This window comes from Ovis canadensis, chromosome 1 (genome assembly GCF_042477335.2).
Source record: "Ovis canadensis isolate MfBH-ARS-UI-01 breed Bighorn chromosome 1, ARS-UI_OviCan_v2, whole genome shotgun sequence".
In the NCBI taxonomy this organism is placed as follows: Eukaryota; Metazoa; Chordata; class Mammalia; order Artiodactyla; family Bovidae; genus Ovis; species Ovis canadensis.
Window position 1 is genome coordinate 121,727,988 of NC_091245.1, and position 144,179 is coordinate 121,872,166.

The window sequence follows — 144,179 nt, forward strand, 5'->3', positions numbered from 1 at the left end:
TGAAAGATGAACTCCCCAGGTCAGTAGGTGCTCAATATGCTACTGGAGATCAGTGGAGAAATAACTCCAGAAAGATTAAAAATGTAGAGCCAATGTAAAGACAACAGCCAGTTGTTGATGTGACTGGTGATGGAAGTAAAGCCCAATGCTGTAAAGAGCAATATTGCATAGGAAACTGGAATGTTAGGTCCATGAATCAAGGCAAATTGGAAGTGGTCAGTCAGGAGATGGCAAGAGTGAACGTCAACATTTTAGGAATCAGCAAACTAAAACAGACTGGAATGGGTGAATTTAACTCAGATGTCCACTATATCTACTACTGTGGGGAAGAATCCCTTAGAAGAAATCAAATAGTCATCATAGTCAACAAAAGAGTCTGAAATGCAGCACTTGGGTGCATTCTCAAAAACGACAGAATGATCTCTGTTCGTTTCCAAGGAAAACCATTCAATATCACAGTAATCCAAGTCTATGCCCCAAACAGCAATGCTGAAGAAGCTGAAGTTGAACGGTTCTATGAAGACCTACAAGATCTTTTAGAACTAGCACCCCAAAATGATGTCCTTTTCATTCTAGGGGACTGGAATGCAAAAGTAGGAAGTCAAGAAACACCTGGAGTAACAGGCAAATTTGGCTTTGGAGTACAGAATGAAGCAGGGCAAAGGCTAACAGAGTTTTGCCATGAGAAGGCACTGGTCATAGCAAACACCCTCTTCCAACAACACAAGAGAAGACCCTACACATGGACATCACTAGATGATCAATACCAAAATCAGATTGATTTTATTCTTTGCAGCCAAAGATGGAGAAGCTCTATACAGTCAGCAAAAACAAGACCAGGAGCTGACTGTGGTTCAGATCATGAACTCCTTATTGTCAGGTTCAGACTGAAATTAAAGAAAGTAGGGAAAATCCACTAGACAATTTAGGTATGATCTAAACTGAACCCCTTACAGTGAAGTGACAAATAGATTCAAAGGATTAGATCTGATAGCCAGAGTTCCTGAAGAACTGTGGATGGAGGTTCATGACATTCTACAGGAGGCAGTGATGAAGACCATCCCCAAGAAAAAGAAATGCAAAAAGGCAAAATGGTTTTCTGAGGAGGCCTTACAAATAGCTGTGAAAAGAAAAGAAGCTAAAGGCAAAGGAGAAAAGGAAAGATATACCCATTTGAATGCAGAGTTCCAAAGAATAGCAAGGAGAGACAAGAAAGCTTTCCTCAGTGATCAGGGCAAAGAAATAGAGGAAAACAATAGAATGGGAAAGACTAGATATCTCTTCAAGAAAATTAGAGATACCAAGGGAAATTTTCATGTAAAGATGGGCACAATACAAGACAGAAATGGTATGGACCTAATAGAAGCAGAAGATATTAAGAAGAGGTGGCAAGAATACACAGAACTATACAAAAAAGATCTCCATGACCCAGCTAATCACGATGGTATGATCACTCACCTAGAGCCAGATATTCTGGAATGTGAAGTCAAGTGAGCCTTAGGAAGCTTTACTATGAACAAAGCTAGTGGAGGTGATGGAATTCCAGTTGAGCTATTTCAAATTCTGAAAGATGATGCTGTGTACGTGCTGCACTCAAAATGCCAGCAAATTTGGAAAACTCAGCAGTGGCCACAGGACTGGAAAAGGTCAGTTTTCATTCCAATTCCAAAGAAAGACAATGCCATAAAATGTTCAAACTGCCACACAATTGCACTCATCTCACATGCTAGCAAAGTAATGCTCAAAATTCTCCAAGCCAGTCTTCAACAGTACGTGAACCAATGCTTTCCAGAAGTTCAAGTTGGATTTAGACAAGCCAGGGGAACCAGAGATCAAATTGCCAACATCCGTTGAATCATCAAAAAAGGAAGAGAGTTCCAGAAAAACATCTACTTCTGCTTTATTTACTACTGCAAAGCATAGTCAATAAAGACTGGTTCCAAATCAGTCTCTTTTCCTGGGGAAGGATTATGTCAAGGCTGTATATTGTCACCTTGCTTATTTAACTTACACGCAGAGTACATGATGAGAAATGTTGGACTGGGTGAAGCACAAACTGGAATAAAGGTTGCTGGGGGGAGTATCAATAACCTCACATATGCAGATGTCACCACTCTTATGGCAGAAATTGAAGAATCTAAAGAATCTCTTGATGAAAGTGAAAGAGGAGAGTGAAAATGCTGGCTTAAAACTCAACATTCAGACAACTAAGATCATGCGATCTGGGCCCATCTGTTCATGGCAAATAGATGGGGAAACAGTGGAAACAATGAGAAACTTTTTGGGCTCCAAAATCACTGAAGATGGTGACTGCAGCCATGAAATTAAAAGATGCTTGCTCCTTGGAAGGAAAGTTATGATCAACCTAAACAGCATATTAAAAACCAGAGACATTACTTTGCAAACAAAGGTCCATCTAGTCAAGGCTGTGGTTTTTCCAGTAGTCATATACGGATGTGAGAGTTGGACTATAAAGAAAGCTGAGTGCCAAAAAATTGCTGCTTTTGAACTGTGGTTTTGGAGCAGACTCTTGAGAGTCCCTTTGACTGCAAGGAGATCCATCCAGTCCATCCTAAAAGAAATCAGTCCTGAGTGTTCATTGGAAGGACTGATGTTGAAGCTGAAACTCCAATACTTTGCTCACTTAATGCAAGGAACTGACTCATTGGAAAGGACCTTGATGCTGGGAGAGATTGAAGGTAGGAGGAGAAGGGGATAACAGAGGGCGAGATGATTGGGTGGCATCACTGACTCAATGGACATGAGTTTGAGTAAACTCTGGGAGTTGATGGTGGACAGGAAGGCTCTTAAAGTGAAAGTGAAAGTGAAGTCGCTTAGTCGTGTCCGACTCTTTGGACCCCATGGACTGTAGTTCGCCAGGCTCCTCTGTCCATGGTATTTTCCAGGCAAGAATACTGGAGTGGGTTGCCATTTCCTTCTCCAGGGGATCTTCCCAACCCAGGGATTGAACCCAGGTCTCCCGCATTGCAGGCAGATGCTTTAACCTCTGAGTCACCACGGAAGGCAATCTTGGGAATCCCCAAGGAAGATATTACTCTTAGTTGTTGTTATTGTCTCTTTGTCTTGATTCACCAGTATTTCCCTATCATACAGAACAATATTAAGCATGAGGAACGGATAAGTAATTACTGCTGACTTCCTGCTTTGCAGACAAACTCCTGTATACCATATGAAAGGACAAATGAAGCTGTCTAATACATTTTGTGTAGTTTCATAACTACAGTACAGAAAAAGAGGAAACTATACCAGCAGTTCCTTCCAAGACATCTGTTGACCTCAGTCTCCCAAGATCAAGCTCAGGAGAATTTTATAGGAAAAAACACCAAGAAATGGAGAAAACTATGAGAAACCTTTGGAGAAGGCAATGGCACCCCACTCCAGCACTCTTGCCTGGAGAATCCCATGGACGGAGGAGCCTGGTGGGCTGCAGTCCATGGGGTTGCTAAGAGTTGGACATGACTGAGCGATTTCACTTTCACTTTTCACTTTCATGCATTGGAGAAGGAAATGGCAACCCACTCCAGTGTTCTTGTCTGGAGAATCCCAGGGACGGGGGAGCCTGGTGGGCTGCCGTCTATGGGGTCCCACAGAGTCAGACACGTCTGAAGCAACTTAGCAGCAGCAGCAGCATGAGAAACCTTGGATGTTGTGATGTAACTTCTTTTGAACTGGTCAGGCTTTTGGTCTGGACAGGAGTCAGCCAGGCATAACTGTGGGAGGGAAAGGTAGGAGGAAAACTGTTGAAGCTGAGCTCCTCCTTCTCCCTTGGTGTTGCTTTGGGACAAACAATATATCTCTAGATCTAAAGTAACCTAGAGTTCTAGTGTCTTCAAAAGTATAGATAAAACGAGGAGTGTATAGAACCCTCTTGCCTGTAAGGGGGAGCAGAACAAAACAAAAGGGGAACTAACTTCTAGAGCCTGTTTCTTTTCAGTTCAGCTCAGTTCAGCTCAGCCACTCAGTCGTGTCCAACTCTTTGCGACCCTATGAATCACAGCACGCCGGGCCTCCCTGTCCATCACCAACTCCCGGAGTCCACTCAAATTCACATCCATCGAGTTGGTGCTGCCATCCATCTATCTCATTCTCTGTCTTCCTCTTTTCCTTTTGCCCCCAATCCCTCCCAGCATCAGAGTCTTTTCCAATCAGTCAACACTTTGCATGAGGTGGGCAAAGTACTGGAGTTTCAGCTTTAGCATCAGTCCTTCCAAAGAATATCCAGGGCTGATCTCCTTTAGAATGGACTGATTGGATCTCTTTGCAGTCCAAGGGACTCTCAAGAGTCTTCTCCAACATCACAGTTCAAAAGCATCAATTCTACGGTACTCAGCTTTCGTCACAGTCCAACTCTCATCCATACATGACCACAGGAAAAACCATAGCCTTGACTAGATGGACCTTAGCCGGCAAAGTAATGTCTCTGCTTTTGAATATAATATCTAGGTTGGTCATAACTTTTCTTCCAAGGAGTAAGCGTCTTTTAATTTCCTGGCTGCAGTCACCATCTGCAGTGATTTTGGGAGCCCCCCAAAATAAAGTCTGACACTGTTTCCACTGTTTCTCCATCTATTTCCCATGAAGTGATAGGACCAGATGCCATGATCTTCGTTTTCTGAATGTTGAGCTTTACGCCAACTTTTTCGCTCTCCTCTTTTACTTTCATCAAAGAGGCTTTTTAGCTCCTCTTCACTTTCTGCCATAAGGGTGGTGTCATCCTCATATCTGCGGTTATTGATATTTCTCCAGGGAATCTTGATTCCAGCTTGTGTTTCTTCCAGTCCAGCGTTTCTCATGATATACTCTGCATAGAAGTTAAATAAACAGGGTGACAATATACAGCCCTGACGTACTCCTTTTCCTATTTGGAACCAGTCTGTTGTTCCATGTCCAGTTCTAACTGTTGCCTCCTGACTTGCATACATGTTTCTCAAGAGGCAGGTTAGGTGGTCTGGTATTCCCATCTCTTTCAGAATTTTCCACAGTTTATTGTGATCCACACAGTCAAAGGCTTTGGCATAGTCAATAAAGCAGAAATAGATGTTTTTCTGGAACTCTCTTGCTTTTTCGATGATCCAGCAGATTTTGGCAATTTGATCTCTGGTTCCTCTGCCTTTTCTAAAACCAGCTTGAACATCAGGGAGTTCACGGTTCACGTATTGCTGAAGCCTGGCTTGGAGAATTTTGAGCATTACTTTACTAGCATGTGAGATGAGTGCAATTCTGCAGTAGTTTGAGCATTCTTTGGCATTGCTTTTCTTTGGAATTGGAATGAAAACTGACCTTTTCCAGTCCTGTGGCCACTGCTGAGTTTCTAAATTTGCTGGCATATTGACTGTAGCACTTTCACAGCATCATCTTTCAGGATTTGAAACAGCTCAACTGGAATTCCATCACCTCCACTAGCTTTGTTCATAGTGATGCTTTCTAAGGCCCACTTGACTTCACATTCCAAGATGTCTGGCTCTAGATTAGTGATCACATCATCATGATTATCTGGGTCATGAAGATGTTTTTTGTACAGTTCTTCCATGTATTCTTGCCTCCTCTTCTTAATATCTTCTGCTTCTGTTAGGTCCATACCATTTCTGTCCTTTATCGAGCCCATCTTTGCATGAAATGTTCCCTTGGTATCTCTAATTTTCTTGAGGAGATCTCTAGTCTTTCCCATTCTGTTCTTTTCCTCTATTTCTTTGCACTGATTGCTGAAGAAGGCTTTCTTATCTCTTCTTGCTATTCTTTGGAACTCTGCATTCAGATGCTTATATCTTTCCTTTTCTCCTTTGCTTTTCGCCTCTCTTCTTTTCACAGCTATTTGTAAGGCCTCGCCAGACAGCCATTTTGCTTTTTTGCATTTCTTTTTCATGGAGATGGTCTTGATCCCTGTCTCCTGTACAATGTCACGAACCTCATTCCATAGTTCATCAGGCATTCTATCTATCAGATCTAGGCCCTTAAATCTATTTCTCACTTCCACTGTATAATCATAAGGGATTTGATTTAGGTCATACCTGAATGGTCTAGCAATTTTTCCTGCTTTCTTCAATTTGAGTCTGAATTTGGTAATAAGGAGTTCATGATCTGAGCCACAGTCAGCTCCTGGTCTTGTTTTTGTTGACTGTATAGAGCTTCTCCATCTTTGGCTGCAAAGAATATAATCAATCTGATTTTGGTGTTTACCATCTGGTGATGTCCATGAGTAGAGTCTTATGACCAGTGCATTTTCTTGGCAAAACTCTATTAGTCTTTGCCCTGCTTCATTCCGTATTCCAAGGCCAAATTTGCCTGTTACTCCAGGTGTTTCTTGGCTTCTTACTTTTATCCAAGTCTATGCCCCAACCAGTAATGCTGAAGAAACTGAAGTTGAACAGTTTTATGAAGACCTACAATACCTTTTAGAACTAACACCCAAAAAAGATGTCCTTTTCACTATAGGGGACTGGAATGCAAAGGTAGGGTGGAGATTAGTCAACAGAAAGACCAAATCATGATTGGAAACTTCAGACTTGCAGTTGTATAATCTCCCTATGCTCTAGGCAGGAGGTGGCTAGAGATTGAGTCAATTGTCAATCATGCCTAATCAATTAAGCCTTCATAAAAACCCCTAACTGGGGGGTTTAGAGAAGTTGCAGGTTGGCTAGCACCTCCACGTGGTGGGAGGATGGCGTGCCCTGACTCCACAGAAATAAAAGCTTCTGCCCTCAGCGCCCTCATCCTATGTTCCTGTGATTCATCTGTGTCCTCTATTATACAGTAAACTGGCAAATACTAAGAATTTCTTCCTTGAGTTCTATGAGCCATTCTAGTGAATAATGGAACTTGATGAGGGAGTTGTGGCAGAGGCCAATTTATAGCCAGTTGGTCAGAAGTACCAGAGATGCATACTTGTGGCTGGCACCTGAATTGGGAAGCAGTCTTGTGGGACTGAATTCTTAAACTGTGGGATCTGACACTAATTCCTCAGTAGACAGTGTAAGAATTGAATTTAATTGCTTGGTGTGGAAAATCCCACACATCTGGTGGTAGGAGTGAAGTGTGAGCAAACTAGAAGAAGAAATAGAATGGTTTTGTTTTAGATTGATAGGGGATGACATTATATTTAGGGCTTCCCTTGTGGCTCAGTGGTAAATAATTCACCTGCCAATGCAGGAGATGCAGATTCAATCCCCAGGTCAGGAAGATCCCATGGGAAAGGAAATAGCAACTCACTCCAGTATTATTGCCTGGAAAATTCCATGGGCAAAGGAGCCTGGCAGACTATTGTCCATGGAGGTGCAAAAACAGTCCGACACGACATATCAACTAAACAACAGCAACAAAATTATAACTGTATATCAATTTGAAAAGGGTTGTCATCTCAACAATTCAAAACTTATAATTTTCTTTTTGCCTCATCAGTGCTTAACATTAATGAACAACCACAAGCAAATTTAGTCTTTCCAGGACATACTCTTCTGTCATTACTAGTCTAAGCATCTAACAACCTATTGGGATATAGATGTCCAAAGCAATCCCATTGGCTTGAGGCGAGAACTAGCATTGCAGAGTTTTCCTGGAAGATGCTTTATGCAATGAAGTGACCACAAAATCACTGCTTATGTCCAGCACCTGACATTCCTTTTCTATTCCCCAGAAACATTTCTTTGAAACACAGAAATCCATGAATGGTGACAGCCTGTCAAATATGTCATCAGCCATTTTATCTCTTTGAAGTTGTGATGGTGTCATAACACCACTAAGTTAAGCCCAGAAAACTTCCAGCTGCTGAGGAAATATATTTATTAAAAAAAAAGTGACATGGACGATTTTTTTTCTCTTCTGCATCTTGTCCATCAAATTTCTCTGTAACCCTTGGAACTCCTCATCATAATTTCCTCTAAATATCCAAATACATCAACAACTCTGCATCAGACACAGAACAAACAGTGCATTTTTATTCTCTGAGGAAAACAGTGTCAGTCTCCTACCCTACCCTTGGCCCAAGCCCAGCCTCACTCTACCAAGGAGAAAACCAATCATCATCGAGGACATGTTGAAGAGAAGGCCTCAGCCTGTACCACGAATGAGTTTGTTTCAAGCCCAAGTGGTGGCCATGCTCTGCCCTGTCTTCACCTTTTCCAGGCCTAGGATATTCCCTCCTCCTGTTGAGTCTTCACACCCAGAGCTCTTTCTGACCATTGCTGCTGCTGCTGCTTAGTTGCTTCAGTTATGTCCAACTCTGTGCGACCCTATGAACTGCACTCTGCCAAGCTCTTCTGTCCATGGGATTCTCTAGGCAACAGTACTGGGATGGGTTGCCATTCCTTCCTCCAGGGGATCTTCCAGACCCAGAGATTGAACCTAGGGTCTCCTACAGTGCAGGCAGATTCTTTACCGCTGAACCACCAGGGAAGCCCCTTTCTGTCTTTTACTCATAACATTATTCTTTGCGAGTAGTTTTTGGTTACAAGGTGAAGAAACATAAATGTATAAAGGGAAGAATGTGGATCAAGAAAATGAGGAAGTGGAAGGGGAAAAACAGTCAATGAAAAGGAAGGGGAAGATAGAATCTTAGTATCTTGAGTAAAAGTCTTTATCAGAGAAACATCATCACCAAATAAAGCTGGTTCTTATTGCAGATCTAGTTCTTTTGGAAAGATATTCTTAAAAAGTGGACACTGGGCTTATAAATGTATTCTATTGCTCTCATTTTTCCTTAGATAGTGACTAGTGTTTATTTTATCCAGAGCAGTCTGAGAATGATGGGTGGGAGGTGAGGGTTAGAAACACAGATTTAGGGCATTAATAAGGATAAAAAAATGAAAAGATAAAGAGAAGGGAGATTTTTAGGAAAAAAATAAGATGTCTAGGATAAGTGGGAATTAGAAGTTACCCGAGGAAACTGAAAATGGTAAATTTGCATAGATAGATTTACCTTTTCTCTAAACTCTCTGAGAGATTGCCATGTTTAATAAGTTCCATTGCCCAAAAGACTTTCTTGGGGGAATTTAGTAGGTTGACCTTTGTTGCCATAAAGCTAAATTCCAATCCACTCTTTTCATTTTGATTCAAGATGTTCACCAGATGTTAACCAAATGTTATCTCTGACCATTAAGATTTTGAGTAATCTTTATTCTTTTTTTTTCTCTTGGTAATCAATTCAATGTTTTACATTGAACATGTGTCATATACTTAACTGGGGAAAATGCCAATAAAACTACTTTTACTTGGAGAAAAAGGTGGCCCACATAAAGATCACAGTTCTGAATCTAAGTCAGACTCTCGAGAAGCTGATATCAGAACTTTCTCATAGTTTCCCTAGGGACCCTCACCAAGGAGCTGGTGTTTGGCATGGTAAACAGGGCTCATTCAGATAGAACAATGGTTGTCAGGGGGGTGTCACCTGAGAACCTGGCCAACTTTGTCTTACCTCATAGCATGCATAATCTTGCCTATCACAAACCCCTAAACACATTTTCTTCTTCTTGACTTTAGGGAAAGTCCTGAACACTTAAGAGGTATGGAATTGAGTGCCTGTGCACCCAGAAAAAAGTCTCAGATGGAACTACAGCTCCAGTCAAGGTGAGGACATTGATGTGTTGTGGCTGAAACAAATATGTGTATGTAAATTTCATAGTGTCTCCCCTGAAGTCTTCAGGGAATGGAAGCCTCAGAATGGAAGCCTTATAGAGTGATTATCTCTTAGATCTCTGACTTGATCCCATTTATAGCTTATCTCATATCCTTAATAAGTGCCTATGTTAGTCAGGGTTCTCCAGAAAAGCAAAACTAATAGGATAAATATATATAGATAGATAATGTAAAAGTAGATTTATTAAGAGGGATTGGCTCATGTCCTATGATTAGAGGCTTAGAGGCTAAGACTCACAATTTCCTGTCTTCAGCTAGAAGGCCAGGAAAGCTGGTGATGTGGTTCTAGCAAAACATGAAGGCCCAAGAACAAGGGGAATCTAAATCCAAAGAAATGAGAGTTAAAAGTGCCATGTCTGAGAGCAGAAGAAAATGTATCTCCCAGCTTAAGCAAAGAGCAGATCAACATAAACATTATGGGAGCTCCAGAAGAAAGAGAAGGAGAGAAAGAGGCAGAGAGAATATCTGAAGAATAATGGCTTAAGTCTTCCTAAATTTGATGAATTTAAACATCCAAGAGGCTCAACAAACTCCAAGTAAGATGAACTCAAAAAGACCCACACTGATGTATATTATAATCAAACTTTCAAAAGTCAGAAAGAAAGAGAATCTTGAAAGCAGCAAGAGGGAAGTAAATTATTACACAAAAGTGATCCTCAATAAGATTAGCAACAGATCTCTCATCAAAAGTTTTGGAGGTAGCAAGACAGTGTGCTAATATATTCAAAGTACTAAAAGAAAAAAACCTCATCATCCAATAATTCATTATCCAACAAAACTGTCCTTCAGAAGTGAAGGATAAATTAAGGCACTACAAGATAAGAGCTGAAGGAGTTTTTGCCACTAGACCTTCCCTGCAAACAATGCTCAAGGGAGTCCTCCAAAGTACAATGAAAGGACACTAGACAGTAACTCAAAGACATGTGTAGAAATAAGGATTTTCAGTAGAGGTAAATATATGGGCAATTATAAAAGCTGATAATATTTTAACAATGATTTGTAACTGCAGTTTTTTTTAAAAACATGGTTTAACAGACATATTTAAAGAAAAATTGTTAGTGTAAAATGCTAGCATTATTTTAAACTTCAGTTTGTGACTGCAAATATTATATTCTATAGAATTTAAGAGATTAATGCACTTAAAGGTATTATTAGTGTATGTTTTGGGGTACACAATATATTAGGTATAATTTTATGATATCAGCAACTGAAAGGGGTGGGAATGGAGTTGTAAAGAAGCAGAGTTTTGTATGTTATTACAGTTCAGCATGTACAAATTCAACTTGATGTTTTAACTTTAGAATGTTAAATGGTAGCTACAAAGAAAATAGCTAGACACAAAGGTAGACACAAGAGGAAATGATAGGATAACTGAAGTGTGTCACTATTAAAAAAATCAACTAAATGAAAAAGTGGCCATAATACAGGAGATGAAGGACAAAAAAACTATAAGGTATTTAAAAAACACATAATAAGAAAGGCAGCAGTATCCCCTTATGAGTAACTACTTTAAATGTAAATAGATTGGACCCTCTGATCAAAAGACAGATATTGGTAGGATGCATAATAAATATGCTCCAACTATATGCTGTTTCATAGTTGGAGACTCATTTTAGATACAAAGATAAAAAAAGGTTGTAAGTAAAAGGATGGAAAAAGATATTCCATGCAAATAGAAAACCAAAGAGAATAAGGGTAGCTATAAAGGAGATCAACCCGGGGATTTCTTTGGAAGGAATGATGCTAAAGCTGAAACTCCAGTACTTTGGCCACCTCATGCGAAGAGTTGACTCATTGGAGAAAACTTTGATGCTGGGAGGGATTAGGGGTAGGAGGAGAAGGGGACGACCAAGGATGAGATGGCTGGATGGCATCACTGACTCGATGGAGGTGAGTCTGAGTGAACTCCGGGAGTTGGTGATGGACAGGGAGGCCTGGCGTGCTGCAATTCATGGGGTCACAAAGAGCGACTGAACTGAACTGAACTGATACTAATATCTAATATACTAATATTGGGCTTCCCTAGTGGCTCAGTTGGAGAAAGAAATGGCAACCCACTCCAGTGTTCTTGCCTGGAGAATCCCAGAGATGAGGGAGCCTGGTGGGCTGCCATCTGTGGCGTCGCACAGAGTCAGACACGACTGAAGTGACTTAGCAGCAGCAGTGGCTCAGCTGGTAAAGAATCCGTCTGCAAACTGGGAGACCTGGGTGCAATCTCCGGGTTGGGAAAATCCCCTGGAGAAGGGAAGGGCTACCCACTTCAGTATTTTCACACTAATATCATACACTTTCGCCCTAATTTCAGACAAAAGACTTCATGTTTTCTTTTTTAAAAAATTTAATTAGAGGACAATTGCTTTACAATATTGTGTTAGTTTCTGCTCTATATCAACATGAATCAGCTGTAGGTAAACATATATCTCCTCTCTCTTGAACCTCACCTTCACCTCATTCCTTGCCTCTAAGTTGTCACAGAGCACCAGGTCTGAGTTCCCTACATCACACAGCAAATTCACACTCACTATACATATGTTTCAATGTTTTTCAATGTTATTCTTTTAATTCATCCTCTCTCATTCTCCCACTGTGTCTACAAATGTTTTCACTTCTGTGTCTCCATTGCTGCTCTACAAATATGTTCATCAGTACTGTCTATCTATATTTCACATATATGTGCAAATACGTGACATTTGTTTTTCTCTTTCTTACTTCAGTCTTTATAATAGGCTCTAGGTTCATCGATCTCATTAGAACTGACTCAAATATGTTGTATATATGTTCTTTAACTTCTTTATCCATTCATCAGTCAATGGACATCTAGATTGCTTCCATGTCCCAGCTATTGTAAATGGTGCTGCAATGAACATTCTAGTATACGTGTCTTTTTCAATTATAGATTTCTCAAGGTACATGTTTGGTAGTGGGATTGTTGGGTTTTTAAAGTAATCTCCATGTTGTTCTCCATAGTGGCTGTATCAATTTACATTCCCATCAACAGTGCAAGAGGATTCGCTTTCTACACACACTCTCCAGCATTTATTGTTTGTAGATTTTTTTCATGATGACCATTTTTTTTTCATGATGGGTATGAGGTGACACCTAATTGTACTTTAGATTTGCATTTCTCTAATAATGAGTGAAGTCAAGCATCTTTTCATGTGTTTATTAGCCATTTGTATGTCTTCTTTGGAGAAATGTCTCTTTAGGTTTTCTGTCCACTTTTTGCTTGGGTTGTTTATTTTTCTGGTATTGAGATGCTTATATATTTTGGAGATTTAATTCCTCGCCAGTTGTTTCTGTTGCTATTATTTTCTTCCATTTTGAGGATTGTCTTTTCACATTGCTTATAATTTCCTTAATTGTGCAAAAGTTTTTAAGTTTAATTAGTCCTACTTTTTTATTTTTCTTTTCATTGCCATTATTCTAGGAAGTGGGTCACAGAGCATCTGTGTTAAGAGATGTACTTCCCATGCTTTTTCCTCTCAGTTCAGTTCAGTTGCTCAGTAGTGTCTGACTCTTTGGGACCCCATGGACTGCAGCACACCAGGCCTCCCTGTCCATCACCAACTACCAGAGTTTACTGAAACTCATGTCCATAGAGTCAGTGACGCCATCCAACCATCTCATCCTCTGTTGCCCCCTTCTCCTCCTGCCTTCAATCTTTCCCAGCACCAGGGCCTTTCCCAATGAGTCAGCTCTTTGCATCAGGTGGCCAAAGTATTGGAATATCAGCTTCAGCACCAGTCCTTCCAATGAATATTCAGGACTGATTTCCTTTTAGGATGGACTGGTTGGATCTCCTTGCAGTCCAAGGGACTCTCAAGAGTCTTCTCCAACACCACAGTTCAAAAGCATCAATTCTTTGGTGCTCAGCTTTCTTTATAGTCTAACTCTCACATCCATATATGACTACTGGAAAAACCATAGCCTTGACTAGACAGACTTTTGTTGGCAAAGTAACATCTATGCTTTTTAATATGCTCTCTAGGTTGGTTATAACTTTCCTTCCAAGGGGTAAGCGTCTTTTAATTTCATGGCTGCAGTCACCATCTGCTGTGATTTGGAGTCCAAAACAATAAAGTTTCTCACTGTTTCCACTGTTTTTCCATCTATTTGCCATGAAGTGATGGGGCCAGATGCCATGATCTTAGTTGTCTTAATGTTGAGCTTTAAGCCAACTTTTTCACTCCCCTTTTTCACTTTCATCAAGAGGATGTTTAGTTCTTCTTCACTTTCTGCCATAAGGGTTGTGTCATCTGCATATCAGGAAGTTATTGATATATCTCCCAGCAATCTTGATTCCAGCTTGTGCTTCATCCAGCCCAGCATTTCTCATGATGTACTCTGCATATAATTTAAATAATCAGCGTGACAATATACAGCTTTGACATACTCCTTTTCCTATTTGGAACCAGTGTGTTGTTCCATGTCCAGTTCTAACTGTTGCCCCCTGACTTGCATACAGATTTCTCAAGAGGCAGGTCAGGTGGTCTGGTATTCCCATCTCTTTTAGAATTTTCCAGTTTATTGTGATCCACACAGTTAAAGGTTTTGGCATAGTCAATAAAGCAGAAATAGATGTTTTTCTGGAACTCTCTTGCTTTTTCGATGATCCAGAGGATGTTGGCAATTTGATCTCTGATTCCTCTGCCTTTTCTAAAACCAGCTTGAACATCTGGAGGTTCATGGTTCACGTATTGCTGAAGCCTGGCTTGGAGAATTTTGAGCATTACTTTACTAGCATGTGAGATGAGTGCAATTGTGCGGTAGTTTGAGCATTCTTTGGCATTGCCTTTCTTTGGAAGTGGAATGAAAACCGACCTTTTCCAGTCCTGTGGCCACTGCTGAATTTTCCAAACTTGTTGGCATATTGAGTGTAGCACTTTCACAGCATCAGGGTGTGATTCCAGCCCTCTATAATGAATTGGATGCAATCTCAAAAACGACAGAATGATCTCTGTTCGTTTCCAAGGCAAGCCATTCAATATCATGGTAATCCAAGTCTATTCCTCAACCAGTAATGCTGAAGAAGCTGAAGTTGAATGGTTCTATGAAGAACTACAAGACCTTCTAGAACTAACACCCCCCAAAGATGTCCTTTTCATTATAGGGGACTGGAATAGAAAAGTAGGAAGTCAAGAAATTCCTGGAGTAACAGGCAAGTTTGGCCTTGGAGTACAGAATGAAGCAAGACAAAGGCTAATAGAGACTTTTGCCAAGAGAATGTTTTTTCCTCCAGGAGCTGTCTAGTTACTGGACTTACATTTAAGCATTTAATCCATTTTGAGTTTACGTTTGTGTACAGTCTTAAGAAGTGTTTAGTTTCCTTCTTTCATGTGTAGCTGTCCAGTATTCCCAGCACCACTTATTGAAGAATCTGTCTTTTCTCCATTCTTGCCTTCTTTGTCAAAGATAAGGTGCTCATAGGTGCATGAGTTTACCGCTAGGCTTTGTATCTTGTTCCACAGGTCTACGGAGAAGGCAATGGCATCCCTCTCCAGTACTCTTGCCTGGAAAATCCCATGGATGGAGGAGCCTGGTAGGCTGCAGTCCATGGGGTTGCTGAGGGTCGGACACGACTGAGCGACTTCACTTTCACTTTCCACAGGTCTAACTTTTAATGTGCCAGTACCATACTGTCTTGATAACTGCAGCTTTGTAGTACTGTCTGACCTTAGGAAGGTTGATTCCTCCAGTTCCATTTTTCTTTTTCAAGATTTGTTCTGGCTGTTTGGGGTCGTTTGTGTTTCCATACAAATTGTGAAATATTTTGCTCTAGTTCTGTAAAAAAACACCACTGGTAGTTTAATAGGGACTGCATTGAATCTGTACATTGCTTTGAGTAGTATAGTTTTTTTTTTCACAATATTGATTCTTGCAATCAAAGAACATGATACATCTTTCCATCTGTGACATCTTTGATTTCTTTCATCAGTGTCTTCTAGTTTTCTGCATATAGGTCTTTTGTCTCTTTAGGCGTGTTTGTTCCTAGGTATTTTATTATTTTTTGTTGCAGTAGCAAGTGGGATTGTTTCCTTAATTTCTTTTTCTGATATTTCATTGTTAGCTTATAGGAATGCTAGGAATTTCTGAAGATTAATTTTATATCCGGTGAATTTACTATATTTATTGATTAGCTCTATTAATTTTCTGGTGGCATCTTTAGGGCTTTCTATCATGTCATCTGCAAATAATGAGAGTTTTCTTCTTTTCCAATCTGGATCTCTCTTATTTCTTTTTCCTCTCTAGGACATCAAAATTATGTTGAAAAATAATGGTGAGAGTGAGCAACCTTTTCTTGTTCCTGATCTTAGAGGAAATGCTTTCAGTTTTTCATCATTGAGAATAATGTTTCTGTTTATTTGTCATAAATGGACTTTATTAGGTTGAGGATCTGTCCTTCTATGCCTACTTTCTGGAGAGTTTTTTTTTTTTTTATCATAAATAGGTGTTGAATTTTGTCAAAAGCTTTCTCTGCATCTATTGAGATCATCATTTTTTTTTCTGGTTCCTCTTTATTTTATTTTAATTTATTTATTTTTTGGAGGTTAATTACTTTACAATATTGTATTTGTATCTTTCAATTGGTTAATATGGCTTATCCCATTGATTGATTTGCATATGTTGAAAAATCCTAGCAGCCCTGGGATAAAGATGATAAAGATCATGATGTATTGTTCTTTTAATGTATTGTTGGATTCTGTTTGCTAATATTTTCTAGAGGATTTTTGCATTTATGTTCATCAGTGATATTAGCCTCAAATTTTTTTGTGGCATCTTGGTCTGCTTTAGGTACCAGGGTGTGATGGTGGCCTCATAGAAAGAGTTTGGTAGAATTCACTTGTGAAGCCATTTGGCCCTTTTGTTTGTTGGAAATTTTTTTTTTTAAATTTTAAAATCTTTAATTCTTACATGTGTTCCCCAAATTTTTTATTACAGTTTTGATTTCTGTGTTTGTGATTCTGTGCTTATGTTCGTATTTTCTATTTCTTTCTGATCCAGTTTTGGAAGGTTATATTTTTCTAAGAATTTGTCTATTTCTTCAGTTCAGTTCAGTTCAGCCACTCAGTCATGTCCAACTTTTTGTGACCCCATGAATCGCAGCACACCAGGCCTCCCTGTCCATCATCAACTCCTGGAGTTCACTCAGACTCACGTCCATCGAGTCAGTGATGCCATCCAGCCATCTTATCCTCTGTCGTCCCCTTCTCCTCCTGCCCCCAAGCCCTCCCAGCATCAGAGTCTTTTCCAATAAGTCAACTCTTCGCATGAGGTGGCCAAAGTACTGGAGTCTCAGCTTTAGCATCATTCCTTCCAAAGAAATCCCAGGGCTGATCTCCTTTAGAATGGACTGGTTGGATCTCTTTGAAGTCCAAGGGACTCCCAAGAGTCTTCTCCAGCACCACAGTTCAAAAGCATCAATTCTTCGGCGCTCAGCCTTCTTCACAGTCCAACTCTCACATCCATACATGACCACAGGAAAAACCATAGCCTTGAGTAGATGGACCTTAGTCGGCAAAGTCATGTCTCTGCTTTTGAATATGCTATCTAGGTTGGTCATAACTTTTCTTTCAAGGAGTAAGCATCTTTTAATCTCATGGCTGCAATCACCATCTGCAGTGATTTTGGAGCCCCCCCAAAATAAAGTCTGACACAGTTTCCACTGTTTCCCCATCTATTTCCCATGAAGTGATGGGACCGGATGCCATGGTCTTCGTTTTCTGAATGTTGAGCTTTAAGCCAACTTTTTCACTCTCCTCTTTCACTTTCATCAAGAGGCTCTTCAGTTCTTCACTTTCTGCCATAAGGGTGGTGTCATGTGCATATCTGAAGTTATTGATATTTCTCCCGGCAATCTTGATTCCAGCTTGTGTTTCTTCCAGTCCAGCATTCCTCATGATGTACTCAAGGTTGTCCATTTTATTGGCACATAGTTGCTTATCATTGTCTCTTATGATCCTGTGTATTTCTGCATTGCCTGTTGTAAGTTCTCCTTTTTTATTTTTAATTTTATTGATCTGAGTCCCCTAGTTATATCTCTCAATGTGTCTGGCTATTGATTTGTCAACTTTGTATATCATCTCAAGAACCAGCTTTTATTTTTATTGGTCTTTGATATTGTCCATTTCTTTTTCATTTATTTCTTCTTTGATTCTTGTGATTTCTTTCCTTCTGCTGACTATGGGTTTTTTGGTTCTTTATCTCGAGTTGCTTTTGGTGTAATGTTCAGTCATTTATTCGATGTTTTTGTTGTTTCTTGTGGTAGGTTTGTATTGTTACAAACCTCTCAGCACTGCTTTTACTGCATCCCATATGTTTTGAGTTGTCAAGTTTTCACTGTCATTTCCTTCTTCCTTTTTGATTTCTTCAGTGATCTGTTGGTTATTCAGAAGAGGTTATTTAGCCTCCATGTATTTGTGTTTTTTATAGATTTTTTTTTCTGTAGTTGATATCTGATTTTATAGCGTGTGGTCAGAAAAGATGCTTGAAATGAATGATTTCTTTTCTACTTTTTTTTTTCTCTAAATTTTCAAGGCTTGATTTGTGACCCAAGATGTGATTCTCCTGGAGAGTATTCCATGTGCACTTGAGAAAAAAGTGAAATCTACTGTTTTGTATGAAATGGCCTATAGATATCAATTAGATCCAACTGGTCCAATGTATCATTTAAAGCTTGCATTTTCTTATTAATTTTCTCCCTAAATGTTCTGTCCATTGGTGTAAAATGGGTATTATAGTCTCCCACTATTATTGTGTTATGGTCAATTTTCCCTTTAGTAGTTGTTGGCATTTGCCTTATGCATTAAAGTTCTCCAGTTTTGGGTACATATACATTTATAATTGTTACATCTTCTTGGATTGAACCCTTGATAATTATGTACTGTCCTTCCTTGTCTCCTGTAATGGTTTTTATTTTAACACCTATTTTATCTGTTGTGAATATTGCTACTCCCATTTTCTTTTGATTTCTGTTTGGTTGGAATATCTTTTCCCAGCACCTCAGTTTTAGTTTGTATGTGTCTCTAGGTCTGAGGTGGGTCTCTTGCAGACAACATATATAGGGCTCTTGTTCTTGTATCCATTTAGTCAATCTATGTCTTTTCGCTGGAGCATTTAGTCCATTTACATTCAAGGTAATTATTGATATGTATGATCCTATTACCATTTACTTTATTATTTTGGATTTGATTTTGTAGAGCTTTTCTTTTGTGTTTCCTGTGTAGAGAAGTTCTTTTAGCATTTGTTGTAAAGCTGGTTTGGTGGTGCTGAATTCTCTAACCTTTTGCTTGTCTGTAAAGCTTTGATTTCTCTTTTGCATCTGAATGAGTTCCTTACTAGATAGAGTAATCTTGGTTGTAGACTTTTTTCCCCCTTTCATCCCCTTTCATCTGGCCTGCAGGGTTTCTGTTGAAAGGTCAAGTGTAGCTTTATGGGGATCCTCTTGTATGTTGTTTGTTGCTTTTCTCTTGCTGATTCTAATTTTTCTTTCTGTTTAATTTTTGCTAGTTTGATAATATTTGTTTTGGTGTGTTTCTCTTTGTGCTTATCCTGTATGAGACTCTAAGGGCTTCCTGGGCATGGGTGGTTATTTCCTTTCCCATTTTAAGGAACTATTCAAGTATAATCTCCTCAAATATCTTCTCACATCCCTTTCTGTTGTTTTCTTTTTCTAGGGCCCCTATGATTCAAATGTTGTTGCTCATTTGCTGTCCCAGAAGTCTCTTAGACTGTCCTTATTTCTTTTTTACTATATTTTATTTACTGTGCTCTGCTCCAGTTATATTCACCATTCTAACTTCCAGCTCACTTATTCATTCTTCTGCCTCATTTATTCTCCCCTTAGTTCCTTCTAGTGTATTTTTAATATCATTATTTTGCTGTTCATTGCTCTTCTTTAATTCTCTTTTAGTCTCTTCTTTAATTTTTCTATGTCCTCGATAAACATTTATTGTATCTTCATGATCTGTACCTCCAGTCTGTCTATCTGTGCCTCCAGTTTATTTCCAAGATTTTGGATAATCTTTACTATTGAGAGGGTAACAGGCAGGAAGACCAAGGGTCTCCAAATGGAGGAAATAGGCTGCAAGTGTCAGATATATATATTTATTTATTCCTCATTTAAGTGGCAAGAGGAAACAAACTCTCTATGGAAAAATTTTTCTTAAGCTATGTTAATGAAACTGTATTTGCTTTGAAGTTGCCTTTCTTCAAAATGGTTCCACCTAAGACTAACTTTTTTTCTTTCTCAAACTTAGGGCTGATAATAACTCAACAAACCAGTATTTATATCAATTGTTTTATGGCTGGGGGATGACATACCTCGTGCCATCCTATCTCAAAAATGCATATTGCGGGAGAGGGGCCTGGTGAAACTCCGTCAGCCTTGAGGTGTCGGGGGTGGGGGGCACTCTCCGTCCCTCTTCTGATGTCTGTCAGAAGCTTTCTCTGTGCCTTTTCATTTTAATAAAAATCTGCTATGCTAAAATTCTTGAGTGATCAAAGCTTGTCCCTGGTCCCAAAGTTAAATATTCTTCATGAATCTGACTCTGTTCACCATAAGCTATCATCTTGGGGCTCGTCTGGGATCTTCAGGATAAGGTAAGAATGCTCAAGAGCTCTAGCCTCTCTACTTTCTCAGTATACACATTCTCTGCTTTAGTTTACTAACTCTCCTGTGTGCTTGTGTGAATGGATGACATGCCCTGAGCAAAGCAAGTGATGAGCCCTGCTCTGCAGTTTTGCAATGCCTCATAATGACTGAAGGCAGCCCCCCAAAGGAGAGCCTTGTTGGCCGTTTATACTGACCTGCCAATACTAAGAGACACCCAACGTCTCTGTGAGGGGAGTGGCCAGAAACAGGCCAAGTGTGTGGACTGAACTCTCCTTTCTCAGTCAAACTTTCCAGTCTCTTTGACCATTTTATATCTTCTTGGGAATTAGGACTACTAACCTAATCTTTTGGATAACTGACTTTCAAGGGACTTGTGATCTATACCGTTACTGTGTACATTTACTTAGACCCCAAGTATGGAAGCAACTAGCTTTGCTGAGAGCGGAAAGTTACAAGAGCATGTCTGGGAGCAAGGCAGAGCTCTAGCTCCAGGAGTGCCTCTCAGGCTAGAGGTCACTCTCTTGGCTGCCTGCCTCAGGGGCCAGCGACCTGAAAGTGAGTTTTTGTCATGGCTGTGCCTCCTATCTATATGGATAAAGGCACGGCTGGTTACCATGAGGTTTTTGAAGACACAGATCGGGAATTGCAGAATCTGGTCAAATTGGAAGAAGTGCAAAGGGCTTCTTCCTTTGGTAGCGCTAGCTCCTAGTGGACTAGAGGAGGCTCTCTGATGGCTTTTGTCTTAACTCCCTCGATATTCCTTTTGTGTAATCTGTGGAAATGAACTGGAGGGATTGGTCCTAGTAGCTTAAGGACAAAAATCACTTTTTCCTCACTGGCCAACCCTCCACGACCTCTTTTGCTATCACATATACTGACATGTTTGGGTGTGAGAGTTGGATTATAGAGAAAGCTGAGTGCCAAAGAATTGATGCTTTTGAACTGTGGTGTTGGAGAAGACTCTTGAGAGTCCCTTGGACTGCAAGGAGATCCAACCAGTCCATCCTAAAGGAAATCAGTCCTGAGTGTTCATTGGAAGGACTGATGCTGAAGCTGAAACTCCAATACTTTGGCTACCTAATGCAAACAACTGACTCATTTGAAAAGACCCAGATGCTGGGAAAGATTGAAGGCAGGAGGAGAAGGGGATGACAGAGGATGAGATGGTTGGATGGCATTACTGACTCAGTGGACATGAATTTAGGTAAACTCTGAGAGTTGGTAATGGACAAGGAGGCCTAGTGTGCTGCAGTCCATGGGGTTTCAAAAAGTCCACATGACTGAGAGACTGAACTGAACTGATCCTGACGTGGTGACACTAAGAAGGGACATCTTGGTTGTTTTTCGTCCCTTTATGACTCATCACTTCTACTGTAGGACTGTACTCAGGAATGTGCACAGGCACACATAAGATGGATGATTCCCTTAGTAGTGCTAGCTTGAGAGGTATTCCCAAAAGCTACTCTGTTCCACTTCAGGTGGCATCAGAGGAAAAGGGCAAATCAAACAAGGATCTTGGTGGTATGGAACTAAGTCAATTTGGGATGTTATCAGGTCTACCCCTCGTGCATTTCTATCCTGTCTTGGTGGTAGAAGTGGGAGGGGTGAGTAAGGTGTCTGTGTCAATAAGGGACAGACTAAGTTTGACCAAGGAAGCAAAGCTTTGGTGAAGAGTCTGTCTACACCCTGATCTAGAGCAGCGAAGGGTGCTTCTGGTGGAAAAAAGTCATGGCTGTGGATGCCGCTTTTTTCTCTATAATAGATGAGAGTTAGCAGTTCCAGAACTACTTTAAAATGTATTTTTTTTTTAAAGCTGGGAAAAGTTTGATCCCAGAGTTTAAAAAGATATGCCTGATCTTCTTCTGTGATACTGAATGGCCATGGTGCTCTTTGGAAGATGGGGAATTTTGACCTGTTGAAGAATCTCAATTATTACTGTTGGAAAAGACTCTGATGCTGGGAGAGATTGGGGGCAGGAGGAGAAGGGGACGACCCAGGATGAGATGGCTGGATGGCATCACGGACTCGATGGACGTGAGTCTGAGTGAACTCCGGGAGATGGTGATGGACAGGGAGGCCTGGCATGCTGTGATTCATGGGGTCGCAAAGAGTCGGACACGACTGAGCAACTGAACTGAACTGAACTGAACTGAACAACTAGACCAGTTCTGTAGAAAACAAGAGAAGTGGGTAGAAGTGACATATATGTTTCTCTTTATCTCTCTGAAAGACATACCAGACTTATGTCCTAAGGGTGCAGATTTGGTGTGTGAAACCTTCAACTCCCTCCTGTCCTCTTACTTTGCCCCTGGATCTGGGGCTCCCGACTGAACACACTGAGAGTCAGGGCACCCTTCCAGGATGGGGTGCCTCAGTCTTGGTAGAAATTCAAATTGTACCAATTGCAATCAAGACTATTGAGAGGATCCAAAAAGTACATAGAAGCCTTTACAGAACTAACTTTACTTTATGAGCTTACTTGGAGAGATGTAATGTATGTCTTGGGACAGACTCTGACGCCTCACTCAAGAGCTTTAGTTTTGAGGGAAGCTGCTACTTTTGGAGATGAATGGGTTGAACATGAGACAAGGGGAAAGAGGGAACAGGAAATAGCCCTCCTTCCTACTGGGAGCCAAGCAGTTCCTATAACAGAGCCACTTTGTCAGAAGTATTCTTGTAGAACTGAAGTGAGCACATGTGAAGACTTTAAAATTATGCTAAATTGGCTGACAAAGAACAGGGGAGAAGGAGATTCCTGGTAAATTCCTAGATAATTATGGGAGGTTCTTTACAAGTTTACTGATGATAATCCTGAAAGTTCAGAGGGAGAAATAATCGTAAAAGATAGATTTCTTACTCAGTCTGGTGCCACTGTCAGAAAGCACTAAATAAAGTTACATTCTTACATAGCAAGGACTCAACAATTTATAACAAGAAAGAGGAGTACAGTGATTTATAACAAAGAGAAAATTCATTAATTCAAAAGTTTAATGTTGCTAACATCAAAACTACTATATTCCTATTTCTGCATCCCATTTACATTGATTAATATCCTCCCAGGTGCCTAAAAGATAAAGGATATGGAGGCCTGCGGTAAACATTAACTCAACAATGTAACCCTTCACCAAACTAATTCTTAGCTCTAAAAAGCTCTATATCTTTAAGATGTTTTAAGCTTCCTGCCTTTCACGGCTGGGGGCCTGTAAACAACCACAAGTTGTTGTGGTTGCCCGGCAACTGGCAGACCGGTCAGGTAAGTTAGAAAGCCATCAAAGGGATTTAAACTGAGACATTCTTTTTATATGCAGGAGACTGTTATCTGGAGCTCTGAGTTAACTCTTTCCAGAGAAAGGTGGTCGGGGATAGCCCCTGTAATGTCAGAAGAGTATAGTATAGCAGACAGTAAACACACAGATTTTGGTTTCGGGGTAAATGCTCAGGCAGAGGACCCCTTGAGACCTGACTCGCCTTGCCCATCAGGCCTCTCCGCGTGACCTTGTCATGGGTGGGATCTCCCATACTGGCTCCTGGCAATCCTCTATGACCCATCTCCCAGAATACTGGAAATAAAAGCAAAAATAAACAAATGGGATCTAATTAAAATTAAAAGCTTCTGCACAACAAAGGAAACTACAAGCAAGGTGAAAAGACAGCCTTCTGAATGGGAGAAAATAATAGCAAATGAAGCAACTGACAAACAACTAATCTCAAAAATATACAAGCAACACCTGCAGCTCAATTCCAGAAAAATAAACTACCCAATCAAAAAATGGGCCAAAGAACTAAATAGACATTTCTCCAAAGAAGACTTACAGATGGCTAACAAACACATGAAAAGATGCTCAACATCACTCATTATGAGAGAAATGCAAATCAAGACCACAATGAGGTACCATTTCATACCAGTCAGAATGGCTGCGATCCAAAAGTCTACAAACAATAAATGCCAGAGAGGGTGTAGAGAAAAGGGAACCCTCTTACACTGTTGGTGGGAATGCAAACTAGTACAGCCACTATGGAGAACAGTGTGGAGATTCCTTACAAAACTGGAAATAGAACTGCCTTATGACCCAGCAATCCCACTGCTGGGCATACACACCAAGGAAACCAGAATTGAAAGAGACACGTGTACCCCAATGTTTATCACAGCACTGTTTATAATAGCCAGGACATGGAAGCAACCTAGATGTCCATCAGCAGACGAATGGATAAGAAAGCTGTGGTACATATACACAATGGAGTACTACTCAGCCATTAAAAAGAATACATTTGAATCAGTTCTAATGAGGTGGATGAAACTGGAGCCGATTATACAGAGTGAAGTAAGCCAGAAAGAAAAACACCAATACAGTATACTAACACATATATATATGGAATTTAGAAAGATGGTAATGATAACCCTGTATGCGAGACAGCAAAAGAGACACAGATGTATAGAACAGACTTTTGGACTCAGAGGGAGAGGGAGAGGGCGGGATGATTTGGGAGAATGGCATTGAAACATGTATAATATCATGTAAGAAACGAATCACCAGTCTAGGTTCGATGCAGGATACAGGATGCTTGCGGCTGGTGCACTGGGATGACCCAGAGAGATGGTATAGGAAGGGAGGTGGGAGGGGGGTTCAGGATTGGCAACTCATGTACACCCGTGGTGGATTCATGCTGATGTATGGCAAAACCAATACAGTATTGTAAAGTAAAATAAAGTGGAAAAAAAAAAAGAAAACAATAAAAAAAATAAATAAAAGAAATCAACCCTGTATATTTATTGGAAGGACTGATACTGAAGTTGAAGCTCCAATACTTTGGCCTCCTGATGTGAAGAGCTGACTCACTGGAAAAGGCCCTGATGCTGGGAAAGACTGAGGGCCAGAGGAGAAGGGGATGACAGGGGCTTTGATGGTTGGATGGAATCACTTACTCAGTGGACATGAATTTGAGCAAACTCCAGGAGATAGTGAAAGACAGGGAAGCTTGGCTCGCTGCAGTCCATGGGGTCACAGAGTCAGACACAACTTAGCGACTGAACAGCAACAACAGGGATCCCTAGAAAGAGTAAAGCTGTTTAGGCCCCCAGAAAAGTGTGGGCAATAACTTGCACTTACTCACAGCCTGGTGGCAGCTGCCACCTCTGGGGTTGAGACTGCAGCAGCCTCATTTTGTCCACTGCCTCAGGCACATTTCTTGGCTTGGTCAGTGGCTAAGGTTTCCCCCTCTTGGATCATAAACTGCAGTCACATCTAATTCTACTGCTGATGTTCCTACCAGTTTTGCCTGTTTTGGCTGCAGCCATACCAGGACACAGCCATTTTCTGCAAATGTGTGGAGTTAGAGTGAACTAGGGACAATGATATTTTGCCTCTCTGGGATGCTTGGTCTTTCTCTCAACTCCCTCTGCTGTGTCATGCTAGCCCCTTCAGTGTAGTCTTCTGGCAGAAAAGCCCAGGCTATTCTCTGGATCTGACACCTGAGTCTGAGTCTCTGCACCTGCCCCCACTCTCTGCTGTGAGTGTGGGGGTGTGAACCACTTCTAGGCTGAGGATGGCTATTTGGCAATGATCTCTGTGATGAATTCTCTCTGTTTTGTCTTTTGAGAACCCACTGTGGGGCTCCCCTCTGAGGTTTCAAAGCTCCCTCCTGTCCCCACCAATGAGAGGGTTTCTGAGGGTGCAGAAAATTTTCCTCCTTCAAGACTCCCTCCCTGGGTTGCAGGTGCATGTCCTAAAATCCTTTGTCTCTTTTCTTTACGTTTATCTTTTGCCCTACCTAGTTCTAAGGAGATTGACTTGCTTTTTTGGAAGTTTGTGGTCTTCTGTGTTCAGAAGGTGTACTGTAGGAGTTGTTCCATATGAATTTTGATGTATTTGTGGGGAAGATGACCTCACCATCTTATTTCTCCACCATCTTGGAATTCCTCCCAAGATAGTCTTTAAAAAAAAAAAAGATTATGAGATATAATGACATTGTATATTTATAAGTATTCAATAGAGCAAGATGATGCAATTATAAATACTTATGCACACAATAACATCATCAAAACATATGAAGCAAAGCCTGACAGAATTGAAGGGAAAAATAGAGAGTTCTACCATAATAACTGAAGACTCCAATATCCCACCAAAAATAATGGGTAGACCCACCAGACAGAAAGCAAGTAACTAGAAGATTTATAGTTGTTAGTCATTCAGTCGTGTCCGACTCTTTGTGACTCCATGGACTGCCATGGACTCCATGGCCTGCCAGGCTCCTCTGTCCATGGAATTTCCCAGATAAGAATACTGGAGTGGGTTGCCATTTCCTTAGAAATCAACTAGATCCAACAAACACTCATAGAGACCTCTACCCAACAACAACAGAATACCTAATCTTCACATTTTGCAGGGTAGACCATATATTAGCTCACAAATGAAATCTCAGTACAATTAAAAAGATAGATGTCATACAAACTAGATCTTTGATCAAAATGGGATAACGTTATGTTAGTACAAAAAGAAAACTGGAAATTTCACAAAGGTGGAAATTAAGTAGCACATTTTTAAACAATGAAAGACAAAATCACAAGAGAAATTAGAAAATGCTTAAAAATGAATGAAAATAGCAAAGCAAAATACCAAAACTTGTGGAACACAGTGAAAGTGTATAAAGTGAGAAATGTATAGCTATAAGTTGTTTTTTGTTTTAGTCACTAAGTTGTGTCTGACACTTTTGCAACCCCATGGACTGTATAGCCTGCCAGACTCCTCTGCCCATGGGATTTCCCAGGCAAAAATACTGGAGTAGTTCCTCTCCATGGGAACTTCCCAACTGAGAGATCAAACCCATGTCTCCTGCACTGCAGGTGGTTTCTTTACCACTGAGTCACCTGGGAAGCCCATAGCTATAAATACTACCCTAAAAAAAGAGAAGAATGTCAAGTCAGCAAGCTGACTTTATGACTTAAAGAACTAGAAAAAGCTAGAACAAACTAAACCTAAAGACAGCAGAAAGGAGATTCCTTAAAAAGCTGGGAATAAAACTACTCTGCGTGTTAAGTCACTTCAATTGTGTCTGACTCTTTGTGACCTTATGGATTGTAAACCACCAGGATCCTCTGCCCATGAGGTTCTCCAGGCAGGAATACTGGAGTGGGTTGCCATGGAGGCTCCAGGGGATCTTCCTGATCCATGGATCAAACCTAAATCTCAGGTCACCAGCATTGGCAGGTGGATTCTTTACCACAAGTACCACCAGGGAAAGCCATATGATCCAACAATCCCACTGCTGGGTGTATACCCTGAGAAAATCAGAGTTAAAAAAGACACATGTACTCCAATGTTCATTCCAGCACTATTTACTATAGCTAGGACATGGATGCAAACTAGATGTTCATCAGCAGATGAATAGATAAGGAAGTTGTTGTACACATACACAACAGAATATTACTCAGCTATAAAAAGGAAGGCATTTGAGTCAGTTCTAATGAGGTGGATGAACCTAGAGCCTATTATACAGAATGAAGTAAGTCAGAAAGAGAAAGACAAATATTATATCAATGCATATATTTGGAATCTAAAAAGATGGTACTGATGATTCTATGTGAAGGACACATACAGAAACATACTTTCATATTGATGTATGGCAAAGCCATCACAATATTGTAAAGTGATTATCCTCCAATTAAAATATATAAATTTTAAAAAGAAAAATACAAAAAAAGAGACTAATTTACCTCAATGTTTATTGCAACACTATTTACAATACCCAGAACATGAAAGCAACCTAGATATCCATTGACAGATGAATGGAGAAAGAAGTTGTGATACATATATACAATGAAATACTACTCCTAAAAAGGAATGAATTTGAGTCAGTTGAATTGAGGTGCATGAACCTATAGAGTTTTATACAGAGTGAAGTAAGATCATATATTAACACACGTATATATATGGAATCTAGAAAAATGGTACTGATGAGCTTGTCTGCAGGTCAGAAATAGAGATGGAGCTATAGAGAATGGACTCATGGACAGGACTGGGGAAGGAACATGTGGGAAGAGCTGAGAGAGTAGCACTGAAATATACACATGGCCATGTGTAAAATGGGCTTCCCAGGTGCTTCAGTGGTAAAGGATCCACCTACCAATGCAAGAGATACAGGTTTGACCCCTGGGTCATGAAGATCCCCTGGAGGAGGAAATGGTAACTTACTCTAGTATTCTTGCCTGGAAAATCCTATGGACAGAGGAACCTGGTGGGATACAGCCCATAGGGTCACAAAGAGTCAGACGACTGAGTGCACGCGTGGGTGCACGCACGCACACACACACACACACACACACGTGTAAAATATATCAGTAATGGGAAGTTGCTGCCTAAGAGAGAGAACTCAGCCTGGTGCTCTGTGATGACCTAAAGAGGTGGGATGGGGGTTCATGGGAGGGAGTATTAAGAGGGAGGGGATATATATATATATACACACACACACACTAACAACTGATTCACATTATTATATGGCAGAAATCAACACAACATTATAAAGTAATTATCCTCCAATTTAAAAAATAGCAGAAAGAAGGGAGTAATAAATATTAGAGCAAAGATAAATGAAATAGAGACTAAAAAATATAGAAATTCAATGAAACAAAAGTTAATTCTTCAAAAAGATCAACCAACTTTACAAACCTTTAACCAGATAGACAAAAAAAAGAGAAGACTCAAATTACTAAAATCAGAAGTGTAAGTGAGACATTACTACTAATTCTGCAGAAATAAAAAAGATAGTAAAAAAGGATAGTAAGAGAGTACTAGGAGAAGGCAATGGTACCCCACTCCAGTAATTTTGTCTGGAAAATCCCATGGGCAGAGAAGCCTGGTAGGCTGCAGTCCGTGGGGTCGCTAAGAGTCAGACATGACTGAGTGACTTCACTTTTTCTTTTCACTTTCATGCATTGGAGAAGGAAATGGCAACCCACTCCAGTTTCTTGCCTGGAGAATCCCAGGGATGGGGGAGCCTGGTGGGCTGCCATCTATGGGGTTGCACAGAGTCAGACATGACTGAAGTGACTTAGCAGCAGCAGCAGCAGCAGCAAGAGAATACTATGAAAAATTATATGCCAACTAATTGGATTTCTAGATGAAATGGTCAATTCCTAGAAATACAATACCTACAATATTAACTCATGAAGAAATAGAAAATCTGAATAGACATATAACTAGTAAGGAGATTGAATCAGTTTTTTACAAAAACCTCCCAACAATAGCAACAAAAAACCTCTAGACCTGAAAATTACACTGGTTAATTCCCCCAAATGTTTAAAGAACATTTAAATATTATGAAACATTTAATGTTTAAAGAAATACCTATTACTCTCAAACTTTCCCCAAAAAGTGAAGAGAAAATAATGCATTACTAACTCATTCTATGAGGCCAGCATTACCCTCATAACAAAGTCTGACAAAGACAATACAGAACAAGGTGGGGGGGAACCCCTACAACCCAGCTGATACAATTATCTGCAAAATTATACGCACAGAATTCAGCAACATATTAAAAAGATTATGAATCATGATCAAGTGGAATTTTTCTCTTGGATTAAAAGTATAATCGACATAGAAAAAAAGGTCAATATAATATACGACATCAACAGAAAATGGAAACAACCCACATGATCATTTCAATTGTTGTAGAAAGAATATTTAACAAAATTCAACATACTTTCATGATAAAAACACTCAACAAGCTATGAAGAGAAAGAAATTACCTCAACATAATAAAAGTCACATATGAAGACTTCACAGCAAACATTATACTCAATGGTGAAAGACTGACAACTCTTCCTCCCAGATAAGGAACAAGGCAAGGATGTCTGCCTTCACCACTTCTGTTCAACATAGTAGTTAGAAGTTTGAGCAAAAGCAAATAGGCAAGGAATGAAATAAAAAGCATCCAACATGGAAAGCGATCAGTAAAATTTTCTCTATTTACATATGATACAATCTTATATGTTCAGTTCAGTTCAGTTCAATCACTCAGTCATGTCTGACTCTTTGCAACTGCATGACTTGCAGCATGGCAGGCCTCCCTGTCCATCACCATCTCCCGGAGTTCACTCAGACTCACGTCCATCAAGTCAGTGATGCCATCCAGCCATCTCATCCTCTGTCATCCCCTTTTTCTCCTGCCCCCAATTGCTCCCGTCATCAGAGTCTTTTCTAATGAGTCAACTCTTCACATGAGGTGGCCAAAGTACTGGAGTTTCAGCTTTAGCATCATTCCTTCCAAAGAAATCCCAGGGCTGATCTTTAGAATGGACTGGTTGGATCTCCTTGCAGTCCAAGGGACTCTCAAGAGTCTTCTCCAACACCACAGTTCAAAAGCATCAGTTCTTCAGCTCTCAGCTTTCTTCACACTCCAACTCTCACATCCATACATGACCACTGGAAAAACCATAGCCTTAACTAGACGGACCTTTGTTGGCAAAGTAAGGTCTCTGCTTCTCAATATGCTATCTATGTTGGTCATAACTTTCCTTCCAAGGAGTAAGCATCTTTTAATTTCATGGCTGCAATCACCATCTGCAGTGATTTTTGAGCCCCCCCCCAATAAAGTCTGACACTTTTCCACTGTTTCTCCATCTATTTCCCATGAAGTGATGGGACTGGATGCCACGATCTTCATTTTCTGAATGTTGAGGTTTAAGCCAAATTTTTCACTCTCCACTTTCACTTTCATCAAGAGAATGTTTAGTTCCTCTTCGCTTTATGCATCAGAGTGGTATCATCTGCATGTCTGAGGTTATTGATATTTCTCCCGGCAATCTTGATTCCAGCTTGTGCTTCTTCCAGGCCAGCGTTTCTCATGATGTACTCCGCATATAAGTTAAATAAGCAGGGTGACAATATACAGCCTTGACGTACTCCTTTTCCTATTTGGAACCAGTCTGTTGTTCCATGTCCAGTTCTAACTGTTGCCTCCTGACTTGCATATAGGTTTCTCAAGAGGCAGGTCAGGCGATCTAGTATTCCCATCTCTTTCAGAATTTTCCACAGTTTATTGTGATCCACACTGTCAAAGGCTTTGGCATAGTCAATAAAGCAGAAATAGATGTTTTTCTGGAACTCTCTTGCACTTTTGATGATCCAGAGGATGTTGGCAATTTGATCTCCGGTTTCCCTGCCTTTTCTAAAACCAGCTTGAACATCTGGAAGTTCACAGTTCATGTATTGCTGAAGCCTGGTTTGGAGAATTTTGAGCATTACTTTACTAGCATGTGAGATGAATGCAATTGTGCGGTAGTTTGAGCATTCTTTGGCATTGTCTTTCTTTGGAATTGGAATGAAAATGGACCTTTTCCAGTCCTGTGGCCACTGCTGAGTTTTCCAAATTTGCTGACATATTGAGTGTAGCACTTTCACAGCATCATCTTAAATATTACATATATACAAAAATCTGTTAGAATGAATAAATATATTCAGTGAAGAAGCAGGATACAAAGTCAACACAAAAGTATCAGTTGGATTTTTACACATGAACAATGAAGAATAACATTGAGAAGAATAAAATAGTTAGGGATTATTAACCAACCAGGTGCAAATCTTATACAGTCAAAATTACAAAACATTGCTGAAAAAAATTTGAAGACATAAATAATGGAACTCCATTCCATGCTTATACATTTGAAAAAAAAAAACAAAAACAAACACTGACATTGTTAAGATGTCAGTCCTGCCCAAGGTGACCTAGAGACTCAATGCAATTCGTATCAAAATTTAAATGACATTTTTTTTCTTTTTGCAGAAAAATAAAAACCCAACCTAAATTTCATATGAAATACCAGAGGACCCTGATAGTGAAAACAATCTTGGAAAAGAACAAAACTAAATGACTCAGAGTTGCTAATTCTAAAACTTACTACAAAACTACAGTTAAGAAGAACAGTGCAGTATTTACATAGACAGCATAGACTAGAACAGAGTACCCAGAAACAAACCTCTGTGTGTGTGTGTGTGTGTGTGTGTGTGTGTGTGTAAAATGACTTTTTGCAAGACTGCCAAGATAATCCGATGGGAGAAAGAATAGTCTTCTCAACAAATGATGCTGGGAAAACCACATATCCACATGAAAAAGAATAAAGTTGTCCCTTTCCCTTTGTCTATTCACTACACCATATACAAAAAACTCAAGTGTATCAAGGACCTAAATGTGACATCTAAAACAGTATAACTCTCAGAATAAAATATAGGATAAAACCTCACAAAATATTAATAGGATTTGGCAGCAATTTTGTGAATATGAGGGTTGAATATAGCTATGATTTCCTGGATATGATACTACAGGCACAGGAAGCAAAAGAAAAAATGACAGATTGGACTTCATGAAAATTAAAACACTTTTTACATAAAAAACACTATTAATGGAGTAGAAAGTAAACCCACAGAATAAGAGAAAATATTTTCAAATTATATATCTGATAAGGTATTAATATCCTGAGTATATAGAGAACTTAACTCCTAAAACTTAACAACCAAAAAGCAAATAACCTGATTCAGAAATGGGCAGAGGACATGAATAGCATTTATACAAAAAAAGAGATATTCAACTGGCCAGTAAACATATGAAAAGATGCTCAATGTCACATTAATTATTAGGGAAATGCAAATCAAAACTACAATGAGATACTGTCTCACATCCATTAAGATGGCTACTATTAAAAAAATGAAAGCAAGTGTTAGTAAGGATGTGCAGTAATTGGAACCCTTGTGCCTTGTTGGTGAAATTGTAAATTGGTACAGCCACTGTGGAAAGCAGTATGACAATTCAAGAAAAAATTGTTAAACATAGAATTGTTATGTGATTCAGAAAATCCATTTCTGATATATACTGGAATTTAAAGTATGATCTCAAAGAGATGTTTGTACACCCAATAGCAACATTACTTATTCAGTGGCCAAAATACAAAAGCAGGGGAAACTTCCAAGATGGAGGACTAAGATGGGGAGATAACTTCCCTCCCCACAAATACATCAAAAATTCATCTGTGTATGGAACAGCTCCTACAGAACACATTCTGAATGTTGGCAGAAGATCCTAGACTTCTACAAAGGCAAGCCAATCTCCTTAGAATGAAGTAAGGCCAAAGATGAGGGGAAAAAAAACAGAGAGAGAGAAAGAAAGGATTTCAGGATGGAGACCTTTGCCCCAGGGAGGGAGTCGTGAAGGAGGAAAAGTTTTCTCACACTCATGGGTGGGGACAGGAGGGAGCTTCATAACTTCGGAGGGGAATGTAATAGTGGTTGCTCAGAAGGCAAAACGCGGAGAATTCACCACAGAGATCTTTGCCAAATAGCATTTCCCAGCTGAGAAGCGTCTCACACACCTGAGCCCACAGCAGAGAGTGGGTGTGGGGTGCTAGGGTCAGAAACCAGGGAGAAGGCCAGGGTTTGGCTGCTATGAGGATACTCTGAGGGGGCTAATACAACACAACTGAAGGAGTCTAGGGAAAAGTCTGGGCATCCCAGAGTGACAAGAGATCACTCTTGCTCACATACTCTAACTCTACACATTCAAAGATTGTGGCTGTGTGCCTTGGCAGTAGTGGCCAAAACCAGCAGAACCAGTAGGTATGCCAGCAGCAGAATCAGATGCCACTACAGTTTAAGATCCCAGAAGGGGAAACATAAGCCACTAGCCACTGACAAAGCCAGGGAAAGAGCTTGAGGCAGTGGACAAAAATGAGGCTGCTGTGATCTGTGATCCTGATCCCAGAGGTGGCAGCTGCCACCAGCTGTGAGCAGGCACAGGTTACTGCTCACACACTGCTGGGAGCCTAAGCAGTTTGACTTTTCCCGGGGACCCACGAACTGAGGCCAATTCCTCTGGGAGAGAGTACACAACATCCAGTAGGTTTCTAGCACTGCAGACACTCCCCAGTACATCGTAATTGTGGCTGCCATACCCCTCTCTTTTCCCAATCCAAGTGAGCAAGTGAACTCTGATAAGCCTTGGCCTTTGTCCCCTGTTGCGTGGGTAGGGAACAGACACTGGAGATCAACCTACAAACAGAGCCAGGGCCCAAACCAAAGCAGAACACCAAGGGACGTGTGATGGAAGAATAGAAAGGGAATTAACTCCTGCAGCCACAGGTGCAGTGGATTAAATCCCACAGTTACCCTGAGACTATAGACTTTAGGGGCAACTATGTGCTTTGGGTGAAGAAGGTGATGGCAGCCCACTCCAGTACTCTTGCCTGGAAAATCCCATGGACGGAGGAGCCTGGTAGGCTGCAGTCCACGGGGTCACGAAGAGTCCGACATGACTGAGCGACTTCACTTTCACTTTTCACTTTTATTCATTGGAGAAGGAAATGGCAACCCACTCCAGTGTTCTTGCCTGGAGAACCCCAGGGATGGGCGAGCCTGGTGGGCTGCCGTCTATGGGGTCGCACAGAGTTGGACACGACTGAAGCGACTCAGCAGCAGCAGCAGCATGTGCTTCGGGAGCCAGTATAAGATGGTGTGGGACTCCCCTGGTGGCTCAGTTTGTAAAGAATCTGCCTGCAATGCAGGAGACCCAAGTTTCATCCCTGGGTTAGGAAGATCCCCTGGAGAAGAGAATGATAACTCACTCCAGTATTCTTGCCTGGAGAATTCCATGGAGAGAGGAGCTTACCATGGACAGAGGAGCCTGGCGGGTTAAGTCCATGGGGTCACAAGGGTCAGACATGACTTAGCTATTAAACCACCACCACAATTAGCTGGAGTAAGGTCAGGTCTGAGACTGACCTGACCCTCCACTGCCTACAAAAGGTGCAGAGACCTTCCTAGAAATACTAGAGGGCTTTGTGAGTATGCAGATTGACTGAAGCACACTGTCTGGAGTAGAAAATAGAGGAACCATGAGGACATTCCTCTTACTACCACTCTATCTAATTTTTTCTGTTTTTTTCTTTCCCTTTTTCTTTTTCATATTCTTATTCTTTTTATATTAATCCTTTAATCTTTGATAATCTTTCATAATTGAGTTTATCCTTTTTAAACATCTTGTTCTTAAATAACTTCATTTTATTTTATTTGCCTATTTTCCCAGGACCCTTTGTTGCATTTTTTCCCATGGTTTTGATTTTGTATTCTTTCTGGGCTGATTCTCAGTGTTCATTTTCTATTATGGCTTTGTTTATTGGCTTGAATGCCCTACTGTTTTTTTGAGTATTATTATTTTAAATTTATTTATTATTTTAATTGGGGGATAATTGCTTTACAATATTGTGATGGTTTTTGCCATATATCAACATGAATTAGCTATAGGTATACATGTGTTCCATCCATTTTGAACCACCCTCCCATCTCCCTCCCACCCTATCCCTCCAGGTTGAAATAGAGCAGTGACTTTGAGTGCCTTGCATCATACATCAAACTCATACTGATTATCTATTTTACATATGGTAATATTCATGTTTCAATGCTATTCACTCAAATCATCCCACCCTCTTCGTCTCCTACTGAGTCCAAAATCTTGTTCTTTACATCTGTGTCTCCTTTGCTGCCCTGCACATAGGATTGCCAGTACCATCTTTCTAGATTGTGTATGTTTACATTAATATATGATATCTGTCTTTCTCTTTCTGACTTAACTTCACTCTGTACAATAAGCTCTAGGTCCATGCACCTCATTAGAACTGACTCAAATGCATTGCTTTTTATAGCTGAGTAATATTCCATGTGTACACATACCACAACTTCCTTAACTATTCATCTGCTGATGGACATCTAGGTTGTTTCTGTGTTCTTGCTATTGTAAATAGTGCTGCAATGAATATTGGGGTGCATGTTTATTTTTCAGTTCTGATTTATTCAGGGTATATGCCCAGTAGTGGGATTGCTGAATCCTATGGTAGTTTTATTCCTAGTCTTTTTTTTTTTTAGGAATCTACATTCTATTTTCCATAGTGGTTTGTATCAGTTTGCACTCCCACCAACAGTGTAAGAGGGTGTGCTTTCCTCCGCACCCTCTCCAACATTTATTTTTTTGTAGACATTTTGATGATGGCCATTCTGACCAGTGTGAGATGATAACTTACAATTGTTTTGATTTGCATTTCTCTAATAATGAGTGATGTTGAGCATTTTTTTCATGTGTTCATTAGCCATCTGTATGTCTTATTTGGAGAGATTACTGTTAGGTCCTCCACCCACTTTTTTATTAGATTATTTTTCTGATATTGAGCTGCATAAGCTATTTTTGTATATTTTGGAAATTAATTTTTTGACAGTTGTTTCTTTTGCTATTATTTTCTCCTATCCTGAGGGCTGTCTTTTAACATTGCTTATCGTTTCCTTCATTGTGCAAAAGCTTTTAAGCTTAATTAAGTCCCATTTGTTTATTTTTGTTTTTATTTCCATATCTCTGGGAGGTGGGTCATTAGAGGATCTTGCTGTGATTTGTGTCAGACTGTTCTCCTTTTTATAGTTTCTGGTCTTGTGTTTAGGTGTTTAAACAATTTTGATTTCATTTTTGTGTATGGTGTTAGAAAGTGTTCTAATTTCATTCTTTTGCACAAGGTTGACCAGTTTTCCCAGCACCACTTGTTGATAAGATTGTCTTCTCATTGTACACTTTTGCCCCCTTTTTCAAGGATAAGTTGTTCATAGGTGCATGGGTTTATCTCTGGGCTATCTGTTTTGTTCCTTTGATCTATATTTCTGTTTTCGTGTCCATACCATACTGTCTTAATGACTGTAGTTTTGTAGTATAGTGTGAGTGGATAAGGAAGTTGTGGTACATATACACAATGGAATATTACTCAGCTATAAAAAGGAATGCATTTGAGTAAGTTCTAATGAGGTAAATGAAATGAGCCTATTTTACAGAGTGAAGTGATAGCATATGGTGAACGGTGTCAGATTCATGATCTCCAAAGACAATTTAGCTTTGGGACCAGGGACCAGGCTTGATCACTCAAGAGCTTTTGTGTAGCAGAGTTTTATTAAAGTATGAAAAGGGACAGAGAAAGCTTCTGACAGACATCAGAAGGAGGTGGAGAGTGCCCCCCACAATTATTAATACCCAGGGTTCCTCAGGTGTAATTAGGATGGGAGCTTGTGTGGGGACCCCTGGGCACTTTCAGTCCTGCTTGTCTTGAGAGTCCGACCCCTGAAACCTATGCCTTTGGGGGCAGTCTCTCCTCCAGTGTGGTCCTTTGCAGACTGGACATGGAGCTGGGGGCGGTTTAGATGCCTGAGGGCAATCCCGCTTGAGGTGCCCCTCCTTTCCACAGTAATAACAAGCCCATCCCTTTCACCTGGGTCCCTCTGGGCATTTTTCTCAGGCTATTTAAGAATGGTTCTGACAGCCATTACAAGGGCCTCTGCCTGTTCCTTCATCTTTTGCTACTTCTCTTTCTTTTCCTCATATTCCCTCCATAATAGACTGAGCCAGTTGCAACAGATGGCTTGTAAAGACTGATTTGGTCCATACGCTTGTTTTAATAGCTTATGGTGGATACCTGGAGCTGAATGAGTGAGAAATCTATCTTTTAAGATCACTCTTCCCTCTTTGCTTTTGGGATCAATCTCAGTGAATCTGGGAAGGGCTTCCCTTAGTCTATCTAGGAATTTACCAGGCGCTTCCTTCTCCTCCTGTTCTATGTTCACCAATTTGGCATAAAGTCTTGGCCACATGCTTGCCTGAGTCCTGCAAGAACACATCTGACAAAATGACTCTGATCCCATCTTCCTTTAGCTGTGTTGTAGTCCCAATCTGGTTCTATAATTGGGACAGCCTGATTCCCACTGGGGAGAGCGGCTATCTCATCCTTCCTCTTCCCTACTAATTTATTACCAAGCCATTCATCTCCACAGGGAATTGCTTTTCCCAAAACTCAAGTTCTTGAGTCAGGAGTTAGCGTCTGTCCCAGAACATACATCACATCCTTCCAAGTAAGGTCATAAAGCAGAGTAACACCCTTAAAGGCTCTAATATATTTTTCTGGGTCCTCTAAATAGTCTCCCAGATCCTCCTTGATTCTTTGTATTTCTTGATAAGAAAAGGGCGTATTAACTCTCATAGACTGATTATTTCTCCCAGTGGGTGCTTTATGGAGAGGCAACAGCTTGTGTGGCTGTTCCTCAGCCTCTCTGGCTGCTCAGCACATATGATCCCAGGGACAGATTGGAGAGACCTCTTTTTCTTTATCTCTTTGTCTCCTGTCCTCCATCTCATCCTGCATTTCACCCTTAGCTTTTGCTGTCTGAGCTTCTCTTACTTCGATTGTCTGAATTTCTATTGAAATCAGAGTAGTCTGAGGTTGTACTGAGACAGGGGTTGTTTGGACCTCTACTTGGGCATTTTGAATCCAGTTTGGGTTGTTACTGAGACCAAGGCAACCTTTCCTGGGGCGGGGGTTGGGGGAGGCAGGTTCCTCTGACTTTCAGTTTGCTCAGTTTGCAGCCTATGAAACGGGGAAAAAGTAGGAGGACAGGAGGGAGCTGAAAGTTTCATATCCAAGTCTATACTCTTAGGACATAAATCTGGGATGTCTCACAGAGAGAAAAAGGACAACATGTATGCTACTTCTACCCTTTTCCCTTGTTTTCTACAGAACTGGACTAATTGTCAAACAGTATTATAATTAAGAGATCCTCCAACTGGCCACCATCGCCGTCCTCCAGTGGGTACCGTGGCCATGCAGTATCACATAGGAATATCAGGAGTGTCTCCTTTAAGCCCTGGGGATTAAATCTACCCCAGTTTTTCAGGATACAGTTCAAAGGAGTGAGGCTGGAATTGTTAGCTCCCATCTGTAAGAGAGAAAAAAGCAACCAGCACCATCTTTCTACTGGAAGCAGCCTTCCCTGCTCTAGATGGGAGTATAGACAGACTTTATACCGAACCTTTTCTTCCCTCGTCAGACTTAGCCTGTCCCTTACTGATGCAGGCACCATAGTTGTCCCTCCTGTTTTTACCACCGAGGTGGGGTGGAGATGCACCAAGGGTAGACCTGATGGCCTCCCAGGCTAGTGTCCAGTTCCTCACCATTAAAAACTTTCCTTGCCTCTGATGCCACTGGGGTGCAATCAGAGTAACCTTCCAGAATGCCTTCCAAGCTAAGACTGCTGGGGGAAACATTCATCATCTAAGTGCCCGTGTATGACCCTGAGTATATTCCTGACCACAATAAAACTGGTATGAACATAAAACCAAGATGTTCCTTCCAAGCAACACCACACCAGTATAAGCGATAGCAAAAGAGATGGTGAAGGGCTGGCTAGTGAGGAAAAAGTGATTTTTGTCCTCGAGTTATTAGGGCCAGTCCTTCCAGTTCATTCCCACAGATTCCACAGAAAGAATATCTGAGGAGTTGGGACAAAAGCCACCAGAGAGCCTCCTCTGGTTTACTAAAAGCTAGCACTACCAAAGGAAGATGCCACTGTACTTTCTATCTGAGCAACTTTTAACCTGAGAGATGCTCTTGGAGCTAGAGCGCCATCTAGCTTCTGAACTTTAAACTCCCAGTGAAGCTAGGCACTTCCTGACTACCAATCTAAGATTGGGACCTAAGTAACAGTATACAGTAAGAGCATAGATCACAAGTCCCTTGAAAGTCTATGGTCTGACAGATTAGGTTAGTAGTTCTAATTCCCCAAGCAATTAAGAAATGGTCAAAGAGACCAGGAAAATGTGACCGAGAAAAGAAAGTTCGGTCCACATGCTTTGCCCATTTCTGGCTGCTCCCCTCACAGGGAGGTTGGGTGTCTCTTGGCATTGGCAAGTCGGTATAAACTTCAGTCATTATGAGGCACCTCGAAACCACAGAGCAGGGCTCATCACTTGCTTCATGCAGGTGTGTCATTTATTCATACAAGCACATCCTAGAGTTAGTGAAGTAAAGCAGAAAGCGTGTATACTGAGAAAGCAAAGAGGCTACAGATCTGAGTGCTTCTACCTTGTCCTGAAGATCCCAGATGAGGCCCCAAGATGATAGCTTACTGTGAATGGTGTCAAATTCAAAGATTTAACTTTGGGACCAGGGACTAGACTTGATCGCTCAGGAGCTTCAGTATAGCTGAGTTTTATTAAAGAGAAAGGCACAGAGAAAGCTTCTGACAGACATCAGAAGGGGGACAGAGAGTACCTCAAGCTAGCTTTAGCAAGCTGTTTTATGTCTGTTAGAAAGCCATTAGTCAGATAAGAGAGACACCTCAAGGCTGATGGAGTTTCACCAGGCCCCTCTCCCACAATATGCATTTTCAAGATAGGATGGCATGAGGTGTGTCATCCCCCAGCCATAAAATAATAGATATGAGTACTGGTTTGTTGAGCTGTTATCAGCCCAAGGTTTGAGAAAAGAAGAAAATGTGAGTCTTGCCTTGAAGAAAGGCAAATTTGGATGGAAATACATAGTTTCATTTAGCATAGATTAAAAAAATTTCCATAGAGAGTTTGTTTCCTCCTGCCATTTAAGGGGGAGATAAAAAATGTTTGACACTTGCAATTAAACTTAAAAGCTTTTCCACAGCAAAGAAAATGATAAATAAGTTGAAAAGACAACCTTCAGAGTTGGAGAAAATAATAATAAATGAAACAATTGACAAAGCATACAAGGAGCTCTCACAATTCAATACCAGAAAAACAAATAACCCAATCAAAAAGTGGACAGAAGACCTAAACAGACGTTTTCCAAAGAAGACATGCAGATGGCATTCCGTTGTCCGACTCTTTGTGACCCCATGAATCGCCAGGCCTCCCTGTGCATCACCAACTCCCGGAGTTCACTCAGACTCACATCCATCTAGTCAGTGATGCCATCCAGCCATCTCATTCTCTGTCGTCCTCTTCTCCTCCTGCCCCCAATCCCTCCCAACATCAAAGTCTTTCCAAAGAGTCAACTGTTCGTGTGAGGTGGCCAAAGTACTGGAGTTTCAGCTTTAGCAACATTCCTTCCAAAGAACACCCAGGGCTGATCTCCTTCAGAATGGACTGGTTGGATCTCCTTGCAGTCCAAGGGACTCTCAAGAGTCTTCTCCAACACCACAGTTCAAAAGCATCAATTCTTCAGCTTTCTTCACAGTCCAACTCTCACATCCATACATGACCACAGGAAAAACCATAGCCTTGACTAGACGGACCATTGCTGGCAAAGTAAGGTCTCGGCTTCTCAAAATGCTGTCTAGGTTGGTCATAACTTTCCTTCCAAGGAGTAAGTGTCTTTTAATTTCATGGCTGCAGTCACCATCTGCAGTGATTTGGGAGCCCCCCAAAATAAAGTCTGACACTGTTTCGCTGTTTCCCCATCTATTTCCCATGAAGTGATAGGACCAGATGCCATGATCTTCGTTTTCTGAATGTCGAACTTTAAGCCAACTTTTTCACTCTCCTCTTTCACTTTCATAAGGAGGCTTTTTAGTTCCTCTTTTTATGCCATAAAGGTGGTGTCATCTGCATATCACTCATATTCAGTAAGTTCAGTCGCTCAGTTGTGTCCGACTCTTTGCGACCCCACGAATCACAGCACGCCAGGCCTCCCTGTGCATCACCAACTCCCGGAGTTCACTCAGACTCACATCCATCTAGTCAGTGATGCCATCCAGCCATCTCATCCTCTGTCGTCCCCTTCTCCTCCTGCCCCTCATCCCTCTCAGCATCAGAGTCTTTTCCAATGAGTCAACTCTTCGTATGAGGTGGCCAAAGTACTGGAGTTTCAGCTTTAGCATCATTCCTTCCAAAGAAATCCCAGGGCTGATCTCCTTTAGAATGGACTGGTTGGATCTCCTTGCAGTCCAAGGGACTCTCAAGAGTCTTCTCCATCACCACGATTCAAAAGCATCAATTCTTTGGCTTTCAGACTTCTTCACAGTCCAACTCTCATATCCATACATGACCACTGGAAAAACCATAGCCTTGACTAGACGGACTTTAGTTGGCAAAGTAATATCTCTGCTTTTGAATATGCTGTCTAGGTTGGTCATAACTTTTCTTCCAAGGAGTAAGTGTCTTAATTTCATGGCTGCAGTCACCATCTGCAGTGATTTTTGAAGCCCCCAAAAATAAAGTCTGACACTGTTTCTAGTGTTTCCCCATCTATTTCACATGAAGTGATGGGACCAGATGCCATGATCTTCGTTTTCTGAATGTTGAACTTTAAGCCAACTTTTTCACTCTCTTCTTTCACTTTCATCAAGAGTCTTTTTAGTTCCTCTTCACTTTCTGCCATAAAGGTGGTGTCATCTGCATATCTGAGGTTATTGATATTTCTCCTGGCAGTCTTGATTCCAGCTTGTGTTTCTTCCCATCCAGCATTTCTCATGATGTACTCTGCATATAAGTTAAATAAGCAGAGTGACAATATATAGCCTTGACACACTCCTTTTCCTATTTGGAACCAGTCTGTTGTTCCATGTCCAGTTCTACCTGTTGCTTCCTGACCTGCATACAGATTTCTCAAGAGGCAGGTTAGGTGGTCTGGTATTCCCATCTCTTTCAGAATTTTCCACAGTTTGTTGTGATCCACACAGTCAAAGGCCTTGGCATAGTCAATAAAGCAGAAATAGATGTTTTTCTGGAACTCTCTTGCTTTTTCAGTGATCCAGAGGATGTTGGCAATTTGATCTCTGGTTCCTCTGCCTTTTCTAAAACCAGGTTGAACATCAGGAAGTTCACGGTTCACATATTGTTGAAGCCTGGCTTGGAGAATTTTGAGCATTACTTTACTAGCGTGTGAGATGAGTGCAATTGTGCGGTAGTTTGAGCATTCTTTGGCATTGCCTTTCTTTGGGATTGGAATGAAAACTGACCTTTTCCAGTCCTGTGGCCACTGCTGAGTTTTCCAAATTTGCTGGCATATTGAGTGCAGCACTTTCACAGCATCATCTTTCAGGATTTGAAATAGCTCAACTGGAATTCCATCACCTCCACTAGCTTTGTTCGTAGTGATGCTTTCTAAGGCCTACTTGACTTCACATTCCAGGATGTCTGGCTCTAGATGAGTGCTCACACCATTGTGATTATCCGGGTCGTGAAGATGTTTTTTGTACAGTTCTTCTGTGTATTCTTGCCACCTCTTTTTAATTATCTTCTGCTTCTGACAATACCCAGCTGTGGATGTGACTGGTGATAGAAACAAAGTCCAATGCTGTAAAGAGCAATATTGCATAGGAACCTGGAATGTCCGGTCCATGAATCAAGGCAAATTGGAAATGGTCAAACAAGAGATGGCAACAGTGAACGTCGACATTTAGGAATCAGCACACTAAAATGGACTGGAAGGTGCAGATTTAACTCAGATGACCATTATATCTACTACTGTTGGCAGGAATCCCATGAGTAGCCATCATGGTCAGCAAAAGAGTCTGAAATGCAGTACTTGGATGCAATCTCAAAAACTCAGATCTCTGTTCGTCTCACAGTAATCCAAGTCTATGCCCCAGCCAGTAATGCTGAAGAAGCTGAAGTTGAATAGTTCTATGAAGGACCTACAAGACCTTTTAGAACGAACACCCAAAAAAGATGTCCTTTTCGTTATAGGGGACTGGAATGCAAAAGTAGGAAGTCAAGAAACACCTGGAGTAACAGGCAAATTTGGCCTTGGAATGCAGAATGAAGCAGGGCAAAAACTAATAGTTTTGCCAAGAAAATGCACTGGTCATAGGAAACACTCTCTTCCAACAACACAAGAGAAGACTCTACACATGGACATCACCAGATGGTCAACACCAAAATCAGATTGATTACATTCTATGCAGCCAAAGATGGAGAAGCTCTATACAGTCAGCAAAAACAAGACCAGGAGCTGACTGTGGCTCAGGTCATGAACTCCTTATGGCCAAATTCAGACTTAAATTGAAGAAAGTAGGGAAAACTGCTAGACCATTTAGGTATGACCTAAATCAAATCCCTTATGATTATACAGTGGAAATGAGAAATAGATTTAAGGGCCTAGATCTGATAGATAGAGTGCCTGATGACTATGGAATGAGGTTCGTGACATTGTACAGGAGACAGGGATCAAGACCATCCCCATGGAAAAGAAATGCAAAAAAGCAAAATGGCTGTCTGAAGAGGCCTTAGAAATAGCTGTGAAAAGAAGAGAGGCGAAAAGCAAAGGAGAAAAGGAAAGATATAAGCATCTGAATGCAGAGTTCCAAAGAATAGCAAGAAGAGATAAGAAAGCCTTCTTCAGTGATCAATGCAAAGAAATAGAGGAAAACAACAGGATGGGAAAGACTAGAGATCTCTTCAAGAAATTAGAGATCACTCATTATTAGATAAATGCAAATCTAAAGTATAATGAGGTTATCACTTTACACCGGTTAGAATGACTATTGTCAAGAAATTTACAAGCAATAAATGCTTGAGAAAGTGTGGAGAAAGAGGAAACTTCTTATATTGTTGGTGGGGATGTAAATTGATATAGCCACTAGGGAGTTAACTATGGATATTCCTTAAAAAAATTAGGAATAAAACTACCATGTGACACAAAACACCACTAGTGAACATAAACCACAAGAAAACCACAATTGAAAAAGATACATGTAGTCCAATGTTAATCACAGAACTGTTTACAATAGCTAGGACTGAGCGACTTCACTTTCACTCTTCACTTTCATGCATTGGAGAAGGACATGGCAACCCACTCCAGTGTTCTTGCATGGAGAATCCCAGGGACGGAGGAGCCTGGGGAGCTGCCGTCTATGGGGTCACACAGAGTCGGACATGACTGAAGCGACTTAGCAGCAGCAGCAGCAGGACATGGAAACAACCTAGATGTCCACTAATAGATATTGTGCTCAGTCACTCAGTCGTGTCTGACTCTTTGCAACCCTATGGACTGTAGCTTTCCAGGCTTCTCTTTCCATGAGGATTCTCCAGGCAAGAATACTGGAATGGATTGCCATACCCTCCTCCAAAAGATCTTCCCGACCCAGGGATCAAACCCATGTCTCACACATTACAGCCAGATTATTTACCATCTGAGCTACCAGGCAAGCCCAAAAATACTGGAGAGGGTAGACTATCCCTTCTCCAAGGGATCTTCCTGACCCAGGAATCAAACCAGGCTCTCCTGCATTGCAGGCAGATTCTTTACCAGCTGAGCTACAAGGGAAGCCCATATGGATAAAGAATTGTGGTACATATATATAATGGAATATTACTGAGCCATATAATGGAGTGCATTTAACTCAGTTTTAATAAGGTGGTGGACCTAGAGCATATATTATACAGTGTAAAGTAAAAGAGAAAAGAGAAAAACAAATATCATATACCAATGCTGGCTTATAACTCATTACTCAAAAAACCAAGATAATCACATCTGGTTCCATCACTTCATGGCAAACAGAGGTTCCAAAATCACTGTGGATGGCAACTGCAGCCATGGACTTAAAAGAGGCTTGTTCCTTGAAAGAAAAGCTACTATAAACCTAGACACTATGTTTAAAAGCAAAAACATCACTTTTCTGACAAAGGTTAATTATAGTCAAAGCTATAGTTTTTATAGTAGTCATGTATGCATGTGGGGTTTCCCTGGTGTCTTACATGTTAAGAATGCACCTGCAATGCAGTAGACCTGGGTTCAATCTCTGAGTTGGGGAGATCTCCTGGAGAGAAGAACAGTTACCCACTCCAGTATTCTGGCCTGGAGAATTCCATGGACAGAGGGGCTGGAAAGCTACCGTCCATGAAGTCACAAAGAATGTCAGATCATAAAAAAGGCTGAATGGCAAAGAACTTATGCTTTAAACTGAGGTGCTGGAAAAGACTCTTGAGAGTCCCTTGAAAAGCATGGAGATCAAACCAGTCAATCCTAAAGGAAATCAACTTTGAATATTAATTGGAAGGGCTGATGTTGGAACTGAAGCTCCAATACTTTGGTTCCCTGATGCAAAGAGCTGACTCAGTGGAAAATACCTTGATTCTGGGAACAACTGAAAACAAAAGGAGAAGAAGGAGACAGAGGATAAGAAGGTTAGATAGTATCACTGGTTCAATGGACTTGAATCTGAGCAAACATAATGAAGGACAGAGAAGCCTGGCATGCTGCCAACATTATTCCACAGTTTTGGAAGTCCTAGCTACAACAACTAGAGAAGAAAAAACAAAAAATGAAAATAGTTTGTAAAAGAAGGAAAGCCCTCACCATTTTCAGATGACATGATTCTAGATATAGAAAATCCTAAATATGCCATTAGAAAATTGCTAGAGCTAATCAATGAAAATAGTAAACTCACAGGACATAAAATCAATACACAGAAATTCTTAGCATGGAGTCACAAGGAATTGGACATGACGTAGTGACTGAACAATAGCCATGCATATATATGAAATCTAGAAAGACTTGGACTATGTGGATCACAACAAACTGGAATTCTTAAAGAGATGGGAATGCCAGACCACCTTACCTGTCTCCTGAGAAGCCTGTATGCAGATCAAGAAGCAACAGTTAGAACTGCACAATGGAAAGATGGACTGGTTACAATTTGGGAAAGGAGTACATCAAGGTTGTATATTGTCACCTGCTTATTTAACTTATATCCAGAGCATATTATGTGAAATGCCTGGCTGGATGGCTCGCAAGCTGAAATCAAGGTTGCCAGGAGAAATATCAACAACCTCAGATATGTAGATGAACCACACTAATGGCAGAAAGATGAACCACCCTAATGGCAGAAAGAGCCTCTTGATAAAGGTGAAAAAGCTGGCTTAAAACACAACATTCAAAAAACTAACATCAGGGCATCTGGTCCCATCACTTCGTGGTGAATAGATGGAAAAAAAAATGGCAACAGTGACAGACTATTTTCTTTGGCTTCAAAATCACTGTGGACGGTGATGGCAGCCATGAAATCCTTGGAAGAAAAGCTATGAAAAACCTAGACAGCAGTATTAAAAAGCAGAGACAGCACTTTGCCAACAAAGGTCTGTATAGTCAAAGCTATTTTTTTTTTTTTCCTGGTAGTCTCCTTTGGTGTCTGCCACCGAGGACTGTGGGTCTCTGGACGCACGCGGGGCTCTGGGCTTCTGGGCTGCCAGCTGGTGCCCGGTTCGTCCCTTGCCGCTGGAGCCGCCCGCCTGGGCCTGTGCGCCGGCTCCTGTGTGGTGTCGTCTGGCTGACCCGACCCTCGGTGCCACCTCCGGTCTCTGGGTGACCCGAGGGTGGCGGGGCGAGGTGGCGCGGGTCTTCTACCCTGTGTGCCCCTCACCCCCGCTGTGGGCACCTGGTGGCGGCTGGGACGACCCCCGCCCTGTGGGCTCCGTGTCAGGTGTTCTCTTCTTGGGGTCGTTGGCTGCTCTCGCCTGAGGCGAGGTGGGGGGGATGGAGGTTGCCGGCGAGGCTTAAAGCGGGCCCCTCTGGTGACTGTCCTCACCGTGCCTCCCCCCGCCCCACCTTGGCTCCACGGATCGATGTGGTGTGGTCGTGTTCTCCCGGGCCGAGCCTAAGCCGTGCCAGACGAGGGACGGGCATTCCCAGTGAACGTGTCCGCTCTTCTCGGTCTGTCCGCGGGGCCCCTCGCTTTGTCTTCCCCCCTGCTGCCCATCAGGGAGGGTGAGGAAGGCAGGGGTTGGGTGTGTGGCCTCTGGCCCTGATCTTCGGTCTCCTGTCCCTTGCCTCGGGGCGTCAGTGGGGGCCGAGTGTATGGATGTGAGATTTGGACCATAAAGAATGCTGAGAGTGGAAGAATTGATGCTTTCAAACTGTGGTGCTGGAGAAGACTCTTGAGGGTCTCTTGGACTGCAAAGAGATCCAACCAGAATCCTAAAGGAAATCAGTCCTGAATATTCATTGGTAGGACTGATGCCAGAGCTGAAACTCCAATACTTTGGTCACCTGATGCAAAAGCTGACTCATTGGAAAGAACCTTGATGCTGGGAAAGATTAATGGCAGGAAGAGAAGAGGATGACAGAGGATAAGATGTTTGGATACCATCACCAATTCAGTGGACACGAGTTTGAGCAAATTCCAGGAGGTAATGAAGGACAGGGAAGGCTGTCGTGCTGCAGTCCATGCAGTCCACAAAGAGTTGAACATGACTGAGTGACTAAACAACAACAAATTACAAGAAAAACACAAGGAAACAAAATGTCCACTCATGCATGAACAGATAAATAAAATAGGTATATCATACAACAGAATATTTTTTCATCTTTAAAAAGGAAGAAAATTCTGCAATATGCTACAACCTGGATAAACCTTGATTACATTATGCCAAGTGAAACAAACCAGAAACAAAAAGACAAATATTGTAGGATTCCATTTATATTAAATTTATACCAAATACTTAGAGAAGTAAACATAATTAACAAAGAAATATAATTGTGGTTTCGTGGGGCTGGAGGAGTGAAACAGGGACTTATTTTTTAATGAGCATAGAGTTTCAATTTTATAAGATGAAAAGTATCATGGGGATATATGGTGATGATGGTTGCACAACAATGGAATGTATTTAATACCACTGGACTGTACACTGAAAAATTGTTAAGACGGTTAGAGGAAGGAATAAAGAAAGGCAAAAAGTAAAATAAGGAGTCAAGAAGGGGAGGAAGGAAAAGAGCAGGCAAGGAAGGAAGGAAGGGAAAGAAAGAAGCAGGGGTAGCTATATTAATTTCGATAGAGCAGACTTTAAAGCAAGACAAGTTGTCAGGGATTTTTAAAAAGAGCATTGCATATGATAAAGAGGGAAATTCTTCATGAAGACATTAACATGAAGATATGAATCCTTAATGTACATGCACCTAAAAAGTGTGTCAAAATGAATGAGGTGAAAACTGAGAACTGAAAGGAGAAAAAGATGAATCCATTATCGTAATTGAAAACCTCAACACTCCTTTATCATAAATGGATGAATTCATTAGGCAGAAAATCAGTAAGGATATAGTTGAACCCAACAATATTAACCAACTGGACATAATTGACATCCATAGACCATTTCATCTAACAACACCAGAATACACATTCTTTTCAAGTTCACATGGTAATTCACCAGTTCTCAGCCATTAGACACATCTTAACAAACTAAAAGAATAGAAGCCACATAATGCGTGCTTTCAAACGACCAGAAACCAGTAACAGAAAAATAACAAGAAAATAAAAAATATATGGAAATTAAACAAACCAAACAAAACACTTCTAAATAACACATGGGTCAAAGAAGAAATCACAAGACAAATTTTAAAATATTTTGAACTAAATGAAAATTAAAACACAACTTACCAAAATTTGTGGGATAAAGTGAAATAGCTCTTAGAGGAAATTTTATATTATTCATTTACATGAATGCATGTATTAGGAAAAAGAAAGTTATAAAAATCAATAATCCTACTTTCATTAGGAAATTAGAGATGAGAAAGCTAAATCCAAAGTAAATTGAACAGAAAGAGCTAAGAATTAAGCAGAATCAATGAAATTGAAAGTGGAAAACCAATAGAGAAGAATCAATGAAATCAAAAGCTGTTTCCATGAAAAGATCAATACAATCAATAAGCATCTAGACTAAGAAAAAACAAAAAAGACCCAAAATATTAATAATATCAGAAATGAAAGAGGGAATATCACTACAGATCCCATGAAAATTAATAATAAAATAATAATATGAACATCCCTTTGCCCACAAATTTGATAACCTACAAGAAACAAACTTCTTGAAAGACACAATCAGCCAAAACTCATACAAGAAGAAATAGATTCTGGATAGGCCTGTTCTATTAAAGAAATTGAATTAATAATGAATAACTTTCCAAAACAAAAAGCACCAGGCCCAAGTGGGTTTATTGGTGAATTCTACCCAATTCTTATTAATTATCTAAATAATTAGCAGCAATTTTACACAATCTTTTCCAGAAAACAGAAGGAGAGGGAACATTTCCAAAATTACTTTGGGGCAAGTACCACGCTGATACTAAAATCAGACAAAGACAATACAGAAAGAGAAAACAACAGGCCAACATGTCTCCTGCTTAGATGCATTGCTCCTCAACAAAACACTGGCGATTTGAAACCAGCAGTGTAAAAAAACAATTATACCCCATAACCAGGTAGGATTTACCCCAGTCATTAAAAGCTGTGCTAATGTTCTAAAATCATTTATATAATCCATCATATTCAACTAAAAAAGAAAAAAGAAAAAAGAAAAGACTAAAAAAGGAAAATCACATGATATTATCAGTAGTTGCAGTAAAAGGATATGACAAAATCCAATACCATTCATGATAAAATCTATCAATAAATGAAGAATAGAGGGGAAGAAAAAAAAATATGGAAACTTTCTCAGTTTAATAAAGACTATGAGCTACCCATCGTTAAATCACAGTTAATAAGGAGAAACTCAGTTTTCCCACTAAAATTAGGTACAAAATGAAGATGTCTATTTTTACCATTCCTTTTAAAAAAATTAATTTGTCTTAATTGGAGGATAATTACTTTACAATATTGTGATGGTTTTTGCCATCCAGTTAACAAATGAGCTAAAGACCTTAACAGATGTCTAACTGAAGAGGATATACAGATAGCAGATAGCAAATAAGCATATGAAAAGATACTCCACATCATATGTCAATAAGGAAATGCAAATTAAAACAGCAATGAGAAACACCACGACACATCTATTAGAATGACCAAAATCCAGAACTCTGACAAGAAATGCTGGCAAAGATTGGAGCAACAGAAATTCTCATACACTGCTAATGGGAATGCAAAATGGTATAAGCACTTTGGAAGACAGATTAGCTGTTTCTTATGAAACTAAACTTACTCTTACCATATGATCCAGCAATTGTGCTCCTTAGTGTTTGCCCAAAAGAGCTGAAAACTTATGTCCACACAAAAGCCTGCATACAGATCTTTATAGCAGCCATAGTCATAATTGCTGAAACAGAAGCAACCAAGACATCCTTCAACAGGTGAAAGGATAGATGGTGGTAATCCAGATAATGGAATATTATTCAGTGCTAAAAAGAAATAAGCTATGAAGTAATGAAAAGAAATGGAGGTACCTTAAACACATATTACCAATTGAAAGAAGTCAATATGAAAAGACTACACACAGTCTAATCCCAACTTTCTGGAAAAGGAAAAACTATGGAGAGTGTTAAAGCATAAGTGGGGATTGGGTAGTGGGTAAAAGAATGAATAGGTAGATTACAGAGGACTTCTAGGGCAGTGAAAATACTCTGAATGATATTAAAATGGTAGATACATGTCATTTATACATTTATGTCATTTATACTAAACCCATAGAATGTACAATTCCAAGAATGAACCTTACTGTAAACTGTGGACTTTGAGTAATAATGATGTGTCATTGTGGATTAATCAATTATAACAAATGCATCACTCTGAGGAGTGGTGTTGATGCATATGTAAGGGCAAGGGGGTAAATGGAAAATCTCTGTATCTTTTTTCAGTTTTGCAGCAAACTTAAAACTGCCCTAAAAATTATCTTTAAAAAAGAATGCTAATTACACAAGTAAGCTGTATTTTCTTGATTCATTAGCAAAATATCACTACCAAATGAAAACTTTTCTCAATAGTGTGTAAATTGCAGATTATAAGTATGCATCCAAGGATCACAGATTGAGAACCAGCTGCTGTACAAGCTCCCCGTGTCGGCACCATGAAAGATTTCCTATGGATACTCATTGTTATTGCAATAGCGATGGTGTTCCCAATATTTTTTTTCATTAAAGAAAACCCCTTTGATACTGCAAGTTTCCTGTCTTTGGTAAGTACCAGAAAGTATGGGTGGGGTAAAAGTTGAAATCTCTGGACTAGAAAAACAGGGGGACATCAAGTGTCTATTTATGTGAAATTATCACTAAATAGTAGACACTCGAAGAAAGTAAAAGTGAAGTCACTCACTTTGAGTATCTGACTCTTTGCAACCCCATGGACTTTAGTTGGCCAGGCTCCTCTGTCCATGGGATTTTCCAGGCAAGAATACTGGAGTGGGTTGCCATTTCCTTCTCCAGGGGATCTTCCTGACCCAGGGATCGAACCCGGGTTTCCCACATTACAGGCAGACTCTTTACTGTCTGAGCCACCAGGGAATCCTAGACACTCAAAAAAGAAAGATAACAAATCTTAAGGACTCAAAATATCATTTTTCTTTGATGGAAACAGTAAGGGATGTGGCATTCTGAAAAGAGAGAATTCAGGGCTGGGAAGAAATAACACTGTTTAATGTTTACTTAAAGCTGCCCTCCCCTCCTTTTTTAACAGCAATTGATAAGGTAGAAAATATTTTCCTTGTTTAAAAAAATTTAGAAAATTTCCCTTGGTTTCCAAGTTATACATTTCCCCCCATTTTTATACAATAGGATCTCAAACCTCAGAGAAGTTGTCATTTCCCCAAGCCAAGAAAATTCTAGGGAGTTGGGCTTCCCTGGTGGCTTAGACTGTGCTCATGATGCAGCAGATCCAGATTTGATCCATGGGTGAGGAAGAAACCCTGGAGAAGGGAAAGGCTACCCACTCCAGTATTCTTGCCTAGAGAATTCCATGGACAGAGAAGCCTGGCTGTCTAGAGTCCATGGAGTCGCAAAGAGTCGGACATGACTAAACAATGAACACTTTCACTTTCAAGAAAATTTCACCAGAAAACGGTAACAGCAAAGAAGAAAAGGGAGAGTGGTGAATGAATTTGGAAGGGTGAAGTGCCACCAATGGGAAAGAGTTTAGATTGGGGCATTGGGGTAGTATTACCTGGTCTCCCATAATTCTAAAGGAGACAGGTTGTCTGCTGTATCTCTTGGGCTTCCCAGGTGGTGCAGTGGTAAAGAGTCCACCTGCTAATGGAGGAGATGCAGGAGACATGTTCAATCCCTGGGCCAGTAATATCACCTGGAGAAGGAAATGGAAACCCACTCCAGTACTCTTGCTGGAAAAATCTCATGGACAGAGGAGACTGTCAGGCTACAGTTCATGGAGTCACAAGGAGTTGGACATGACTAAGCAACTGAGCACTCCTGTATCTCTCACACCTAACATGTTTTGCCCTTCATGGGATTAAATGACCCATGTCAGACTGTAGTCATAAAGATGATTGTGGGTGAAAAATGGCATAGACTGACATTATCTCATTCCCTACATAAAATGGAAGATAACTAAATAAATACCATCTCCCTTCACTCCAGGACCCATAACCTATACAAGAACCTCTGGTGTAAAACTTTTTCAGAAGATAAGTAAGAAACTGAAATGAGCCCTGAGCAAGCTGCCCTCTGTCCTGGAGACAGGTTATTTATGTTGTACAAAGGGGAATCCAGGCATTATTCTCACAAGGCATGAATGTTATAAGTGAGACTTACCCTTTTCTCAGCAGGAAAAGGAGATGGTAGCTTGGCAAAGAGCCCGAATGCAGATCAGCCCTAGTAGAACAAACTACGTGGAAACCTTCAAAGATATGCAGAAAAACTCAGAACCACTAAAAAATGTGGATTCCTGTATCTTGATTGGAGCTCCTCCTGTGAAAAAAAGTGAGTGTGCTCAAGAGGATATGCGATGCAGGGGCAGGTTATGTAAGGGTATATAGGGAAGGCAGGTGGAAAGCAAAAGGGACCTATGACAACATTTGACACAGATCACTCTCTTTCAACATTCTTTAATTGCTTCCAAGGATCCTAGATTCTTATGATTTTCCTCTAAATTTCTTGATAGTTCCTCAGTCTCATGCTGATTTATCTTCTGGCTCCAACATCTAAATGTTAATATACCCCAGAGCTCAGTCCTTATCTAGACTTACTTTTTTAAAAGTTGAAGTATAGTTGACTTTCAATACTGTATTAGTTTCATTGTATAGCATTGTGATTTGATTTTTTGCAGGTTATATTCCATTATGGGTTGCAATACCCAGTACCCTATAAGCTTAGTTTCTTGGTTCACTCACCCAGTCTCATGGTTTTCAGTATCATCTACAGCAGCAGCCTATAATCTTGAGGTAAGTGTAACTGTTATCCTCACTGGCCTCTGCTGCAGTATCCCTTTCTCTCTTGTCCCTGACAACCATGCTGGCATCTGTTACTGAAGTCTATGGCTAGCTAGGGAACATGAGACCTTTTAAATCAGGACTTTTAATACTCTTCATAAGGAAAACACCTTTTTTTTCTTTACATTTAAGTGCATTTTTGAGTTGAATGCATTTTCAAATATCAGTATTGAACTCATAATGTGTTTTATCTCTTAAAAATGTTTCAGCTCTGTTCACTAGAGCCTAGAAATGACTTACTACAATGAGCACTCATTACATAAATCCCATTTTTCACTAGAAAGAACTTCCTCTAAAAGGAGTTCCTTGGAAAAAGGCTGACTCCGGGTCACAGGCAGGAACTATTCCATATAGAAAGGAAGCTTTTGAATACAGCTAAAGTTGTATCAAAAGGGCTCAGGACCCAATTTTAAGAGGCTGATTATCTCTCATAATTAATTACCCTACCAAAGATAGGACAATTTGAACATCAATAAAGATAAAATTTCAATGGTATGAAAACCATGAGTACATAGATATATAAACAACAACAACAACAACAACAACCAAAAAGCAAAAATATTGTCACTATGGAGAACGTGAGGGAACCAGCTCCTAGCATTATTTTGAAAGCTAGTAAATAAAGGGAAAGAATCAAATATTTATCTCACTTTCCTTATGTGAACTATACTACTTGGAAACCAAGAAGTAGATGAAGGGAATTTTCTCTTTTTTTAAAAAATATAAATTTATTTATTTTAATTGGAGGTTAATTACTTTACAATATTGCATTGGTTTTGCTATACATCAACATGTATCCGCCACAGGTATACACATGTTCCACATTCTGAACCTCCCTCCCTCCTCCGTCCCCGTACCATTCCTCTGGGCCGTCTCAGTGCACCAGCCCCAAGCATCCAGTATCATGCATTGAACCTGGACTGGTGACTCGTTTCATATACGATATTATACATGTTTCAATGCCATTCTCCCAAATCATCCCACCCTCTCCCTCTCCCACAGAGTACAAAAGACTGTTCTATATAGCATTCCAGTTAACAAATGAATAAGGAATGTTACCCTTAGAATATCACCATATTGCAACCTCTGGAGTATTAATGAATCTAGACACTGAACTTCAAAGTCTGCTAACATCCTAAAAACAGAAATAACCTGCCATTATATGCCTTCTGATAGAGGAAAGTATCACCAACTCATAAAGTATTATTGCCAGAAAATATAACCTGAATTTGATCAAATCCTCATGTCAATATTTTCTACAAACTCTGATCTCTACAAGTTTGTTCTTTTGCCAAAGAATTTGATTTCCTTTCCAATCTCTTTGAGACTGGATTTAATATATTTGAAATGTTCTTCTATGCACTGTTTCCTGTTAGTTTCTATTTTCAGAGTTCTGTTCTTGGTTGAGTTGTTTTTCTTCCTTTATATTGGTGATTCTTGTTTCAAGCTTTATAATCAAATGTTTGGCGATTTATCTTTCAGATTAATATTCAAGAATCTAGATTGTTCATTTGTTCTCTCTAAATAGCCATCTCTGTTTACCACTCTGTTACAGTGGGTTGTGATTAAGAAAGCTTGCCTCATTAGATTGCAGGGAAGAAGTGACATAAAGAGAAAGCAAGGAATGTGGGTAGCTGATTCGGGTGAACTAACCCTTTGTCTCTTCTATTAGAGCTCTAAGTCACCTGTGCTATTTACCTCCTTATCTGCTTAGATAAACTTCTCTGGCAACCTCTATAGTTCTGAATATCTACTTCATGTTCTTCAAGGAACCATACGTAGAACTTTACCATATAAACAAATGCCAGCCAGCTGTGTTTTTTCCTTTTTTCCTCTTGCGTCTAGAGTTCTTGGCTTCCATTCTTAAGTTCTCTCCAGCCATAGGACTCACACCCTGGCAGATCTCTCACCAGCCACTTGGTGATCACTGGTTCAGTAGTTTTGGAAATAATTTCGTGATTAATTATCCAGGTGACCATCCCAGGTCCCTTTCCTTTGTGTTTGGTGGCTCAAACTTAGAATTCTTCTGAGGCTTTTAGAATAAAGACGTATCTGTGCAGTCATTTTCTCTGTGTGTCTTTTGAAATATGAATTCTTATGCTTAGATTTCTCCAATCCTATTGCATATTCTCTCATTCTTGCAGGAATTCATTAAATATTGCAATTCTCTCATGGTAACCTTTCTGGTTTTTCAATGCGATTTTGGGAAGGAGGAGACGCAGCTGCAAATGTTTTTAGTCTATCATCTTTATTTCTTCTACAATAGTTTTTCAAAGTTAACACTAAAAAAAACCCTCACAACTTGTGATGAAGCATTACTCCTAACATAGTCCATACTCAGGTCTAGGGGGAAGAAAGTGTAAAATAGCTATAATAATACAGAGAGTTGGCATTTTGGAAAGACATAAGAAAATCTTATAACCTCAACCATAGCAACTATTTCCTTCACTTCCCTACGTTGATACAAGTTCTCTTTTTTCCCCTCAATCCTAGGATTGCTGACCATAGGGATTTCCTCAATGAAGCGTCCCCAAAGGAGCTACCTCTTGGACACCCTGGAATCTCTCTTTTATTCTTCCTCCTTATCTGAGCAGAAACACTTCATTGTTCTGGTACACTTGGCAGATCCTGATCCCATGTGGCATAGTCAAATGATCTCCAATATCTCAACCATCTTTAAACCATATATCCAGGCCAGCCAGCTAGTAGTGATTAACACGCCTCTTAAAAGCTATCTTCCCTTGAAGAGCCTTAAGAGAAACTTTAATGACACTCCTACCTATGTAGCCTTCCGTTCCAAGAGGAACATGGATTACGCCTTCCTCATGAACTTTGCTACCAACCACTCTGACTATTTCTTGATGATTGAGGATGATGTGAAATGTGTCCCTGGATTTGTCACCCAGATAGCTACTACAGTGTCTGCATGGGAAAACAAACCTTGGGTGACTCTGGAATTCTCTCCGTTGGGCTTCACTGGAAAACTCTTTCGTACTAAAGACCTCCCTTGTTTTGTTAATTTCCTTCTCCTCTTCTACCAAGAAATGCCCTGTGACTCCCTCCTCTCCCATTTTCATGATCTTCTCATGCAGCAAACACCAGTCCAGTTCCTCCCTTCCCTCTTCCAGCACATGGGCAATTACTCCTCCTCTGAAGGCAAATTCAACAGTCTCAAGGATATAGAGTTTGAAGAGGATGACATTAGTTCTCCCAACAACCCTGCTGCCTCCATCTATACTAGCCTGAAGGCTACCAATGACTCTGTTCCCATGAATGCCTATAGCTTGAATAGGAATTTCTTTTATGCCAAGTCAGCTGAGGCTGGAAGCCATCTGACTGTGGTTTTGGACTCACCTGCTAACGTGTTCCGAGTTCAAGTGTTGACTGGCTCTGACCTAAAAGGTGAGAATCAGCTGAAAGAGGGACAAATAGAACTTGGCTATTCTTATACTAATCAGATCAATGACTGTGATGACTATATTCTGCTGGGACTACTGGTAAATGGCATCCTAAATAAGCAAGTATTATCTAACAAGTCTGGGAAGAAGGTAAAATGTGTGAGATTGCTAGTGACAGCAACTTCATCCTCTGGAATAATAGTCAGGCACATTAACATCTGGGTTAAGTGAAGTTTAAGTAATATGTAGAGAAGCCATTGGGAGTTCTGGAGTGGTTATACTGGAGGTTAGAGTACACAGAGTTTAAAAAATTAAAGTCTTGAAATTGGCCAGGGACATTTCATTGTTGGGTCTTTTCAATATTATTAATAATAATAATTAATAATAGCATGCTGAAAGGCAGAGTAACATCCTCTTGGTACCAGAGAGCCACTAGTGGAAGAAGTAGGCTTGTCAAACCCTTCACTGTTTTTCTATCCAAAAGGATCTACCATCCAAAATTTGTTCCTTGGGTGAGAATACCAGGCTTCTAGGGACAACAACATGTAGGTAGGACTGATTGATGCTCATATCACATCCAAGAGATTCATTCCTTCCTGTGTGGCAGGAAGAAGTAGATTGGTCAGGAGGGAAAAATGACCTCTCCGTAATCTCATTTGCCATTATAAGACAGTTATTCATTTGACAAGTGTTTATTGATTATCTCTATGGTTAGGTAGAATCCTCTTCTACATAACCACTCAACATGCCAGAATATTCTTTTCTACATGGAATTAAAATTATTAAAAATAATTTTCTTTGATTTCTGGTAGATCCTGTCCCCAGCATAGTTTTATCTCTGGGACTATAAATTTTATTTCCATAGGTGTATCTCTGGATGTTTCTGATAGGAAAACTTTGGATGTTTTATTAACATTTTTTAAGTTCAGTTTGGATATGAGATCTTTACACTCAAAAAGTTTGAGCTCTGAGCCCTGAGCTCAACTAATGAGCAGTGTATGGTTTTTCCTAGCTTGAGAACACATTCTGTGAAGGCATGGGATAAGGAAAAAGAAAGGACAGTTTTAGGAGAACTATTTGAGGAGAACTGAAATGAAATAAAAAATCTTAGAAAGATCTGGAAAGTTTTGAAATAGGAGAATAGGATGGAAACAAGGAAAGGGATTGGGGAAAGTAAAAATGGAAAGTAAATGCTTTGAGAGCATCAGGTGCAGGGGAATGGGGCCAGTGTATCCCATAGATATGAAAATGCACAATTCAAATCTCCTGCTACAGGCAGGATGATTGACTGATAACTCCACGAATTGCCCTCTGAATTCACTCCAGTGTTGGTGTGTCAGGGCCATGTTTCCCACAGAATGCTCCCAGTCAATGACTGACACACCAGGAACACTATAAAGTCCCATTCTGGCAAGATGGTGGAGTCCCAATAGGTGATATCAGCTCAAGGACTCACCATCGACCTGTTTGAAACTTTCTTAGAATAATGCTGCAATCCTAGACTCTTCCTAGCCAGTTCTTCTTTCTCTGTCACCTTTCACAGTTTTCAGAACTTCACCACAATCTGAAGCCTTGCCAGTAAAAATCTCCCTCCATCAGTAAATCTCTTGACTCTCAAATCCCATTTTCAGCTTCTTGGCAAATGTGAACTATTAAAAAGGTATTGAGAATATGCTAAGAAAATGGCTAGTAAGATGATTCTTTAATTTCTGTGTATTATGAAATCTTTAATAATCTTCTTTTACTTGATTTCTAGTTTCATTCCATTGTGGTAGGAAAAGATACTTGATGTAATTTCTATCTTCTTGAATTTTTTGAGAATTGTTTTGTGGTGTAATACGTGATGTATGCTAGAAAATGTTTCATATACACTTGAGGAGAAACATATTCTGCTGCTTTTGGATGAAATGTTCTATATATGTATATTAGGTTCATTTTGTAATAATGTTCAAGTTAACTTTTTTTTTTTACAGTTTATTCTCTGTTTGGGTGATACATGCATTGTTTAGAGTGAGGTATAATATCTGAAACTATTATCATATTGCTGTTTATTTATTCTTTTCTTTTAGTGTTTATTTATATAGTTAGGTGCTCTGACATTGAGTGCATAAGCATTTACCTTTATTATTTCCTTTAGATGAATTGGCATCTTCATATAATGAAATTCTTTGTCCCTTATGATCATTGTTAGCTTAAAGCCTATTTTGTATGATAAAGTTATAACTACCCTTATCATCTTTAGGTTATCATTTGCTTGAAATATCTTTTTATATCTCCTCACTCTCAGCCTCCGTGTGTTCTTAAAGCTAAAATGAATCTCTTGAAGGTAACGTATTGTTGGATATTATTTTTTTTATCCATTCAGTCTTTCTCTTTTTATTATAAAATGTAATCCATTTACAATTAAGTAAGTATTGGTATATAAGGAATTGTGTCACCATTTAAAAATTGTTTTCTGAATCTTTTGCAAATCCATTTTCTCCTTTCCTCCTCTCTTCTTGTCTTTTGATGTCTTGCTGTGACTTAATAATTCTTTATGGTGATTTTGTAACTTTTAAGATGGGATGATACTCTTTATAATATTTTGTTTATGGACTTCAGGCTTTTCCTTTGTAATTACTATGATACATAAAATATGTTACAATATCCTGTTTTAATGGTTAATTTAATAGCATACAGAAACTTTACACTTTTATGTCTTCACCTTACATTTCAGGTTACTGATATAATTTATTTTTCTTATTGTGTATTCAGTATAAAATTATTAGAGTTATGGTTGCTTTCAATATTCATTTTTAACTTTCTGATAGTTGTAAATTATCTACACATGACCATTACAACATCAATCTAACTTTGACTATGTACTTAAATTTCCCAGTGAGTTTTCTTATATTTGTGTTTTTATGATGTTAATTAGCATCCTTTCATTTCAGTCTGAAGTACAACCTTTTGTATTTCTGGTAAGATAGGTCCAGTGGTGATGGAAAGCCTCAGCTTTTTTTTTTTTTCATGGAAAGTCTTTTGTTTATGAAGGGCAGTTTTGCCTAGTATGATATTTTCTTTCAATATTTTGAATGCATCATTTCAATCTCTCCTGGCTTGTAGTTTATGCTGAGAAATCTGCTTCTTGCCTTATGGAGGCTCCCCTTGTATATGGTGTGTTGTTTTCCTCTTCTTTCAAAATTCTCTCTTTGCCTTTAACTTGACAATTTAAGAAGGCAATGACAACCCAATCCAGTACTCTTGCCTGGAAAATCCCATGGATGGAGGAGCCTGGTGGGCTACAGTCCATGGAGTCGTGAAGAGTCGGACATGACTGAAGCGACTTAGCAGCAGCAGCAGGAGCAGCTTGACAATTTAATTATAACATCTCTTGGGGTAGCCCTTTTCAATTTCAACTTATTTTGGGGTTCTGTGGGTCTCGTATGTCTTTCTATATATTTCTCTCTCCATGTTTTGGAAGTTTTCAGCCATTATATAGACTCTCTACCCCTTTCTCTTTCTGTTCTCCTTTTAGGACTTGCAATAAATTGTTTCTCTTACTGGTGTCCCTTAATTGCTGTAGGTTTTCTTCATTCTTTTTCATTTTTGTCTATTTTTTCCTCTGACTGGGTAATTTCAAACAATCATCTGAGTTCATGGATTCATTTTTCTGTTTGGTAGTTTGTGAGCTGCTGTTCAAGGGCACAATAGTTTTTTCTATTCAACCATTCCATTTTCCTGCTTTAGGATTTCTGGTTTTATGTGTGTGTGTGTTGGTTGGGGGGGGGGAGGGAGGTAGTTTTCATTTATTTGTTGAACGTCTCATTTTGTTTATGTATTGTGCCTTAATTTCAAGTAGCTATGTGTGTGTTTATAGGTCTCTAAATGCCTTTAAGAGGATAACTCTGAATTATTTGTCAGACAGTTCATTGATCTCCTATTATTCAGGGTGGGATATTGGCATTTTATTAGTTTCCTTTGCTGGTGTCATGTTTACCTGATTCTTCACTTATATGAGGAATCTAAAAAATGATGCAAATGAACTTATTTACAAAACAGAATTAGACTTTATGACTATAAATGCCTTTTATACATATGACTTTAAATAGTGTATTCCATGTATCACAGTAGGTTGTAAGTATTTTTAATGGAATATTGTGTTTACTTATATATATGGATAAATATAAATCTATATAAATTTATATTTACATATAAATTAATATCTTATTGAAATATAGTTGCTTTACAACTTTGTATTAGTTTCTGCTGTATACACTGTGCTCTTTCAATACTCTCTGTCCCAACACATTCTTAGAACTTCTAAAAAGAAAAGATACATGCACCCCAATGTTCATAGCAGCATGATTTGCAATAACCAAGAATGGACTATTACACAGACATTAAAAAAGAATGAAATAATGTCACTTCCAGAAACATAGATGGACCTACAAATTGTCATATGAAATGAGGTAAGTTAGAGAAAGACAAATATCATATGATATTGGTTATATGTGGAATGTAAAAAGAAGACACAAACTTCTTTGCAAAATAGAAATAGACCCATAGACATGGAAAACAAATTTATGAATACCAAAGGGGAAATGGGGGAGGGATATATTAGGAGTTTTGGATTAAAATATATATATGCTCATATATGTAAAATAGATAATCAACAAAGACCTTTAGTATAGCACAGGGAACTAGTCTTGTAATAACCTCTAAGGGAAAAGAATCTGAAAAATTCAAATATGTATACATGAATTATATTTACAGTACATCTAAAATTAACACAACATTGTAAATCAACTATACTTTAATAAAAACTAAAATAAGCTTTAAAAACTCATTTCTAAGTATAAAATTGTGAAGATAAGTAAGGAGAGTGTAACTCTAATAAATGCATATCTTTTAAAAATAGAAGTATAGTTGACTTTCAATATTATATTAGTTTCAGGTGTAAGTTGTGTCTGACTTTTGGACCCAAGGTACTGTAACCCACCAAGCTCCTCTGTCCATGGGATTTCATAGGCAAGAATACTGCAGTGGGTTGCCATTTCCTTCTCCTGGGGATCTTCCTGATCCAGGGATTGAACTCATGTCTCCTTCATTGCAAGCAAATTCTTTACCCACTTAGCCATCTGGGAAACCCTTTAGTTTTTAATCTTTTGTCCATTAGTCTTTAATCATCAACCACAAATGGATAGTCATAATAAAAGAAATAGACACAAACTTTGGACCTTAGACATAAATTCTCTCAACATCAACTTAAATAAAAAACTATAAAAATTATAGTTGGAAACTTCACATGAGAAAATTTACATAAGCTAGTTTGATGTTTAGTTTTTATATATAACATGAGGAGCATGATCCATGAAGGAAAAATCAGTAATATAGACTTTATTAAATCTAAAATGTACACTCTGTGGAAAACAGAAAATATTCAAAGAATGGAAAGGTAAGTCTCTAGAATATATTTGCAAAACACATTATGTGAGGAAAGACTTTCATTAAAAATACTAAAAAAAAAAAACAAAAACCAAACAACCAGTAAAACTTCACAGTAAGAGAAAAATCCCTGAATTGAAACAAGTAGACAGATATATAAATAGACATCTTACCAAAGCATATATAAAGTCCTCAACATTGGGGAAATATGGAAAATAAAATGCATCATGCACAAGAGAAAGCAAAGGAAAAAACAGTGATATGCTTATCCATCTATTAAAATGGCTAAGAAATAAAAACTGAGACTACCAATTGCTGGTGAAGATGTAAGACAACAGAAAAACTTCCTCTTTGCTGATGGGAATCCAAATGGTAAAGCTGCTTGGGAAGACATCGTGCCAGATTCTTGTGAAGCTAAGCATACAATCTCCATGCTGTGCTGTGCTTAGTCACTCAATCATGTTTGACTCTTTGCAATCCCATGGACTGTACCATGCCAGCCTCCTGTCCATGTGGATTCTGCAGGCTTAATAAACTGTTAATAAAATTAATAGTTTTCTAAATTTCTATATTTTCTAAAACTAATAGTTATTCTCCAAGTTAATAAAATACTAGTTCAGTTCAGTCGCTCAGTCATATCCGACTCTTTGCGACCCCATGAATTGCAGCACGCCAGGCCTCCCTGTCCATCACCATCTCCCGAAGTTCACTCAGACTCACATCCATCGAGTCCGTGATGCCATCCAGCCATCACATCTTCGGTTGTCCCCTTCTCTTCCTGCCCCCAATCCCTCCCAGCATCAGAGTCTTTTCCAATGAGTCAACTCTTCGCATGAGGCGGCCAAAGTACTGGAGTTTCAGCTTTAGCATCATTCCTTCCAAAGAAATCCCAGGGTTGATCTTCAGAATGGACTGGTTGGATCGCCTTGCAGTCCAAGGGACTCTCAAGAGTCTTCTCCAACACCACACTTCAAAAGCATCAACTCTTCAGGGCTCAGCCTTCTTCACAGTCCAACTCTCACATCCATACATGACCACAGGAAAAACCATAGCCTTGACTAGACGGACTTTAGTCGGTAAAGTAATGTCTCTGCTTTTGAATATACTATCTAGGTTGGTCATAACTTTTCTTCCAAGGAGTAAGTGTCTTTTAATTTCATGGCTGCAGTCACCATCTGCCGTGATTTTGGAGCCCCCTAAAATAAAGTCTGACACTGTTTCTTCTGTTTCCCCATCTATTTCCCATGAAGTGATGGGACTGGATGCCATGATCTTCGTTTTCTGAATGTTGAACTTTAAGCCAACTTTTTCACTCTCTTCTTTCACTTTAATCAAGAGGCTTTTTAGTTCCTCTTTGCTTTCTGCCATAAAGGTGGGGTCATCTGCATATCTGAGGTTATTGTTATTTCTCCCAGCAATCTTGATACCAGCTTGTGTTTCTTCCAGTCCAGCATTTCTCATGATATACTCTGCATAGAAGTTAAATAAGCAGAGTGACGATATAAAGCCTTGATGTACTCCTTTTCCTATTTGGAACCAGTCTGTTCCATGTCCAGTTCCACCTGTTGCTTCCTGACCTGCATACAGATTTCTCAAGAGGCAGGTTAGGTGGTCTGGTATTTCCATCTCTTTCAGAATTTTCCACAGTTGATTGTGATCCACACAGTCAAAGGCTTTGGCATAGTCAATAAAGCAGAAATAGATGTTTTTCTGGAGCTCTCTTGCTTTTTCCATGATCCAGCAGATGTTGACAATTTGATCTCCGGTTCCTCTGCCTTTTCTAAAACCAGCTTGAACATCAGGGAGTTCACGGTTCACGTATTGCTGAAGCCTGGCTTGAAGAATTTTGAGCATTACTTTACTAGCGTGAGATGAGTGCAATTGTGCAGTAGTTTGAGCATTCTTTTGCATTGCTTTTCTTTGGAATTGGAAAGAAAACTGACCTTTTCCAGTCCTGTGGCCACTGCTGAATTTCCAAATTTGCTGGCATATTGACTGTAGCACTTTCACAGCATCATCTTTCAGGATTTGAAAGAGCTTCACTGGAATTCCATCACCTCCGCTAGCTTTGTTCATAGTGATGCTTTCTAAGGCCCACTTGACTTCACATTCCAAGATGTCTGGCTCTAGATTAGTGATCACATCATCATGATTATCCGGGTCTTGAAGATGTTTTTTGTACAGTTCTTCCGTGTATTCTTGTCACCTCTTCTTAATATCTTCTGCTTCTGTTAGATCCATACCATTTCTGTCCTTTATCGAGCCCATCTTTGCATGAAATGTTCCCTTGGTATCTCTAATTTTCTTGAAGAGATCTCTAGTCTTTCCCATTCTGTTGTTTTCCTCTATTTCTTTGCATTGATCGCTGAAGAAGGCTTTCTTATCTCTTCTTGCTATTCTTTGGAACTCTGCATTCAGATGCTTATATCTTTCCTTTTCTCCTTTGCTTTTCGCCTCTCTTCTTTTCACAGCTATTTGTAAGGCCTCGCCAGACAGCCATTTTGCTTTTTTGCATTTCTTTTCCATGGGGATGGTCTTGATCCCTGTCTCCTGTACAATGTCACGAACCTCATTCCATAGTCATCAGACACTCTATCTACCAGCTCTAGGCTCTTAAATCTATTTCTCACTTCCACTGTATAATCATAACGGATTTGATTTAGGTCATACCTAAATGGTCTAGTGGTTTTCCCTGCTTTCTTCAATTGAAGTCTGAATTTGGTAATAAGGAGTTCATGCTCTGAGCCACAGTCAGCTCCTGGTCTTGTTTTTGCTGACTGTATAGAGCTTCTCCATTTTTGGCTGCAGAGAATATAATCAATCTGATTTTGGTGTTGACCATCTGGTGATGTCCATGTGTAGAGTCTTCTCTTGTGTTGTTGGAAGAGGGTGTTTGCTATGACCAGTGATTTTTCTTGGCAAAACTCTATTAGTCTTTGCCCTGCTTCATTCCACATTCCAAGGCCAAATTTGCCTGTTACTCCAGGTGTTTCTTGACTTCCTACTTTTGCATTCCAGTACCCTAGAATGAAAAGGACACCTTTTTGGGGTGTTAGTTCTAAAAGGTCTTGTAGGTCTTCATAAAACCATTCAACTTCAGCTTCTTCAGCGTTGCTGGTTGGGGCATAGACTTGGATACCTGTGATATTGAATGGTTTGCCTTGGAGATGGACAGAGATCATTCTGTCATTTTTGAGATTGCATCCAAGTACTGCATTTTGGACTCTTTTGTTGACCATGATGGCTAGTCCATTTCTTCTGAGTGATTCCTGCCCGCAGTAGTGGATATAATGGTCATCTGAGTTAAATTCCCCCATTCCAGTCCATTTTAGTTCACTCATTCCTAGAATGTTGGTGTTCACTCTTGCCATCTCTTGTTTGACCACTTCCAATTTGCCTTGATTTATGGACCTGACATACCAGTTTCCTATGCAGTATTGCTCTTTACAGCATAGGATCTTGCTTCTATCACCAGTCACATCCACAACTGGGTATTGTTTTTGCTTTGGCTCCATCCCTTCATTCTTTCTGGAGTTATTTCTCCACTGATCTCCAGTAGCATATTGGGCACCTAGTGACCTGGGGAGTTCCTCTTTCAGTATCCTATCATTTTGCCTTTTCCTACTGTTCATGGGGTTCTCAAGGCAAGAATACTGAAGTGGTTTGCCATTCCCTTCTCCAGTGGACCACATTCTGTCAGACCTCTCCACCATGACCCGCCCATCTTGGGTTGCCCCACAGGCATGGCTTGGTTTCATTGAGTTAGACAAGGCTGTGGTCCTAGTGTGATTAGATTGACAAGTTTTCTGTGAGTATGGTTTCAGTGTGTCTGCCCTCTTGCAACACCTACTGTCTTACTTGGGTTTCTCTTACCTTGGGTGTGGGGTATCTCTCACGTCTGCTCCAGCAAAGCACAGCCGCTGCTCCTTACCTTGGATGAGGGGTATCTCCTTACTGCCACTGTTCCTGACCTTCATCGTGGGATAGCTCCTCTAGGCCCTCCTGTGCCTGTGCAGCCATCACTCCTCGGGTTGCTCCTCCCGGGCCGCCAGCCCTGGCCTCGGGCTTGGGGTGGCTCCTCAGGGTTACTGCTCCAGGCATCAGGCGCGAGGTGGCTTCTCTCGGCCACCCCTGACCTCGGACGCGGGGTGTCTCCTCCTGGCCGCCACTGACCTCGGATGCGGGGTAGCTCCTCTCAGCCGCCACTGACCTTGGACGCAGGGTAGCTCCTCTCGGCCGTTCCTGTGCTGTCACAGCCTGGCACTCTAGGCCACTGCCCCTGACCTTGGACGTGGGGTAGCTCCTCTCGCCTGCACTTAGCTGGCTGGCAGCCGCCTGCGCTTAGTGCGCTGGCTCGCAGCCGCCTGCACTTAGTAAAATACTAGTAAAACTAATTAAACAAAAGAAAAAGGAAGAAACCACAAATATTCAGTATCAGAAATCAATTGAGAATAATTCTTTATATAGCACTTAGATGATGCTGTGAAAATAAATGCTGCACTCAATATGCCAGCAAATTGGGAAAACTCAGCAGTGGCCACAGGACTGGAAAAGGGCAGTTTTCATTCCAATCCCAAAGAAAGGCAATGCCAAAGAATGCTCAAACTACTGCACAATTGCACTCATCTCACACACTAGTAAAGTAATGCTCAAAATTCTCCAAGCCAGGCTTCAGCAATACATGAACCGTGAAATTCCAGATGTTCAAGCTGGTTTTAGAAAAGGCACAGGAACCAGAGATCAAATTGCCAACATCTGCTGGATCATCAAAAAAGCAAGAGAGTTCCAGAAAAACATCTATTTCTGGTTTATTGACTATGCCAAGGCCTTTGACTGTGTGGATCACAACAAACTGTGGAAAATTCTGAAAGAGATGGGAATACCAGACCACCTAACCTGCCTCTTGAGAAATCTGTATGCAGGTCAGGAAGCAACAGTTGGAACTGGACATGGAACAACAGACTGGTTCCAAATAGGAAGGCTGTATATTGTCACCCTGCTTATTTGTCTTACATGCAGAATACATCATGAGAAACTCTGGGCTGGAAGAAGCACAAGCTGGAATCGTGATTGCCCGAAGAAATATCAATCACCTCAGATATGGAGATGACACCACCCTTATGGCAGAAAGTGAAGAGGAACTAAAGTACCTCTTGATGAAAGTGAAAGAGGAGAGTGAAAAATTTGGGTTAAAGCTCAACATTCAGGAAACGAAGATCATGGCATCTGGTCTCATCACTTCATGGGAAATAGATGGGGAAAGAGTGGAAACAATGTCAGACTTTATTATTTTGGGTTCTAAAATCACTGCAGATGGTGATTGCAGCCATGAAATTAAAAGACACTTACTCCTTGGAAGGAAAGTTATGACCAACCTAGACAGCATATTCCTTTGCCAACAAAGGTCCATCTAGTCAAGGCTATGGTTTTCCCAGTGGTCATATATGGATGTGAGAGTTGAATTGTGAAGAGAACTGAGCGCCAAAGAATTGATGCTTTTAAAGTGTGGTGTTGGAGAAGACTCTTGAGAGTCCCTTGGACTGCAAGGAGATCCAACCAGTCCATCCTAAAGGAGATAAGTTCTGGATGTTTATTGAAAGGACTGAGAGTGAAGCTGAAACACCAATACTTTGGCCACTTCATGCAAAGAGTTGACTCATTGGAAAAGACTCTGATGCTGGGAGGGATTGCAAGGAGGGGGAAAAGGGGAAGACAGAGGATGAGATGGCTGGATGGCATCACCAACTCAATGGACGTGAGTCTGAGTGAACTTCAGGAGCTGGTGATGGACAGGGAGGCCTGGCGTGCTGTGATTCATGGGGTTGCAAAGAGTTGGACACGACTGAGCGACTGAACTGAACCGAACTAGACCTTGACAAGGTACTTAGAGAACTTTGTAAAATACTTAGGACGAATAATTAAACAACAGAGGTCAAAATTCAGTATGTTATAAATACCAATGTATCATAATTGACACATAAGAATAGAATAAAATAAGAAAAGTGTATATATCTACTAAATAAATCAAATTAATAATTAGCTATAAAAAGGAACACACTTGGGTCAGTTCTAATGAGATGGATGAACCTAGAGACTATTATACCTGGAGAAGGAAATGGCAACCCACTCCAGTACTCTTGCCTGGAAAATCCCATGGATGGAGGAGCCTGGTGGTCTGCCGTCTATGGGGTTGCACAGAGTTGGACACGACTGAAGCGTCCATGGGGTAACAAAAAGTTGGACACGACTGAGCGACTTCACTTTCACTTTTCACTTTCATGTATCCGAGAAGGAAATGGAAACCCACTCCAGTGTTCTTGCCTGGAGAATCCCAGGGATGGGGGAGCCTGGTGGTCTGCCATCTATGGGGTCACACAGAGTTGGACATGACTGAAGTGACTTAGCAGCAGCGGCAGCAGCAGCAGAGACTGCTATACCAAGTGAAGTCAGAAAAAGAAAGATAAATATTGTATACTAACACACACACACACACACATATATATATATATATATATATAGAATCTAGAAAGATGGTACTGATGAATTTATTTGCAAGGCAGCAGAGGAGAAATAGACATAGAGAACAGACATGGACATGGTAAGATGGGAGGAGAGGTCAAGAAGTAGGGAGAGAGTAACATGGAAACTTATATTACCATAAGTAAAATAGATAGTCAAGGGAGTTGCTGTATGACTCAGGGGACTCAAACAGGGTCTCTATCAACCTAGAGGGGTAGGATGGGGAGGAAGATGGGAGGGAGGTTTAAGAGGGAGGGGACATATGTACACCTCTGACTGATTTATGTTGACGTTTGATAGGAAACAACAAAATTCTGTAAAGCAATTATCCTTCAATTAAAAAATAAATAAATCTTTAAAAAAGAAAAAAAATAATTAAAAAGCCAGACCAACTAACCACAGAAGCAACAAAAACTTTCCACAGACAAAATTATAGGTCCGCAATTATAAAATACCCAAATAATTAAAAAAATTTTAACTCATAAATAATCTGCATTTGCCATTTGTGGAGAAAAATGAAAGATTTTCCAGTTTCTTTTGTGAGGCCACCATTACACTGACACTGTAATTCTACCAGGACATTAGAAAATAAAGTATAGGCCATGTATTTCATAAGAAAGGTGAAGATATTCTAAGCAAAGTATTATTATATAAGTTAAGCTATATAATAAATCACAATTGTATAATATCAAGTGGAACATACTTGAACAGGGGTCCTCAACCCCCAGGTTATGGACCACTATCAGTCCATAGCCTGTTAGGAACTGGGCTGCACAGCAGTAAGTGAGTGACAGGTAAGTGAGCAAAGCTTCATCTATATTTACAGCTATTCCCCATTGTTCACATTATACTCTGAGCTCCACTTCCTGTCAGATCAGCAAAGGCATTAGATTCTTATGGAAGGGGGAGCCCTACCATCAGTTGTGCATGCAAGGGATCTAGGTTGAGCACTCTTTATGAGAATTTAATGCCTGATGATCTGAGGTAGAGCTGAGGTGGTAAAGCTAGTATAGGGAAGTGGCCACAGATGGAGATCATCATTAGCAAAGAGGTTTGGCTGCACAGATATCATAATAAATCAACTGTTTACAGACTCATATCAAAACCCTATCAGTGAATGGCAAGTGACAATTAAGCTGCATCTGGTGGCAGACTTTAAATCAAAATCTGATACTTATTTTAGTGCATGCATAGCTCACATATTATTTTATTTATCGCTTCTATCCATGACTATTTCATGTACTGCATTTGTCTCAGTTACAGTTTTGATAAGCCCAAAAGCTAACCTACCCAAGATGAGTAAAAATCAAATGTCTTTGGAGAGCTTCTTTGAACAGGGGGAAAGACCCAATGATGAGATAGCAGAAGACTCTAAGACTGTCAACAAAAAGAAACCTGAATTTTAAAGAACACCAAGAGTCCTAAACTATGGGTTCATTGCAACAGGTTAGCCACATTCTCTAAGCCCTCTTTGTATAATATGTGGTGACTGGCTAACCAATGAAGCCATGAAACCTTCAAAACTTCTTTGCCACATGGAGACTAAGCACTCTGCATTAAAAGACAATCTTTCCCAGCAGTGGAGATGCAAACATAGAGAACAGACTTGTGGATACAGTGGAGGAAGGAGAGGGTGGGATGAATTGAAAGAGTAACATTGAAACATACACGTTACCACCTAAAATAGATAACCAGTGTCTGATGCAGAGAGCTCAAATATGATGCTCTATGACAACACAGAGGGGTGGGATGGGGTAGGAGATGGGAGGGAGGTTCATGAGGGAAGGGCCATATGTATACCTATAGCTGATTCATGTTTATGTATGGCAGAAACTAACAAAATATTGTAAAGCAATTATCCTCCAATTAAAACTTTTAAAAAGTGAAACAAAGTCTTTGGAGTTTTTCAAAAGAAAAAAACATAAACACAAAGAACAGAAGGAATTATTGAAGGTCACCACTTCATCAAATATGTCTGCACTTCCTTTCCAGTATATTTTCCAGGAAAGTGTGCATATGTTATATGCACTTTTGTCACTAACATCGCAGCTGCAGAATTATTCAAGTCTTTGAATGATTACATATCAGGAAAACTGAACTGTTTCTGATTTCAGTACTTGGGACAAAAAGGTAGCTTCTGACCATAGAACACAGCCTATATAATCTATAGGGAAATGCTAACTAGCCAAGAAATGTTACCTGTATTAACAATGATTTGTGGGCTGTGATTAAAATTATCAACCGCATTGAAGTACATAACCTCAAGTCACATCTGTTCATTCAGCTTTATGGAGATGAATGCAGAGCACACACATCTTCTTTTATACACGAAGTGAGATGGCTTTCTAAAGGTAGATGACTGGCCAGAGTTTTTGAGTTATGAGAACTGCTCCAGAGATTTATGCCAAAGCCTTTGACTGTGTGGATCACAAGAAACTGTGGAAAATTCTGAAAGAGATGGGAATACCAGACCACGTAACCTGCCTCTTGAGAAATCTGTATGCAGGCCAGGAAGCAACAGTTAGAACTGGACATGGAACAACAGACTGGTTCCAAATAGGAAAAGGAGTACGTCAAGGCTGTATATTGTCACCCTGCTTATTTAACTTATATGCAGAGTACATCATGAGAAACACTGGACTGAAGAAACGCAAGCTGGAATCAAGACTGCTGGGAGAAATATCAATAACCTCAGATATGCAGATGACACCACCCTTATGGCAGAAAGTGAAGAAGAGCTAAAAAGCCTCTTGATGAAAGTGAAAGAGGAGAGCAAAAACGTTGGCTTAAAACTCAACATTCAGAAAACGAAGATCATGGCATCCGGTCCCATCACTTCATGGGAAACAGATAGGGAAAAAGTGGAAACTGTCAGATTTTATTCTTTTGGGCTCCAAAATCACTACAGATGGTGACTGCAGCCATGAAATTAAAAGACGCTTACTCCTTGGAAGAAAAGTTATGACCAACCTAGGCAGTATATTTCAAAAGCAGAGACATTACTTTGCCGACTAAAGTCCGTCTAGTCAAGGCTATTGTTTTTCCAGTGGTCATGTATGGATGTGAGAGTTGGACTGTGAAGAAGGTTGAGCCCTGAAGAGTTGATGCTTTTAAAGTGTGGTGTTGGAGAAGACTCTTGAGAGTCCCTTGGACTGCAAGGAGATCCAACCAGTCCGTTCTGAAGGAGATCAACCCTGGGATTTCTTTGGAAGGAATGATGCTAAAGCTGAAACTCCAGTACTTTGGCCGCCTCATGCGAAGAGTTGACTCATTGGAAGAGACTCTGATGCTGGGAGGGATTGGTGGCAGGAAGAGAAGGGGACGACCCAGGATGAGGTGGCTGGATGGCATCATAGACTCAATGGACGTGAGTCTGAGTGAACTCTGGGAGATGGTGATGGACAGGGAGGCCTGGAGTGATGTGATTCGTGGGGTCACAAACAGTCGGACATGACTGAGTGACTGAACTGAACTGAACACAAAACTTGCTTACTTGTTTAACATATTCAACCTGCTCAGTGAACTCTATCTGTCACTTCAGGAGAGAACAACTGTGTTCAAGTAAGCAAATAAAGTGGCTGCATTCAAAGCCAAATTGGAATTATGGGGAGTGATGAGTGATCTTTCATATTTTTGAGATTTCACATATTAATAGAGATTTTTGAAAGGGACTGAACTGGGGCTTTTTTCTCCCAGCTGGTGCACGGTCACCTATCTCAGCTTTCAAAAGAGTTTGAGCATTACTTCCCAACCACGAAAGACCCCTGAACTGGGAAGGAATGGATCCATGACCCATCTGTGAATAAGCCAGATGAATCTACTTTGTCTGTGCTACAAGAGGATCAACTGCTTGAGATGGCAAATGATGGTGGTTTTGAAAGTAGGTTTGAAGCAACTTCAAATCTCCATGCATTCTGGATTAAAGTCAAAGTCCTGAGATTGCCACAAAAGCACTGAAAAGTCTGCTTCCATTTGCAGCATCTTATCTTCTGCAGTGACAGCAATCAAAACAAGATTATGGAGTAGATTGGACATGAACAACAAACTTCAGGTGTTATTGTCTCTCATCACACCCAGATGAGACTATCTAGTTTCAGGAAAACAATCCCAAGGCTCCCACTGATACTGCATTATCGTGAGTGGTATAATTGTTCTTGTTGAGTTGCTCAGTCATGTCCGACTCCTTGTGATCCCTGCCAGATGAATCTACTTTGTCTGTGCTACAAGAGGATCAACTGTAGCATGCCAGGCTTCCCTATCTTTCACTATCTCTGAGAGTTTGCACAAACTCATGTCCATTGAGTTGGTGATGCCATCCAACCACTTCATCCTCTGTTGAGTGCTTCTCCTACAGCCTTCAATCTTTCCCAGCATCAGGGTCTTTTCTAATCAGTTGGCTTTGCATCAAGTGGCCAAGGTATTGGAGCTTCAGCATCAGTCCTTTCTATGAATATTCAGGGTTGATTTCTTTTAGGATAGACTAGTTTGAACTCCTTCCAGTCCAAGGGACTCAAGAGTCTTCTCCAACACCACAGTTTGAAAGCATCAATTTTTCCATGCTCAGCCTTCTTTATGGTCCAACTCTCACATACATATATGACCAGTGGAAACATGATAGCTTGGACTATATGGATCTTTGTTGGCAAAGTAATGTCTCTGCTTTTTAATATGCTGCCTAGGTATGTCAAATCTTTTCTTCCAAGGAGCAAGCATCTTTTAATTTCGTGGCTGCAGTCAAAATTCATGGTGATTTTGGAGGCCAAGAAAATGAAATCTGCCAGTGTTTTCATTTTTTCCCTTTCTGTTTGTCATGAGGTGATGGGACAGATCTCATGATCTTAGTTTTTGAATGTTGAGTTTCAAGCCAGCTTTTTCACTCTCCTCTTTGACCTTCATCAAGAGGCTCCATAGTTCCTCTTAGCTTTTTGCCATTAGGGTGCTATCATCTGCATATCTGAGGTTGTTGATATTTCTCCTGGCAATCTTCATTCCAGCTTGTGAGTCATCAAGCTAGGGATTTTGCATGATACACTTTGCATATAAGTAAAAAAAGCAGGATGACAATATACAACCTTGACATACTCCTTTCCCAATTTAGAACCAGTTCATTGTTCCATGTCTTGTTCTAACTTGCTTCTTGACATGTGTACAGGTTAATCAGGAGACAGGTAAGGTGGCAGAGTGTTCCCATCTCTTTAAGAATTTCCTACAGTTTGTTGTGATCCACACAATCAAAGACTGTGTAAATGTATGTGTATATGTATGGCTTGGGAGCAGAAGAAGATGATGGATCAGTAAGACAGGGAGATTGCCAGCCTCCTCACAAATTTTGATACATCAAAAATTCATCAAAATATGGGACAACTCCCACAAAGCAACCTCTAGGTGACAGCAGAAGGCCCCAGGCCTCCAGAGGGGCAGGCTAAGCTCCCTGGAATGAGGTAGGAGAGAGAATGGAGACAAAAAGGGGAAAAGACAAGAGAACTTCTTGATGGAGCTTGTGCCTTGAAGGAGGGGAGAGTCATGAAGCAGGAAGAGTTCCCATGCACTGGGAAGCTCCCTCATAGGAGGGCCCAAGGGGTAGCTGTGGAATCTCAGATAACAGGGCAAATCACAGGATTAGAAGGCAGAAAACAGAGAAAACTGCACTTCTCAGCCCATAACAACTCACGGACTTGGCCCCAACCAGATTTCAGGCTTGGGGAACTGAGAGAAGCCCACAGAAGCCCCACAGCACAAAGGGCGAGCCTGGGGTGCCAAGAGAGGTGTGGCGTACAAACCTCTCCAGCACACACAAACCTAGTGGCACAGAGAGTGGGTCCCAGGGACTGAAAGAACACACACATTCCGTGATGTAAAGGGTGGGTCCAGTGAGTCAAGACAAGTGCACACAAGTCCTACAATGCAGAAGGCAGGCCCAGGAAGCTGAGACAAGTGCACACAAGCCCCATGACACAGAGGGAAAGCTCAGCAGCCTGAGGGAATCCCACACAATTCTCAGTGACACAGAGGGCAGGGTTGGGGAGCTGAGAAAAGATCCACTCAAGCCTCTAACTAGCAAGTTTTGGCCTGCAATGCAGAGAAGAACTGGGGAACAGAAGAACCAGCAAAGATTCCAGGGACAAGTAAGGGGGCTGGCAGCAGTGAAAGATATGCTGAGAAGGCCACTTTGATAGTGGCTATGGAAATAGACATGTCTAACAGTGCCAAAGCCAGAAGGACTGCCCAAAGACATACGGAATCCATAGACATCCCCAAACCTACTACTGTACACTGCACTGTCCTTCAGAGAGACAAGATCCAGCTCCATCAATCAGAACACAGTCACAAATTCCCCCAACGAGGAAAACATTGCAGGACACTAACCCAGCCCCATCTACAGGGGCAGACTCCACAACCAAGAACTATGATCTTGAAACTTTAAAAAATTTTTCGTATACATCACACATTTTTTCCCCTACATATTTTTACATTCACATTAGCCCTTTGCAGTGCTGTGGAGTTTCCCTCTTTTTATTTGTTAAAAATTTTTAAAGGTTTTTTTTTGTGTGTGTGTGTGTGATTTTTTCCCCCCTGATTTTGTTTTTGGTATATTTGACTGCTTTTCTTAGTTCTTTATCTGCTACAGCTGCTCCTGACTATATAACAATCTTTTTCACATGGAGCTATTTATCTTTGCTTTTCTAATTTTCCTTTTTTCACTCTTTCTTTTTTAACCCTTTCCACCCCTTCCCTTTCTCTTTTCTCTCCTCTTTTTTTCTCTTTCTCTTCCCTTTTGCTTTCACTCTTTCTTTTTTGTAAGTTAAATTGTTGAGCTCTCTTTGCTATATTCCCCAGTTGGCACCCTGCTCAGGCTTAGTTTTTCAGGTTGAGCATTAGCTAGCTCTTCTTTTAATTGGTTGATATCCCTTTTGGTTTCCCTTGTTCACCAAGATAATCTCCTGTACTCTTTTCTTCAGAATACTTTGGTTATAACTCTGTGTGAAAGTGTGTGTATATGTCCTATTATTTCTCTAATGACCTTTTTGATCTCCTCCAACTAGAAAATAGGCACAAGTCACCCCTAACAAGAAAACCAACACAAACCACTCAACCAACATTTCCCTCCAAAGGCAAAAACCAAACGGAAGAAGGAATACACCCTAAGGCCAGGGAAAAGGAGACCTCAAGCAGAGTAAGAAAAAAATTGAAAAGACAGAAATACAGCACAAATGGAAGAACAAGGGAGAAGCTCACAAACAAAATAAACAAAAAGGAAATAAGCAATCGACCTGAAAGATAATTCAAAATAATGATAGTCAGGATACTCCAAAGAATTGGATACGAATTTTTACCCCTAGGCCAAGTATCCACATGGACACACAGGGTGTTTTCCCCACAAGATCCAAGAATGTCCCAGACAGACCTAGGCTTACTAGCTCTCTCCTGCAGAGGAAACGTGACGGAACTGACATTTGGAGTTTGCTTTGACATTCCCTGGGAGTGTGGAAGCCCTCCCTGGGAGCAGGGACTCAGGGGCCATTGCCACTGGAAAATGACCTCCAAGCAAGCACTTTCCAGCCATGTGTGACTCTCAGTATGCAGAAGGCTGACAAAGCTATCTTCCTTGGAAGAAGGAAAGGCATCCACAGAGATTTTGTTTTCAGGCCTCTATTTGCAGCAAGTGTTTCACTTCTCAGATGTCAGACCTCCAGACCTGGACTGAGGGTCTCAATTCCAGAGTCAGGGCCATATGTCTCCCTGCACTTTCTTAGACTTGCAAACATATTCCTAGGTCAGAGTAGTATTGCCCAGGAGGAATCAGGCTGTGAGAGTGTGTTTGAGGACACTGGGTGCCATACTGGGGTCACCTGGTCGAGGGTACCTTGCAACTCCGATGGGCCAGAGCTGAGGAGTTGTGGGCCTCCCCCTTGCTTCAAAAATCCCAAAGCAGGGAGCCAGGCTAGCTCTGTCAGAAGGAAGCAAGCAGCAACTGGATAGATTTTCAAGCAGTTGCTAGGCCACACCCCATTAGGGCTCGTCTGAAGAAAATGGCAAATTTTGGCCTCTAGGTCTGGCCTTCTGGTAGACTTACAGGGAGTTTTCCACCCAGGATCCAAGAACGTTCCAGAGACACCTAAGCTCACTAGCTCTCTCTGGCACAGGAACATGAAGGAACAGACATATGGAGGTTGCTTTGAGGTTCCCAGGGAGTGTGGGAACCCTCCCTAGGTGCATGGTCCCAGAGGCCTTTGCCCCTGAAAAATGACCTCCAAGCAGGCGCTTTCCAGCCTTGTGTGACTCTCAGTATGCAGGAGGATGGCAAAGCTATCTTCTTTGGAGGAATGAAAGGCATTCACTCAGATTGTGTTTTGGGCCCCAGCTGAGGAGTTGCGGGCCTCCCCTTTGCTTCAGAAATCCCATAGAGGGGAGCCAAGCTAGCTCTGTCAGAGGAAGCAAAGAGAAACTGGATGGATTTTCAAGCAGTTGCTAGGCTGCACCCTCTTAGATGTCCCTGGGAGATAAAGATGAATTTTGGCCACTAGGCCCTGTATCCAGGTTAAAGCACAGGGTGTTTTCCTGCAGGATCCAAGAAGTTTCAGACCTAGGCTCACTACTTCTCTCCTGCACAGGAAACATGAAGGAACAGATGTTTGAAGGTTGCTTTGATGTTCCCTGGGAGTGTGGGAGCCCTCCCTAGGCCCAGAGCCTCAGAGGACTTTGCCACTGAAAAATGACCTCCAAGCAGGTGCTTTCCAGCCATGTGTGACTCTCCATACACAGGAGGCTAGCAATGATATTTCCTTGGAGGAAGGAAAGGCATCCCCAGAGACAGTGTCTTCAGGCTTCTAACTTGCACCAAGCATTACGCTTCTCATATGTCAGACCTCCTGGCCTACTCCAAGGGCCTCAATTCCAGAGTCAGGGCCGTGTGTCTCCATGCACATTCTGAGCCTTGTAAACACATTCCTAGGTCACAGCGGTACTACCCATGAGGAATCAGGCTGCGGGAGTGTGTCTGGGAAGGCTGGGTGCCATACTGGAGTCACCCTGTCGAGGGCACATTGCACCTCCAATAGGCCCCAGCTGAGGAGCTGCGGGTCTCCCCCTTGCTTCAGAAGTCCCAAAGTGGGGAGCCAAGCTAGCTCTCTCAGAAGGAAGCAAACAGCAACTGGATGGATTTTCAAGCACTTGTTAGGCTGCACCCCGCTAGGGCTCCCCAGGAGAAAAAGGCGAATTTTGGCCCCTAGGCCCAGCAACCAGGTGGATGCACAGGGTGTTTTCCATGTAGGATCCAAGAACTTTCCACCCTACTAGGCTCACTAGTTCTCTCCTGCACAGGAAACGTGAAGGAACAGATGTTTGGAAGTTGCTTTGACGTTTCCTGGGAGTGTGGGAGTCTCCCTATAGCCAGAGCTTCAGAGGCCTTTGCCACGGAAAAATGTTCTCCAAACAGGCCCTTTCCACCTGTGCATGACTCAGTATGCTGCAGGCTGGCAAAGCTATCTTCCTTGGAAGAAGGGAAGGCATCCACAGAGATTGTGTTTTCATGCGTCTAACTTGCAGCAAGCTTTTTGTTTCTCAGATGTCAGACCCTCTGGTCCAAGGGCCTCATTTCCAGAGTCAGGGACATGTTTCTCCATGTACTTTCCAACCATTGCAAACACATTTTGAGGTCAGAACAGTACTGCCTATGAGGAATCAGGATTTTGGAGTGTATCTGAGGAGACCGGTTGCCATACTGGTGTTACCTGGTTGAGGGTACCTTGCACCTCCAACAGGCCCCAGCTCAAGAGTTGCCAATCTCCCCTTTGCTTCAGAAATTCCAAGGCGGAAGCCAAGCTAGCTCTGTCAGAAGGAAGCAAACAGCAGCTGGATGGATTTTCAAGCAGCTGCTAAGCCACACCCCGCTTGGGCTCCCCAGGAGTAGAAGGCGAATTTTGTCCTCTAGGCCCGGCAACCAGGTGGATGTACAAGGTGTTTCCCCGCAGGATCCAAGAACGTTCCAGATGCACCTAGGCTCACTAGATCTCTCCTACATAGGAAACGTGAAGGAACAGACATATGGAGGTTGGTTTGACGTTCCCTGGGAGTGTGGGAGCCCTCCCTAAGTGCAGAGACTCAGAAGCCTATGCCACTGAAAAATGACCTCCAAGCTGGCACTTTCCAGCCATATGTGAGTCTCAGTATGCAGGAGGATGGCAAAGATATCTTCCTTGGAGGAAGGAAAAGCATCCAGAGAGATTGTGTTTTCAGGCTTCTAACTGGCAGCAAGTGTTTCGCTTCTCCACTATCAACCACAGGCCTGCTCTGAGGGCCTCAATTCCAGAGTCAGGGCTTTGTGTCTCCCTGCATGTTTTGAGCCTTGCAAACACATTCGTAGGTCAGAGCAATACTGTTCATGAAGAATCAGGCTGCAAGAGTGTGTTTGAGGAGGCTGGGTGCCATACTGGGGTCACCTGGTCAAGGTCATCTTGCACCTCCAACAGGCCCTAGCTCAAGAGTTGCCGGTCTCCCCCTTGCTTCAGAAATTCCAAAGCAGGAGCCAAGCTAGCTCTGTCAGAAGGAAGCAAACAGCAACTGGATGGATTTTCAAGCAGTTGCTAGGCTGCACCCTGCTAGGGCTCCCTAGGAGAAAAAGGCGTATTTTGGCCCCTAGGCCCAGCATCCAGGTGGAGGCACAGGGTGTTTTCTATGCAGGATCCAAGAACGTTCCAGACACACTTAGGCTCACTAGCTCTCTCCTGCACAGGAAACATGAAGGAAGCCTGCTGGAAAGGGCCTGTTTGGAGGACATTTTTCCATGGCAATGGCCTCTGAGGCTCTGGACCTAGAGACAGCTCCCACACTCCCAGGGAACATCAAAGCAACCTCCAAACGTCTATTCCTTCACAGAAGTTTGGAGGTTGCTTTCATGGTCCCTGGGAGTGTGGGAGCCCTCCCTAAGTGCAGAGACTCAGAGGCATTTGTCATTGAAAAAAACTCCAAGCAGGCCTTTTAAAGCTGTGTGTGACTCTCAGTATGTGGGCAGCTGGCAAAGCTATCTTCATTAGAGGAAGGAAAGGCATCCAGAGAGATTGTGTTTTAGGCTTCAAACTTGCAGCAAGAGTTTTTATTTTTAGAAGTCAGACCTCTAGGTCTGCTCTGAGGGTCTCAAATCCAGAGTCAGAGCTGTGTGTCTCCCTTCACATTACAAGCCTTGCAAACACATCCTAGTTCAGAGTGGTCCTGCCCATGAGGAATCAGGGTGCGAGAATGTGTCTGAAGAGGCCGGGTGCCATACTGGTGTCACCGGTTTGAGGGCATCTTGCACCTCCAATGGTCCCCAGCTGAATGTTGCAGGCCTCCCCCTTGCTTCAGAAATCCCAAAGTGGGGAGCCAAGTTAGCTCTGTCAGAAGGAAGCAAACAGCAACTGGATGCCTTTGCTAGCAGTTGCTGGGCTGCCCCGTGTTAGGGCTCCCCAGGAGACAAAGGCCAGTTTGGGACCCTAGACCCGGGATCCAGGTGGGTGCCCAAGGTGTTTTCCCTGCAGGATCCAAGAACATTCCGGACATACCTAGGCTCATGAGCTCTCTCCTGCAGAGCAAATGTGATGAAAGAGCAGTGTGGAGGTTGCCTTGACATTCCCTGGGAGTGTGGGAGCCCTCCCTGGGTGCAGGGCCTCAGGGGCCATTGCCACTGAGAAGTGACATCCCAGCCAGTGCTTCCCATCTGGGTCTGACCCTCTGCCTGTAGGCGGCTGGGGAAGCTCTTTTCCTTGGAGGCAGGAACAGCAGCCATAGAGAGTGGGTTTTCAGGCCTCTATCTGGCAGCAAGTGTGTGGCTCTTTGGATGCCAGACCTCTGGGCCTATCCGAGGGCCTCAATTCCAGAGTCAGGGCCATGTGTCTGCCTGCACTCTCCGAGCCTTGCAGTTTCCTAGGTGAGAGCAGTCCTCCCCATGGGGAAGGAGGCTGTGGGAGTGTGTCTGAGGGGGCAAGGTGCAATGCTGGGGTCACCTGGCTGAGGGCACCTGGCACCTCCCATGGGCCCCTGGGGAGGATTGGCTGGCTGCACCCTGGCTTGCCAAATGCCAAAGCGGGGAGCAAAGCTAGCTATGGCAGAAGGAAGCAAACAGCAATGGGATGCCTTTGCAAGCAGTTGCTGAGCTGCCTCGCTTTAGGGCTCCCTGGGTGAAACATGTGAATTTCGTCCCCTAGGCCCGGGATCCAGGTGGTTGCCCAGGGTGTTCTCCCCACAGGATCCAAGCACGGTGCAGACAGACCTAGGCTCACAAGCTCACTCCTGCAGGGCAAACATGACTGAACAGTCATTTGGAGGTTGTCTTGACGTTCCCTAGGAGTGTGGGAGCCCTCCCTGGGCGCAGGGCCTCAGGGGCCATTGCCACTGAGAAGTGACTTCCCAGCCAGTGCTTCCCATCCGGGTCTGACCCTCAGCCTGCAGGCGGCTGGGAATGCTTATCTTCCTTGGAGGCAGGAATGGCAGCCCCAGAGAGTGGGTTTTCAGGCTTCTATCTGGCAGCAAGGTATGGCTCCTCAGAAGCCAGACTTCCAGGCCTGCTCCGAGGGCCTCAATTCTCAATTCAGGGCCGTGTGTCTCCCTGTACTCTCAAAGCCTTGAAAACACATTCCTAGGTCAGCTTGGTCCTGCCTGTGGGGAAGGAGGCTGTGGGAGTGTGTCTGAGGGGGCTGGGTGCCATGCTGGGGTCACCTGGCTGAGGGCACCTGGCACCTCCGAAGGGCCCCCGGTGACAAGTGGTGGGCCAGCTGCTGTGAAATGATGAAGTGCAGAGCAAAGCTAGCTCTGGCATAAGCTCTGGAGATCTTTGGAAGAAGCTCTGGAGACTTTGGAGGTGTGATCCTAGGTGCATGGTATGGGAAGTGGGGTAAACCAGGAGACTGTGTATATATGACCCCAGGTACAGGGTCTGGGGGATGGTCACTGTGGAAAGTGTGGACATGTGCCCCTAGGTATAGGTTAGGGAAGGGTCACCCAGGAGACTGTGGATATGTGACTCCAGGTGCAGGGTCTGCGAGGGTTTCACCATGGAGCCTGAATATGTATGACCCAGGTACAGGGTCTGGGAAGTGGTGACACATAGGAAACTGTGGACATGTGACCCCTATTGCAGGGTTTTGGAAGGGATAAACCTGGTGACCTGGGAGGTCGGGTCACCCTGAGACTATGGAAGTGTGACCCCAGGTACAGGTTCTGGGAGTTGGGGTCATCCTGAAGACTGTGGACATTTCACCCTAGGCACAGCTTCTGGGAGGTGGGGTCACCCTGGAGACTCTGGACATGTGACTCCAAGTGCAGGATCTGGGAAGCAAACTCATCCTGGAGACCGTGGACTTGTGACCTCAGGTTCATGGTCTTGAAGGTGGGGCTATCCTGGAGGCTGTGGGCTTGTACCAAGTACAGAGTTTTGGAGGGGAATCACTCTGGAGACTGTGGAAGTGTGACCCCAGGTGCATCTTAAGGAAAGTGGGGTAACCTAGGAGACTGGATATATGACTCCAGGTGCAGGGTCTGGGGAATGTCACCACAGAGAGTGTGGACATGTGACTTCAGGTGCAGGTTTGATAGAGGGCACCACAGAGACTGTGGTTGTGTGACCCCAGGTACAGAGTTCTGGATGAGTCACCCAGGGGACAGTAGATATGTGACACTAGTTACAGCGAAATGTGACACTAGTTACACTCTTTGGGAGGGTGTCACCCTGGAAACTGTGGAGATGTGACCCTAGTTGCATGGTTTGGTGTGGTGGGGTCAACCTGGAGACTGTGGATGTGTGAACCCTAGTAAGGGTCTGGGTGATGTCATCCTGGAGACTGTATGTGTACCCCAGAAGCAGGGTCTGAGGGGAGAGGCTCACCCTGGAGACTGTGGATGTGCGACCTGAGATAAAAAAGGTGCGGTGAGTTGGGGTCACCCTATGACTATGGACAGTTAACCACAGATACATGGTCTGGTGTTAGGGTCCTTTAATGGACCAGAACCTGGTGGTCTGGAGTCAATGATAAGAAAGTGAAAGAGAGAGAGAGCCGGAGGGAGGGAGGGAGAGAGAGAGAGAGAGAAAGACATGGGGACCCAAGCTCTGATGGAGCAAAGGTATTTTATTAGCAGAAATGCAGGCTTATATATTTTTAGTAAGATAATTACTCAGCTATTACATAGGATTAAATTTTATCAATAGCCACAATATGGATAGTCTAATACATATAAGGTCGCTGAAGCTGAAAAGAGTTACTGAAGGGAGTTACTGAAAGGAATCCAAGCAGATACCATTTCTCATGATCTCAGTCTTGAGAGCTGCATGCAGGTCTACTCGCTCTAGGAATAGGAACTGATAAGGAACAGAGAATTTATGAGAAACAGCATGTAGGAATCCTCCTGTTAAACATTCCCTGATAGTTTGGTGTGTTATTGTCACCCTGGAGATAGTGCACATGTAACCCCAGGTGCAGGGTCTTGGGAGGGGTGTCACCCTGGAATCTGTGGATCTGTGACCCAAGGTGCAGGAGGGAGTCACATTGAAGACTGTGAACATGTGACCCCAGGTGCAAAGTCTGGGAGGGTGGTCAACCTGGAGTCTGTGGACATGGACATGTACAGTGTTTGGGAGTGTTTCAACCTGCTGACTTGACCATGTGACCCCAGTAACAAGGTCTGGGAGCATGTCACCCTGGAGACTGTGGATGTGTGACCCCAGGTGCGGGGAGGTCATGCTAGAGGCTGTGCATGTGTGAGTGCAGGTACAGGGTCTGAAGGGTAGGGTTACCCTGGACACTGGACATGTGTGCCCAGGTACAGGGTCTGGGATGGGTGTTATCCTGGAGACTGTACATGTTTGACCCCAGGTGTACTGAGTGGGAGGGTCATCACCCTGGAGACCATGGATGTGTGACCCAAGGTTCAGCGTATGAAAAGGGTGTCACCCTGCAGACTGTGGACCTGTGACCACAGGTACACTGGGAGGATTGTCATCCTGGAGACTGGACATGTGACCGTAGGTACAGGGTCTGAATGGGGTCACCCTAGACTGCCGGGAGCCAGCGTGAGGAACTCCGCCCATGGCAAAGGTCATGAGGAACGAGGCTTGGCATACGCAAAGGCGTGATCAAGCCTCAGGAAACCCCCTGTTCCCAAGCATCTAACCCCAAGACCAGAGTCTGTTTTATGCTCTCACCTACACCTCTGACTTTACCGGGGGCTCTCCCCCATAACCATTTCTCTCGGAGAAGGAGTAAACGTGCAGCTCCAAGGCGATAAAAATTCTTGGGCGTGACAAGAGTGTTTCAGCTTACGGACTGCTCTGAAGGTTATCTAGCCCACCTGTATAGGTTCATCCGGCCGCATGTGATTGTTTACAGCCTCCCAACCTGAGAGGCATGAGAGGTTTTAGACTTACTAAAGGCGAATTCTTTGGGGGAGTTAGAAATTATTAGTATAGTGTGTTGGTTAGGAATTATATTGGTGAAGGGTTTTTCATTTGTTGTGTCAATAATTGCTGCTAATTCCCTGCTCTGGGTGGGACAAGGATGTTTCAGGTCAAACCTCTCTGCTGACAGACTAGCTTGTGTGACAGGATTATCCATACTCCTGCCACTATGCACATGATTGTTTACTACCTCTCAACCATAAACAGCACAGAGAGTTTTGGAGTATTTTGAGAGTCTTAATTAGCACAGGGCTTTTTCTTCTAGTGGAGTCAATGATTGCCGCCAGGCCTCCATATCCTTAGGCACCTGGGAATATATTAATCAATGTATTTGGAATATAGCAAAGGAAATATAGTAGTTTTTGATGTTAGCAATACTAGACTTTTTGAGTTAATGGATTTTCTCTTTTGTAATAGATCACTGTACTTTGTTATAAATCACTGTGTCCTTGCTATGTAAAAATGTAACTTTATCATATCTTAAGACTAAATAGATCTTAAGGGGAGCATTGGTGAAAGGATTTTCATTTGTTGGGCTGATGTTTGCTGCTAAATCTCCATGTTCCCTACCCTTATAATGAATATAACTAACATATAGGAGAAATAAGTATTAACCTTTAAGCATATAGGAGAAATAAGTATTAACCTTTAAGACTAATCATGTTAACCTTGGGTTAAATAAATTCCTTTCTTGATTGTAACTCACTACACCCTCACCCTATAGGAATGTAACTTTATTTGGAGGGTGGTGCCTGGTTTAAGAAAAAGCACCCTCCGGAAGAAATAAGTTTTTTGGTTATCAGAAAGAAAGGATCATAAAATGTCAGCAGGTCTCACTCATGGCCAGAAGATGATGTACCTTTTTTATACATTTATGTGAAGCACCTGATTTTGATAAAGGTCAGGACTGCTGACTCCCGCGTGACTCTGTATTCATCCCTATGTGTAACAAAAGATATAAGCAAACCCCAAAATAAAGAAATCGGATCAGTTTCCGGAAAGACTGATTGCCCCATGTCGCTTCTTTCTTGCTCCCGTTTTTCTGGCTGAGTTCCCATCTGGAGCATGGATGCTATTCCACGTAATCCAAGTTATTCAGCCTCTTTTTCTCCACTAATCTTCCTACTACACTATCCATTTCTAATCTCTCTGTATCTGTGATTAAATATGTATTTTTCCAAAGACGCTGACTCCGTCCCCACCTTTGGATCACCCTGGATCCACCGGGGCTGGACCCTGGCACTAGACACTTGAATATCTGAACCCAGGTACAGGGTCTGGGACTGGAGTGACTCAAGAGACTCTGGACATGTGAGCCCAGGCACAGTCTATAAGGGGGTCACTCTGGAGACAGCAGACTTTTAACCACAGGTAAAGGGTCTTCAAAGGGTGTCACCTTGGAGAATGTGGATGTATGAGCCCAGGTGCACTGTGTGAAATGGAGTTCACACCGGACACTGTGGACATGTGACTCCAGGTGCAGGGCATAGGAGGATGGTCATCCTGGACACTGCGGATGTGTGAAAAGAATACAAGGTCTGGAAGGGGGGTCACCCTGGAAACTGTGGACTACTCACCCCAGGTACAGATCATAAGAGGTGGGGTCACACTGGAAACTGAGGACAAGTGATCCCAATTACATAGTCTCAGAAGGGGCTTACATTGGAGCCTGTGGACCTGTGACCACAGGTGCAGTGTCTGGGAAATGACATCACACAGGAGACTGTGAACATGTGCAGGGTCTGGGAGGGAGTCACCCTGGAGACTGGACATGTGACCCCAGGTACAGGCTCTTGAGGGTGGGGAAACCCTGGAGACTGTAGACATGTGACCCCAGGTACAGGATTTTGGATGAGTCACTCTGGAGACTGTGGACTCCAGGGGGAGTGTCTGCAAGGGGGTTCACCTTGGAGCCTGTGTATGTGTGACCCCAGGTACAGGGTCTGGAAGTTGGGGTCACCATGGTGATTGTGTCCATGTGGCTCCAGGTACAGGATGTGAGATATGGGGTCACCCTGGAGATTGAGGCCACGTGACCTGAGGTACAAGGTTTGGTGAGGTGGGGTCACACTGGAGACTATGGAAAAGTAATCCCAGCTGCAGGGCTTGGGAGGGGTGTCACCCTGGAATCTATGGACGTGTGACCCCAGGTACAGAAGGGTGGTCACATTGGAGACTGTGGGTATGAGGCCCCAGGTTCAGGGTCTGTGATATGGGGTCACCTGGAATCTATGGATATGTGGCCCCAGGTGCAAGAGGGGAGTCACATTGGAGACTGTAGCCACGTGACTCCAGATGCAGAGCCAGAGACATGGGGTCACAGTGGAGACTGTGGATGTGTGATGCCAGGTACAAGAAATGGGAGGAGTGTTAACCTGGAGACTGTGGATGTGTGAGACCAGGTGCATGAACTGGGAGGGGTTACACCGTGGTGAACGTGGATGTGTGATCCAGCTTCAGGGTCTGTGAAGGGTGTCACTCTGGAGAATGTGGAAATCTGATCCTAGGGTTCCTCTCAAGTTGCAGCGGAGACCTCAGGATTCCTCTTGAGTTGCGTCAGGGGACTCAGAACTCCCCTTTAGTTGCAGTGGGAATTCAGTGTTCCTCTCCAGTTACAGCGTTGGACTCAGGGTTCCACTCGAGGCATGGCAAGGAACTTGTGTTCCTCTCAAATTGGGGGAGTACTCAGGGTTCTTCTCAACTTGTGGTGGGGCCTCCTCTTGAGTTTCCTCAGGGCAGTTCCTCTCTAGCAGCGATGTGCAGGGTGGCTCCTGCCTTGTTGCAATGTGCGGGTGGCTACTCACCAGTTTTGGCATGGGATTTCTCTAGTTGTAGTTGGGGTCAACTCTGTAGTTGTGGTGGATCCAATTCTCTCTAGTTGTGGTGTGCAAGTTCCTCTCTAGTGGTGGTGTGAGGTTCATCTCTATTAGCAACAGAGAGGCTCCTCTAAATATGTGATGTCCATTGGGTTCCTCTTGAGTAGTGGTGGAGGGCTCCTCTCAAGTTGCAGGACTATGTCCTCTCTGGTTGGGGTGTGGGTGGGTCAATGGGGGTGGTCCTCTCTACTTTTGGTGCTAGGGGTTCCTCAGTAACAATAGTGGGATTACTTCTCTCTAGTTGTGAAGGATGCCACTTGACTTGCTTCAGGGAGCTCGTGTCTATTTGTGGCAGAGGAGCTTCTCTCTAGATGTGATGTCCTGGGGGAATCCACTCTAGTTTCTCTGGGGGAATCAGCTTCTGTTTTGTCCAGGGAGCCCTGCTATCATTATGGCCAGAGGCCCCTTTTCTTGTTATTGGCTAGGGCTCCTGTCAAATTGCAGCAAGGAACTCGGGGTGTCTCTTGAGTTATAGCAGGTAACTCAGGGTTCCTTTAGTGTTGTGGTAGAGCCTCCTCTCGAATTGCATTGGGGCAGGTCCTCTCTAGTAGCTCTGTGCAGGCCAGCCCCTGTCTAGCTGCAATGTACAGGAGGCTACTCTCTAGTTGAGGCATGGGGCTCCATTCTAGTTGCAGTGGGGTCCAGTCTTTATTTGTGGTGAGTCAGCTCCTCTCTAGTTGTCATTTGCAGACTCCTCTCTAGTTGTGTCAGAGGGGCTCCTCTTTAGTTGTGGCAGTTGGCCTCCTCTCTAGTTGCGGAAGAGTGCTCTTCTCAGATTGTGATGGGGATGACTACTGTCTGGTTGTGATGTGAAGGGGTGCTTTTTCTAGTTTTGATGTGCATGAGGCTACTCTCTAGTTGTGGCAATGGGAGGCCTCTTTAGTTGTAGCACAGTGGGCTCCACTCTGCTTTGGAAGGGGGCTTCTGTCTAATTGTGATGTGTGGGTATGCTCTCTAATGGTGATGTTCAGGGGGAATTATCTCTAACTGTGGCAGAGGTCTCCTCTCTAGTTTTGGTGTTGGCCTCCTATTTTGTTATTATTCATGTGGGAGTTCCACTCTAGTTGTGATGTGCATGGGCACTTTTTGCTAATTGTGATGAGCAGGGCGTGCTCACATCTACCTGTGGGAAGGGTGTCCACTCGAGCTGTGGCAGTGGTTCTCCACTCTAAATGCAATGTAAGGGAGGGTGGAGCACCTCTCTAGTTTTGGCAGTGTGCTCCTCTAGTTGCGCCTGAGGGTCAACTATCTAGTTGTGGTGTGTATTCAACTCTCCAGTTATGGCGGTTGGACTTCCCTCTAGTTGTGATGTGCCGGGGTGCTCCTCCCTAGGTGTGCTGTGCTTTGGAAAGTCCTCTTTAGCTGTGAAGTGGGAACTCCTGTCTTGTTGCATTATGCTGTGCTGCTCTTCTCAAGGTGAAGTTTTCTGGCTCATCTCTATTTGTGGTTTGATGGGGTACTCTCCAGTGTTGGTGTAGAGCCTCCTCTCTAGATGTGATGTATGAAATTGCTCCTCTCTAAGGGTGGGGTGTGGGGCCTCCTTTCTTCATGCGGTGTCTGGGTGGGCTCCTCTCTTGTTGCAGTGTGCGGTCTCTCTAGTTGTGGTGGGGGACTCCTCTCGAGTTTCATCAGGGGACTTGGTGTTCTTCTTTCGTTGAGGTGGTGCCTCCACTCGAGTTGTGGTATGGTGGTTCCTCTCTAGTAGCAATGTGTAGGGTGGTTTCTGTTTAGTTGCAATGTCTAGGTGGCTAAACTCCCTGCAGCATGGGGCTCCTATCTAGCTGGTGTGGGGTCAATTCTTAGTTGTGTCGGTTCGGCTTCTCTCTAGTTGTGGTGTGCAGTCTCCTCTTAAGTTGTGTTAGGGATCTCTTCTCTATTCATGGTGTGTGTGGGGGCACCTCTAGAGCTGCAGTGGAGTGTTCCTCTCGAATTGGGAAGGGGGTTTCCTCTCTGGTAGCGATGTACACAGGCACTCTTTCCAGGTGTGATATTTGCAAGCCTGCTCTCTAAATTTGGTATGGCTCCTCCACTTTAGTTGTGGCATGGGAGCCTCCTCTCTAGTTGTGGAAGGAGACCTTTGTCTAATTGCAATGTGTGGGAATGCTCCTCTCAACTGGTGATGTTCAGGGGGCTGCTCTCTGGTTGTGGCACGGGGTCTACTTTCTAGGTGTGGCAAGGTTATTCCTCTCTGATGGTAGTAGGGGAATGTACTTGATTTGTAGCAGGGGCTTATCTCCATTTGTGGTGGAGGGGACTCTCTCTAGGTGCAATGTCTAGGGTTTCCTCTTCTGTTGTGGTGGGACACTCTCCAGTTTTGGCAGGTGAGATTCTCTCTCGTTGTGGCCATGGGCTTCTCTTGAGCTGAAGCATAGGCCTCCTCTCAAATTCAGGAGGGAACTTGGGGCTCCTCTCTAATTGGGGTGCTGACTCCTCTGAGGGCTCTATGTAGGGAGTTTGTTCTCTCTACTTTTGGAATTGGGGTTCCTCACTAGTTTTCATGGGGTTCCTCCCATCTAGTTACAGGCTCATCTCAAGTACTTCAGGGACCTTGTCTCTATTTGCAGCAGAGGGGCTCTTCTCTAGGTGCAATGTGCTGGAGGGGTCCTATCTAATTTTGGCAGGGGAATCCTCTCCAGTTTTGGTGGGGGTGGGGCACCTAGCTTTGTCGCTAGGGAATCCTTCCTTGTGGCAGCACAGGGCTCCTCTTGAGATGTGGTGGGGGACTCAGAGTTCCTCTCAAGTTGGGACAGGTGACTTGGGGGTCCTTTAGAGTTGTGGTGGGGCCTCCTCTTGAGCTGCATGGGGCAGCTCTTCTCTAGTAGCAATTAGCAGGCTGCCTCCTATCTACTTGTGATGTGCGGTAGGCTACTGTATAGTTACAGCATGGGGCTCCACTTTAGTTGCAGTGGGGTCAACTGACGTTTTTGTTTCAGCTCCTCTCTAGTTGTGGTTTGAGGACTCCTCTCTAGTTGTGGCAGGGGAGGCCTCCTCTTTAGCTGTGGTATGGAGCTACTTCTCTTGTTGTGGTAGAGTTCTCCTCTTGAATTCTGGTGGGGGTGGCTCCTCTTGGGAATCCTCTTGAGTTGCATCAGTGCTTGGGGCTCATTTTGATTTGTGATGGGGAACTTGGTGTTCATCTCGAGTAGTAGCAGGGGAATTGGGCCTCTTCTTGAGTTGAGGTGGGTAACTCAGGGTTCCTCTCAAGTTTCAGTGGGAAACTCAGGATTCCTCTCGAGTTGCGATGGGGAACTCGGGGTTCATCTCAAGTTGCAGCAGGGGAATCGGGCCTCTTCTCAAGTTGAAGTGGGTAACTCGGGTTTCCTCTTGAGTCTCAGTGGGAAACTCAGGATTCCTGTTGAGTTGTGATGGGGAACTCGGGGTTTGTCTCGAGTTGCAACCGGGGAGTCAGGTCTCTGCTTGAATCGAGGCGAAGAACTTGGGGCTCCTCTCTAGTTGCAACAGGGGACTTGGGTTTCCACTCGAGTTGTGGCTGGGAACACTGTGTTCCTCTCAAGTTGCAGCACGAATCTTGGGGTTCCTTTCAAGTTACATCAGGGTACTCAGAGCTCCCCTCGAGTTGTGGCAGGATCTCAGGGTTCCTCTCAAGTTGCAATGTGGGACTCAGGGTTCCACTTGAGCTGTGATGGGGAACTCAGTTTTCTTCTCAAGTTGGGGGGTTACCCATAGTTCCTCTCATGTTGTAACGGGGCCTTCTCTCATGATGTCTTGGGGTGACTGGTCTCTAGCAGGGATGTGCAGGTTGGCTTCTCTCTTGTTACAATGTGCAGGTGGCTGTTCACTAGTTTTGGCATGGGACTTTTCTCTAGTTAGGGTCGGGGTCAACTCTGTAGTTGTGGTGGGTTCGATTCTCTCCAGTTGTGGTCTGCAAGCTCATGTCTAGTTGCGGAGTGAGGGTTGTCTCTATTAGTAGCAGAGGAGCTCCTCTATATGTGTGATATCCAGCAGGCTCCTCTCGAGTTGTGGTGGAGGGCTCCTCTTGACTTATGGGGCTGTACCCTCTCTGGTTGGGGTATGGATGGCGCCCCAGGAAAGGCCCTCTCTACTTTCGGTGCTAGAGGTTCCTAACTAATATTAGTGGGCTTGGCTTCTCTCTAGTTGTGAGGGACTCCACTCGATTTAATTCAGGGTGCTTGTTTATATATGCTTCAGAGGGACTTCTCTCTAGGTGTGATGTCCTGGGGGACTCAACTCTATTTCTGCCTGGGGAATCCACTACGGTTTTGCCAGGGAGTCTCCTCTGTCATTGTGGCCAGGGTATCCTTTCTTGTTATAGCATAGTGTTCCAGTCGAATTGCAGTGGGGAACTTGGCATTTCTCTTGAATTTCAGCATGGGACTCAGGGTTCCTTTAAGTTGTTGTGGAGCCTCCTCCTGAATTGCACTGGGATAGATCCTCTAGAAGTGATGTGCAGGCTGGCTCCTGTCTTGTTGCAATTTGTGGGACTCTACTCTCTAGTTGCAGTGGGGATCCACTCTTTATTTGTGGTGGGTCAGCTCCTCTCTAGTTGTCATTTGCAGACTCCTCTCTAGTTGTGGCAGAGGGGATCCTCCTTAGTTGTGTAGTTGGGCTCCTCTCTAATTGCAGTAAAGAGCTCTTCTCAAATTTGATGGATGTAGCTCCTCTCTGGTTGTGATGTGAAGGGGCACTTTTTCTAGTTGCCATGTGCAGGAGGCTACTCTCTAGCTGTGTCAGTGGGTGTTTTCTTTAGTTGTGGCATGGTGGGCTCCTCTCTACTCGTGGCAGGGGGCTTCTGTCTAATTGTGATATGTGGGTATGCTCCTCTCTAATGGGGGGCTTATCTCTAGTTGCAGCAGGGTTCTCCTCTTTACTTGTAGTGTTGGCTTCCTCTTTCATTATGATCCGTGTGGGAGTTCCACTCTAGTTTTGATGTGCATGGGCACTTTTCTCTAATTGTGATGTGTTGGGCATGCTCCTATCTATCTGTGCAAGGGATCCTATCTGTCTACCTATCTGTGCTCCTATCTATCTATCCACTCTAGTTATGGCAGTGGTGCTCCACTCCAGTTGTGATTTAAGGTGGGGGTGGCACCTCTGTAGTTGTGGTGATATGCTCCTTACTAGCTATGCCTGAATGTCAACTATCTAGTTGTGTATATTCAACTCTCTAGTTTTGGTGGTTGGGCTTCACTCTAGGTGTGATGTGCTGGGGTGGTCCTACCTAGTTGTACTCTTCCGGGGGTTGTCCTCTCTAGTTGTGGAGTGGGAACTCCTGTCTTGCTGCATTATACTGTGCTGCTCCTCTCTAGGTGCAGTTTGCTATTCATCTCTATTTGTGGTTTGAGTGGCTACTCTCTAGTATTGGAGTGGATCCTCCTCTCTAGATGTGGTGTGCAAGACTGCTTCTCTCTAGGGGTGGGGTGCAGGGCCTCCTTTTTTCATGTGGTGTCTGGTTGGGCTCCTTTATTTCAGTGTGTGGGCTCCTCTCTAGTTGTGGTGGGGGACTCCAATCGAGTTGCATCATGGGAATTGTTGTTCCTCTTGAGTTGAGGTAGGGCCTCTACTCAAGTTTTTGGGGGTGTGTGGCTCCTCTGTAGTAGCAGTGTGCAGGGTGGCTTCTGTTTAGTTGTGATGTGTGGGTGGCCAAACTACCTGTGGCATGGGGCTCCTCTCTAGTTAGTGTGGGATGTCAACACTTAGTTGTGTTGGGTGGGCTTCTCCCTAGTTGTGGTGTCCAGGCTCCTTTCAAGTTTTGTTATGGGGGGTCTTCTCTAGTTGCGGTATTGTGGGGCCCCTCTAGAGTTGTGGTGGAGTGTTCCTCTTGAATTGTGATGGAGGCTTGCTCTCTGGGAGTGATTTGCACAGGCACTCTTTCCAGGTGTGATATCCTCAAGCCTACTCTCTAATTTTGGCATGGCCCCTCCTCTTTAGTTGTTGTGTGTGTGCCTTCTCTCTTGTTTTGGCAGGAGACTTCTGTCTAATTGTAATGTGCTGGAGTGTTCCCCTCAAGTGTCAATGTTCAGGGAGCTGCTCTCTCTTTGTGGTGTGTGATCTACTTGCTAATTTTGGCAAGTTTGTTTCTCTGACATTTGTAGGGGCATCTATGGGACCTGCAGGAGCGAGCCCATCTCTTTTTGCTGTGGAGGGGACCCTCTCTAGATGCAATGTCCGGAGTCTCCTCTTTAGCTGTGGTAGGGGGGATACTCTAGTTTTGGCAGATGGGCTCCTCTCTCATTGTGGCATGTGCTTATCTTGAGTTGTGGCATAGGCCTCCTTTCAAATTCAGGAGGGGTTTGGGGGCTCCTCTCTCATTGCACGGTGGCTCATCTGGGGTTCTCTGTGGGGTGGGTATTAGCTCTACTTGTTGTTTGGGGGTCCTAACTAGTTTTCACAGGGTTGCTCTGCTCTACTTGTAATGGGCTCCTCTCGAATTACTTTAGTGTATTCATCACTGTTTGCGGCACAGGAGCTCCTCTTTAAGTGCAATGTGCCAGAGAGCTCCTCTCTGGTTTTGGCAGGGGAATCCTCTCCAGTTTTGGTGGGGGGTGAGGCTCCTAACTTTGTCGCTGGGGGCTCCTTCCTTGTGATGGCAAAGAACTCCAGTCGAGTTGTGGTGGAGGGCTCAGTGTTCCTCTCGAGTTGTGACAGGTAACTTGGGGTTCCTTTAGAGTTGTGGAGGGCTGTTCTCTCAAGCTGCATGAGGCAGCTCCTCTCTACTAGCAATTAGCAGGCTGGCTCCTGTCTACTTGTGATGTGTGGTAGGCTACTGTATAAATACAGCATGGGGTTCCACTCTAGTTGCAGTGGAGGTCAACTGACATTTTTGTTTCTGCTCCCCTCTAGTTGTGGTTTCCAGACCCATTTACAGTTGTGGCAGGATGAGTGGGGGTTCCTCTTTAGTTGTGGTATGGGGATTCCTCTCTAGATGTGGTAACACACTCTTCTTGGACTGTGGTGAGGGTGCCTCTTCTCTGCTTGTGATGTGAAAGGGCACTTTTTCCAGTTGTGAGTTGAAGGAATATACTCTAATTGTGGCAAGGGACATCCTCTTTTGTTGTGGTGTGCTGGCCTCTTCTCTACTCATAGCAGGGGGCTTATGTTTAGCTGTGATGTGTTGGTGCGGTGATCAGTGAAATTAATGTCTAGTTCCCATGGGGTTCTCCCCTCTAGTTGGGGTGTGGGATTTCTTTCTTATTACGATCTGAGTGAAAGTTCCTCTCTAGTTGTGGAGGCTTTTTCTCTAGTTGTGTTGTGCAGGCTCCTCTCTAGTTGTGGAGGGGTGTTCCTTTTTAGTTGTGACAGTGGGCTCTAAGCTAGCTGCAGGGTGCATGAGGCTCCTCAACTTGTGACTGGGGGTCCTCTCCAGTTGTAGCATGAGTAACCTCTTGAGTTGCTGCAGGGAGCACCTCTCGAGTTTTGGTTGGGAGGCTCATCTGTAATTGGAGATGGAAATGGCAACCAACTTCAGTACTTATGCCTGGAAAATCCCATGGATGGAGGAGCGTGATAGGCTATAGTCCATGGAGTTGCAAAGAATCGGACATTACTGAGCAAATTCACTTTCACTTTTCATCATAGGCCCCCAGTGACTAAGATGGTAAAGAATCTGCCTGGGATGCAGAAGAACTGGGTTTGATCCCTGCCTGGGTCAGGAAGATTCCCTGGAGAAGTGCAGGCAACTCACTCTGGCATTCTTGCCTGTAGAATCCCATGGACAGAAGAGCCTGGCTAGCTACACAGTCCACGGCATCACAAAGAGTTGGAGACAACTGAGCAGCTAACACAGTCATCTGTGATTGTGGTGGGGGACTCCTTTCTAGCTGTGGCATGGTGCCTCCTTTCTAGCTGTGTTGTGCTGGTGAGCTCCTCTTAAGTTTCAGTGGGCAGCTCCTTTCTAGGTGTGATGGTGGACTCATCTATAGCTGTAACATGGGGGCCTCTTTCTAGTTGCCGTGTGCAGGCTCCTCTCTAGTTGTAGTGAGATGCTCTTCTTTAGTTGGGATGTCTGTGGGGATTCCTCTCTCATTGCGATATGCAGGGGGGTCTTGTCTCTAGTTGTGGTGTGAGACTTGTCTCTCTGCAGTGAATGGGCTCCTCTCTAGATGTGGTGTTAGGAGGGGCTCCTCTCCAGTTGTGGATGGGGGCTTCTCTCGAGTTGGGTCGAACGTCTCCTCTAGAGTTTTCACAGGGTATTTGGAACTCCTCTTGAGATGTGATTGTATCTCCTGTAGCATTTGCCATGTGGGGGGCTTCAGGGCAAGGGGTCTTCTCTACTTTTAGTGCTATAGGTTCCTAACTCATTTTTGTGGGGTTTACCCCCTCTAGTTGTGATGATGGGTGGTCAACTCTCTAGTTGTGGTGAGGGAGCTCCTCCCTAGTTGCATTGGGCAGGGCTTTTCTTCAACAGTTACAGTGTGTATGGGGCTCTTCTCCACATAAGAAATGCAGGCTTCTCTGGAGTTTCGGCAGGAGGCTTGTTTATTGTTAAGGCGGGTTCCTCTCTAAGTCTAATTCCAGGTGCTCCTGTTTAGCTGTGGGAGGTTCCTCTCTAGTGGTGGCAGGGTGCAACTTTCTTACTGTGACAAAGGACTCCAACCTAGCTGCATTGTTCATGGGGCTCTAGAGTTGTAGTTGTGGTGGTGGTCTCCTCTTTATTTGTCTCAGGAGGCACATGTCATTTTGCTGTGGGGGCTTGGGGCTCCTCTAAAAGTAGGCAGCAGATCTTGTTGAGATGAAGCAGGGGGCTCCTCTGGAGTTTCTGTGGGAGGGCTCCTCTCTAATTGTTCTTGGGGACTCCTCTCTACCCGTGGCATGAGGGTTTCTTTCTAGTTGTGGTGTGCTGGTGAGCTCCTCTCGAGTTACCAGTGGGGGCTCTTCTCTAGTTGTGGTGGGTGATTATCTCTAGCTGTGGTGTGATTGCTCCCTTCTATCTCTGGTGTGCTGGTGGGCTACTCTCCAGTTCTGGTGTGCAGGCTCCTTTCTAGCTATGGTGAGGGTCTCTTTAGTTGCAACATCTGAGGTGAGTCCTCTCTCATTGCAATGTGCAAAAGCCCCTCTGTATTATTGTGGTGGGGTAGCTCACCAATATTTGCCACAGTGTGATTCCTTTCTAGGTATGATGTGTGGGGGCATCTTCTTGCATTGTGTCCAGTGGATTTTCTCGAGTAGTAGTGGAGTGCTTTTCTTGAGTTTTGGCCATGGACTTGGGGCTTTTCTCGAGTTTCAGTGGTCCCTTCTCTTAGGTTGTGATGGGCATCTCTACAGGTGGGTCCTCTCTTCTCAGAACAATAGGTTTTCCTTACAAATTTTAGGCTGGTTGCTCCTCTCTACTTGTGAGGGCCTCTTCTCGGTTTAATTCAGGGGGCTCCCCTCTGTTTGTGGCAGAGGAGCTCTTCTCTATGTGTGATGTCTTGGTGAACTCCTCTCTACTTGTGGTGGGGGAAACCTCTTCAGTTTTGCTGGAGGTCTCCTCTGTCACTGTGGCCAGTGACTCCTCTTGTGTTGCAGCAAAGAACTCTGTGGTACCTCCCTAGTTGCCTTGGGCAGTGGTGTTTCTCAGTCACTGCAGTATGCAGGGAACTCTATACATGTGTGGTGTGCAGACTCCTCTCTCATTTTGGCATGTGGTCAACAAGCTAGCTGTGGCCGGGGGCTCTCTCTAGTTGCACTGTACTAGGAGTTTCTCTCTAGTTGTGGTGTGCTGCTTCTTCAAGTTGTTGCAGTCATTATTCTAGTTGCTGTGGGCAAGGTGCCACTCTCTAATTGAGGTGGGTTATCCAATCTAGTTTTATGCAAAAGGCTCCTCTCTAGTTGCAGTGGGGGTCAACTCTCTAGTTGTGGTTCTTGGTTAAATCACTATTTGTGGTGGGCATCCTCTCTCTAGTTGCATTGTGCAGGGCTTTTCCTCATAGTTGTGATGTGTGGTGGGGCTCTTCTCCAGATGTGGTCTGTGGGCGCCTCTCTAGTTGTGGCGAGCTGCACTTCTCTAGTTGTGCCATGGGCGCTCCTCTCTTGTAATGATGTGTGCCCGGGCTCCTCTTTTGTGGTGGCATTTTGCTCCTCTCTAGTTGTGCTGAGGTCTTAGCTCAATTTCCCATGAGAGCTCCTCTTGAGTTGAGGCAAGGGACTCAGAACTCCTCTCAGTTTCTTGTGGTGCCTCCTCTTGAGTTGCAGCAGGGGACTCGGGGTCCTTTAGAGTTGAAGCAGGAAGCTCGGGGTTCCTCTTGAGTTGCACCAGGGGAATCAGGGCTCCTCATGAGCTGGAGTGGATATTCTGTGTTCCTCTCAGTTACAGTGCACAACTCGAATTTCGTCTCTAGTTGCCGTGAAAGGCTTCTCTTGATTTGGAGGCAGGGGCCTCAGAATTCCTTTCAAGTTGTGGTGAGAACACCGTTATTTTCCAGTGGCAGCATGGAACTCAAGGTTCCACTCGAGCCATGGGGGGAACTTGGGGTTCCTCTCTAGTTGTGGTGTGGCTTCCTGTCGAGTTACAGTGGGGCCTCCTCTTGAATTGCCTTGGGGAGGCTCATCTCTAGCAAGGATGTGAAGGGTAGTCCTGTTTTGTTGCAATGTATGAGTGGCTGGTCACTAGTTTTGACATTTGTCTTTTCTCTAGTTGTTTTCAGAGTAAACTCTGTAGTTGTGGTGGGTTCGATTCTCTCTAGTTGTGGTATGAGTTCATCTCTATTAGCAGCAGAGGGGCTACTCTCTATGTGTGAGGTCTAGTGGGCTCTTCTCGAGTTGTGGGGTTGTGTCCTCTCTGGTTAGGGTGTGGGAATTTCCACGGGGTACATCCTCTGTAATTTTTGCGCTAGGGGTTCCTCGCTAATAGTGGGGTTGCTTCTCTCTAGTTGTGAGGGACTCCACTCAACTTATCTCAGGGAGCTCATCTGTATGTGTGGCAGAGGGGCTTCTCTCTAGGTGTGATATTCTGGGGTGTCCACTCTGCTTGTGCCAGGAGAATTCACTTCACTATCACACTAGGACCACAGCCTTGTCTAACTCAATGAAACAAGCCATGCCTGCGGGGCAACCCAAGACGGGAGGGTCATGGTGGAGAAGTCTGACAGAACGTGGCCCACTGGAGAAGGGAATGGCAAACCACTTCAGTATTCTTGCCTTGAGAACCCCATGAACAGTATGAAAAGGCAAAGTGATAGGAGACCAAAAGAGGAACTCCCCAGGTCATTAAGTGCCCAATATGCTACTGGAGATCAGTGGGCAAATAACTCCAGAAAGAATGAAGGGATGGAGCCAAAGCAAAAACAATACCCAGTTGTGGATGTGGCTGGTGGTAAAATCAAGATCTAATGCTGTAAAGAGCAATATTGCATAGGAACCTGGAATGTCAGGTCCATGAATCAAGGCAAATTGGAAGTGGTCAAACAAGAGATGGCAACAGTGAACGTTGACATTCTAAGAATCAGCGAACTAAAATGGACTGGAATGGGTGAATTTAACTCAGATGACCATTATATCTACTACTGTGGGCAGGAATCCCTCAGAAGAAATGGAGTAGCCATCATGGTCAACAAAAGAGTCTGAAATGCAGTACTTGGATGCAATCTCAAAAATGACAGAATGATCTCTGTTCGTTTCCAAGGCAAACTATTCAATATAACAGTTATCCAAGTCTATGCCCCAACCAGCAACGCTGAAGAAGCTGAAGTTGAATGGTTTTATGAAGACCTACAAGACCTTTTAGAACTAACACCCCAAAAAGGTGTCCTTTTCATTCTAGGGTACTGGAATGCAAAAGTAGGAAGTCAAGAAACACCTGGAGTAACAGGCAAATTTGGCCTTGGAATGTGGAATGAAGCAGGGCAAAGACTAATAGAGTTTTGCCAAGAAAATCACTGGTCATAGCAAACACCCTCTTCCAACAACACAAGAGAAGACTCTACACATGGACATCACCAGATGGTCAACACCGAAATCAGATTGATTATATTTTATGCAGCCAAAGATGGAAAAGCTCTATACAGTCAGCAAAAACAAGACCAGGAGCTGACTGTGGCTCAGATCATGAACTCCTTATTACCAAATTCAGACTTCAATTGAAGAAAGTAGGGAAAACCACTAGACCATTTAGGTATGACCTAAATCAAATCCCTTATGATTATACAGTGGAAGTGAGAAATAGATTTAAGGGCCTAGATCTGATAGATAGAGTGCCTGATGAACTATGGACAGAGGTTCGTGACATTGTACAGGAGACAGGGATCAAGACCATCTAGTCAAGGCTATTGTTTTTCCAGTGGTCATGTATGGATGTGAGAGTTGGACTCTGAAGAAGGCTGAGCTCAGAAGAATTGATGCTTTTGAAGTGTGGTGTTGGAGAAGACTCTTGAGAGTCCCTTGGACTGCAAGGAGATCCAACCAGTCCATTCTGAAGGATGGCAATCTTGGGATTTCTTTGGAAGGAATGATGCTAAAGCTGAAACTCCAGTACTCTGGCTACCTCATGCGAAGAGTTGACTCATTGGGAAAGACTCTGATGTTGGGAGGGACTGGGGGCGAGAGGAGAAGGGGACGACCGAGGATGAAATGGCTAGATGGCATCATAGACTCGATGGACGTGAGTCTGAATGAACTCCGGGAGATGATGATGAACAGGGAGGCCTGGTGTGCTGCGATTCATGGGGTCGCAAAAGTTGGACACAATTGAGCGACTGAACTGAACTGAATGACTGGGGGTTTCCTATGTCATTTTCTAGGGTCTCCTGTCTTGTTACAGCACAGGGCTCCTGTAGAAGTGCAGCAGGGAACTCGGGGTTCCATTTGAGTTGCAGCAGGTGTTCAGGGTTCCTTTAGAGTTGCGCTGGACCCTCCTCTCTAACTGCAGTTAGGGAGATCTTCTCTAATAGTAATGTGCAGGCTGGCTCCTGTCTAGTGGCAATAACTAGGCTCCTCTCTAGTTGCAGCATGGAGCTCCACTCTAGTTGCAGTGGGTTTCCACTCTTCATTTGTGGTGGGTGAGCTCCTCTCTAGTTTTTCTTTGCAGACTCCTCTCTAGTTGTTGCAAGGGGGCTCCTCTTTAGTTGTGGTATTTGGGCTCCTCTCTAGTTGTGGTAGTGTGCTCTTCTCGAAATGTGATGGGGCTGGCTCCTCTCCGGTGTGATGGGAAGGGGCACTTTTTCTAATTGTGATGTGCAGGCTACTCTCAAGTTGTGGCAGTGGGAGTCCTCTTTCATTGTAGCAGATGGGCTCCTCTCTACTTATGGCAGGGGTCTTCTGTCTAATTGGAATGTGTGGGTATGCTCCTCTCTAATGGTGATGTTCAGGGGCGGCTTATATCTAACTGAAGCAGGGGTAGCCTCCTCTAGTTGTGGTGTTGGCCTCCTCTTTTGTTATGATCTGTGTGGGAGTCCCACTCTAGTTTTGATGCGCGTAGGCACTTTTTTCTAATTGTGATGTGTGTGGCAGGCTCCTATCTACCTGTGGCAGGGGTGTCTACTCCAGTTGTGTCAGTGATTTTAGATTCTAGATGCAATATATGGGGGGTGCCTCTCTAGTTTTGGCGGTGTGCTCCTCAATAGTTGCACCTGAGTGTCAACTATCTAGTTGTGGCGTGTATTCAACTCTCTGTTTTGGTGGTTGGGCTTCTCTCTAGTTGTGATGTGCCGGGGTGCTCCTCCCTAGATGTGCTGTGCCTGGGGGAGTCCTCTCTATTTGTGTAGTTGTAACTCCTGTCTTGTTGCTTTATGCTGTGTGGCTCTTCTCTAGGTGCAGTTTGCTGGCTAACTGCAAACTGTTGTTTGAGGGGCTACTCTCTAGTAGTGGTGTGGAGCCTCCTCTCAAGATGTGGTGTGCAAAATTGCTCCTCTCTAGTTGCAGGGCCTGGGTCCTCCTTTCCACATGCAATGTCTGGGTGGGCTCCTCTCTTGTTGCAGTGAGTGGACTCCCCTCTAGTTCGGCAGGAGACTCCTGTGGAGTTTCATTAGGGGTCTTAGTGTTCCTCTCGAGGTGAGGTGGGGCCTCCTTTCTGGTGGCAGGGTGGCCCTCTCTAGTAGCAGTGTGCAGGGTGGCTTCTGTTTAGTTGCGATGTGTGGGTGGCCACACTACCTGCGGCATGGGGATCCTCTCTAGCTGGTGTGGAGTGTCAACTTTTAATTACATCAGGTGAGCTCCTCTCTAGTTGTGGTGTTGAGATTCCTTCTTTAGTTGTGGAGGGTTGATCCTTTCCAGTGGCAGTGGGCTCTAAGTCCGTTGCAGGGTGCATAAGGTTCTCGACTTGAGGTTGCAGCTCCTCTTTAGCTGTAGTGAGAGGAATCTCTCGAGTTACTATAGGGGACATCTCTTGAGATTTTGTGTGGGGCTTATGTGTAATTTTGGTGGTGGACTCCTCTCTAGCTGTGGTGTGGGGCTGCCTTTCCAGTTGTGGTGTGCTGGTGATCTCCTCTTCAGTTTCAGTGGGCAGCTCTCTGATGCTGAGGCTTTTCTTCGATAGTTGTGGTGTGTATGTGGCTCTTCTCCACATGAGGAATGTAGGCTCTTCTGGAGTTGTAGCAGAAGGCTGGTGTATTGTCATGCAAGCAGGCTCCTCTCTGTCAATTTCCAGGGGCTCCTGCCTAGTTTTGGGGGGCTTCTCTCTAGTTGTGATGTTCAGGCTCCTCTCCAGTGGTGGCAGGGTGCAACTTTCTTATTGTGGCAATGGGCTCCAAGCTAGTTGCAGTGTTCACAGGGCTCTTGAGTTGTGGTGGGGGCCCTCTTTGTACTTGCGGTGGTGGGCTCCTCTCTATTTGTCTCAGGAAACACATATCAATTTGCTGTGGGGGCTTGGGCTCCTCCAAAAGGAGGCAGTGAATCCTGTTGAGATGAAGTAGGTGGCTCCTCTCAAGTTTCAGTGGCAGACTCCTCTCTAATTGTGGCTGGGGACTCCTCTCCATGTGTGGCATGGGGGTTTCTTTCTAGTTGTGGTATTCTGGTGAGCTCCACTAAAGTATCAGTGGGGGCTCCACTCTAGTTGTGTGTGGGGGTTTTCTCCAGCTGTGATATGGCTGCCCCTTTGTAGTTGTGGTGTGCTGGTGGTCTACTCTCTAGTTCTGGTGTGTGGGCTCCTTTCTAGTTATGGTGTGGGTCTCTTTAGTTGCAATATCTGAGGGGAGTCCTCTCTCATTGCGATGTGCAGGGGCCTTTTTTCTTGTTGTGGTTGGGGCACTCATCTATAACTGCCACAGAGCGACTCATCTCTAGATACTATATCTGGGCACATCCTTTTGTATTGTGGTCTGTGACTTCTCTCAAGTATCAGCAGCATCCTCCTCTTGAGTTGTGACAGTGGGCTTGTGGCTCCTCTAGAGTTGCAGTTGTCACTGCTCTTATATTCTGCAGGGTGGCTGTGCAGGGTGGGCCTCTCCTCTTTTGGCACTAGGTTTTCCTCACAAATTTTTGTATGGTTGCTCCTTTCTATTTGTGAGGGCCTCCTCTTAAGTTACTTCGGGGGGCTCATCTCTATCCACAGCAGAGGCATTCCTATCTATGTGTGATGTCTTGGTGGGCTTCTCTCTAATTGTGGTGAGGGAAACTTCACCAGTTTTGGTGGTGGTGGGTGCGGGGGATTCTCTGTCATTGTGGCCAGTGGCTCCTCTCATGTTTCAGCAAAGGACTCGGTAGTTCCTCTCTAGTTGCCTTGGGTAGTGGTGTTTCTCAATCATTGTGGCATGTGTGGGACTCTTATCCAGATGTGGTGTGCAGGCTCCTCTCTACTTGTGGCAAACTGCACTTATCTAGTTGTTCCATGGGAGCTCCTCTCTGGATGTGATGTCCAGAAGGCTCCTCTCTCATTGAGGACAGTGGCTTTTCTCGAGTTTCATTGTAGGGCTCCTCCAGATCCACAAGGTACTCGGGTCTCCTTTTGAGTTGCTGTTGTGCCTCCTCTCACGCTTGTCATGTGGGGGACTCCACGGTGAGGGGTCTTTTCTTTTAGTGCTAGGGGTTTCTCAATAACTTTGGAGGCGTTTACCCTCTCTAGTTGTGATGGGTGGTCAAGTCTCTAGTTGGGTTGAGGGAGCATTTGTCTAGTTGCTTTGGGTGGGGCTTTTCTGTAACAGTTACAGGATGTATGGGGCTCTTCTCCGCCTGAGGAATGTAATCTCCTCTGGAGTTGTGGCAGGAGGCTTGTGTATTGTTGTGCTGGCGAGCTCTTCTTGAAGTTGAATTCCAGTGGCTCCTGTATAGTTGTGCAGGTCTTCTCTCTAGTTTTGATGTGCAGGCTCCTCTGCAGTTGTGGCAGGGTTCAAGTTTCTTGTGGCAGGACACTCCAAGATCGTTGCGGTGTTCACTGGGCTCTTAAGTTGTGGTGATTGCATCTCTGTACTTGCGGTCATGGGCTCCTTTCTAATAGTCTCAATAGGCACATATCAGTTTGTTGTGGGGCCTTGGGGCTGCTCTAAAATTATGCAGCGGATCCTGTTGAGATGAAGCAGGGGGCTCCTCTCGAGTTTTGGTGGTGGGCTCCTCTCTAGTTGTGGTTGGGGACTCCTCTCTACCTGTTGGTTGGGGGTTGCTTTATAGTTGTGGTGTGCTGGTGAGCTCCTCTTGAGTATCAGTGGGGTTTTTTTTTTTAGTTGTTGTGGGGAATATCTCTAGCTGTGGTGTGGCTGCTCCTTTCTAGTTCTGGTGTGCTGCTCTCTAGTTGGTGTGTTGGCTCCTTTTTAGTTGTGGTGAAGTGCACAAGTGGGGCAGCTATGATGTCGCACAAGCGTGGGCAACTGTGACAGTGCACAAGCACAGCCAAGAGGAGCTACCCCACGCCTGAGGTCAGGGGCGGTGGCCGGGAGGAGCTACCCCACGTCCGAGGTAAGGAGCAGTGGCTGCACTTTGTTGGGGCAGCTGTGAAGAGATACCCTACGTCCAAGGTAAGAGAAAACCAAGTAAGATGGTAGGCATTGAAAGAGGGCATCAGAGGGCAGACAGACTGAAACTATAATCACAGAAAACTAGCCAACTGATCACATGGACCACAGCCTTGTCTAACTCAATGAAACTAAGCCATGCCATGTGGGGCCACCCAAGATGGCTGGGTCATGGTGGAGAGGTCTGACAGAATGTGGTCCACTGGAGAAGAAAATGGAAAACCACTTCAGTATTCTTACCTTGAGAACCCCATGAACAGCATGAAAAGGCAAAAAGATAGGACAATGAAAGATGAACTGACATGGGTTTGAGTGGACTCCAGGAGTTGGTGATGGACAGGGAAGCCTGGTGTGCTGCGGTTCATGGGGTCGCACAGAGTCAGACACGACTAAGCAACTGAACTGAGCAGAACTAAGGCGCTATTTAGTTGTAATATCTGCAGTGAGTCCTCTCTCATTGAAGTGTACAGGGGCCTCCTTTCTTTTTTGGTGGAGGGGGGCTCATCTATATTTGCTGGAGAGTGACTCCTTCTAGGTATGATGTCTGGGATATCCTCTCACATTGTGGTAGGTGGCGTCTCTAGAGTAGCGGTGGAGTCCTCCTCTTGAGTTGTGGCAGTGGATTCGGGGCTCCTCGATTTGCATTGGGGCCTCCTCTTAGGTTGTGATGGGGGGCTCTGTAGGGGGGTTCTCTCTTCTTTGAGCACTACGTGTTCCTCAAAATTGTAGCATGATTGCTCCTCTCTACTTGTGAAGGCCTACTCTTGGGTTACTTCAGTGGGCTCATCTTTATTTGCAGCAGAGGGGCTCCTCTCTATATGATGTCATGGTGGATTACTCTCTACTTGTGTTGGAGGAAACCTCTCCAGTTTTGGTGGGTAGCTCTTCTGTTATTGTGGCCAGTGACTCTGTTCATGTTGCAGCATAGGACTTGGTGGTTCCTCTAAAGTTGTATTGGGCAGTGTTGTTCCTCAATCATTGTGGGATGCAAAGCCTCTTGTCCAGATGTGGTATGCAGGCTCCTCTCTCATTGTGGCACCTGGTCAACACACTAGTTGTGCCCAGGGCCTCTCTCTAGTTGCACTGTACTAGGGGTTTCTAATGATTTGTGGTGTGGTGGCTCCTTTGAGTTGTTATAGTTGTTACTCTATTTGCTACTGGCAAGGGGCTGCTCTCTAGTTGTGGTGGGGTTTCCAATCTAGTTTTATCCAGAAGGCTCCTGTCTTGTTACAGTTGGGTAACTCTCTATCTGTGGTGGGTGGTCAAGTCTCTACTTGTGGTGGAGGTCTCCTCTCTAGTTGCATTGCACAGAGGTTTTCTGCAATAGTTGCATTGTGTGGTGGGGCTCTTCTCCAGATGTGGTGTGTGGGCTCCTCTCTAACTGTGGCAAGCTGCACAACTCTAATTGTGCTGTGGGTGATCCTCTCTTGTAGTGATGTGTATGCATGGGTTCCTCTCATGTGGTGGTGTGGTGCTCCTCTCTAGTTGTGCTGAGGTCTTATCTCGATTTGCCATGAGAGCTCCTCTTGAGCTGAGGCAGGGGACTCAGAGCTCCTCTTAAGTTCTGTTGGTGCCACCTCTCGATTTGCAGCAATGGACTCGGGGCTCTTCTCGATTTGCAGCAGGTACTTGGTGTTCCTCTTGATTACAGCTTGGAATTCACAGTTCCTCTCGAGTTGCCATGGAAGGCTCCACTTGAGTTGAGGTAGGGGACTCAGAGCTCCTCTTGAGTTTTGGTGTGTCTCCTTTCGAGTTGTGGAGGATTGTCTCCGTGGGTGGGGAGTCCTCTCTGACTTTGGCCTGGATTCTCCTCACTAGTTTTTCAAGAGATTCCTCCTTTGTAACTGTGAGAGATCCTCTCGAATTATTTCAGTGCGCTCATCTCTATTTGTGGCACGGTGACTTCTTTTTAGGCGCGATGTCCTGGGGCCTCCTCTCTAGTTGTGGTGAGGGGATCCTCTCCAGCTTTTGCGGGGGAGTGTCACTGATGCGTTGCCAGGGGCTCCCCTCATGATGCAGAATATGGCTCCTCTTGAATTAGATTGGATTCTCACAGTTCCTCTTGAGTTTCATTGGGGACATTGGGACTCCTCTCGAGTTACATCAGGGGGCTTGGAACTCATCTCCAGTTGCAATCTGGAACTTGGAGTTCCTCTAGAGTTGCAGCAGGAGAGTTGGGCCTCCTCTCGAATTGTGGCAGGAAACACAGGTTTCCTCTCCAGTTGTGGTGGGAAGCTTGGGGTTCCTCTTGAGTTGAAATAGTGGGCTTGGGGCTCCACTTAAGTTGCGGGTGGGAATGCAGGATTCCTCTGGAGTAGCCACAGGAGACTCGGTTCCTGTTGAGTTGCAGCAGGTAACTCAGAGCTCCTCTAGGGTTGTGGTGGAGGCTCAGGGTTCCTCTCAAGTTTTAGCGTGGAACACAGGGTTCCACTCGAGCCGTGGAAGGGGAACTTGGGGTTCCTCTAGAGTTACGGGAGGTGTTCAGGGTTCCTCTTGAGTTGTGATGGGGACCTCAGGGAACCTCTCATGTTGCCTCAGGGAAGTCAGACCTCCTTTCAAGTTGCGAGGGGCACCTCGGGATTCCTGTCGAGTTGCTGCAGGTGAATAGGGCCTCATCTCGAGTTGAGGTGGGAAACTCTGGGTTCCAATCCAGTTGTGACAGGCATCTTGGGGTCCTATCGAGTTTCAACAGGGGAGTCAGGCCTCGTCTCATTCTGAGGCATGGAACTCCACTTTTCTCTCGAGTTGTAACAGGGTTGTCAGGCCTCCTGTCGAGTTCAGGAGGGTCTCAAAGAGTAGGATACAAATGAAGTGACTCAGCACACACGCATGCACTCGGACAGCATCCATCTCTGTACCTCCAGGAATGTAGTACTACTGTAAAATTTTCCCAGAAATGGTCAGTTTTGATGGCTTCCATTTGGACTTTCTCACCATGACACCACTTACACCACCATTACAGTTTAGGGAACCTGTGTTGGGGTGCTGCCGACTGCTAAGAATATCTATTCTAATTATACATTCTGGAACTTGGAAAAGAGCTATAGAATGAGCTCAGGAACTCCCTGGACTCACTATGAGATGAATCTGAGCTAAAATTCTGTTGATAAGTTGACCCCCATAAGGTTCTACTTTACCTGGGTGATCACAGTGACAATTTGTGTCTCTTGGAATCAATGTCATTTCACAACCACTGTTCAGTTCAGTTCAGTGGATCAGTTGTGTCCAACTCTTTGCAACCCCATGGATTGAAGCACATCAGTCTTCCCTATCCATCACCAATTCCCAGAGCTTACTCAAACTCATGTCCATCATGTCCATCAAGTCAGTGATGCCATCCAACCAACTCATCCTATGTTGTCCCCTTCTCCTCTCGCCTTCAAACTTTCCCAGCATCAGGGTCTTTTCCAATGAGTCAGCTCTTCACAACAGATGACCAAAGTACTGGAGTTTCAGTTTCAGCATCAGTCCTTCCAATGAATATTCAGGACTGATTTCCTTTAGGATTGACTGGTGGAATTTCCTTGCAGTCCAAAGGACTCTCAAGAGTCTTCTCCAATACTACAGTTCAAAAGCATAAATTCTTCAGTTCTCAAGTTTCTTTATAATCCAACTCTCACATCGATATACGACTACAGGAAAAACCATAGCTTTGACAAGATGGACCTTAGTTGGCAAAGTAATGTCTTTGCTTTTTAGAATGCTGTCTAGGTTGATCATAGCTTTTCTTCCAAGGAGCAAGCATCTTTTAATTTCAAGGCTGCAGTCTCTATCTGCAGTGATTTTGGAGCCCCCCTCCAAATAAAGTGTCCAGTAGTTTTAGAAAATTATGATTATTTCCTTTTTCCAAGTGCATTTACCTTGATAAAATTTTTGTGTTTCTCTTGGGAGGGTGGGATAAATATTACAAATAAAAATTATGGCTACTGTTGCAAGTCTTTCTTTAGAGGGCCAAAATTCCCCTTCATTGAAAGGTTTCTGGGGCTATAAAGCGGCTCAGTTCCAGGAAGTAATGAGGAGCCATGACTATCTATTTTAATAATCGTAGTTCAATTTTGGAGAAGGCAATGGCACCCCACTCCAGTATTCTTGCCTGGAAAATCCCATGAATGGAGGAGCCTGGTAGGCTGCAGTCCGTGGGGTCACTAAGAGTTGGACACGACTGAGTGACTTCATTTTGACTTTTCACTTTCATGTATTGGAGAAGGAAATGGCAACCCACTCCAGTATTCTTGCCTAGAGAATCCCAGGGATGGGAGAGCCCAGTGGGCTGCCGTCTATGGGGTCGCACAGAGTTGGACATGACTGAAGCGGCTTAGCAATAGCAGCAGTTCAATTTTGGTCGACTTAGGTCTATTTAGGTCGGTAGGTGCCCAATATGCTACTGGAGATCAGTGGAGATATAACTCCAGAAAGAATGAAGAGATGGAGCCAAAGCAATAACAACACTCAGTTATGGAAGTAAAGTCCAATGCTGTAAAGAGCAATATTGCATAGGAACCTGGAATGTTAGGTCCATGAATCAAGGCAAGTTGGAAGTGGTTAAATGGCAGATGGCAAGAGTGAACGTTGACATTTTAAGAATCAGAAAACTAAAATTGGCTGGAATGGGTGAATTTAACTGAGATGACCATTATATCTACTACCATGGTCAAGATTACCTTAGAAGAAATGGAGTAGCCATCATGGTCAACAAAAGAATCCAAAATGCAGTTCTTGGATGCAATTTCAAAAATGACAGAATGACCTCTGTTCGTTTCCAAGGCAAACCATTCCATATCACGGTAATCCAAGTCTATGCCCCGACCAGTAATGCTGAAGAAGCTGAAGTTGAATGGTTCTATGAAGACCTACAAGACCTTCTAGAACTAACACCCAAAAATAGATGTCCTTTTCATTATAGGGTACTGGAATGCAAAAGTAGGAAGTCAAGAAACACCTGGAGTAACAGGCAAATTTGGCCTTGGAGTACAGAATGAAGCAAGAAAAGGCCAATAGAGTTTTGCCAAGATAACACACTGGTCATAGCAAACACCCTCTTCGAACAATGCAAGAGAAGACTCTACACATGGACATCTCCAGATGGTCAACATCAAAATTAGACTGCAATATTCTTTGCAGCCAAAGATGGAGAAGCTCTATACAGTCAGCAAAAACAAGACCATAAGCTGACTGTGGCTCAGATCATGAACTCCTTATCACCAAATTCAGACTTAAATTGAAGAAAGTAGGGGAAACCACTAGACCATTCAGGTATGACCTGAATAAAATCCCTTATAATTATACAGTGAAAGTGAGAAATAGATTCAAGGGATTATATCCGATATACAGAGTGACTGATGAACTATGGGCAAAGGTTCATGATATTGTACAGGAGACAAGAATCAAGACCATCCCCAAAAAAAGAAATGCAAGAAAAGGACAATGGCTGTCTGAAGAGCTCTTAAAAATCGCTGTGAAAAGAAGAGAAGCCAAAAGCAAAGGAGAAAAGGAAAGATATACCCATTTGAATGCAGAGCTTCAAAGGATAGCAAGGAGACTTATGAAAGCCTTCCTCAGTGATCAGTGCAAAGAAATAGAGGAATAGAGTAGAATGGGAAAGACTAGAAATTTCCAAGAAAATTAGAGATACCAAGGGAACATTTCATGCAAAGATGGGCTCGATATAGGATGGAAATGGTATGGACCTAACAGGAGCAGAAGATATTGAGTAAAGGTGGCAAGAAGATACAGAAGACTATATAAAAAGATCTTCATCACCCAGATAATAACAATGGTATGATCACTCAACTAGAGCCAGACATCCTGGAATGCAAAGTCAAGTGGGGCTTAGGAAGCATCAGTATGAACAAAGCTAGGGGAGGTGATAGAATTCCAGTTAAGCTATTTCAAATCCTAAAAGATTATGCTGTGAAAGTGCTTCACTCAGTATGCCAACATATATGGAAAACTCCTCAGTGACCACAGGACTGGAAAGGTCAGTTTTCATTCCAATCCCAAAGAAAGGCAATGACAAAGAATGCTCAAACTACCACACAGTTGCACGCATCTCACACATCCTCCACATGCTAGTAAAGTAATGATCAAAATTCTCCAAGGCAGGCTTCAATAATATGTGAACCGTGAACTTCCAGATGTTCAATCTGGTTTTAGAAAAGCCAGAGGAACCAGAAATCGAAATGTCAACATCCGTTGGTCATCGAGAAAGAGAGTTTCAGAAAAACACCTATTTCTGCTTTATCGACTATGCCAAAGCTTTTGACCATGTGGATCACAACAAACTGTGGAATAAATATTCTGAAAGAGATGGATATACCAGACCACCTGACCTGCCTCTTGAGATATCTATATGCAGGTCAGGAAGCAATAGTTAGAGCTGGTCATGGAACAACAGACTGGTTTCAAATAGGAAAAGGAGTATGTCAAGGCTGTATATTATCAACCTGCTTATTTAGCTTATATGCAGAGTACATAATGAGAAACACTGGGCTGGAAGACACACAAGCTGGAATTAAGATTGTCAGGAAGAATATCAATAACCTCAGATAAGCAGATGACACCACCCTTATGTCAGAAAGTGAAGAAGAACTAAAAAGCCTCTTGATGGAAGTGAAAGAGGAGAGTGAAAAAGTTGGCTTAAAGCTCAACATTCAGAAAACGAAGATCATGGCTTCTGGTTCCATCACTTCATGGCAAATAGATGGGGAAACAGTGGAAACAGTGGCAGACTTTTCTTTTTTTGACTCCACGATCACTGCAGATGATGACTGCAGCCATAAAATTAAAAGAGACTTACTCTTGGAAGAAAAGTACGACCAACCTAGACAGCATATTAAACAGCAGAGACATTACTTTGCCAGCAAAGGTCTGTCTAGTCAAGGCTATGGTTTTTCCAGTGGTCATGTATGGATGTGAGTTGGACTGTAAAGAAAGCTGAATGCCAAAGAATTGATGCTTTTGAACTGTGGTGTTGGAGAAGACTCTTGAGGTTCCCTTGGACTGCAAGGAGATCCAACCAGTCCATCCTAAAGGAAACCAGTCCTGAATTTTCTTTGGAAGGACTGATGTTGAAGCTGAAACTCCAATACTTTGGCTACCTGATGTGAAGAGCTGAATCATTTGAAAAGGCCCTGGTGCTGGGAAAGATTGAGGGCAGGAGGAGAAGGGGACAACAGAGGATGAGATGTTTGGATGGCACTGCCGACTCAATGGACACGGGTTTGGGCGAACTCCAGGAGTTGGTGATGGACAGGGAGGCCTGGCATTCTGCAGTTCATGGGGTCACAAAGAATCAACTGAGTGACTGAACTGGAACTGGAACAAAGCAGAAATAGAATTACTCACGTTTCAAACAAACTTAAAGTTACCAGGTTGGAAGGGCAGGGGTAAACTGAGAGATTGGGGTTGAAATATACAAACTAAACTGTCTAAATAGATAGCTAGTAAGAACCTATTCTGTGGAGAAGGAAATGGCAACCCACTCCAGTATTCTTGCCTGGAAAATCCCATAGACAGAGGAGCCTGGTAGGCTACAGTCCACGGGGTTGCAAAAAGTTGGACACAACTGAGCGATTTCACTAACTAAGAACGTACTGTATAGCACAGAAGCCCTACTCAATACTCTGCAATAATCTATATGGGAATAGAATCCTAAGAGTCAAAGTATGCTTATGTATCACTGATTCCCTCTGCTGTATAGCAGAAGCTATATAACATTGGAAATCATTTGTATTCTCATAAAAAATTAAAAAAAAGAGTAAGTGTAAAGCAATAATACAAAACAAAAGATAATATTGTCCAAATAGGAGTATTTTCTTTTTGGGATCTCAACATTTTGCATATTAAAGTATATAATTTATTTAATGATAGATTGTATTAGGCAGATATTTATTTTACAAACTCTACAGTTACAGCTAAAAATTAATAAGGAGCATTGGATTAACAAAATGGTTCAGTTCAGTAGCTCAGCTGTATCTGACTCTTTGAGACCCCATGGACTGAAGAACCCCAGGCCTCCCTGTCTGTCCATCACCAACTCCCAGAGTTTACTGAAACTAATGTCCATTGATTTGGTGATGCCATCCAACCAGCTCGTCCTCTGTCATCCCTTTCTCCTCTTACCCTCAATCTTTCCCAGCATCAGGGTTTTTTTCAAGTGAGTCAGTTCTTTATATCAGGTGGCCAAAATATTAGAGTTTCAACTTCAGCATCAGTCCTTCCAATGAATATTCAGGACTGATCTTCTTTAGGATGGATTAGTTGGATCTTCTTGCAGTCCAAGGGACTCTCAAGAGTCTTATCCAACACTACAGTTCAAAATCATCAATTCTTCAGTGCTCAGCTTTCTTTATAGTCCAACCCCCACACCCATACATGACTACAGGAAAAACCATAGCCTTGACTAGATGGACCTTTGTTGTCAAAGTAATGTCCCTCCTTTTATTTATTTATTTTTTTAAGCATAACCATCTTTATTTATTTATTTATTATTTATTTATTTTTTTACTTTATTTTACTTTACAATACTGTATTGGTTTTGCCATACATTGACATGAATCCACGACGGGTGTACATGCGATTCCAAACATGAACCCCCCTCCCACCTCCCTCCCCACAACACTCTGGGTCATCCCCGTGCACCAGCCCCAAGCATGCTGTATCCTGCATTGGACATAGACTGGTGATTCGATTCTTACATGATAGTATACATGTTTCAATGCCATTCTCCCAAATCATCCCACCCTCTCCCTCTCCCTCTGAGTCCAAAATTCCACTACACACATCTGTGTCTTTTTTGCTGTCTTGCATACAGGGTAATCATTGCCATCTTTCTAAATTCCATATATATGTGTTAGTATACTGTATTGGTGTTTTTCTTTCTGGCTTACTTCATTCTGTATAATCGGCTCCAGTTTCATCCATCTCATCAGAACTGATTCAAATGTATTCTTTTTAACAGATGAGTAATACTCCATTGTATATATGTACCACAGCTTTCTTATCCATTCATCTGCTGATGGACATCTAGGTTGTTTCCATGTCCTGGCTATTATAAACAGTGCTGTGATGAACATGTGTCTCTTTCAATTCTGGTTTGCTCGGTGTGTATGCCCAGCAGTGGGATTGCTGGTGTCTAAGTGATACATAAATACTAAAAGTATATTAAAATCACAAAAAATAATATGAGAAAACATTGAAAATATATATGTATAAGAGAAAATATATGTATAAGAGAAATAAAATACAAACAGCAAGGCAGTAAATTTAAATTTAGTCATATTTATAAAACTGCTATTAAAATGTATAGCAATCCAATCAATGTACAGCATGGTGTTAATGTTGTTCAGTGGCTAAGTCTTGACTGACTCTGCAACCACATGAGCTGCAGCATGTCAGGCTTCCTTGTCCTTCATTATCTCCTGGAGTTTGTTTAAACTCATGTCCATTGAGTCAGTGATGCCATCTCATCCTCCATCGTCCCCTTCTCCTTTTGTCAATGACCTGGCTCTTCTCATGACATGACCAAACTATTGAAGCTTCAGCTTCAGCACCAATTCCCCAGTGAATATTCAGGGTTGATTTCCTTTGGGATTAACCAGTTTGATTTCCTTCCTGTTCAAGGGACCCTCAAAAGTCTTCTCCAACACCACAGTTTGAAAGCAGCAATTCTTCGGCACTCAGCCTTCTTTATATTCTAACTCTCATATCCGCACGTGACTACTGGAAAAACCATAGCTTTAACTATTTGGAGCTTTGTCAACAAAGTGATGTCTTTGCTTTTTAATACCCACTCTAGGTTTGCCATAGCTTTTCTTCCAAGAAACAAATGCCTTTTGATTTCTTGGCTGCTCACCATCTACACTGACTTTGGTGCCCAATAAAATAATATAGAGCGTGGTGACTATAGTTAAATAATTTTGCATATTTGAAAGTTGCTATGGTTTTTCCAGTGGTCATGTATGGATGTGAGAGTTGGACTGTGAAGAAAGCCTAGCACTGAAGAATTGATGCTTTTGAACTGTGGTGTTGGAGAAGACTCTTGAGAGTTCCTTGGACTGCAAGGAGATCCAACCAGTCATTCTAAAGGAGATCAGCCCTGGGTGTTCTTTGAAAGGAATGATGCTAAAGCTGAAACTCCAGTACTTTGGCCATCTCATGTGAAGAGTTGACTCATTGGAAAAGACTGACGCTGGGAGCAATTGGGGGCAGGAAGAAAAGGGGACGACAGAGGATGAGATGGCTGGATGGCATCACCGACTCGATGGACGCAAGTCTGAGTGAACTCCGGGAGTTGGTGATGGACAGGGAGGCCTGGCGTGCTGCGATTCATGGAGTTGCAGAGTCGGACACGACTGAGTGACTGAACTGAACTGGAGAGAAATTTTTAAAAATTCACATCACAAGAAAAAAATCCATAACTTTGGGTGGTGATGGATACTAACATTGATGGATATTAAAATTAGACATTGTTATGATCATTTAAAATATATTTATGTTGTTCAGAAGAAGTTAATATAATGCTATAAGTCAAGTATATCTCAACTCATCACTGAATTTTAAAGGTCGTGCTTTATGTTATGTAAATTATGCCTCACCACTATTGCTAATTTAAGCATCAAAGCCTAATGAAAATAATAACGTTGTGTTGTTAGGCTCAAATATATCTATAAAACAAATTAATATGCATAAATATGTACCATGAATACTTATTCTGTTATGTGTCATGCTAAGTCATCAGTCTAAAGGTATACATGTTGCAGCATGCTATAACACCCTTTTCTTTGTGACCAAAAGTGAAGACAGCAGCAGAGTTTGGCTTTATGCTCTTCAAATACATCTGTTTTATTGACATACAATGAGCATCATTTTCTAACCTTTTCAGAACTACATTGGAGCAGGTGATTAGTTTCTACAATGATGTACGGGTAGAAGTGATGTGTTTATTATGTATAGAGGCTCTGAATAGTGTGTTTGTTTCCTTATGTTCTGTCTGTTTGCCATCTCAGGATCTTCATGCTGAGGATCCAGTAGAAAACTACAAAGAAGAAGTAGGAACAGTGGGACTCCTAGATGAAAACAACCAGGGTTTCTTCATCACTGACTGCAAACGTGTGCTGTAATATGGTTGTAAAATGTTTCTTTATTTTTTTACACAGATATATTTGAGGTATTGTCTCAGAGTGTAGATTTGTTTTCAGGTGATGATGATATTTACTTGAACACAGAAACATTCAATTCACTATCATAACTATATTTTATTTTATTTTTTTATTTTTTTTATTTTTTTAATTTTAAAATCTTTAATTCTTACATGTGTTCCCAAACATGAACCCCCCCTCCCACCTCCCTGCCATAACATCTCTGTGGGTCATCCCCATGCACCAGCCCCAAGCATGCTGTATCCTATGTCAGACATAGACTGGTGATTCAATTCTTACATGATAGTATACATGTTAGAATGCCATTCTCCCAAATCATCCCACCCTCTCCCTCTGAGTCCAAAAGTCTGTTATACACAGCTGTGTCTTTTTTCCTGTCTTGCATACAGGGTCGTCATTGCCATCTTTCTAAATTCCATATATATGTGTTAGTATACTGTATTGGTGTTTTTCTTTCTGGCTTACTTCACTCTGTATAATCGGCTCCAGTTTCAGCCATCTCATCAGAACTAATTCAAATGAATTCTTTTTAATGGCCGAGTAATACTCCATTGTGTATATGTACCACAGCATTCTTATCCATTCATCTACTGATGGACATCTAGGTTGTTTCCATGTCCTGGCTATTATAAACAGTGCTGCGATAAACACTGGGGTACATGTGTCTCCTTCAATTCTGGTTTCCTGGGTGTGTATGCCCAGCAGTGGGATTGCTGGGTCATAAGGTAGTTCTATTTGCAATTTTTAAAGGAATCTCCACACTGTTTTCCATAGTGGCTGTACTAGTTTTCATTCCCACCAACAGTGTAGGAGGGTTCCCTTTTCTCCACACCCTCTCCAGCATTTATTGCTTGCAGATTTTTGGATCGCAGACATTCTGACTGGTGTGAAGCGGTACCTCATTGTGGTTTTGATTTGCATTTCTCTGATAATGAATGATGTTGAGCATCTTTTCATGTGTTTGTTAGCCATCCGTATGTCTTTGGAGAAATGTCTATTTAGTTCTTTGGCCCATTTTTTGATTGGGTCGTTTATTTTTCTGGAATTGAGCTGCATAAGTTGCTTGTATATTTTTGAGATTAGTTGTTTGTCAGTTGCTTCATTTGCTATTATTTTCTCCCATTCAGAAGGCTGTCTTTTCACCTTGCTTATATTTTCCTTTGTTGTGCAGAAGCTTTTAATTGTAATTAGATCCCATTTGTTTATTCTTGCTTTTATTTCCAGGATTCTGGGAGGTGGATCATAGAGGATCCTGCTGTGATTTATGTCTGAGAGTGTTTTGCCTATGTTCTCCTCTAGGAGTTTTATAGTTTCTGGTCTTACATTTAGATCTTTAATCCATTTTGAGTTTATTTTTTGTGTGTGGTGTTAGAAAGTGATCTAGTTTCATTCTTTTACAAGTGGTTGACCAGTTTTCCCAGCACCACTTGTTAAAGAGATTGTCTTTACTCTATTGTATATTCTTGCCTCCTTTGTCAAAGATAAGGTGTCCATATGTGTGTGGATTTATCTCTGGGCTTTCTATTTTGTTCCATTGATCTATATGTCTGTCTTTGTGCCAGTACCATACTGTTTTGATGACTGTGGCTTTGTAGTAGAGCCTGAAGTCAGGCAAGTTGATTCCTCCAGTTCCATTCTTCTTTCTCAAGATTGCTTTGGCAATTCGAGGTTTTTTGTATTTCCATACAAATCTTGAAATTATTTGTTCTAGTTCTGTGAAAAATATGGCTGGTAGTTTGATATGGATTGCATTGAATTTGTATATTGCTTTGGGTAGTATACTCATTTTCACTATATTGATTCTTCCGATCCATGAAGATGGTATATTTCTCCATCTATTAGTGTCCTCTTTGATTTCTTTCATCAGTGTTTTATAGTTTTCTATATATAGGTCTTTAGTTTCTTTAGGTAGATATATTCCTAAGTATTTTATTCTTTTTTTTTTTAATTTTAGTTTTTTATTTTTTAAATTTTAAAATCTTTAATTCTTACATGCATTCCCAAACATGAACCCCCCTCCCACCTCCCTCCCCATAACAACTTTCTGGGTCATCCCCTTGCACCAGCCCCAAGCATGCTGCATCCTGCATCAGACATAGACTGGCGATTCAATTCACATGATAGTAACATGTTAGAATGTCATTCTCCCAAATCATACCACCCTCTCCCTCTCCCTCTGAGTCCAAAAGTCCGTTATACACATCTGTGTCTCTTTCCCTGTCTTGCATACAGGGTCGTCATTGCCATCTTCCTAAATTCCATATATATGTGTTAGTATACTGTATTGGTGTTTTTCTTTCTGGCTTACTTCACTCTGTATAATCGGCTCCAGTTTCATCCATCTCATCAGAACTGATTCAAATGAATTCTTTTTAACAGCTGAGTAATACTCCATTGTGTAATTTGTTGCAATGGTGAATGGAATTGTTTCCTTAATTTCTTTTTCTACTCTCTCATTATTAGTATATAGGAATGCAAGGGATTTCTGTGTGTTGATTTTATATCCTGCAACTTTACTATATTCATTGATGAGCTCTAGTAATTTTCTGGTGGAGTCTTTAGGGTTTTCCATGTAGAGGATCATGTCATCTGCAAACAGTGAGAGTTTTACTTCTTCTTTTCCAATTTGGATTCCTTTTATTTCTTTTTCTGCTCTGATTGCTGTGGCCAAAACTTCCAGAACTATGTTGAATAGTAGCAGTGAAAGTGGGCACCCTTGTCTTGTTCCTGACTTTAGGGGAAATGCTTTCAATTTTTCACCATTGAGGATAATGTTTGCTGTGGGTTTGTCATATATAGCTTTTATTATGTTGAGGTATGTTCCTTCTATTCCTGCTTTCTGGAGAGTTTTTATCATAAATGGATGTTGAATTTTGTCAAAGACCTTCTCTGCATCTATTGAGATGATCATATGGTTTTTATTTTTCAATTTGTTAGTGTGGTAAATTACATTGATTGATTTGTGGATATTGAAGAATCCTTGCATCCCTGGGATGAAGCCCACTTGGTCATGGTGTATGATCTTTTTAATGTGCTGTTGGATTCTAATTGCTAGAATTTTGTTGAGGATTTTGGCATCCATGTTCATCAGTGATATTGGCCTGTAGTTTTCTTTCTTTGTGGCATCTTTGTCAGGTTTTGGTATTAGGGTGATGGTGGCCTCATAGAATGAGTTTGGAAGTTTACCTTCCTCTGCAATTTTCTGGAAGAGTTTGAGGAGGATAGGTGTTAGCCCTTCTTGAAATTTTTGGTAGAATTCAGTTGTGAAGCCGTCTGGACCTGGGCTTTTGTTTGCTGGGAGGTTTCTGATTACAGTTTCAATTTCCGTGCTTGTGATGGGTCTGTTAAGATTTTCTATTTCCTCCTGGTTCAGTTTTGGAAAGTTGTACTTTTCTAAGAATTTGTCCATTTCTTCCACATTGTCCATTTTGTTGGCATATAATTGCTGATAGTAGTCTCATGATCCTTTGTGTTTCTGTGTTGTCTGTTGTGATCTCTCCATTTTCATTTCTATTTTTATTGATTTGATTTTTCTCTCTTTGTTTCTTGATGAGTCTGGCTAATGGTTTGTCAATTTTCTTTATCCTTTCAAAGAACCAGCTTTTGGCTTTGTTGATTTTTGCTATGGTCTCTTTTGTTTCTTTTGCATTTATTTCTGCCCTAATTTTTAAGATTTCTTTCCTTCTACTAACTCTGGGGTTCTCCATTTCTTCCTTTTTTAGTTGCTTCAGTGTAGAGTTAGGTTATTTATTTGACTTTTTCTTGTTTCTTGAGGTATGCCTGTATTGCTATGAACTTTCCTCTTAGCACTGCTTTTATAGTGTCCCACAATTTTGGGTTGTTGTGTTTTCATTTTCATTTGCTTCTATGCATATTTTGATTTCTTTTTTAATTTCTTCTGTGATTTGTTGGTTACTCAGAAGCGTGTTGTTCAGCTTCCATATGTTGAAATTTTAAATAGTTTTTCTCCTGTAATTGAGGTCTAATCTTAATGCATTATGGTCAGAAAAGATGCTTGGAATGATTTCGAGGTTTTTTTACTTTATCAAGGTTAAATTTATGGCCCAGGATGTGATCTATCCTGGAGAAGTTTCCATGCGCACTTTAGAAAAAGGTGAAATTCATTGTTTTGGGGTGAAATGTCCTATAGATATCAATTAGGTCTAACTGGTCTATTGTATCATTTAAAGTTTGCGTTTCTTTGTTAATTTTCTGTTTAGTCGATCTGTCCATAGGTGTGAGTGGGGTATTAAAGTCTCCCACTATTATTGTGTTACTCTTAGTTTCCCCTTTCATACTTGGTAGCGTTTGTCTTACATAGTGCGGTGCTCCTATGTTGGGTGCATATATATTTATAATTGTCATATCTTCTTCTTGGATTGATTCTTTGATCATTATGTAGTGGCCTTCTTTGTCTCTTTTCACAGCCTTTGTTTTAAAGTCTATTTTATCAGATATGAGTATTGCTACTCCTGCTTTCTTTTGGTCTCTGTTTGCGTGGGATATCTTTTTCCAGCCCTTCACTTTCAGTCTGTATGTGTCCCTTGTTTTGAGGTGGGTCTCTTGTAGGCAGCATATATATGGATCTTGTTTTTGTATCCATTCAGCCAGTCTTTGCCTTTTGGTTGGGGCATTCAACCCATTTACGTTTAAGGTTATTATTGATAAGTATGATCCCATTGCCATTTTCTTTACTGTTTTGGGTTTGGGTTTATACACCCTTTTTGTGTTTCCTGTCTAGAGAATATCCTTTAGCATTTGTTAGAGAGCTGGTTTGCTGGTGCTGAATTCTCTCAGCTTTTGCTTGTCTGTAAAGCTTTTTATTTCTCCTTCATATTTGAATGAGATCCTTGCTGGGTACAGTAATCTTGGCTGTAGGTTATTTTCTTTCATCACTTTAAGTATGTCTTGCCATTCCCTCCTGGCCTGAAGAGTTTCTACTGAAAGATCTGCAGTTATCCTTATGGGAATCCCCTATGTGTTATTTGTTGTTTTTCCCTTGCTGCTTTTAATATTTGTTCTTTGTGTTTTGATCTTTGTTAATTTGATTAATGTGTGTCTTGGGGTGTTTTGCCTTGGGTTTATCCTATTTGGAACTCTCTGGGTTTCTTGGAGTTAGGTGATTATTTCCTTCCCCATTTTAGGGAAGTTTTCAACTATTATCTCCTCAGGTATTTTCTCATGGTCTTTCTTTTTGTCTTCTTCTTCTGGGACTCCTATAATTCTAATGTTGGAGTGTTTCATATTGTCCTGGAGGTCTCTGAGATTGTCCTCATTTATTTTAATTCGTTATTCTTTTTTCCTCTCGGGTTCATTTATTTCTACCATTCTATCTTCTATTTCCCCAATCCTATCTTCTGTCTCCGTTATTCTACTATTTGTTGCCTCCAGAGTGTTTCTGATCTCATTTATTGAATTATTCATTATATATTGACTCTTTTTTAATTTCTTCTAGGTCCTTGTTAAACCTTTCTTGCATCTTCTCAATCATTGTCTCCAGTCTATTTATCTGTGATTCCATTTTGATTTGAAGATTTTGGATCATTTTCACTATCAATATTTGGAATTCTTTCTCAGGTAGATTCCCTATCTCTTCCTCTTTTGTTTGGTTTGGTGGGCATTTATCCTGTTACTTTACCTGCTGGGTATTGCTCTGTCTCTTCATCTTGGTTATATTGCTGCGTTTGGGGTGGCCTTTCAATATTCTGGAAATTTGTGGAGTTCTCTTTATTATGGAGTTTCCTCACTGTGGGCGGGGTTGTATCAGTGGCTTGTCAAGGTTTCTTGGTTAGGGAGGTTTGTGTTGGAGTTCTGATGGGACAAGGTGTATTTCTTCTCTCTGGAGTGTAATGGAGTGACCAGTAATGGGTTATGAGATGTCAATGATTTTGGAGTAACTTTAAGCTGCCTTTATATTGAAGCTCAGGGCTGTGTTCCTGTGTCACTGGAGAATTTGCGTGGTATGTCTTGCTCTGGAACTTGTTGGCCCTTGGGTAGTACTTAGTTTCAGTGTAGGTATGGAGGCATTTGATGGGCTCCTATTGATTAATGTTCCCTGAATTCAGGGGTTCTCTGATGTTCTCAGGATTTGGATTTAAGCCTCCTGATTCTGGTTTTCAGTTTTATTTCTACAGTAGTCTCAAGCCTTCTCCATCTATACAGCACCGATGATAAAACATTTAGGTTAAAGATGAAAAGTTTCTCCACATTCAGGGATCCCCAGAGAGGTTCATTAAGTTACATGGAGAAGATAAGAGGGAGGGGCTAGTTAGAGGTGACTGGAATGAGATGAGATGGGATCAAAAGAGGAGAAAGCAAGCTAGCCAGTAATCACTTCCTTATGTGCACTCCACAGTCTGGACCTCTCAGAGGTTTTCACAGGGAAGAGGAGAGGGAGGAAGTAGACAGAAGTGGCCAGGAGGATAAAAGAGGGAAATGAAAAGGAGAGAGACAGATCCAGCCAGTAACCAGTTCCCTAGGTGTTCTCCACCGTCTGCAACACACAGATTTCACAGAGTTGGGTAGAGAAGAGAAGGGGAAGGGAAGAGACAGAGGCCACCTGGCGGAGAAAAAGGAGAGTCCAAAGAATAAGAGAGTGATCAAGCCAATAATCTCGCTCTCAGGTAAAATTGGGTACTGAAGATTGGTTTTTTTAAAGTACAATATTGACATCAAATACCAAAAAGCAAAGATTAAAAATCTAGCATAGAGGTTGGATTGTCAAAAATACAATATTAAAGAAAAGAAGAAGAAAGAAAAAAAAGAAAAAAAAAACAAAGCCACAAGAATTATTAAACTACAACAACAACCACAAAAAGACTATATACGGCGTTTGCTTCAAAAATAGGGTCTTTTTTTTTTTAGAAGTAATAGTAGCTTATAAAAATAAAAATTAAAGGAGAAATAGAGGACTTAAAAATTTAAAAAGGTAAAAAAAGAACAAAACGAAAAGAAAAACCAATCACCCAACAATATCAACAACAACAACAAAAATGAATGATCATAAAAATATTGAAGATATATCTGGCCCTTTCTCTGGTGTTGTAGCCAGAGTGGGGTCACTTCCAAGGCGGTTCCCTCTGTTTAACTTCTTCTGTTTGCTGGTTTCTTCAGTGTCTGATTTCCACCCTGACACGAGGGAGCGGTGGTGGACACTTTTTTTTTGTTTGTTTTAGGCTCACTTGTTCAGTCGCGCTGTGGGGAGGGAGGGATGCTGCAAACAAATAACAGTGGCATGTGCTCGCAGTGTCTCAGCCCCACTGGGCCTGCCCCTGCTTGTGGCACACACCACTCAGGCTCTATGTTGCTCCACCGGGGACCGTCTGAGGCTGGCCCTAGGCTGCATGCACCTCTCCGGTCTACATCGCTCAGGCCTGGCACTCAGGTAGCCCTTAGAGGCACAGGTTCGGTTGGGCCTGCTTTTTGTGCCCTTCCCAGGTCCGAGTAGCTCAGGTGTTTGGCGAGCACAGTCACTGCGACTTATCAACTTTCCCGTCTCTGCTGCTCAGTTTTCTGGGTGTATCGCTGGCGTCCCTACTCTGGCAGATGATGACAGTCCAGAACCCCAAGAAGTCTTAGTTAGCAAAGAAGCCTGCTTGCATTTTTGTAGGTAATGTCTCTCTTGGGCTGCAATTGCCCCCTTCTAGCCCTTACGGCTTTGGCTTCCTGTCACCAGAGGGGGATGGTCTGCAGCTGACTATTTCTGTTCCCTTCTATGTTCTGTGCGTGGTCCTGGTGGTGTCTTATGTTCGAGCTTTTCACATGGTGTGGTAGCTATCCAACAGTCTGGTTTGCTAGCCCAAGTTAGTTTGCTATGGTTATGCGTGGGGTGTTCTGGCCAGAATCTTACGAAGCACTGCAGCCTGCACCTCCCGCGCCTCCCTGCCCAACCCCCACTTGCTAGTGGCTAATGCAGGTGTCTGCACTGCTTCTCCACTGGGGGAGTTACTGTTGGGCTCATAATCTGCTGGTTTTAATTATTTGTTTATTTTTCCTTCCTATTATGTTGCCCTCTGTGCTTCCAAGGCTCACCACAGACTTGGCAGTGAGAGTGTTTCCTGGTGTTTGGAAACCTCTCTTAAGATTCCCTTCCCGGGATGGAGCTCCCTCCCTACCTCCTTTGTCTCCTTTTTTGTCTTTATATTTTTTCCTACCTGTATTTGAAGACAATGATCTGCTTTTCTGGGTGCCTGATGTTTTCTGCCAGCATTCAGAAGTTTTTTTTTTAATGGAATTTACTCAGTGTTAAAATGTTCTTTTAATGAATTTGTGAGGGAGAAAGCGGTCTCCCCGTCCTATCGCTCTGCCATCTTAGGACCACCCAGAAAGATCTTCACAACCCAGGTAATCACGATGGTGTGATCACTCACCTAGTATCAGACATCCTGGAATATGAAGTCAAGTGGCCTTAGCATTACTATGAAGAAACTAGTGGAGGTGATGGATTTCCAGTGGAGCTCTTTCAAATGATGAAAGATGATGCTGTGAAAGTGCAGCACTCAATATACCAGCAAATTTGGAAAACTCAGCACTGGCCGCAGGACTGGAAAAGGTCAGTTTTCATTCCAAGGCCAAAGAAAGCTCAAACTACGGCACAAATGCACTCATCTCGCATGCCAGTAAAGTCATGCTCAAAATGCTCCAAGCGAGGCTTCAGCAATACATGAACCGTGAACTTCCAGATATTCAAGCTAGTTTTAGAAAAGGCAGAGGAACCAGAGATCAAATTGCCAACATCCGCTGCATCCTCGAAAAAGCAAGAGAGTTCTAGAAAAACATCTATTTCTGCTTTATTGACTATGCCAAAGCCTTTGACTGTGTGAATCACAATAAAGTGTTGGAAATTTTTCAAGAGGTGGGAATACCAGGCCACCTGACCTGCCTCTTGAGAAACCTATATGCAGGTCACAAAGCAAATGTTAGGATTTGACATGGAACAACAGATTGGTTACAACTAGGGAAAGGAGTACGTCAAGGCTGTATATTGTCCCCCTGCTTCTATAACTTATATGGAGAGAACATCATGAAAAAGGCTGGGCTGGAAGAAGCACAAGCTGGAATCAAGATTACTGGGAGAACTATCAATAACCTCATATATGCAGATGACAACACCCTTCTGGCAGAAAGTGAAGAGGAATTAAAGCGCCTCTTGATGAAAGTGAAAGAGGAGAGTGAAAATGTTGGTCTCAAGCTCAACATTCAGAAAACGAAGATCATGGCATCTGGTCCCATCACGTCATGGTAAATAGATGGGGAATTGTGGAAACAGTGTCAGGCATTATTTTGAGGGGGCTCCAAAACCACTGCAGATGGTGATTGCAGCCATGATATTAAAAGACGCTTACTCCTTGGAAGGAAAGTTATGACCAAACTAGGTAGCATATTCAAAAGCAGAGACATTAATTACTATGCCAACAAAGTTCTGTCTAGTCAAGGCTATGATGTTCCCAGTTTTCTTGTATGGATGTGAGAGTTGGTCTGTGAAGAAAGTTGAGTGCCGAAGAATTGATGCTTTGAAACTGTGGTGTTAGAAAAAACTCTTGAGAGTCCCTTGGACTGCAAGGAGATCCAACCAGTCCATTCTGAAGGAGGGCAGCTCTGGGATTGCATTGGAAGGAATGATGCTAAAGCTGAAACTCCAGTACTTTGGCCACCTCATGAGAAGAGTTGACTCATTGGAAAAGACTCTGAAGCTGGGAGGGATTGGGGGCAGGAAGAGAAGGGGACGACAGAGGATGAGATGGCTGGATGGCATCACTGACTCAATGGACATGAGTCTGAGTGGACTTTGAGGGTTAGTGATGGACAGGGAAGCCTGGTGTGCTGTGATTCATGGGGTCTCAGAGAGTCGGACACGACTGAGCGACTGAACTGAACTGAACTTAAAATGTAAAGGAAGAGAGCAGACCCATTGGGGCTATTTTGCACCCATTGGGAAAGTAAGTTGGATCCCTGCCTCACAAAACACCACCATAGCAATTAAGACACATACGAAGAACCAACAATTGTAAGAAAAACTTGACAAATTTTATAACAATTTCTGATGAGTGAATATCTTACTTTATAATCGAGGTATTATGCATTTTTAAAGATTTGTTAGTTTAAGGCGGACAGCAACGTTGTTGAGGGATTCAGTGTCTCAGGGGCTTCCTTGGACAAAATTCACTCCATTTGTGGGGCCCTGGACTATGTCCTCTACTCAGAATAGGCAAAAGTCCTGAAAACGCAGAGCAGCATGTGGTGGTGCTAGTGGGTATTTTTTCACTGAATCAATTATTCTACCATGACACACAGAAGAAACCTAGATGCTAGGAGGCGGATCTCCAAACCTATCTTCAAACAGGAGGCCTTTCTCCCTTGAATAGTGTTGTGTGAAACTACGCTTGGGAAGGGAAGAGGTGCGTCATGAATATTTTGTCTGCAGAGGACAAAGTGCTGTGTAGAGACACTGTGCAAGCTCGTCCCAGGACACGGAGTAAAAGGACACAGTGACCTGATCCTCAGCCCTGCTCTTGGGGCATCGCACTGTCTCCACCTCTGACATATGGTGAGGCCCTCACAGGTGTCCTGGAGAGTATGGTCACATGACCTGAATCTGTCCAATCTGTGTGTTCCATCCTCCCTGGCTACCATGATGGGCTCAGGACTTGGGCAGTGACCAATCGGGGCCCAGGGACGGGACTCAGGCTGCAATCAAGGGAAAGAGGAGCTCTGGTTCTGCTGGAAGGGGCGGGGCTGGTGAGGTCAGTCTACAGCAGTGGGAGGAGCGTGAGGTCAGCCTGGGGCAATTGGTGACCTTTCTGCTCCCATCAGGGCAGAGGCACTGGCTTGAGAATGAGGGCGCTGCTCAGCCCACGATTTGAGAGCACTGGCTCCTGCTGTGGTCCTGAAGCTCCACCTGAGAACAGAGGGAAGTGGTCTGCCTAGGAGTCCTCCTGCTTATCTGTGAGCTTTTGTAAAAACGCTGGTCTTTCTGTCCAGTGGGCTAAGTGGAGACCCTGCAAAAGCAAGTGTGTGGGTTTTGGCTGGCTTCAGGAAAGAAACACCAGATGGCACTGGGAGACTCCAGTCTAATCTGGATTCAGGGGATATCTCTTGAAAGTGAAGGGACAAGTCCTTCTGCTGTGTCCGACTATTTGCGAACCCATAGACTATAGGATCCATGGAATTCTGCAGGCAAGAAAACTGGAGTTGGCAGCCTTTCCCTTCTCCAAGGGATCTTCCAAACCCAGGGGTCGAACCCAGGTCTCTGCATGCAGGCAGATTCTTTAGTGGCTGAGCCACAGAGAGGCCAAAGAATATTGGACTGGGTATACTGACCCTTCTGAGGCTGACCAGGATTTCCTGACCCAGGAATCAAACTGGGCTCTCCTGCAGTGCAGAAGGATACTTCACCAGCTGAGGTATCAGGGAAGCCCAGTATCTCTTAAGACCAGCTACTAATTGTAGAATTACCCTAAAGAGTCATCACAGGTTTAAGGTAGCAACCTGCTAATGTAGCAATCGATGTCTTTATTCTAGTGGACAAAACTGGGGCTCTAAGAAGGGGGTAACTCAGCTATAGCAAGGAAGTGTGTACCCAGAAAAACCCCGAAGTTTCTGCTGTTAGAACACAGGGGGGCCACATGGTGAAGCTTGTCCATGTGACAGGGGCTAAAGCACCCAGTCCAAACTGGGTGCTGTGGGGACCTGACTTGGTAAATGTCGTCTGGCAGCTCGGAGATTCACAAAATCAGTTTGCACTGAAGAAAGGAATGGCACCTCCCTTTATCCACCCCACCACATCCTCCGGGTCCTCCCACACCTTACTCCCTTTCTCTTGCTTTCTGAGGAAATTAGAGTCATGCTCATGTGACCACATTGACTGTCCAATGCTCACAGGCTACCACTGGAGCTGCTAAAGGAGTGGCCAAGAACCGTTGGCCTGAGTATCACTCTTTCCTTTGCACCATCGTGGCCCTCCGCCACACTTGCACACCAGAGGCTTTTTCTGAGATGGGCAGGGACCTTCCTTCAGTTTGCAACAAGTTGTATCCATTGCTGTCCTTTCAATGCCTCCCTTGAAACTCATCTCATGTGCTCCTTTGCCTGCATGGCTGGCCACCTGGCTGCCATGGGAGGGACAGAACTGACTGTGAATACAAAGATCGGATCTGACAGCTGGGATTATGTGTATAAAGGACCTGGTTATTCACACTATAAAGGCTGAGGTAGGCACCAGGTGTCCAGAACTAGGGCTTGGGCCAAAGTGACTCAACAGGCGTTTGGGTGCCAGGGGAGTCTTCTGGCTCTAGTGGGGATGGGGCGAGTTTCTTGAGGTTCTGAAGGACCATTGTGTGCAGGTTCATGGTGCATAGAGAACACAAGGTGTAGTTTACCCTGGAGATGGTCACAGCTCATGGCTGAGCCAGCTGCCTTCTTGAGGGTGGGATGTGGGGTAGAGGAAGAGACACAGGTCTCCTCCCTTGTGTGGTACCCAGGGCATGTTGACACCAGACTAAACACTTACATGGTGACGACCGTTGCTGCTGTCTGCAAAGGGTTTACACGGGCATGTGTCTTCATATGAGAGGTCAGGCCATCTTGAACTACACTGGCCATGAGCATGGCCTGTCCACCCTCACTTGTTTCTTCTCTTCCTTACTGAACATTCATTTCCAAGCAGGTTTTTGGGCCATAGGATTTTGGGTTTTCTCTAGCTTTGTCCAATGAGGAATGCTTTTTGGTCGTTGGTGTTCATTTTTCAGCTCTCACTTTTGGCTTCTTCTGTGAATTTGTTTGTGGAACAGGAAGAGCTCCGCATCTCCCTTCTGGCTGAGATGTCACATTTATAACAGCAATGCATACCTGGAATGTTCGGATCACACTTGTCAAAAGGGCTTGGTTTTGCAGATGACATCCTGAAAGTAACTGCACTGTCCTTTCAGTTACCCAAAGGCTACTTCAAATGAAATAAAAAAGAGAATTCTCAAGTTTAATCTTACAATATATTCAGTTCAGTCGCTCAGTCGTGTCCGACTCTTTGCGACCCCATGAATCGCAGCACGCCAGGCCTCCCTGTTCATCAACATCTCCTGGAGTTCACTCAGACTCATGTCCATCATGATGCCATCCTGCCATCTCATCCTCGGTCGTCCCCATCTCCTCCTGCTCCCAATCCCTCCCAGCATCAGAGTCTTTTCCAATGAATCACCTCTTCTCATGAGGTGGCCAAAGTACTGGAATTTCAGCTTTGGCATCATTCCTTCCAAAGAAATCCCAGGGTTGTTCTCCTTCAGAATGGACTGGTTGGATCTCCTTGCAGTCCAAGGGACTCTCAAGAGTCTTCTCCAACACCACAGTTTAAAAGCATCATTTCTTCGTAGTGCAGTCTTCTTCACAGTCCAACTCTCACATCCATATGTGACCACAGGAAAAATCATAGCCTTGACTAGAAGAACCTTAGTCGGCAAAGTAATGTTTCTGCTTTTGAATATACTACCTAAGTTGGTCATAACTTTTCTTCCAAGGAGTAAGCGTCTTTTAATTTCATGGCTGCAGTCACCATCTGCAGTGATTTTGTAGCCCCCCAAAAATAAAGTCTGACACTGTTTCCACTGTTTCCCCATCTATTTCTCATGAAGTGATGGGACCGGATGCCATGATCTTCATTTTCTGAATGTTGAGCTTTAAGCCAACTTTTCACTCTCCACTTTCACTTTCATCAAGAGGCTTTTTAGCTCCTCTTCACTCTCTGCCATAAGGGTGGTGTCGTCTGCATATCTGAGGTTATTGATATTTCTCCTGGCAATCTTGATTCCAGTTTGTGTTTCTTCCAGTCCAGCGTTTCTCATGATAGAGTCTGCATATAAGTTAAATAAGCAGGATGACAATATACAGCCTTGATGTACTCCTTTTCCTATTTGGAACCAGTCTGTTGTTCCATGTCCAGTTCTAACTATTGCTTCCTGCCCTGCATACAGATTTCTTAAGAGGCAGGTTAGTTGGTCTGGTATTCCATTCTCTTTCAGAATTTTCCACAGTTTATTGTGATCCACACAGTCAATGGATTTTGCATTGTCAATAAAGCAGAAACAGATGTTTTTTTCTGGAACTCTTTTGCTTTTTCCTTGATCCAGCAGATGTTGGCAATTTGATCTCTGGTCCTTCGCCTTTTCTAAAACCAGCTTGAACATCAGAGAGTTCACAGTTCACCTATGGCTGAAGCCTGGCTTGGAGAATTTTGAGCATTACTTTACTAGCATGTGAGATGACTGCAATTGTTCGGTAGTTTGAGCATTCTTTTGCATTTCCTTTTTTTGGAATTGAAATGAAAACTGACCTTTTCCAGTCCTGTGGCCACTGGTGAGTTTTCCAAATGTGCTGGCATATTGAGTGCAGCACTTTCACAGCATCATCTTTCAGGGTTTGAAACAGCTCAACTGGAATTCCATCACCTCCACTAGCTTTGTTTGTAGTGATGCTAAGGCCCACTTGACTTCACTTTCCAAAATGTCAGGCTCTAGATTAGTGATCACACCATTGTGATTATCTGGGTTGTGAAGATCTTTTTTGTACAATTCTTCTGTGTATTCTTGCCATCTCTTCTCAATATCTTCAGCTTCTGTTAGGTTCATACCATTTCTGTCCTTTATCGAGCCCATCTTTGCATGAAGTTTTCCCTTGGTATCTCTAATTTTCTTGAAGAAATCTCTAGTCTTTCCCATTCTGTTTTTTTCCTCTATTTCTTTGCATTGATCGCTGAAGAAAGCTTTCTTATCTCTTCTTGCTATTCTTTGGAACTCTGCATTCAGATGCTTATATCTTTCCTTTTCTCCTTTGCTTTTCACCTCTCTTCTTTTCATAGCTATTTGTAAGGCCTCCTCAGACAGCCATTTTGCTTCTTTCCATTTCTTTTCAATGGGGATGTTCCCTCTGTCTCCTGTGCAATGTCACAAACCTCATTCCATAGTTCATCAGGTACTCTATCAGATCTTGGCCCTTAAATCTATTTCTCACTTCCACTGTATAACCATAAGTGATTTGATTTAGGTCATACCTGAGTGGTCTAGCGGTTTCCCCTACTTTCTTCAATTTAAATCGGAATTTTGTAATAAAGAGTTCATGATCTGAGCCACAGTCAGCTCCTGGTCTTGTTTTTGTTGACTGTATAGAGCTTCTCCATCTTTGGCTGCATAAAATATAATCAATCTGATTTCGGTGTTGACCGTCTGGTGATGTCCATGTGTAGAGTCTTCTCTTGTGTTGTTGGAATAGGGTGTTTGCTATGACCAGTGCATTTTCTTGGCAAAACTCTATTAGTCTTTGCCCTGCTTCATTCCACATTCCAAGGCCAAATTTGCCTGTTACTCCAGGTGTTTCTTGACTTCCTACTTTTTCATTCCAGTACCCTAGAATGAAAAGAACATCTTTTTAGGGTGTTAGTTCTAAAAGATCTTGTAGGTCTTCATAAAACCGTTCAACTTCAGCTTCTTCACCATTACTGGTTGGGGCATAGACTTGGATAGCTGTGATATTGAACGGTTTTCCTTGGAGACGAACAGAGATCATTCTGTCATTTTTGAGATTGCATCCAAGCACTGCATTTCAGACTCTTTTGTTGACCATAATGGCTACTCCATTTCTTCTGAGGGATTCCTGCCTTCAGTAGTAGATATAATGGTCATCTGAGTTAAATTCACCCATTCCAGTCCATTTTAGTTCACTGATTCCTAGAATGTCCACGTTCACCCTTGCCATCTCTTGCTTGACCACTTCCAATTTGCCTTGATTCATGGACTGACATTTCAGGTTCCTATGCAATATTGCTCTTTACAGCATCGGATCTTGCTTCTACCACCAGCCACATCCACAACTGGGTATTGTTTTGGCTTTGGCTCCATCCCTTCATTCTTTCTGGAGTTATTTCTCCACTGATCTTCAGTAGCATATTGGGCACCTAATGACCAGGGGAGTTCCTCTTTTGGTATCCTATCATTTAGCCTTTTCATACTGTTCATGGGGTTCTCAAGGCAAGAATACTGAAGTGGCTTACCATTCCCTTCTCCAGTGGACCATGCTTTGCCAGACCTCTCCACCATGACCCTCCCGTCTTGGGTTGCCCTGCAGGCATGGCTTGGTTTCATTGAGTTAGACAAGGCTGCTGTCCTAGGGTAACTAGATTGACTAGTTTTCTGTGAGTATGCTTTCAGTGTGTCTGCCCTCTGATGCCCTCTTGCAACACCTACCATCTTACTTAGGTTTCTCTTACCTTGGGTGTGGGGTAACTCTTCACGGCTGCTCCAGGAAAGCACAGCCACTCCTCCTCAACTTGGATGAGGGGTATCTCCTTACCACCGCTGTTCCTGACCTTCAACGTGGGATAGATATGTGGAGAGTCAGAAAAAATTCCCTGGAGAAAGGAAAAGTTACTCATTCTAGTTTTCTGGCCTAGATAACTCCACGGACTTTAAAAGCCATGGGATTGCAAAGAGTCTTACAAGACTAAGCGCCTATAAAGTTCCCTCTCTGCCAGAAAAAAAAATGTTTTTTCTATCATTTCAGTAACTGGCATTGATTGCGGACACCCAAAGAATGGGAAGAAGAGGAGAAAGAAAAAGACTAAATGAAAAAAAAAAAAAGAAAAAGACTAAATATTGTCAGGTGGGGGAAGGAGAAATGGGGAGTGCTTGACATGAATTTGCTGGGAAGTGGGAGGATAGAATGAGAAGGTATGTATGTAGGCATTGGTGATGGTTACACAGCACTGTGAAGGCCTTAATATTCCCAAATTGCATCAATTAAACTAAAATTTACTAAGAGAAACTTAACAGAAAAAAATACATAAAGCCATAAAAAAATAAAACATCACAAGACAGCTATACACATACCAGATGCAAATAAGCTCAGAGGAAGGGCACTCAAGCTGCCCTGGGTGGGGAGTGAGTTGATGGCATCTACAGGAAGCAGGCAGGGATGGAGGCTGCAGAGCCAACCGCTCCCCTGGACAAGGTGTTTCCAGAAAGGGCTCTGGGTCTCTGTCCAGAGTGGGGGCCCGTTCTCCCTGCAGGGGTGCATCAGTCATCGTGGGCATCTGGGTCTTGGGCAGGAGCCAGGGCAGGCTCTCCCTACAGAGGTGGTAACTCATGCCCTGACTCGGGTTCTCCTGCCAAAGCCCGAGCAGGTACAGTTGCAGGTGGAGGTGGATGTTCTCGCTGAGGGGGTGGGACATCAGTGCCTGTGGCTGGGGGTCCTGCAGGCACAGAGGTCCAATATGCCCAGTGTGCTGGCCAGTACCCAGCTGGCCCGGTGTCTGGGAAGGGAAGTCTCAGGTCTCGATGTCCCCTCAGTGGATCCCTGGGTCCTGCACCTGTAGTACCCACAGCTGTAGGGACAGGACTTGGAAGTGGAGTCTGGTTGTAATGAGAGGCCAGTGCTAGAGCTGTGAGAGAAGAGCTTACCCATCGCCAGCATTTTGGTGTGTGTATACGGGGACAGAAAACTTCCCAGATAATCGCAAGGAATACCCAGCATAGGATGCACTCTGACTGCATTGTGAAAGATGAGTGGTGTGAGGTCAGCCTTTGTTCCAGGCCCAGACCCAGCTCTGGGGGATTCCTCCCTGTGTAGCTCAACACCCCCTCCACACACACTCACATGCACAGCTCCAGCCTCTTCCCCTCTGTGCTTTGCCATCCTGGGCCCCAGGTCCTCCTGCTGCCTCAGAGGCAGGGTTTCTTGGGGCTCAGGGTCAGAGCCGGATGTGCTGAGCTCCATGGCAGCCTGAGACTGGGCCTTGGGATGTGTCCTGAGTGGTGTGTGTGGAGCAGGCCTTCCCTTCTTCCTCTTCATTCCCAGTTGGGCTGATCCCTCCATGGGCATGCTCACCTGGAGCCTGCACTGGGCCTCATGAGCAGTGGGGTGGTGATCCAATGCCTCCCTCAGGGAGGTGAACGGGGTGCCCCCCTCATCGGTCACATTCACTGGGAAGCTCTGAAATGACTCTGACCGTCAGCCCGCCCTGCCTGGAGTCTACTGAATTTCTGCTGCCAGCAGAAACATGTGTCTGCTCAGGTACCTACCCTGGATGAAGGAGACACCCCTGAGGTCGTGAGGTCTTCCTGAGCAGCTGGTGCTGCCTTGATTCTCCCCATCCTACCCAGCCTTGTCTCTCCTGGGGTGTGGACACACCCAGCCCACAGACTTGTGAGCCACATCCGCAGGGGCTTGCTTGAGGCAGAGATAAACCAGGAAATCCCCATGCACACACAGAAGGAAAGGACTCAGGGTTACCCGGGTGGGATCGGAGAGGGGACCTGGCCCAGGATGGAGCTCCCCTGTTACATTTCTGTTCCTTTGGGCAAAGGGCCAGAGGCCTCTTGGGGGGTTCCTGAGGCAACACTGACTTTGTTCCCACACACCCAGCCGGTGAGCTCTCCTGAGTCCCCGGCCTCTAGGAAGGGACAAACAGCAAAACATCTTGGCTGCCCGCGAACTTGCTGAGGACTCTTCTCCACTGTAAGGCCTGGAAATCCGGTTTCTGTGTTCTGTTGGGTTCTGTTGCCAGGAAGTGACATCATTTCCTAAGTTATTTACTGAGGTCCCTTACACAAAGCTCCCCAGTGAACCTCTGGTTTTCTGTCTGTTCACCCACCCCCTTAGGCCATGTGCAGGCACAGTGACACGCACACCACTCGCCCCACAGCTTTGGAAGGCCTGGGTGTAGCCAGGGCATGAGCTCTGAGAACACAGCTCTTTCAGCAGGCTCCTTCTTCTCATCTGTGATGTGGCCCTTGACAAGCCATATGCCCCTCAGGGTTTCCCTAGTCTCTCCATCTGCAGAGTGGGTTCAATCTCTCATCTAATGCCTTGGTCTGTCAGCCTACAGCACCTACATGCCTTTCAACCTGGGGCTGGTATCACATGGAGCTTGTGCCCTGGGACTTCCCAAAGGCAAGATTCAATACCTGGCTGACCTAGCACAGAATGGGGCAGAAACAGGCCTGGATGGGATCTGGGACCTAGGAAAATGTCATGGAAATTGTCAGGAAGTCTGAGACTACTTTTGCAGCTCGAGAGGAAAGCCAGCTTCCTTCTCTCCACGAGACACGAGGCATGACTTCCCTGTTGAAAATTCATAGGAACCACAAGATCCATTGCAGCGCTGGTTAGGAACACTGAAGTTCCCGCCTCAACTCGAGATGAGGACCTAGGCCCCTGCACCAACTGCAGAGGAATCCCTAGAGACCTCTCGAGCTCGCATGGAGACCAAACTTTCCTGAGGCAAATGAGCGGTTCACTGAGGTCCCCGTTGTAACTCGAGAGGAACCCCCAGTTTCCTGCTGCAACTCGAGAAAAAAACAGGAAATTCTCCCCTCAATGCGAGATGAGACCCTTTTTCAATGCAGTGTCTCTAGAGAAATCCCACCTTCCCTCTTGAGCCTCGAAAGGATGCTTGACACCCTTGATGCAACTCAAGAAGTTCCACAACAAACCCGTCTCCACTAGAGAGGAAAACTGAGTATCCCATCACAAATCAAGAAGAGCCTCGTTTTCCCTCCTCATCTCGAGATGAAGGTCAATTTCCCTTCTTGGTTTGGAAATGTATCCTGGCATTCCCATCACCCCTCAAGAGGAGGCTGTCTCAAATTGAAACTTGAGAGGGACTACAAGGGTCTGCCGCAATTCAAAAAGACCCAAATGTCCCAATCTACTCCAGATCAAAATGATTCCTCTTCACTATCTCCACTGTAACCCAAAGTATCGACTCTAAACAAGATGAGAGTTGTGACAGCCCTGTGGCACCTCAATACGAAGCCACAGATCCCTATGTCAACTCGACAGGAAGCCTGACACTAATTTTAAAGCTTGAAAGGAGAGCGGACTTCCATGACTCTGAAAGAGACAAGGCCTGACACCCATGTTGAAACTCCATAGGAAGCCCGAGATTCATGTCAGCCCTGGAGAGGAACCCTGAGGTTCCAGCCTCAACTTGAGATGAGGACATAGGCCCCTGCATCGCCTGGAGAGGTATCTCCAGAGGCTCCTCGCTAATCTCATGGAGACTTGAATTTCTTGAGTCAACACAAGCGTGTCCCTGAGGTCCCCATTAGAACTCGAGAGGAATCCCAAATTTCCTGCCAAAACTCGAGAAAAACCAGGAGATTCTGCACTCAACGCGAGATGAGGCTCTTTTCTGCTGAAGTGTTTCTAGAGAAATCCCACATTCCCACTTGAGCCTTGAAATGGTCCTTGACACCCATGAAGCAACTCAAGAAATTCCCCGATATACACGTTCCCATGCGAGAGGAACACCGAGGGTCCCGCCACAACTCAAGAAGAACCCCATTGTTCCCTCCTCATCTCAAAATGAGGGTCCATTTCCCTGCTTCATCAGGAAATGAATCCCAGCATTTCCATCGCACCTCAAGAGGAGGCAGTCTCAACTTGAAACTCGAGAGGAACTCCAGGGATGGTGCCACAATTCAAAAAGACACAGATGTCCCAATCCACTCCAGATAAACCTGATTCCCCTGCGCTGACTCCACTGTCACCCCGAATATCAACTCAAAACACGATGGGAGTTGTGACAGCCCTTTGGCAGTTTGAGAGAAAGCCACAGATCCATATGTCAACTCGACAGGAAGCCTGATACTATTTTGACAGGTCGAGAGGCAAGCGGCTTTCCATCTCTCTGAACATGTCAAAGACTGATTCCCCTGTTGAAACTCCATGGGAACCCTGAGATCCATTTCAGCACTGGATAAGAAAAATTAGGTTCTGGCCTCAACTCGGATGAGGATCTAGGCCCCTGTACCTACTGGAGAGGAATTGAGAGGCCCATCCCAACTCGCATGGAGACTAGAATTTCCGGAGGCAACACGAGTGGGAGGTCACATTTTAACTCGAGAGGAACCCCAAGATTCCCGACGCAACTCTAGAAAATACAGGAGATTCTCTACTCAACACGAGATGAGGCCCTGTTCCACTGAGGTGTCTTGAGTGAAATCCCACCTTCCCTCTGGAGCCTCACAAGGGTCCTTGACACCATTGATGCAACTCAAGAAGATTCCCGACATAGCCGTCTCCACTTGGGAGGAACACCGAGTGTCCCATCAACTCAAAAAGAGCCCCGTTTTTCCCTCCTCATCTCGAGATAAGGCTCCATTTCCCGGCTTCGTAAGGAAAGGAATCCCAGCATTCCCGTCGTATCTCAAGAAGAGGCAGTCTCAGCTTTAACCTCGAGAGGAAATCCAGGTGTCATGCCACAATACTAAAAGACTCCGATGTCCCAATCCATTCCAGATAAACCTGATTCCCCAGCACTGACTCAACTGTCACCCCAAGTGTCGACTCAAAACACGATGTCAGGTGTGACAGCCCTGTGGCACCTCAATAGAAAGCTACAGATACCTATCTCAACTTGACTGGAAGCCTGAAACTACTGTTACAGCTCGAGTGGAAAGAAGACTTCTTAGTCTCCCCACAAGATGAGGCCTGACTTCCCTGTTGAAATTCCATAGGAAACTGAAGATCCATGGCAGCACTGGAGAGGAAACCTGAGGTTCCATCCTAAACTCGGGATGAGGACCTAGGCCCCTTCACTGACTGGAGAGGAATCCTGAAAGGCCCCTCGCAGCTTGCATTGAGACTTGACTTTCCTGAGGCAACACAAGTGCTTCCCTGAGGTCCCCATCGTAACTCGAGAGGAACCCCAAGATTCCTGCCGCCACTCGAGAAAAACCAGATTTTACCTTCAACGCGAGATGAGGCTCTTTTCCGCTGTGGCGTCTCAAGAGAAATCCCACCTTCACTCTTGCGTCTTGAAAGTGTCCTTGACACCCCTGATGCAACTCAAGAAGTTCCCTGACATACCCCTCTTCACTCAAGAGGAACACAGAGGATCCACCACAACTCAAGAAGAGCCCAGTTTTTCCCTCCTCATCTCGAGATGAGGGTCCCTTTACCTGCTTCGTCAGGAAAGGAATCCCATCGGTCCTGTCGCACCTCAAGAGGAGGCGGTCTCAACTTGAAAGTCGAGAGGAACTCCAGGGGTGTTCAAAAGACCCCGATGCCCCAGTCCACTCCAGATACACCTGATTCCCCTTCACTGACTCGACTGTCATCCCAAGTATCGAGTCCAAATGGATGGCAGGTGTGACTGCTCTGTGGCACCTTGATAGAAAGCCAGAGATTCCTATGTCAACTCCACAGGAAGCCTGACACTACTTTGACAGCTCGAGAGGAAAGCAGAGTTCCATGTCTCCACACGAAACGAGGCCTGACTCCCCTGTTGAACTCCATAGGAATCCCAAGATCATGTCAGCACTGGAGAGGAAACTTGAGGTTCCAGTGTCAGCTCCAGATGAAGACCTAAGACCATGCACTGACTGAAGAGGAATCCCGAGAGGCCCCTTGCAACTCGCATGGAGATTTGACTTCCCTGAGGCAACACGTGAGACTCCCTGAGTTCCACGGGTTAGCTGGAGAAGAATCCCAAGCCTCCAGCTGCAACTCGAGAAAAACCAAGAGATTCCCCCGTCCTCGCTACATGAGGCCATTTGTTCCTGCAGCACCTAGAGAGCACTCCCGTGTGCCCTCTCCAATCTTGAGATGAGGCTTGACTCTCTTCATGCAATTAAAGGGGGCCCGGAGATCCCCATCACACCTCAAGTGGAAGCCCTTGTTTCCAGCCACAATTCGAGAAGAGCCCAGTGTTTCCCACCTCATGTGGAGATGAGGGCCCATTCCCTGCTTCAACTCAAGAGGAACCCCAACTTCCCCTCACATGGCCAGAGGAGGCCTGCCTCACCTATTGATCTTGAGTGGAACCCCGAGAATCCTGCTACAGGGGAAAAGGACACCGAGTTCCCACTCAACTTGAGATAAGTCCTGATTCCCCTGCAACGGCTCCAATGGAACACCGAGGATCCCCTCACAACATGATGGGAGGCCTGACTCCCTTGCTGATCCTCTTGTAAAAGCCCAGATTCCCCACCTGAACTCGACAGGAAGCCTGACACCCCTTTGACAACTCGAGAGGAAAGCAGAGTTCCATGCTCTGACACCAGATGAGGCCTGACTCCCTTGTTGAACCTTGAGAGGAAGCCTGAGATCCCCATCGCCTCTGGACAGGAACAGAGTTGACCAACAGAACTCTAGACACAGCCCTATTCCCCGGCAGTGACTGGAGAGGATTCCTGACATGCCCCTTGCAACATGGAAAGAGACCTGACTTCTCGGAGGCAACACAAGCAGGTCCATGAGGTCCCTTTTGCAACTTGAGAGGAACCCCAAGCTTCCTGCTGCAACTCGAGAAAAACCAGGAGATTTCCCCCTCAAAGCGAGATGAGGCCCTTTTCCAGAGCAGTGTCTAGAGAGGAATACCAAGTTCCCTCTTGAAATGCAAAAGTGTATTTGACACCCTTTATGAAACTTAGGAAGTCCACTGAGATACTGTCCCCACTCGGGAGGAACACTGAGTTTCATGCCACAACTCAAGAAGACCCACGTTTTCCCCCTCCTCATCTGGAGATGAGGGTCGATTCCCCTGCTTCGTGGGGAAAGGAATCATGAAGTTCCTGTCATACCTCAAGAGAAGGCCAGTCTCACCTTGAAACTCGAGCACATCCCCGGGAATCGTGTCTCTATTTGAAAAGACCCCAATGTGGCCATCCATTCCAGATAAGCCCAATTCCCCTGCACTGACTTGAATGTCACCCCGAGTATTGACTCACAACCCGAAGGCAAGTGTGACAACCCTATGTCAAGTCGACAGGAAGCCTGACACTACCTTTAAAGCTGGAGAGGAAAGCAGACTTGCATGTCTCCACTAAAAACGAGGCCTGACTTCCCTGTTGAAACTCCATAGGAACCCCAAGATTCATGTCAGCACTGGAGAAGAATCCTGAGGTTCTGGCCTCAACTCAGGATGAGGACATCGGCCCCAGCACCGACTGGAGAGGAATCCAGAAAGACCCCTCGCAACTCGTCTGGAGACTTGACTTTCCTGAGGCAACACGAGCGGGTCCCTTAGGCCCCTGTCGTAACTCGAGAGGAACCCCAAGTTTCCTGTTGAAACTCGAGAAACACCAGGAAATTCTCCCCTCAACCCGATATGAGGCCCTTTTGCACAGCAGTGTCTCGAGAGAAATCCCACCTTCCCTTTTGAGCCTCTAAAGGTCCTAAACACCCTTGAGGCAACTCCAGAAGTTTCCCAACATTGCCATCTCCACTTGGGAGGAACCCAGACTGTCCCGCCGCAATTCAAGAAGAGCCCCGTTTTTCCCTCCTTATCTCGAAATGAGGGTCCATTTCCGTGCTTCTTAGGGAAAGAAATCCCAACGTTGATATAGGGATCTGTGTTTTTCTCTCAAGGTGCCACAGGGCTGTCAAACATGCCACTGTGTTTTGAGTCGATGCTCAGGATGACAGTCGAGTCGTTGCAGGGGAACCAGGTGTATCTGGAATGGATTGGGACATGGGGTTCTTTGGAATGGTGGCACGACCCCTGGAGTTCCTCTCCAGTCTCACGTTGAGACCACCTCCTCTTGAGGTGCGACAGGAATGCCGGGATTCCTTTCCCGACAGAGCAGGGAATTGGACCCTCATCTCGAGATGAGGAGGGGAAAGGGGCTATTCTTGAGTTGTGGTGGGACACTCAGGGTTCCTTTTAAGTGGAGACAGGTATGTCGGGGAACTTCTTGAGTTACATCAAGGGTGTCAAGGACCCTTTCAAGGCTCAAAAAGGAAGGTTGGCTTTCTCTCATGACCCCGCAGAGGGAAAGGGCCTCATCTCGCATTGAGAGGAGAATCTCCCGGTTTTTCTCGAGTTGTGGCAGCAAATATGGGGCTCCTGTTGAGTTACAATGGGAACCTCAGGGACCTGCTCATGTTTCTGCAGGGAAGTCAGGTCTTCATGCCAGTTGCGAGGGGCCCCTAGGGATTGCTCTCCAGTTGGTGCCTAGGCCTAGGGATTCATCTGGAGTTGAGGCCAGAAACTCAGGGTGCCATTCCAGTGCTGACATGGGTCTCAGGGTTCCTATGGAGTTTCCAAAGGGGAGTCAGGCCTTGTCTCATGTGGAGACATGCAAGTCTGCTTTCCTCTCAGCTGTCAAAGTAGTGTCAGACTTCCTGTCGAGTTGACATAGGGATCTGTGTCTTTCTTTCAAGGTGCCACAGGGCTGTCACAACTGCCATCTTGTTTGGATAAATGGGGTGACAGTTGAGTCAGTGCAGGGGAATCCTGTGTATCTGGAGTGGACTTGGACAATGGGGTCTTTCAGGATTGTGGCACGACCCGTGGAGTTCCTCTCAACTTTCAAGTTGAGACCACCTCCTCTTGAGGTGTGACGGGACTGATGGGATTCCTTTCCTGACGAATGAGGGAAATGGACCCTCATCTCGAGATGAAGAGGGAAAATGGGTCTTTTCTTGAGCTGCAGTGGGACCCTCATTGTTCCTCTCGGGTGGAGATGGGTATGTGGGGGAACTTCTTGAGTTGCCTCAAGGGTGTCAAGGACCCTTTCGAGGCTGAAGAGTGAAGGTGGGATTTCTTGAGAGGCCACAGAGAAGGGCCTCATCTCGCATTGAGGGGAGAAACTCTTGGTTTTCCTCGAGTTGAGACAGAAAACTTGGGGTTCCTTTCGAGTTAAGACGGGGGCCACAGGGTCCCAATCGTGTTGCCTCAGGAAAGTCAGGTCTCCATGCCAGTTCTGAGGGGCCTCTCAGAAATCCTCTCCATTCGGTGAGGGGGCCAAGGTTCTCCTCTGGAGTTTATACCGGAACCTCAGGTTTCCTCTCCAGTGCAGATATAGATCTCGGGGTTCCTATAGAGTTTGAACAGGGGAGGCAGGTCTCATCTCCTATGGAGACATGCAATTCCACTCTCCTCCCGAGCTGGAAAATTAGTGTCAGGCTTCCTGTCTAGTTGACATTGGGATCTGCGGTTTTCTCTCGAGGTGCCACAGGGCTGTCACATGTTCCATCTTGTTTTGAGTTGATACTAGGGGTGACAGTCCAGTCAGTGCAGGGGAATCCAGTTTATCTTGAGTTGATTTGGACATCGGGGTCTTTTTGAATTGTGGCACAATGCAGGGAGCGTGTATGTGAGATTCCACTCATGACAAGGTCATGCTGAAGATCCTGACAGTGCAAGTCAGATCAGGTCTCAAGAGGTCCTCTGCCTGAGCATTGGCCCCCAAACCAGAATCTGTCTGTTTTATTATTTCATGTCTCTCACCAACACCTCTGACTGCCAAGTTTTCATATCCTTTATTTGTTGTGTACCCGGGAGTGCATTAAATAATTTAGTTGGTATATAGAAAAAACAAATAACAACATTGGATCTTTGAGTTAAGTGCTTTCTTGTTGTAACCAACTGCGCCTTTGTTCTATAAGGATGTAACTTTATTTAGTACTTTGAGGATGACACAGATTAAAGAAAAACACTTCAAGGGAAAATGAGTTTTTTGGTTGATTAACATTTATCAAGGAAAAGTGCCATAAAATGTTAACATGCCTCCTGGCCAGAAGATAACGTAAATCACCTGAGACTTTTGCATTCGGAAAGGTATGCAGAAAGAAAGCTTGATATCGATAAGGGTCAGGACTGCTGACCCTTCATGACTCTGCATCTTCCGTTCCTTTTGAAAATACAGGTATGGGGTATTTGCACAAGCGTGACCTCCCTCATGTCAATTTTCTCTCTCTTTCTTCCTCTCACTCCCTCTCGTTTTCAGGCTGATCCCTTGAAAGACAGAGGCTCTATGCATTCACTTTTCTGCCCGGGCTTCTAAGACCCACGCAAGAGGGAGCCCAAGGCGGGGCAACCTCTGCTATTCAATTGGGCACCTGTGGCCTACGGGAACAGAGCAAGTCTCTTGTCTTGAGACTTTATTAGCTATTTGTGTAAACCAAGAAATATCAGCCTCTTTCTCTCCTTTAATTTCTTAATGGCTCTCTTACCTCCCTCTATAACTCTAAGTATATAAATCTATATCTATATACCTCTCTGGCCTAGCTGTCCATGCTTCAGATACCCTGGAACCAACCGGGGCTGGACCCTGTAGCATGACTCCTGAGTTCCTCTCGAGTTTCAAGTTGAGACCGGCTCCTCTTGAGGTGCGACAGGAACACCGGTATATCTTTCCAAACGAATCAGGGAAATGGACACTCATCTCAAGATGAGGAGGGAAAAACGGGGCTCTTCTTAAGTTATGGCAGGACCCTTGGAGTTCCTCTCCAGCAGAGACGGGTATGCCGGGGAACTTCTTGAGTTGCATCAAGGGTGTCAAGGACCCTTTAGAGGCTAAAGAGGGAAAGTGGGATTTCTCTCAAGACGCCACAGTGGGAAAAGGCCTCATCTCGTGTTGAAGGGAGAATCTCTTGGATTTTCTCGAGCTGCGGTGGGAAACTTGGGATTCCTCTCAAGTTACGACTGGGATTTCAGGGGTCTGCTCATGTTGCCTCAGGAAAGTCCAGTCCCATGCGAGTTGCGAGGGGCCTCTCAGGATTCCTCTTCAGTCAGTGCCTGGTCCTAGGCCCTCATCTGGAGTTTCGGCCAAAACCTCAGTGTTCCCTTCCAATGCTGACATGGATCTCGGGGTTCCTATTGAATTTCAACAGTGGAGTCAGGCCTCTTCTCGTGTGGAGACATGCAAGTTCGCTTTCCTCTCAAGCTCTAAAAGTAGTGTCAGGGTTCCTGTGGAGTTGATCTGTGGCTTTCTCTTGAGGTGCCCTGGGCTGTAACTCCTGTCAACTTTGTTTTAGTCAATTGGCGGGGTGACAGTCACGCCACTGCAGGGGAATCAAGTATATCTGGAGTGAATTGGGCCTTTGGGATATTTTTGAATTGTGGCACGACCCCTGGATTTCCTCCCAAGTTTCACGTTGAGACTTTCTTCTCTTGAGTCGCTGGGATTCCTTTCCCAACAAAGCAGGGAAATGGACCCTTACCAGGGTCCAGCTCCGGTTGGATCCAGGGTGTCTGAAGCATGGACGGTGAGGCGAGAGAGATATATAGATATAGAGAGAGATAAGGAAAGAATTTGCAGTTAAGAGAATAGACGAGAGAACAGAGACTGATATTCCTTGGTTTACACAGAAAGCCAATAAAGTCCCAAGACAAGGGATTTATACCATTCACGTAGGCCACCGGTGCCTGCTTGAATTGTGGAGGGTGCTCCGCCTTGGGGTCCTTCTCATGTGGGTCTTAGAAGCCCGGGCAGAGAAGTGAACACAGAGGACCCCTGCATCCCATGGGATCAGCCTGAAAAAGAAGTATACAGAGAAAGAAATTACAACAAGGGGAGGCCAAGCTTGTGCAAGACCCGTAGCTTTATTTTCAAAAGGAGCT